Source organism: Bombyx mandarina, chromosome 12 (genome assembly GCF_030267445.1).
Source record: "Bombyx mandarina strain Sakado chromosome 12, ASM3026744v2".
Lineage (NCBI taxonomy): Eukaryota > Metazoa > Arthropoda > Insecta > Lepidoptera > Bombycidae > Bombyx > Bombyx mandarina.
In genome coordinates, this window is record NC_143219.1 from 3201427 (window position 1) to 3323743 (window position 122317).

The 122317-nt window shown below is 37.7% G+C and overlaps 12 protein-coding genes, 2 long non-coding RNA genes and 1 pseudogene across 18 annotated transcripts; 6 read left to right on the top strand and 9 right to left on the bottom strand.

Moving 5' to 3' along the window:
- Window positions 1–1648: 1648 nt before the first annotated feature.
- LOC114243073 (uncharacterized) lies at window positions 1649–6961 on the bottom strand. Of its 2 annotated transcripts, none has more exons than XM_028174435.2 (8): window positions 6772–6961; window positions 6548–6705; window positions 5734–5994; window positions 5080–5172; window positions 4537–4919; window positions 4054–4233; window positions 3490–3652; window positions 1649–1807 (listed from the first exon to the last, which is right to left on the bottom strand). In XM_028174435.2, the coding sequence occupies exons 1-8, from the start codon at window positions 6779–6781 to the stop codon at window positions 1721–1723; spliced, it is 1335 nt and encodes a 444-aa protein (XP_028030236.2). In that variant the 5' UTR covers window positions 6782–6961; the 3' UTR covers window positions 1649–1720. The 2 variants fall into 2 exon arrangements, with proteins under 2 accessions (XP_028030236.2, XP_089588204.1); XM_089732078.1 differs by having other exon boundaries at window positions 6548–6700; window positions 6772–6948.
- A 4334-nt stretch (window positions 6962–11295) lies between these two features.
- Window positions 11296–20145, top strand: Pgant7 (N-acetylgalactosaminyltransferase 7). The gene is made up of 6 exons (XM_028174519.2): window positions 11296–11620; window positions 13072–13231; window positions 14676–14847; window positions 15537–16473; window positions 17043–17193; window positions 18059–20145. The coding sequence occupies exons 1-6, from the start codon at window positions 11428–11430 to the stop codon at window positions 18207–18209; spliced, it is 1764 nt and encodes a 587-aa protein (XP_028030320.2). The 5' UTR covers window positions 11296–11427; the 3' UTR covers window positions 18210–20145.
- Window positions 20146–26365: 6220 nt separating this feature from the next.
- TBCC (Tubulin-binding cofactor C) lies at window positions 26366–27773 on the bottom strand. Its single transcript, XM_028174447.2, has one exon. The coding sequence runs from the start codon at window positions 27771–27773 to the stop codon at window positions 26775–26777; it is 999 nt and encodes a 332-aa protein (XP_028030248.2). The 3' UTR covers window positions 26366–26774.
- Window positions 27738–29108, bottom strand: LOC149501739 (uncharacterized). Its single transcript, XM_089732081.1, has 3 exons — window positions 28852–29108; window positions 28362–28620; window positions 27738–27895 (listed from the first exon to the last, which is right to left on the bottom strand). The coding sequence occupies exons 1-2, from the start codon at window positions 28982–28984 to the stop codon at window positions 28490–28492; spliced, it is 264 nt and encodes an 87-aa protein (XP_089588207.1). The 5' UTR covers window positions 28985–29108; the 3' UTR covers window positions 27738–27895; window positions 28362–28489.
- A 2845-nt stretch (window positions 29109–31953) lies between these two features.
- On the bottom strand, window positions 31954–42133 carry LOC114243081 (spondin-2). 2 transcript variants are annotated; one of them, XM_089732080.1, is made up of 11 exons: window positions 41917–42133; window positions 41171–41347; window positions 39156–39370; window positions 38442–38633; window positions 37375–37581; window positions 36226–36480; window positions 35496–35652; window positions 34285–34390; window positions 33457–33628; window positions 32612–32708; window positions 31954–32274 (listed from the first exon to the last, which is right to left on the bottom strand). In XM_089732080.1, the coding sequence occupies exons 1-11, from the start codon at window positions 41936–41938 to the stop codon at window positions 32213–32215; spliced, it is 1662 nt and encodes a 553-aa protein (XP_089588206.1). In that variant the 5' UTR covers window positions 41939–42133; the 3' UTR covers window positions 31954–32212. The 2 variants fall into 2 exon arrangements, with proteins under 2 accessions (XP_089588206.1, XP_089588205.1); XM_089732079.1 differs by having other exon boundaries at window positions 31954–32277; window positions 41917–42129.
- A 2270-nt stretch (window positions 42134–44403) lies between these two features.
- On the bottom strand, window positions 44404–53224 carry LOC114243145 (spondin-1). Of its 2 annotated transcripts, none has more exons than XM_089731816.1 (10): window positions 52932–53224; window positions 52120–52331; window positions 51482–51673; window positions 50332–50538; window positions 49262–49519; window positions 48676–48853; window positions 48023–48122; window positions 46828–46999; window positions 45337–45460; window positions 44404–44549 (listed from the first exon to the last, which is right to left on the bottom strand). In XM_089731816.1, the coding sequence occupies exons 1-10, from the start codon at window positions 53113–53115 to the stop codon at window positions 44473–44475; spliced, it is 1704 nt and encodes a 567-aa protein (XP_089587942.1). In that variant the 5' UTR covers window positions 53116–53224; the 3' UTR covers window positions 44404–44472. The 2 variants fall into 2 exon arrangements, with proteins under 2 accessions (XP_089587942.1, XP_028030329.2); XM_028174528.2 differs by having other exon boundaries at window positions 47984–48122.
- Window positions 53225–55539: 2315 nt separating this feature from the next.
- Ced-12 (engulfment and cell motility Ced-12) lies at window positions 55540–58861 on the top strand. Its single transcript, XM_028174478.2, has one exon. The coding sequence runs from the start codon at window positions 55631–55633 to the stop codon at window positions 57854–57856; it is 2226 nt and encodes a 741-aa protein (XP_028030279.2). The 5' UTR covers window positions 55540–55630; the 3' UTR covers window positions 57857–58861.
- A 356-nt stretch (window positions 58862–59217) lies between these two features.
- On the bottom strand, window positions 59218–78082 carry LOC114243136 (Golgi-pH regulating cation channel). Its single transcript, XM_028174513.2, has 11 exons — window positions 77754–78082; window positions 76906–76966; window positions 74394–74482; window positions 73796–73975; window positions 72792–72941; window positions 71355–71530; window positions 70216–70323; window positions 63150–63368; window positions 61722–61842; window positions 60261–60408; window positions 59218–59487 (listed from the first exon to the last, which is right to left on the bottom strand). The coding sequence occupies exons 1-11, from the start codon at window positions 77841–77843 to the stop codon at window positions 59264–59266; spliced, it is 1566 nt and encodes a 521-aa protein (XP_028030314.2). The 5' UTR covers window positions 77844–78082; the 3' UTR covers window positions 59218–59263.
- Window positions 78083–78329: 247 nt separating this feature from the next.
- On the top strand, window positions 78330–81139 carry LOC114243103 (mesoderm induction early response protein 1). Its single transcript, XM_028174477.2, has one exon. It carries the CDS (start codon window positions 78546–78548, stop codon window positions 79758–79760), a length of 1215 nt encoding a protein of 404 aa, XP_028030278.1. The 5' UTR covers window positions 78330–78545; the 3' UTR covers window positions 79761–81139.
- A 1824-nt stretch (window positions 81140–82963) lies between these two features.
- On the top strand, window positions 82964–85443 carry LOC114243135 (KIF-binding protein). Its single transcript, XM_028174512.2, has 2 exons — window positions 82964–84249; window positions 84362–85443. Exons 1-2 carry the CDS (start codon window positions 83292–83294, stop codon window positions 85180–85182), a joined length of 1779 nt encoding a protein of 592 aa, XP_028030313.2. The 5' UTR covers window positions 82964–83291; the 3' UTR covers window positions 85183–85443.
- A 2020-nt stretch (window positions 85444–87463) lies between these two features.
- UGT46A2 (UDP-glycosyltransferase UGT46A2) lies at window positions 87464–112355 on the bottom strand. Of its 2 annotated transcripts, none has more exons than XM_089732082.1 (4): window positions 111322–112355; window positions 97620–97845; window positions 89462–89678; window positions 87464–88626 (listed from the first exon to the last, which is right to left on the bottom strand). In XM_089732082.1, exons 1-4 carry the CDS (start codon window positions 112177–112179, stop codon window positions 88344–88346), a joined length of 1584 nt encoding a protein of 527 aa, XP_089588208.1. In that variant the 5' UTR covers window positions 112180–112355; the 3' UTR covers window positions 87464–88343. The 2 variants fall into 2 exon arrangements, with proteins under 2 accessions (XP_089588208.1, XP_089588209.1); XM_089732083.1 differs by lacking the exon at window positions 111322–112355 and adding an exon at window positions 105655–106639.
- Window positions 91303–93158, top strand: LOC149501740 (uncharacterized). The gene has a single exon (XM_089732084.1). The coding sequence runs from the start codon at window positions 91410–91412 to the stop codon at window positions 92961–92963; it is 1554 nt and encodes a 517-aa protein (XP_089588210.1). The 5' UTR covers window positions 91303–91409; the 3' UTR covers window positions 92964–93158.
- LOC149501741 (uncharacterized) lies at window positions 103084–103616 on the top strand. The gene is made up of 2 exons (XR_016324032.1): window positions 103084–103272; window positions 103468–103616. It is a non-coding gene; the product is annotated as an uncharacterized LOC149501741 (long non-coding RNA).
- LOC149501742 (uncharacterized) lies at window positions 109943–110670 on the bottom strand. The gene is made up of 2 exons (XR_016324031.1): window positions 110127–110670; window positions 109943–110064 (listed from the first exon to the last, which is right to left on the bottom strand). It is a non-coding gene; the product is annotated as an uncharacterized LOC149501742 (long non-coding RNA).
- A 7360-nt stretch (window positions 112356–119715) lies between the features above and the next one.
- On the bottom strand, window positions 119716–121254 carry LOC149501743 (uncharacterized; annotated as a pseudogene).
- Window positions 121255–122317: the final 1063 nt, after the last annotated feature.

Sequence of the window (122317 nt, forward strand, 5' to 3'; positions counted from 1 at the left end):
GGCTTTAATGTGGGATGCATGCCTAAGTACTTAGCTGATTTACAGTTTCGCCTGAAAAAATCACTGGAAGGCGTTTCCCCTGTCCGAGAGTGAAGTCTTAAGATAAATTGATTTTAAATTATTCTAAATTAAAGCAAAATATAGACGTTTTAGTTGATCAATACAAATATCAGCAATGTACCTACTCGTAGTGAATTCATCTTAACTGATACCTACAACAATTAGTGTTTATAAATAAATGAAGAAAGATATGTATTATTTTTTAATCAGATAAACAGTCTCATGACTTTTATTGCATTTAATACTTCTTATTTCCTTTTAGCTTACTAAAGTTTGCATAATCTCATTGTATAAGGTACCTACAACAGAAAAATGTCGCAAATGTTATCAGTATGGACGTGAATGACAGATTACGGAGATTCCATAGGAAAGTTAATCGGTCCTAGATCCTGTTACTTCCTTATTCAGAAGACAATAGCATACATAGGGATTTATTTATACCAGACGTAATCAAACCGCCATCTTTTCGTGGTATTTCCGATGATACGTTGAAAAATCTTGGCATAAACTTTAACATTTATAATGTTAAATGATATGGTATTTTAAAAATCCTCCCTTTGTTCTCCTTTGGTGTGCTTTGAAAATTTATATCGACGCTTGAAAGGCAAACATGACTAAGCGACAATAACTACTTTGTACATAAATGATAGGCAATAACCATATTCGATGCGCAAAAAAAATATATATATATAAAATATATATATATATATAAAAAATATATAAATATATATATATATATAAAAAATATATAAATATATATATATAGGTCTATTAAAATCATTTCAATCCTACAGCTACTAGCTAGATTTGACTACAGCTAGATTCGTTAAAATAAATTTAGTTTTCAGGTGTGTCAACTTTAAATTAGTCTACTGTAAAGTTCACGCATTGTCGCTTAGTCACGTTTGCCTTTCAAGCGTCGATATTATTTATCAAAAATCTGTAAATAAATTAATAACCGTTAAAAATCAGTGCAACCGAGCACAGAAATAAGTGGTTTCCGGAAAACGAAATCAATAATATAAAGTGGCTGTGGTAAGTCGGTGTGAAGTGTGACTCGTAATGAGTTTTTTTTTCCCCAACGTAAGCTGATAGCCTTGAGAGGCTATGTCAGCGTAACCGGGCGATTAGGTGAGCTCACGGGGCTCAAGCCGGGAGTGTCGCTAACACTGCCCCTAGCAAGAGCCGTGCTTTGCAGAATCTAGCACTGGATCGGAAACGCGACCCACTGAGAAGATCCAGCGAGAAACTCAGTGGACTGGTGACTATGGGTTAATTTACTCGCCGAGCCCTTCGTCGCAAACGACGGGTTCGGCGAGGTCTTCTCTTATAACACAGTAGAAACGTTCCTACAAAGTCCCGTATTGTGCGAAGCCGTGTCATATGTGACTAGAAGCCAAGTAGTACATAGAGTAATTTTTCTGAATAGAACATCCCAACTATGCCTGTATGTATTTTTTGCCTATTATACATAAAAAATTTGCAGTAAATAATAGTAGCAGTAAATAATAACAATAAACAAGCAGTCCTAGCAGGGTTATCTGAGTGTTATGAGAGGGTCACCTGTAAGTTAAATTTAAAAACAGAATCCGCACTTAGATTTTTTATTTGGCAAAACAATGTGTATTTAACTTATAATAATTACAAACATAAATTACAACTACAAACGCCTGTTTCTCAATTTATCACACACTCTCTTCTCAGCTTCAGTCACCTTCTTCATCAGCATATCTTCGATGGATTTCAACTGGAAATAACAAGAAGACAATCATGATTATTATTATTCAGTCCCATTTGTAAGTGTAAATTGATCTTCAAGTACATTAAACTAGTCCCAAAGTATTCTTAATAAAGTATAAAATTCGACTATAATTAATTTAAATTATAAGTTTGAACATTATTATAGTTCTATTATCTATTATACTTATACCTAGTCAGGTCATAAATTCTGTCACATGTTTAATGTAAAATAATTGAAACAAGTTTATTTATTATGTAACCATTCATATACCAAAATGAACGTAACAAAACATAGATTCTTATGACACTAAAGTTTATTCAAAATGACCTCCGTGATTTTGAATACAGGCCTTCAATCTGCGTGGCCAGTCGTCTATCGCAGCATGAACGAGGTCCATGTCAATATCGGCGCTTCAACAAAGCGCGGCATCTCTTCAGTCTCAGGTCCATTAGACGAGCATTCAAACGATGTCCTGTTTTTCTTCGATATGCCCGAAGCCCTAAGTCTTCATTTAACACCCTTTTCACCGTGGTTCTGCTTAACCCCATCTGAAGGGCCAACAGTTTCTGCTTACGTTTGGGATTTCTTTGAATTCGCGCCTTCACAGCTTTTATCACTGCTGGAGTCCTAACAGACCGAGGGCGACCACTTCTTGACCTGTCATCTACACTAGAGTCTTCATTGTATCGTTTGATGGTACGATAAACGAATCTTTTGGTTATATTCAAAATTTTCAGTATGTTAAAAATTTGAATTGGCGCGTAACCGCAACGATGCAACGCAATAACTGCAACACGGTCTTCTTTAAGCGTCCACTCCATATTTAATAAATGAGTAAAATTCCAAAAGTATACATTTTTATTTTCATGAACAATTCGAAATTCGAATTCAATAAACTTTTTTGTGGCCAGCATTCTAAAAGAAAAGTTTTTACTGTGTGACAATACTTATGACCTGACTAGTTATAATCACAGATTTCGCCAAGACTACACTATAGACAAATAATATTAAAGACAAACAATATTATTCTATTCTCATTTTGACCACAAACTTTAAACAATAACAAAGTTTGACAATTTTACAAATTCTTCTTCAATTCGAAGTTGAGTTTGTTAGCCAATAACTATAAGCAGGGCTCCTTAATTAAAAAAAATGTGTGTGCGCAAACAAGTCACACTCGGTAGAAGTGAAACTTATAAAAAATAAAAATAATCGCAAGGGTCAACCACTCCGCAGTGCAATGGAGTAGCCTTACCCTGGGGAAACCGCCTGCACAATCACGGTAACCTTACGCCAGGTAAGTATCATTTAGCAAGAGAAATACGAGAACGTCTATCAAATGTGTAACATCTCGTCACCGCGATTCAGGAATTGTTGTATGAACAAACTAAATAGAAATAAAAGTATCTCAGGGCGCTCCGAGAGCCACGACAGCGTGCACGGACGTCAACAACACACTGAACTAGTCGGGGACGCGAGTCCGTGTGGAGCGCTTCGTGATTTGTCGGCGCCGCTCGGGACCGCTTCGGCCAGCCAATCGCGGCACACTTATTTTTTCGTGTCGTTTCATTTCGTTTCATCGAGTTTGAAATCACAACCAACAATTCTAAAGAAGTTTCACTTCAACAACTAATAAAAATATGGTACTTTCCGATTTACATATGATATTTGAAAATCTGAATAGTCACCTCATTGCAAAAGCTGTTTTTAACGGAAGCTAGTTCCTCCAGGCACTTAGCTTTTTCTGCTTCATACTTGATAGTGAGCTCCTTAATCTCTTCGGTGCGTTGGAGAGCAGACTTGTTTCGTTCACGACATTTCTTATCTCTTTCTTCTGCTTCACGCAAAGCGCTGACAGGGATAGAAAAATATTTCTTTACTGCACCATAATAATCAGCATATACAAATTATATGAAACAAAGAACACCCTGTACACACTAACTCAAGAGAACAAGGGCGAGAGAGGGAGAGAGAGAGGGGAGGAAAGAGAGAAAGAGAGAGGGGGAGACAGAGAGAGGGAGAGAGAAAGAGTAGTGATAGCTACACATGCAGGCTCACAAGATGATCTACCAACAGTAATTGCATAAAATTATATCTTTTGAATGATTATGAAGCTATTGTTTCGGGGAATCAATTCGTGAAAACATATTAAGTACATATTTTATATTTCATTAGAATAATTGGTACTTGCCTGTGGAATTTGAACACATGCAGATATTTCACACAGTTATATTTGACAGATACAAATTTACCTGAGGGCCAAAGTTTTTTCCTCTTGTCGTTTTGCCTGAGACTCTTGTCTCTTCATCATAGCATCCTCTCTAGCTGCTTGCAGATCACTAAGTTGAGCGTTCAACTCACTTAACTCAGTTTTGAGTACATCCAATTCACCTTCTTTACTTTCACTGTCTAAATCACCTGATTCCAACTCCCTAATGAAAAAGAATGAGAACGAATTACTAAACATTGTCAACCAACAATACAGCAGAGATAAAAGATGGTAGAGGTTGCCATATGTTTGTATCTTTCAGTGACATAATAGCAATCGCAGTACTGCAGCAGTACTCCGATTGCAAGTAAAAGAAATACACCAAGAGTCAAATATCAAATTACTTAGTGAGAATCAACCAACCCTTAATACTGAATAGGATAAAATTTAATTAATTTTAAATTTCAAAGCATTAACATTTTAAATTATCTGATTGTTTTTTTTTCAAATAATCAAATACACATACTTCAATTCATCAGAAAGTTTCATAATTTCATGCAAAAGATTATTAGCTGTATCCAGATTGGGTTTGGTTGTCTGCAAATTCTTCAAATTATTTTCCTTCTGCATGAGGGTTTCCCTCAAAGATTTGAGTTTCTCCTCAGACTCTTGGACATCTTTAGCTGCCTTTGTAGCCTGTGCTTTAATGTCGTCAGCATCATAGACCCTGAGTGCCCGTTTCCGCTCCAGCTCAGCTATCAAACTGTCCCTTTGTGATTTCTTTTGGTCTTGAAGCATCTCAACTTGTTTATTCTCTTTGATGATAGCATCTAACTCTAATTTCTCTTCCTCATAGTATTCTTTTTCTTGTTTTAATTCCTCTTCAAACATTTTAATATCCTGATCCAACTAAACAAAAATTATAATTAGTAGATAAATATACCCCTTCCACCAAACTGGAGCTTTAATTAGCTAATTAAATATCAGAGATAAACAGCAAATAATGCCTAGACCAAATTAAAAAACTGAGATTGTAAGAAACAAATTAAATTTATAAAGTCATACATACATTTTCTAATCTCTCTGCTCTTTTCCCTTTCTCTTCAGCTTGTTGATTTAACATTTCTAATAGTTTGTTTTTGCGACTTTCTAAAGCTTTCACCTGAAATCATTTTATACTGGAATCAATAATCTGATTAAGCAACTGTCAGATAAGCCACAGAGTTTGCTACTTTTAGAAATTACACAAATAATTTGATCTGTCAAGGTTTGGAAAATTTTTTGATCTTGCCTTAATCTAGAAAAAGAGACTGAGCAAATAAAGGCACCATGACATAAAGGATAAGCCTATGATAGTTATATGTCTGCAGACAGGTACCAGTTTTTCCAAGGTAATAGTACATACTTAGCATGTTTTACTTCAACTAACTTTCACACTGAAGTAATATGTAATAAAAATCAAACTCACATTTTTTTATTTAAGTAAGCTGGCACAGGTTCTTACTGCTCTCCAGCTATGCTGGCTTAGTTAATTTAGAAATTTTGTGAGTTTAATTTCACTCACATTGCCTATATATTATACTCCAAGTGTAACTTCAAACTATTGTCTCAAGTTGGCCTTCGGTAACCTACTTATGCCTAAAGTGCTGAGATGTTTTTTTTTATCTTTCTATGCAATAAATTAATAAAATATTTGATAAGGATCTCAATAATACTTTCTTACCTCATCTGTCTTGGCAAATAATTCTTCCTCGAATGGAGCAATATCTCTTAATCTCCCTTCATTAAAAAGCATCAAATTGAAAAGTAACAGAAGTATTGAATGCGACGTTATTGCTGTCGGTTGCAGGAAATGTGATATGCTAATTGTAGAAACTTGAGGCATAACAGATACAAGATGATTGATCACACGCGTCATGTTGATCACCGGTAAGAGGTCCCAGTAATATATTGTGTGCTCGTTACAGTTTTCTTCAGGGGGTGGCTGAAAAATTATTAAATAAACTATTTAGTTCAAACAATGTGACTGTTGTTCATTTTTTAAAGAAATCTAATACTTTTTGCTGAGCAGATTCTGATGATAGCATTGTTAAAATTAAAGTTATTCGAAATAAAGAGGACAGTGAAATAACAGATTTTCTTCAGATGAATTACTGGTGGCCCAAAGGCCATTCCAGTTTCATCAGGGGCAAGCTCAGCCCGAGAGGGGTGGAATGGCTAAAAACTGCCACGGGACTGCTGAAGTAGTCTGGTTACTCAGGACATCTGCTTTGAGAACGCATCTACTAGCGAATCGGAATCCCGACCTGCTGATAACATCTGCGAGAAACTCAGGGGTCTGATGTTATGGGTTAAGTTGCAGGTCCAAGTCTTACAAGTTCAACGAGTACAGTTAGTAGGGTCTCCATGGCTGCTCCTAGTGCTAGAACTATAGGCGTCTAATTGACAGTTGGCTCCTGGATGACCCGGGACCGGCGTAGTTGGCATTAGCCACTATGACGCAATTATTACGACGCGAGACAACGGAAAAAACTCACCGCAAGTACAGCGTCGCGATCGATTCCAAGCCTGTCGAATATTTGGAACAGAGCTCCCATCACAGCTTGAGGAATTTTAAGATCCGCAGGCGTAAGAGGATAATTCGGAAAATCGCCATTCCAATTACTAATGAAATTTTCTAATGTAAATGCCTGTGCTGAAAAGTTTTATTGAAGTAATTAGATAGTGCATCAATTGGAATTTTAAGGTCTTAAGCACATACCTTTTTCCATTTCTATACTATGTAACTTAATTTAATGTGTCAAACTTAATTTCACAATGTAAACAAACACTTCAGAGAAATAATAGATGCACCGTTATTACTGCAAACTTCAAATTAATCTCTCATTAATTTTGTGATTGTGTTTATTTCCGACCGTTCAAATATAATTTCAAAAATAAATTCCACCAATGGGTGACCATTTCGTTATTTTTTTTTTAAGATATTTTATGACCTGGTAACTAAAACCTTTAAGTCATGTCTTATTTTAATTTATATTCTTATTGTTATGAAAAATGATAATATGAAGTGAAATGAAATGAAACGAAGACAATTAATCAACTGGGATGAAGTTAAATGAAATGAAATGAGATGATATGGGATGAAATATAATCTCAATAAAATGGTGGTCATTTACTAAGATTTTTTCAGTGGACTTTTTGGAGGATCTCGAGAAGTTACGTCAAGCGACTTTGCTTCATTTTCCCACATTTGTGCACTTTCACAGATATTAAACAGTTAATAAATCACCGTTATTACACATTTAAACCTGAAATAACACTAAATAGACAATAAAACAAATCACACAACTTCACTCCTCGCGTTCCCGCCAAAAGGTCACCATTTCGTTAATTAATTTGCCAAACCAGATTCCAGATACCTAGGCAATGGGAATACAGTCCATACATATTTTATTTTTCTACGTATTAGGTGAAAGTTGAAATTTGATAAATTAATCTACATCTAATTACAATCTACTTAAAATAAAAGAAACATACAGAAACTTCACTCAAAGCTTATGTAAAGCTAGGCATTTTATTCAATTTCGTTTTTCACCGTCGCGGTTATTTTTAGCGTGACAATATTGTTAGACTTGAAGTCGTCGTGGCCTAAAGGTTAAGACGTCCGGTGCATTCGTATGAAGCGATGCACCGGTGTTCGAATCCCGCAGGCGGGTACCAATTTTTCTAATGAAATACGTACTCAACAAATGTTCGCGATTTACTTCCACGGTGAAGGAATAACGTCGTGTAGTAAAAATGAAACCCGCAAAATTATAATTTGCGTAATTACTGGTGGTAGGACGTGTTGTGAGATCGCACGGGTAGGTACCACCACCCTGCCTATTTCTGCCGTGAAGCAGTAATGCGTTTCGACTTGAAGGGTGGGGTAGCCGTTGTAACTATATTGAGACCTTAGAACTTATATCTCGAGGTGGATGGCGCATTTACGTTGTAGATGTCTATGGGCTCCAGTAACCACTTAACAGCAGGTGGGCTGTGAGCTCGTCCATCCATCTAATCAATAAAAAATAAATTCCAAATCAGAATTTGAATACCTACTGATGAAGTATTTTTCCAAAGTCAAAAATATGTTTAATTATTTTTCACTCACTGTATGTGCTACAATTTTATACTATTAAGGCAGATTTATATTGAATCAGTAACTAACGTCAGTGCTGGCGCCGAAAACTGACCCATACGATTTAAACGCAGTCAATACTTCGTTAGCAGTCGAGGATATTTCTTATGGTATATATGGTACACACGTTTGTAAAGTCAGTGTGGAAAAATGAATTCTCGAAAACAGAAAAATCTCAGAGTTCATAATTTGTTGAGAAAATGTACCTTTGTGATGATGCAAGAACTAGCTGGTATGCTAGAAAAAATAACTAAAAACAAGCGAATTTGGGTAAGAAAATGGATAGGTGACAGCGATCAAACTGGAGGCTCAGCTCTGTTGTTAACCCAGTTGAGAATTGAAGATCCTGGGGAATACAAACTGGCTTTGAGAATGACGCCAAAAGACTTTGATGATTTGCTTATGTTGTTATCAAGCTCTATTCAGCGTCAAGACACATTTATGAGAGACGCCTTGCTAGCCAATATTCTGTAATGCTGTTGCGCGCATTTCTTTGATTTATTATCCCACAGGCATTCATTATCGCGGTGTAGTTGAATAATCTTTAAGTTCTCCGTGTCGTTTACTTTTCGCGTCATTTTGTGATGTGGTGCAACGCAGCCTGGTCACCGTACAATATAGCGGCAGCGACTGACTTCGGCATTTACACGGCGTCAGTAGCGCTGGCGTGGGTAGCGGGGGGAGCAGACTGACCATGGCGTCGCCGAAAAATATGAAGCGGTAATATTGCAGTCAGTACTGACAGGACAGTACTGTACTCACTTAAAATCAATTTACACGATGGCAATGCCAGGTCAGTACTGACTCGGTAGCGCACTGACGTTAGTTACTGACTCAATATAAATCTGCCTTTATGTTAGAAATTCTCTCAACGGACTAAATGGAAAACCGACAACCTCATCTCAAACAACAAAATGTCTGCTTCAATTTATTTGAAACTAACTCTATATTTAAAAACTTATAGTTTATACGTTAATTAATTTTAAAATGACCACTATTCTTTCGTGGCTGTGTAGTAAAAGTAGGTATGCATTTAATTATCCCACATCGCGGCGTCGCATTCCATGCATCCTTTGTTTCATAACATTAATTCTCTAAGCAGTTGATGTGATTAAAATGATGATGATTGATTAAATTTTCTAGATTTTTTTGAATAACTACTTATGACCAATATAATTCTGAAAAATATACGAAAAACACGATATGTTTTCCGTATTTTTGTGTTAGTTTTGGTTATGATTAAGCCATACTATGTTATTTCCCATGAGCCCATGGTAATTTGCGCGATTATTATTTTTACTTTATTTTTATCCTACCTATGCTGATAGCATTGAGAGGCTATATCACCACCCACTCAGAAGATCCGGCGAGAAACTTGTGGTCTGTGTCTGTGAGCTAATTTACTCGCCGAACCCGTCGCAAGCGACGGGTTCGGCGAGGACGGTGACCGGTGCTTGAGGTACCTAAATGAGGTACCTTAATGACGTATTTAGGGTGACATCGACTTTTTACCGTTCGGTTTACAGGATCGGGTATGTTTTCGCTATTATTCGTTTAATATCTACTTATTGTTAGTCGAAGAATATTAATGCCTCTTTTTAGTTTAATATCTAGTATTTGAGTTCGAATAGTCTGTTTTTAACATAGACCTATATAGTAGGGACACGACATATTGTTCTATACGTACAATTGCTTATATAAATAGCACCCATTTTGAAGGCACATACATAAACATATATCTATCTCGTTCTTACTCAGCACTTTAACTCGCAGGAAAACAATATAACAGTATTTCAGTGCGTACATAAAATGAAACATGAATATACGTAAATATCTCCGTCTCCGTCTAATGAGGCCGAAAATCCGCCATGTTTAGCGCGCCAAATGTCATTGTCACGTCAGTTCGGCCGTCTGTTTTGGGTTGTACATTATTTATTGACTATGATATCGATTTAATATGATTGATTATATAAAATTTCATAATTTATCATGCTTAAAACATACAAAAATAATAATTAAAACGTATTTTATAGGATCTCAAGAAAGTCGATGTCCTAAAACTATTATCTATATGTATTTAAATTCATTATGGAGCCCTCATCCGAAAAATCCATTTTTCGGTCGGAATCTATTGATCATGACACTAATCATAAATACCACTTTAAAATATGTCATCAAAACATATTTAGACATTCTGTTTAGATATTTCGGGAAAAAGGCTACCGACAAAATCTCTTCGGAACTATTTAAATAAAATAGTTTTATTCCGCAGTGAGTAAAACACTATTGTAAATTTGTTAAATATTTAATAATTAAGTGATTTTAGAGAGGAAGTCACAAGGAATGACGTTTGTAATTAATGAATAAATGTTCTGTAGGTCTTTTTTTTTCACGCGGTCCCTTGATAAGTTTAAAATTTGAATCACTCTCAAGCGAAAGTGATTCAAATGGTGCGGCGCACCTTCCTTGGGGTGCGCTGCGGTAGTATGTTACGGACTTTAGAGTCAGCAAAACAATTAAAATAGATTGTAATAGTCTAAGAAAAACACGTACTCAAAATACGATAACATTTAGCATGCTAGAAATGGGCTGATGGCTTTGAACTACGCCATATCTTTATGTTTTGCGACAAACGACAACTTTATAAAATCAGTGTAGCAACTTTTAAATCATATCGTTTACTTGGCAAATTCGAAGGACGAACTTGTCTTAGATTTCACCCATCTAAATCATATCATATTTGCACATAACAATATACCTACTTACTTCCCATTAAAGTATAAATTCTACAAATAAATAATACTCAACAATATTTAAAATAAAATGAGCCAAGAACGTTTATCGATAAAACCTGATAACATTGAAATCTTTTGTACAGCACTAAAGCCGCCATGTTTTGTGGCCAGATGACGTCACAGCGGCACGAAATTTTGGTTGACGTTTCATTTCCATAGGTTTCCTACTTCATTGGTTTTTAAGGAGACAGCCCTATCATAGATTATACACATAATATAGGCTCTATTGTTGACGTTGCATCGCTAGAAAACGTCAGTGATCACCAATTAATTGTAAATAAAATTATGTGTATTATCTATGGTCATCACTGACATTTGGCAATTTTGTCATTCGCAAGCCGCAAGTAGGTAAAGAAATCTAGAGAGGAGAAATTGCGAAGCGAGTGGTCGTGAAGAATTGTAAACGAAAATAATTTTGTTATGTACTAAATAAAGAATTAAAATGAGAATTACAAACCTTAGACGGGGTAGGTTAGTTCGTATGGGAGCAGCGTGCACTGTACTTTTACTTCTCATATATGCTTTGCACAAATGGTCCAGTGAAAACATAGAAAATACTGACGTAGTGCTACTTGCGGATTCGGAAACTTCTTATTACAAATCTCACAAAGATGTTTACCCAGTGCTTAAAACAGGTAATATATTAATGTAACTATAAATTTAAAATAAGAGGAGTGTCGTAAAAAAATTCGGCCAGTCAATTTACAGTTATGTGTAGATTCGCCGGCGACTCAGAGCCCGACCAGCCACTAAATACTTAGTTCGCATTGTTTTTGTCACGTCAGTAAAACGCATTGTGTGGTTTTATACATAGCTTGACGATAGGCATTATTTCCGAGTGTAAAAATGTATTGTAAACACACTGTAAATCAGTGAGATGTAACATTTAATTTAAACAATACAGGTAAAATGAAAGTTGTAGTAAAATTTATAGCACCGAGTTTATTTTTATTAGAAAATGTAGGTGTTTACATAGACTTATTTTGGTATATATAGTGTGTGTTTGTGTGTGTATGTGTTTGTTGTGTGTTTATGTTGTATATTAGTGTACAATAAAACATATTAAAACAATTAATTATATAATAGGTAATCAATTAATATTAATTTTTTGCACTTAAAAAAATCCACATAATATGGCCTTAAGCTACTATTTTATTCTGTAGAAAAAGAAATTTAAATCCAACATGTCCTTCCCAAGTGACAAGGCAATGCAAAGCTGATTTCGCCCAAAACATGTCTTTTTGGACCCTCTGAATCCACTCTCTGTGCTTTTAGGCTCTTCAAGCACTTTCGCAGTGATTTGCGTTTCCAATCAGTTGTAGATTCAGTGAAGCATTGCTCTTGCTAGGGCTGGTGCTACCAATTGTCTCAGCTTGAGCATGTGAGGTTACTTACTACACTGTGAATAGTTGGAGTAACCCCTCAGGTTAAAAACAATTAGATAGGGAAAAATAAGTAAAACCAGATACCTGATGCTTTATCATACATAGTGACTTCAACTAGAAATGAAATTGGGATGGTACCCGTGGTACTATAGTCTGATTTCTGGTGTAATAATATATTACACTCTTGTGAGCCCCCACAGGTATATACCACCACCTTGCCTATTTCACTGTGCAGAAGCAGTTCAGCATTCAGATTTGAAGGGAGGGATGGCCATTGTATGATATAATTGGGATTTAAACCTCATCTCAGTTTAGTAGTGGTTAAAATGTCTATGGGCTCTCTAGTAACCATTTAACACCATCTCTAAACTTATACATCTTAGACAGCATAGGGTTCAAAAGCGAAATCAGTCACTAGAAGACATTGAGAATATAAAAAAATGCAAAGTAATTTTAAAGTAAAGTAAATGCCAAAATTACCAATATTAGACAAGGATAGTGGTTAACCTACATGTTAAAAGTGTAGTGTATGCATGTGGCAAGATAATTAAAGAATAGTTTTTCTGGGAGATGATCTGGCAATTTCTCCTGTGAAAGTAAGGAATGAAAGTGCACTTTCAGTGAAAGCTTGATAAAAAAAATATATTTGTAAACCAAAATGCTGGAAAAGAACTAGGTACCAATTTTTTTTATTATTTTAGAATTGGGCAACTTTGAACCTAGAGACAAGAAGATTATCAAAGGGCCAGGTGAAGAGGGTAAGCCGTACCACATGTCACAGAAGCATGCCAATGATGTAGCAGAGACTGAGAGTAAATACGGAATGAATATAGCTGCATCAAATGATATTGCAATGAACAGGTAATTCTATGTCTATTTATATTCTATTTTATCAGCCCACAGACGTCCACTGCTGAGCATAGGCCTCCCCCAAGCCTCACCAAAATGATCGGTCCTATATATACATTTCATTAAAAAAACTGCATAGGGCAGCCAAGGCATTAGCAGTTGGTTAATATATAGATTTATGGTGGTGGTAGGACCTCTTGTGAGTCCGCACGGGTAGGTACCACCACCAACCTGCCTGTTTCTGCAGTGAAGCAGTAATGCGTTTCAGTTTGAAGGGTGGGGCAGCTGTTGTTACTATACTGAGACCTTAGAACTCATATCTCAAGGTGGGTGGTGGAATTTACGTTGCAGATGTCTATGGGCTCCGGTAACCCCTTAACATCAGGTGGGCTCTGAACTAGTCCACCCATCTATGCAATAAAATTTTTTATTACAATTAAACATAAAAAATTATATAAAAAAATTTATTCTTTACATATTATGATTTGGTATGACTCAATATTTTGTGTCACTACAAAATAGAGTATGATCAATTTTTATTTGATCTTTCTTATACAGTCGTTTGGTAGAAGAATGTGGTTCATGTGAAAAAAATATCATTCAAGGTATAGTAGGTTGTAATTCCTTACCTGTTGTAATTCATTACACTTTTACCTGTTGTAATTCATTACACTTTTTTTTTGTTGAAAAATTATTAAATTCGAACATCCTAAATTCTAGACTAAGGCTCGTCTTTCTATGCATGCAATTCTCAGCGAGATAATATTTCGAAAGTTCAAGAACAGCTTTAGTTTGTGTCTTTATGTTGGTGCGTTCGGCCAACCACGATTGAACATCGCACAAGCTCAGTTAGTGCCTAAGCCTATTTCTCCAATTTAACTCTCCCACTCTCAATATCAAGTAGCGGTGGTGAGACATATTGTTAGCCCATACGTGATGGTATAATTTATTTCAACACACGAAACAGTCACGCGTCCCGAAATAAAACTAAGACCGATATATCCGAGAGTGGCCCCGGCATTCAGGTTAGGCTGTTTGTCTATACCGCTCATCTTCAGTGTACTTAGTGCGAGTTTTTTAACGTTCTCGACAGTGTAAAAGTTAACTCAAATTTGTATGCAGTTGGAACAGCGCCCCTAGCGACAAACGTAGGCGAACATTCCAACTCCATACAAATTTGAGTTAACTTTTACGCTATCGTGAACGTTAAAAAACTCGCACTAGGCACACAGGTGAGAGGTAATCTTTCTTCTTCTTCAATTTAGCTCAACACCTCAACAATAACTCAACAGCGCCCCTAGCGGCAAACGCAGGCAAACATTCCAACTCCATACAAATTTGAGTTAACTTTTACGCTATCGAGATCGTTAAAAAACTCGCACTAAGCACACAAGTGAGAGGTAATCTTTCTTGTATTATTATTATATCATTATTTGAAAAAAATTATATATATCAGATCGATACCGGATACGCGGCTCGATGAATGCAAATACTGGCACTACCCCGAAGATCTGGCCAAGACATCTGTAATCATCGTCTTCCATAATGAGGGCTTCTCCGTTCTCATGAGAACCGTCCACAGCGTTATTAACAGAACTCCTGCGCAATTTCTGCATGAAGTCGTCTTGGTGAGTACTGATTTAATGGACGACCATACTAACGGCTGAGCCACTCCTGTGGCTGAGGGTACTAATTATTATTTTTCGATTCAGAAGTAAAAATTAATTAGCTATTCCTAAAAATACATTTTATTTATAAATACTGTAACATTCACAACAGTAATGAATGTAATAATGTTAATTTAATCTACTCTTATTACGTTAACATTTAATATATCTGAAAATTTTGACACACAAGTTTGACAAGTTTACCATATCTAGTAATTGCGATTCTTAACGAAATACGATGCTTTGGAGATAAGTGAAAAAAAAAAAACGTTACAAAATCGAAGAATTAATCATTTCCTGGAAGCTCGTAATTTATCAAGTTATTAATATTGAAAATAATAAAATAAAATAAAAAAGATTACAAGATTGCCGGCAACAAAGTTTACTAATTAACTATCTATTGTCAATTGATTTTATCGTTCAGATATGGAAACTTGTACTTGTTACCTTTATCTAGGAATCTACTCGATCAGACTTGCTTTTTAAATTACGACTATCATATTCCTTAAATATTTAAACACTAATACGCGAATGAGCAGCTGTTTAAATTTGAATAAGCATTACAGCTCGTATAACATATTATCATTGAAAATTACCGGCAACGAGTTAACAATATAAATAATGATGTTTTATTAAAAATTATTACACAGGTTGATGATTTCTCCGATAAAGATGACTTAAAAGAAAATTTAGATAATTATATAAAGAGGTGGAATGGTAAAGTGCGTCTTGTGCGTAATGTGCAACGCGAGGGACTGATTCGTACCAGATCGAGGGGGGCCCAAGAAGCGACCGGCGACGTCATAGTCTTCCTTGACGCTCACTGCGAAGTCAATGTCAACTGGCTCCCTCCGCTCTTAGCCCCCATATACAGGGACTACAGAACTATGACCGTGCCCGTTATAGACGGCATAGACTACAACACATTCGAGTACAGACCCGTATACCAACACGGAACGAATTACAGAGGTATATTTGAATGGGGTATGTTGTACAAAGAGAACGAAGTGCCCGACAGAGAAGCACATCTTCACAAGCACAAGTCGGAGCCGTACAAGAGTCCGACACACGCTGGAGGCCTGTTCGCCATCAACAGACGATACTTCTTAGAGATAGGCGCATACGACCCTGGTCTCTTGGTGTGGGGAGGGGAGAACTTTGAGTTGAGCTTCAAAATATGGCAATGTGGTGGCAGCATAGAATGGGTGCCGTGCTCGCGAGTAGGTCACGTATACAGAGCCTTCATGCCGTATACGTTCGGTAACTTGGCCAAAAATCGCAAAGGCTCCCTCATTACGATAAACTACAAACGCGTCATCGAGACCTGGTTCGATGAGGAGCACAAGGAGTACTTCTACACGAGGGAGCCGATGGCGCGCTTCTTGGACATGGGCGACATAAGCGAACAGGTGGCCTTAAAAGAACGCTTGAAGTGCAAAAGCTTCGGTTGGTTCATGGAAAATGTTGCGTACGATGTGTACGATAAGTTCCCGAAGCTCCCTAAGAACGTTCACTGGGGGATGGTGAAGAACAAAGCGACTGGCGCCTGCTTGGATACAATGGGGAAAGCCGCTCCGGCCTATATCGGTAAGCGTACACAACATACTTTGTTAACTGAGTTTGTCGCCGGATATTCTCAGTGAGTCGCGATTCCGATCCGGTGGTAGATTCACTCTTATACTCTTAGGTTGAGCTCGTGAGCTCATATACCGGTTCGCCTAAAGTTGGAATAGCCCCTTAGACTATCAACTATTAGGTAGGGGAAAAAACATACTAAGAGAATAAATATTCTCAGCAGCAATCCAACCTTTTACCATATCGATCTCTTTAAATCGAATACATAACTTCGAACTCTTTAAATGAATACATAACTTCGGACGTAATTTTTCGGGAACTTCCAAAAAGTCATCTGAAAAAATCTCAGTAAATGACCACCATTTTACTAAGATTATATTTCATCCCATATCATCTCGTGTCATCTCATCTCATTTCATATCAGTTGATTAATGCCTCAAATTAATCGTCTTCATTTCTTTCATTTCCTTTCACTCCATATTATCATTTTTCATAAAAATAAGAATATGAATTAAAATAAGACATGCCTTAAAGGTCATAGTTACCAGGTCATAAAATCCCTTTAAAAAAATATTGATCAGGTACGTCGTCGTGCCACGGGATGGGCAACAGCCAGTTGTTCAGGTTGAATGAGGCCGGCCAGCTCGGCGTCGGCGAGCGGTGCGTCGAGACCGACGGAGATAATGTTAAACAGGCCATTTGCAGACTCGGCACGGTTGACGGACCGTGGAGGTTGGTATCTATTTTTTTTTTTCTAAAATTTATTGGCAGCCTCCTTTCTTATACGCGAAATAGCCATCGACAGCGCCACGACTAAGTTGTTTCAACCCACCAATTTATTTCGATGTAATATGCCAAAAAATACAGTGTGGTGTTGTTTTGTTGTCTTTAGAAAGGAGATCGAAGTTTTCAAATAAAATATTTCTTTATTTTCTGACAACAAACAAAAAAGCAATTGGTATTTTTTTATTGCTTAGGTGGATGGACGAGCTCAAGGCCTACCTGATGTTAAGTGATTATCGGAACCCATAGACATCTACAACATATATGCCGCTATCTACCTTGAGATATAAGTTCTAAGGTCACAGTATAGCTACAACGGCTGCCGCACCCTTCAAGTCGAAGCGCATTACTGCTTCACGGCAGAAATAGGCAGGGTGGTGGTACCTACCCGTGCGGACTCACAACACGTCCTACCACCAGTAATTACGCAAATTATAGTTTTGCGGGTTTCATTTTTACTACACGACGTTATTCCTTCATCGTGGAAGTTGATCGTGAACATTTGTTAAGTACGTATTTCATTAGAAATATTGGTATCCGCCTGCGGGATTCGAACACCGTTGCATCGCTATATACGAATGCACCGGACGTCTTATCCTTTAGGGCACGACGGCTCACTGCTTCGGTACCTTGGTGATTGTCTTAAGTAGTCGGTAAGTATACTTGAGACCTTAGAACTTATATCTCAGGGTGGGTGGCGCATTGTGGATGTCTATGGGCTCCAGTAACCACTTAACACCAGGTGGGCTGTGAGCTCGTCTACCCATCTAAGCAATAAAAAAAAAATAAAAAAACGTATGTTGTAATCGTTAAGCTACAACGAGGAGCGCCATCAGCTGGTGCACCGGCTACACGGGCACTGCCTCACGCTGCAGCCTCACTCCGGGCAGCTCGGCCTCGCGCCCTGTGACCCAAACAACACGTACCAGCAGTGGACCGTCAAACAGAAAACGCCCAACTGGTGAGATCGACTCGTATTGAGAACACGAGAACCGTCATCTCAACTCCACAAAAATTCAATATGAATATTTAAGGCCATTAGCGCAAAAGTGGCCTAACTCACATTTTTTTATATTCAAAGCTTATATTGGAATTTATTTAAAATACAATAAATTATTTCTCCTACCTACGCCGAAAGTTCGGTTTTCGTCCCGCTGTACAGGGAAGAAAGTGTAACTTTTCCTCCCTGGGTACTGACAAGTGCGCATGCGCGTTAGTGTCTACGTCTGCTCTCACGCACCTAAAATTCTCCGCCATTGTTGTGCTCGGGTAATTTGCAATATTGTGTTTAGTGTAAAAGTGAAATAAACAAAAGGCAATAAAATTTAATAGTGGTATTGAACAAAGATGAATTCATCAGACAGTTCTTATTCAATTAGTAGTAGTTTATTTAAAAACTAAAAAACAGTTAAATTGTTTTTTTTATGAGTGCGGGGGTTTCGGCCCCCTACCCTCACCAGGGCTTCGCCCCTGGACCCCACCGGAGCTTCGCCCCTTGACCCCACCAGAGCTTCGCCCCTTGACCCCGGCTCGGTACTCCACGGGTGCTAAGTTTTTTACAATGTCGAACTTTCGGCCTAGTAGGAGAAAAAATAGTATGTGCACCGCGGGAAAAAGTAGGACATCTCATCCCGCGGGTTTGCCACCCTCGCCTTCGGCTCGGGTAGCAATTTTACACGCGGGAGGAAATGTCCAACTTTTCTCCCTTGGTGCACAATGTACTATAGATGCAAATCCGGCCTCTCCATAGTTTCACCCATAGATAACAGATAGCTTTGTAAACATTGTTTTTGCGCGTATTGTTTTTTTTTGCCTACTCAAATTCGAATTCATGAAAATTCAAACCTAATTGCCTCCATACTAACTGTAGTAAGCTTAGGCCACTTTTGCGCTGACGGCCTTATTTATTGATTTTACTGAACATACAGGGTGTAACGTTTACAAAAGCGATAAGCTGCTTACGTAAACGATAAACAATACAATCGTTCGCTAAACCGAGAATGAATTCTTATCGTTTTTGGTGAATTCATTCTTCGTAACTAGAAGATGACCAGCTTCGACTGAATTTAGTTTTATATTCCATCATATACAAGAAAAAAGAGAAAGATATATTAGTGCTCGCGTTAAGTATGAACGATTCCAATACACCCTGTATGTTGTAAGTTAAATAATACAACGAAACGAAGCCTTCGTTAGTTTATATTTTTATATAAAAATCACACAGCAAAATATGTCGACCAATATATTATATAAAGTTATATACATAAGGTACTCATATAACTCCCTAGATAAAGTGAACCAATATTTTTGTGTAGGTCAATATTGATTCTCGTGGTCTCAATTACGTTTATTTAAATAGTTTGATTAGATTGTATTTTGTCTTATGTTAGTGTAAGTAGCGTTCAATTTGAATAAACAAACTATTTATAAAGCAAATTTACAATTGTTAAAAATTGACAGCCATTATGTAATGCAGAAACTGTTTTATTTTTGTTTGTATCTTTCATTTTGAGCCGAACGACTTTGCCATGTGCTCAATCATAATCTCAAAGGAGTACTTAGATTATTAGTACCTACTGCTTGATGAAACTAGAAAATGAAAAATAAAATGTCAATTTAAAAATGTTTATATAAACATCATGATAGTTTTAATTTCAAATAAAAAACTTCTAACACATATCAATTGTACTGGTGTTGTACTTAAAGACATTCCTGTTTTTTTTTTGTAAGACAAAATTACAAAGTATGTAAATTGATAATCTATGAGCAATTACCGAAACAATTAACTGTTTATTTAGATTTCAGTGTGGCATTACTTGAAAACGTGAAAACACAACAACTGTACTTTCCATATTTTAAAACTACTGTTTTTTTTTTACCAATATACCTAAATTATTTGTTTTTATTTATTTATTAAGAAACAAAAATATTCTACCTTCATGATGTCTAATTTTTTTTATTGTATGGCTGTATGTTATTCTTGGATTTAATATAGAAGAAAATACTTGTTTCTGAGGAACTGAATTATTAGGTACATTCTACGTCTAAATGACTCGAGAAAATTGAGAAAAAATTATTATTTTGTTTTCCATTGCATTTTATTATAAGAACATGACAATAGAATTTATTTGTATTTAATTAAGTTAACCGCAATACTATAATTGTTGTAGGGCTATTAAAAAATAATTCTAAATCGAATTCCAATTAAATGTAATTATTATTTCGAGTAATATTTTTGTGGTCGTATTATCTGAAGTCTGAGCTACACTAGACAGCCTATAAATTTTAAATTAACTGTTTATCACGATTGATTTACAATAAACATCAAATTTATTAAAAAAATTAAAAAATATCATCAATTTGCGCCATTCAAATCCGATAAATATTTAATTTTAGACATGGCCCGGCGTTCTGTTTTCACTATCTAATAAATGTTGACAATTGACAGCAAAACAAAACAATTTACTACTACGGCTCAAAGGTAACATAGTCAAAGCAGTTTTACAATAAATTGCTAAAATGCGTCAATGGTATCGAGGTGCTTAATTAATTAATTTCGACAATCCAAAGGCTGTTTCGTAAATATAGATTGCTCTAAGCGGTATGACGTCATATAAAGAAAACTTATATCAATATTGTTAGATATTCCCTTAATACCGACACGTGGAATAATTATTAAATTAGATTAATAATACAATGGAGCTAACTTCATTGTATGTTTGAGAATATCAGCAACAATTTCTTACAGCGTCTTTTGCGATGTTTCCAAGTGTATTTTAATTGAAACAGTAAGTCTTTATGTAAACGGGCTATAAAAATTGCATCTTGTTGGTTATTTTTCTTGACTTGAATATAACTCAATATATTTGCAACTTTACCCTTGCTGCAATTTTATTTTGCAATACATTGCCGAGTGTAGCCCTTCAAGATTCGGCAACTGGATTGCTGAGGAGTTTTGCTCGTACATGCGGGGCATATTGCGGGTAGAACTCGCAGGACAAAATAGTGGACACCGAAGATGTTGCCGTTGCTGCAGTTTTTATTATTTTGCGTCATCGTTTAACGAAACCGAAACCTATAAGAAGAGTGTGGATCCCGGCATATTTAAATAGACGAGCGTCCATAACTAACCTTGACAAAGAGCTGATTCTCGATAAATATCTGTTTCAAAACTTCACTGGGATGTCGAAAAGTGACTTCCAATATTTGTTGAATACAATTGGACAAAGAATCAAAAAAAAGAGGATACAAACATAAGAAAGGCAAGGGGAGGTGAGCGACGGAAAAGGGATGGACCTATACATCAGAGCAAAGACGATATACGGCAATATTGCAGTGAAGTCAAAGCGGGATAAATCATTTGCAATGTGGCCGGCTAGACATTAAATACTTGCAACTATAATGAAATATATTGACAATATCGCCGGGCTATACAGCAATTGTTGCACTGTGTATATCTCATATACAATCAGCAACTTGGCGGCTATAATATTGGAGCAAGAAATTGTCAAAAAACTAGCCCGTTTACTAGCACCTTAACAATACGCTGCTGTAATATATAAGAGGATAAATAGCATGTAGAAGTTTCGGATCTTCTCAGTGGGTCGCGTTTCCGATCCGGTGGTCGATTTTTTTTTTTAATTTTTTTTTAATTGTCTTTGTAGGCAGACGGGCATACGGCCCACCTGATGGTGAGTGGTTACCGTCGCCCATGGACTTCAGCAATGCCAGGGGCAGAGCCAAGCCGCTGCCTTCTGCGAAGCACTGCTATTACTAGGGCCAGTGTTAGCAACGCCGCAAGGTTTGAGCCCCGAGAGCTCACCTACACGGTTAGGCTACGCTGACATAGCCTCTCAAGGCCACCGGCTTACATAGGGAAAAAAAAGTAACAGTTATTGAGCCCGCAATCTAAGACGAAGGTAGCTGGCGGATGTGGTCGTTGACCTCGCACGACGAACTATTTGTATTTTCATTACATAGCGTCTATTTTTAGACCTTATATTTAAATAATAATCGTGTCAGGGAACACGTGCGTAGGTAGATTCGATATACGTCAGCATATAGTCATAGATATGAAATAAATATTAAAACATGTTAATAAATAAATAGGGTCTTGTTCCGGTCATGTGTATGTTATTGCCAGTCGTAATTTAAATATTATTTAAAAATATATATTTGTATAATTATATAGTACTAATATATGCAAAACAAAACTTTCGCTATAGAAGAATCTCATTTTAAAAACATACAAATGTAGTGAGTTATGTAATTTTGTATCAAGTTATCTGGTAGACACAAAATTGTTTCTTCTATACAGTAATAGTCTCAAAAAGGCAATCTTTTAATTGACACAATAGTACATTGAGGTTTTTGTTATATTGTGTATTTGTGTATGAAAACAATGTTGGAAATTTCTTAATATTTTTTATTTAGACATTTTTTAAATGCAGTTTTATGATTTATATACCATAAAAATCTGAAGTCAGATAAAATATGTATTTAATTGTAAAATTTTCTTAGGTTTGGATAGTTTGAACTATGCAGTTTGTAAACACGCAAATTCAAAAAAGGGTTTTTCTAAGAAATTAATATAACGGAATATTTATGGAAATTGAAAAAAAAACCCATAAATATTCGTTTTTCATCCATAAACTTATTTCTAAACTAGAAATTTAGTAATGTATTACTGTGCCGTTATATTGCTCCGGTCGTTGAGATCTTGCTAGCGTAGTGTCTTCATGACAGTCCATCACTGAATGGAGCATCACGTCTTTTTGACGTGACAACGTCTTATAATTCGATGGAGCCGGCTGCACGCACGAAAAAACATGACTCATGCGGCGTTACCTCGCTCTGAGGCGTTCCATTTAAGGCTTGAAGTGCAAGCGAGAGCGCGCAACGATCGAAAAAGAGGCACAATCGGCCTCCGCGTTCGGCAGCGTTCGACATCCGTCTCTCTCCTACTTGAGTGAGTGATGCATCCGCGTGGACAGCTGCTATACAATAATACATTTACATGTTTACGTTAAGTATGAAGTTCAGTGAAAAGTGAATGTGGTGTCAATTGTCCATACAAAATATTTATCAAACAAACAAAATTAAAATTTTCTTTTGAAAAATGAAACCATTCCATCAGTATTTTCTTATGACGTTGTCACGTTCAACTATCGTCAGTAAACCGACTTTACAGACAACCGATATTTTTTTTACGGGCAAGGAACATCCGCACTCCTCGCATTATATTTATCTGTCATTTCTTTCGTCATGTCTCGATCGTTATGTGACATAAACAACAAGTTTAGTGAAATCGGTTCATGACTTAACTCGCCAGTTGTTCGATAAATATGTATCATTAAAATATCTTAATAAAGTGACAGCTGACAATATATACTACATAGATACATATCTTCTGATTTTTATTACCTACTGAATGTAAAATGTCTACTGTACTACGTCATAAATGACCATCAAATAAGCTTTAAGAATTCATTTGTATTACATTTAAAATTACATATATAAGAAAGAATTGTGTAACAAGTTCAGTTTCTGTGCCTGCATTTGGAAATAAATGAGATATATTTATTGTTACATTTAGTTTCATTTACTTACCTATTTTATTTTCTGATACTTGTCAAATTTTTAAAACGTCATGTATTTGCTGTTTTACCATAGACCTATATAGTAGGGACACGACATATTGTTCTATACGTACAATTGCATATATAAATAGCACCCATTTTGAAGGCACATACATAAACATATATCTATCTCGTTCTTACTCAGCACTTTAACTCGCAGGAAAACAATATAACAGTATTTCAGTGCGTACATAAAATGAAACATGAATATACGTAAATATCTCCGTCTCCGTCTAATGAGGCCGAAAATCCGCCATGTTTAGCGCGCCAAATGTCATTGTCACGTCAGTACGGCCGTCTGTTTTGGGTTGTACATTATTTATTGACTTTGATATCGATTTAATATGATTGATTATATAAAATTTCATAATTTATCATGCTTAAAACATAGAAAAATAATAATTAAAACGTATTTTATAGGATCTCAAGAAAGTCGATGCCCTAAAACTATTATCTATATGTATTTAAATTCATTATAATTGTTCCTTGCTGGATGTCTTATTGTACTCTTCAATGAAACGATTTGGCTCGTATTTACAAGTATATTAAAAGATAAAAACTCTAGAACAAATAATAATGAGGTTGAATATTGTAGTAGATAATGTATGTAATCGTTAAAGATGTATATGCGTTCGCGATCGCTTGATGAAGTGAAGCTCGGTGGTGGGCGAGAATAAAAACTTGTTTGGAGGGGGATTTAGAGATCCTTAACAATAATAATAATAATAATAATGTTTTTATTTCAAGTATCCATGACATAAATTGGTAATAAAACTTAGACCTATGTTAGTAGTTATATTTACATCACAATGAATTACTGTGGTAACATGCCATGGGAGATGGCACCACAGCGACCCATGTATATACAGTCCAGCCTGCTTGCGATCATGCTCAGGATACTGTTGGAGCTGGCCCTCACTCTGTTTACCAGAGATGCACACCTCTTACGCATGGTAGCGTAAAAACAATGTATGTGCGCGTCTGCAAACATCCCTGATGCGCTACAAAAGCGGGGCAGCACCACCAGCACCCTAAACGCGTTATTGTATTGAACAGGGAGAGCATTGTACGATCTTTGAGTATATCCAGCCCACAAGCTGCACTGCTCGTTCAATATCTTCATCATCTTTGAGATCAGGGGTCAACACATGGCCGAGATATTTAAATTTATAAACTCTTGTCAATGGCGTTCCGTTGAGTACTACGGGAGGTATTTTATCATGCGTCCCACCCCTGGTCTCAAAGACCATGATCTCCGACTTTTTACAGTTGTACACCAAACCGTGTGATTTGGCGTATCCCTCACACAAAGAAACAAGTTGCCTTAGGCCACAGATAGACGCGCTCAGCAGCACTAATAAAATACCACTTTAAAATATGTCATCAAAACATATTTAGACATTCTGTTTAGATATTTCGGGAAAAAGGCTACCGACAAAATCTCTTCGGAACTATTTAAATAAAATAGTTTTATTCCGCAGTGAGTAAAACACTATTGTAAATTTGTTAAATATTTAATAATTAAGTGATTTTAGAGAGGAAGTCACAAGGAATGACGTTTGTAATTAATGAATAAATGTTCTGTAGGTGTTTTTTTTTCACGCGGTCCCTTGATAAGTTTAAAATTTGAATCACTCTCAAGCGAAAGTGATTCAAATGGTGCGGCGCACCTTCCTTGGGGTGCGCTGCGGTAGTATGTTACGGACTTTAGAGTCAGCAAAACAATTAAAATAGATTGTAATAGTCTAAGAAAAACACGTACTCAAAATACGATAACATTTAGCATGCTAGAAATGGGCTGATGGCTTTGAACTACGCCATATCTTTATGTTTTGCGACAAACGACAACTTTATAAAATCAGTGTAGCAACTTTTAAAAATCATCATATCGTTTACTTGGCAAATTCAAAGGACGAACTTGTCTTAGATTTCACCCATCTAAATCATATCATATTTGCACATAACAATATACCTACTTGCTTCCCATTAAAGTATAAATTCTACAAATAAATAATACTCAACAATATTTAAAATAAAATGAGCCAAGAACGTTTATCGATAAAACCTGATAACATTGAAATCTTTTGTACAGCACTAAAGCCGCCATGTTTTGTGGCCAGATGACGTCACAGTGGCACGAAATTTTGGTTGACGTTTCATTTCCATAGGTTTCCTACTTCATTGTGTTTTACGACTAAAATAACCAGACAATTGAAGATTTATTATCTATGGTATTGGTAGACTAGTCAGAATTGTGGAAGCCCTCCGACTTTCCTAAAGCTTTATAATCAGAGGTTGAAGACTTATTTTTTATTACTATTGCATTGTTGTCATTATGCAATAAATAATAAGTTTTGAAGACTATTATGTAGGGGATCAATTCTAACCAACTAAAAACATTGTAGTAGTAAAAATAATGGCAGCACCATCATAATTTATTTCAGATCAGAGAAACCAAATTTAGCAATTAAATAAAACAAATGTTGTGTTCATAAATAAAATTTAATCAAATTAATAAATGCAACTATGTCTATTAGATATAAAGGAGGCATCTTACACAAAAATTAATAGTAATTGTTTCTTCAATAGTTCTTTTCAAATAATTGCATGTACTTTGTAAGTAAGCATCGAGCTTTTATAAGTCTGGAGTATTATTATTGTAATGTAATTAATGAAATGTGAACAAAAAATCAGCTAATGAGCTAAATAAAGAAAATACTAGATGTTATTTGTTATATTACAATAATTATATGTAACAGCAACAGAAAAAGCACATGCACAAACAGAAGTAATTTCATACTTAAATAATTTTGTCTAATCTGTTTCTTGTGTGGATATTCAAGTGTTGTACAATTGCACAGATATTTTATTTATTGTTATATTCATAATTTGTTACAAAGGAATCTTAGACCACCAATCGTCCCATGAATCAATTCTTTCAGAAACATCTAAAACTGACCAATTTGGTGAACTTACATCAGGAGCTAGCCAATTGAAATCATCCAAATTATCCCAGTTATTTGAATTTTTATCTAAACTGGATGATTCATAATGCTTCTCCAAGTTATCATAGAACAAATTATATGGTGCTGTGCGTATTTGAGTACAGTCCTCTACAATGCCTTTGCTAGTTACATGCAAATAAACATCACACTTTGTTGATGTGTGCATACGAAGCTGTTGGCATGCAATAACTATTTTACAATTTGTGCACTTATCAACAAATACTGATGATGTTACCGGCCCAGAAAGAACTATGCAGTTTTCCAAATTGATCAAATGTAATGTTCCCATTAAACCTTTGAGACCTATAGTGCAATTTTTCAAATTACGTAAAGCCACATCTCTTCGGTACAATTCATCATTTTCTAAGAGCAAAACTTCATTTTCTTTTGAACTGAATCCAAATAGATTTTCATCCCATTTGTTACTGTCTTTTTTAGCTGCTCCATCAGCTTCATCCATTAAATTTTGTTTTTGACTATGAGATTTTGGAAGCTTTTTCTTTGAAAAGCCAAATTTCTTGCGAGGAACATATCTGTCTTCTAATTCATAACATTTAGTTTGTAAATTTTGCACAATGCCAAGAAATTTTCTCAAATTGAATTCTTTAAGGAAAAATGTTGATGTTACCACATATTTCTGTAGTTCATTAATTTCCTTTTTGATGATGTCAAAGTGAGATGGGAGCATGCTGTTGTCTATTGTTGGTACTTGAGCTAAAAGATCTTCAACATATTCAGATTTGATTTTAAATGAACCTGAAAAGTAATCTTCGTTTTCATCACATGCATCTACTTCTTCTCTTGCCTTATGCGCCTTCTGTAGTTTTTCTAATCTCTGAGCATCTCTGCGGCTCAGACGTTCTAACACAGAATTTTTATCATTCATTTTTTCAACAATGCTTGTATCTTTTGGTTCAATTCTGAATTTTGGTTGGCAGCTTCTTTAAGTTGTTCTATTGTTTGTTTGGAGAGTTTTCTTGCATCAGTATTCTTTGAATTTTCATCAAACTGGAAATATTGAAGACTTAATTTAACTTTCATATTCAAATGAATTATTTTAAACATTTCAACTGTTTTTATTATACACATTATTATTTAACAACTTTTTACCAGGATTTTCACATTTTATGAGTCCCTTGCACTTTGGTGTGGATTCAAAAACCATGATCACATATAGTTTGAAAACGATCCATTCGATAACAGTGTGTATAATTTGATATATTGTTAAACTTTTATTTACAGCCACAAAAGTAATGACCAAACTTGATGAAGATGATGAAGTTAATATGTACAAAGGAAAGCAAAATTTGGTGAATAATGTCAAACATTTTTGATGTTTTAGTCACATTACAATATAGATCCATAAATAATAGCGGAAATATGGTACAACAAAACATGCATAAAACTACATCTAAGGCACAGTGACTAAAACAAACATAAAAGAACTGAAATAAAATTGTTAAAAAATAATGACCTTTTTGAGAAGTTCATCATCAGGTTTGACCAACGTGAACAGAGCGTAACCAATGGTGCCAAATGTGACCACCCAGAAAGTGGCTCTTATAGCAATACTCATCTCACCAGTCCTATAAATCCCGGAGCTTACAGTTTGCCCTCGCCGTCCCACACTTTTAAGTCGAGTTGACGAGTTTTTTGATCAGCAATCTTTTCACCAAGTCCGTAGTACGCTTCCAAGACCCAGTTGTGATTTTTAAACATATATAGTCTGAAATCTGCGATTTAAAAATACTCTTTTAGTATTTTGAAATAAAACAAAATCCATGAGGTGGAGCCTAGGAATAATGTGGCATACTTATAAAAATAGAAATTAACCGAAAAGCAGCTGCGTTTTGTCTAATTAAATTGTCAAATTTCAATACTCTAATTGTATTTGTCTTTTGTGGAAGTTAAAAGTAACAGACTTAAAATTTTGCTTTATTGTTAATTTAAGTTTTTTTACTCACTTCGGTCGGTGTTCAGCCTATACCAAACGCCGTAACTCACAGCAAAGGCGACAGCCTCAACAACGAATACAGTCTTTAGGGAAGTTTTGATAAATGTTTTAAATGTAATAGGTTTTGGCTCTTTTTTTAACATAATAGATAGATTACAAAGCAAAAAATGCTAGGAACGTTTGTGGAAATTTCTAAATAAAGATACTAAACCCTGATTGCATTTTTTACAAAAGTTGATGACCAATGACGTAAGGTCTAGGGTTGCTATTTTTTTTTTTTTTTAAGAGATTTTATGACCTGGTAACTAAGACCTTTAAGTCATGTCTTATTTTACTTTATATTATTCTTAATTTTATGAAAAATGATAATATGGAGTGAAATGAAATGAAGATGATTAATTTGAGATTAATCAACTGGGATGAAATTTAATGAAATGAGATGATATGGGATGAAATATAATCGCAGTAAAATGGTGGTCATTTACTGAGATTTTTTCAGTGGACTTTTTGGAGGAACCCGAGAAGTTACGTCCAGCAGCTTTGTTTCATTTTCCCACATTTGTGCACTTTCACAGATATTAAACATTTAATAAACCACCGTTATTACACATTTAAACCTGAAGAAACACTAAATAGACAAAATAAAACAAATCACACAACTTCACTGCTCGCGTTCCCGCCAAAAAGTCCTAGGGTTGCTATTATTTGCTATGTTGCTATTCATGAGAAAAAATAGTACGGTAAATAATTTTCTACTATGCTGCCCCTCGGCCTCGTTTCATGTAGATATTTTTTTCGAAAATGGAATCAGCTTTTTGGCATGGCACACGCTGTTGTTAGCAATATCGAGTTAATTTATTCTTACGATATTATTTTGATAATACAAATGCTTTGGTGGATGTAAAATGAAATAAGCGGTATGAGATGAAGTTCAAACGAATCGATCGCTCGACGTCCGAATGTTATTATTCTTCGGCACTTGTATATTTGCATTCCAAATTGAAAATTTTGTTATCGCGGTTATGGTCTTAATCGAATTTACTATATTCTAGGATAGCAAACGCTACCATTTTATAAGATTTCACATACCTATATGGGTTTATATTGAGTTACTACATAATTTGGATTCCATTCGTTTGACAATGATCATGAATATGAATTAATAAGTAATTGGGGACTAAAACGCAGTTAATAAACCTCGAACCAGGATTCTTTATGACCTCCATGACTACTTATGACCAAAATGCCTATACTAGGTCGTCGTGGCCTTAGATTAATACACATAATATAGATAATATGTACAGTATACTCCATGTAGTAACTAATATAATAGGTTGGGGGAAAAATTATAGTATGTATGAACTTTTAATAAAATCTTGTGGCGTTTAAGAACGCATCTTTTTATGATGCGTAAGCCGGAACGCACGAGAGGTCGAAAAAAGAATATAGTCTGTGACACAGGACCTTTTTACCGCCGAAAATTTAAAAACGTAAAAATAATTTATAATGTGTTTAATAACTAATATAATATAATAACGTAGAATTGTTTATGCCGCTACAACAATAAAAGTTCTGTTGTTTCAACTGTGGTGTTAATTAAATAAAACACTACTTTACGGCGAAATAAAGAAGGGACTCTTTAATGGACTCCCTCAATCTCTTTGGCTATACTATTTGTATCTGGCTGGTTTTGGTATCATTAAAAGTGTAAATTTTAAAGAAGATAATTTCACTGATGTATGAAACCTAGATAATTCATGAGAGTTATTAAGTGTGATTTTTATTTATTTTTCGTACAGTCAAGATGAGTGAATTTATTGAAGAAATTCAATACATTTCATATTTTACTATAAAAAAGGTAAAAAAGTAACGCAAGCCGCGAAAAATTTTTTGCGATGTTTATGGATCTAGTGCAGTGCTGTGAGAGTAGCACAAATTCGGTTTAAGCGTTTTCAATCCGGAAGTTTTGATGTCAAAAATGCACGTCGCTCTGGTCGCCCTATTACGGATAAATTGAATGCCATTTTTGAAAAAGTGGAGCAAGATCGGCATATCAGTAGTTACGACGTAGCTGAAGAACTGGGAATTGACAACAAAACAGTCTTGGCGCATTTGAAAAAAAACTGGGTACACAAAAAAGCTCGATATTTGGGTACCTCACGAGCTCACTGAAAGGAACCTAATGAAATGTGTACTCGTTTGTGCTCTTTATTACGACGTAATGAAAACGAATAATTTTTGAAGAAGCTGATAACTGGTGATGAAAAGTGGATCACGTACGACAAGAACGTGCGAAAAAGGTCGTGGTCAAGGCCGGTCAGGCTTCACAGACTGTGGCGAAACCCGGGCTAACTTGCAACAAGGTGATGCTGTGTGTGTGGTGGGATTGGAAGGGCATTATTCATTATGAGCTGTTACCACCAGGCAAGACCATCGATTCTGAACTCTACTGCGAACAACTGATGAGATTAAAGCAAGAAGTTGAGAGAAAGCGACCGGAATTAATCAACAGAAGAGGTGTGGTTTTTCATCACGATAACGCTAGACCTCATACATCTTTAGCCACTCAGCAAAAATTAAGAGAGCTTGGCTGGGAGGTGTTAATGCATCCTCCGTATAGTCCTGACCTTGCACCTTCAGATTTAGGTACCTCAAGCACCGGTCACCGGCGACGAAAATCTTGGCGAGTAAACTAATCCATAGATACAGCCCATTGACTTTTTCGCCGGATCTTGCCAGTGGGTCGCGTTTCCGATCCGGTGGTAGATTTTGCGAAGCACTGCTCTTGCTAGGGCTAGTGTTAGCAACGTTCTCAGCTCCAAGTTGAGCTCACCTACTAGCTCGGATGTTAAAGGCTATATAAGCTTAGGTAGGAAAAAAAAACTGATATTGAAATCCCGCAGGCAATTTCCATTTTTTCTAAGAAAATACGTATGTTGGACTCATTATCACCAACTAATTCCACTAGCAAGGATAAAACTCGTCTAATAAAAATCATACCCGTAAAACTTGTGAAACTCTGGTATCACTAGCGGTACAGCGTAATTTTGGCAAACACAGATACGCACCACCATCCAATTAAACTACACATTAGGCAAATAATACAACAACATACAATGAAATAAGTATTACTTTATTAAATACCATGATTCGTCTTCATATTTCAGAATTAAATCTTAATCATTACATAATAAATGCATATAAAGTGATGGATAAGTTTAGAAGAAGCAGATAATTTTGATACTTCAATTACCTATTGATCATATTTTAGACTTTATACAAAAATAAAAAGTAAAATTTCAGCAGACGCACAAACATTAATTTGCTACTTGAAAAAAGGGAAGGACCTTCTCAGTCGACTCCTAAGCGTTTTATTTTACAGCTTGTTCGTCAAGTTCGGATGTTGTGTCATCCCAAACGTTATCTTCGTCAACTGCTGTTTAAAATAAATTAAGTCAATTTAAATTACGGAAAACAAATCAACAAACAACAAAGAAGGTTTTTATCACATGAGCATTTATAATATTTTTGGTGAGTTTTTTTTTTCGTAATATCGTGTCAACAAAACGCAGTAATATTAAACTTTATTTTAACTGTTTGACTGCCATGTAGGTCATCAGTGTCCTAGGTGGCACACTGAAGTAATTACGTTGATTTGATAAATAAGATAATTACGTTAACAACTATATAGTTGTCAGATACAAAAATAAATAATCAAATAGGATATTTATAATTTGGTAGTAATTAGTAAAAAAAATTTTTATATCTACCTTCCGATTCGTAATCGCATGTTTCCTCACATTCCCTAGTGTCGCTAAGACTGTATTTATCTAAACATTCCTCTGGTGTTTGTGACTCTTTCTGTTCCTAAAAAGAAGTTACGAAGCCTTTGTCAACACTGCGCAAGGTGCGTGTATTGACGACTGCTTACGAATGTAAGAAGAAAACGATGAAAATTGAATTTTTGTAACCGTCACGGTCATTGCCACTTATGAAATTTATCAGTGGCAGAGTTACACAGCCCTGCCCTGCTGCCTAGCTCACCCTTCAAGATGCGTTAAAAGATGGACATGCATTTGTAACTCCATTGAGCTATCTTATTCCAATGTCGCTTAATCGCTTTTTTGCTGCTGGCAGAAGGTCTTGTAAGCCCGAACTGGTACATATCACTACCCTGCCTATTTCTGCCGCGAAGCAGTAATGCGTTCCGGTTTTGCACTGGGTCGGCCTTTGCACTATAGAATTGATACTTGGATATTATGTCTCAAGGTGGGTGGCGGTATTTAAGTGGTTGATGTCTATAAGCTCAAGTATTTGAAAGTGTTCCAAACACAGCGAGAACTTGACTATCACCACAGAGGCCCTGATGCTTAGCGATCCGGGATATCACGGTTCTTGAAAATCCAAAAGGACTCTCTCTTTGTAGGGTCAGATTAAATTGGCAAATATAGTTAGGAAAACTACAGGCAGTCCAAAATTTTCATTAATTATCTCTATAGGGAGAGCATATACTTTCAACTTTAAAGATATATGATAATAACGTGAATCATGATAAATATTGGTTTTTATTGTATACCTACTCACCCACAGATCAAAGTATGATCTGTGTACTCACCTCACCGAAATATTTTCCAATAGCTACACCATCTACCATGCGGTATCGCAATCGTATTTGTATTCCTTTGATTTTCCCATCGTTACATACACCTTGGCAAGGAAACCATTCTTCCCACGTTGATAGTGGACAGTCATCCGATGATGCCGGATCGACGGACGGTGGCTCTTCGCTGTATTTGTTTACAGAAGGAAAGTTGATAGCGCCTTTCAGTAACATATGCTTTACAGAGTTAAAGACTGAGTCGGTAGTGCAGGAGCTAGCGCCTCTGACTTACGCCGAGGGCCGTAGGTTTCCAAATCGGTCAAACATTAGTGTGATGAACAGGTTTGTTTGCTTTTTGTTTGGGTGTTTATTATCTATATATGTGTATATATTTAAACGTATATAATTATGTATCTCAGTCTCTGGTACCCATAACACAGGGAATCCTAATATGGGGCCGGGCGACCGTGCGTGATTTGTTCCCAGTTATTTGTTATTATTATTAAAAGATAATTCTGATGAAAGAGATTTCTTGAAGGAAATTATCTCTGATAAACTCCAATACAATAGGTACCACTATCCTACCATATTACCATATTATATTTTTTTTTATTACCTACAAAGGCAATAAAAAAAAAAAAAAGCCGCGAATCAGTCATGCATTCCAGTTTGACAGCTGTTACACAATGCAATTGGGACTTTGATCGCATAACTAAGATTAGTAGTATTGGCGTTGTGCAAATCTCTCATCTATGCAAATTTCGAAACAAATCCTTTTGTTTTGAAATATGACGGACACACCGATTTTGTTCACATCATTCTTTAAATTAATTAATTAGATACCTTGTCGTTGTTGTCGGCGGAGTGGTCACTGGAGGATCAGTTATATAATTATGCTCTCTATCTTTGTCATTTCCGGCATCAGCGTCATTATCACCTTCGCTTGTGACTGAATAAAAAAAGTTTATTTGTAGCTTGTTCGAAATCATTTTGAACCATCATCATCATTGAATGATCATCATCTCAGCCTGTCTACTGTCCACTGCTGAACATAAGCCTCTCCAACTGATCTCCAGTGCGGCCGGTCCATTGCCACCGTCATTCAGCGTGACCCAGCGATTCTACTATACAAATTATAAAAAGCGTACATCCATTAAGTATATATAGAATTCAAACACTGTAATTTTTGGTTCTGGTTACTATGTTTTAACCTAATTCGAAAGGACTTGCAGTTTTCATTTTATAAGAAAAAAAAGTGATATTTCGTTTCTAACACGTTAACCGATAGAGTAACAATGACGTGAATCACAAAAAAAAACAGTGCCAATGAAGTCACTTATTAATAGGAAATCTATAGAAAAGGTGTGCTACGCGGCGTATTGATACAAAACTGCCTCTGGTGCTTTACATGGTAATCAATATCGAGAGGTTAAAGGCTATTTAATTCAAGCGACATTTTGCTTAATACGTGACCTTTAGCTTTGTAATTAAAAGTGCATTCTATTGGGTATTAGCATTAACAGTTCGATGTTTTTCAATTAAGCTTACTCCATTCAAATAGCTGTAGATTTTTTTTTATTATATTTTATCCAAACTTTAAACCTTAAGGGGCTCTCCTATAAAGTTTCAAAAATGTAACTTGCTTCACCCCTCTATATATATATTTTTTTTATTTATTGCTTAGATGGTTGGGCGAGCTCACAGCCCACCTGGTGTTAAGTGGTTACTGGAGCCCATAGACATCTACAACGTAAATGCGCCACACACCTTGAGATATAGTTCTAAGGTCTCAGTATAGTCACAACGGCTGCCCCACCCTTCAAACCGAAACGCATTACTGCTTCACGGCAGAAATAGGCGGGGCGGTGGTACCTACCCGTGCGGACTCACAAGAGGTCCTACCACCAGTAAAGTATCTTAATGTTCCATATTCAACTTTGTATTGCTTTCCGATTTTTTTAAATCTGAGCTATTTAATTATGTTGTAATGTTAACAACTGTGTCAATTTTGTCAACATTTATCCCTTGCGAAAGTTAATAGTAAAAATTAGTACCTGGTTCCTCAATTTCCATGGAACAATTAGTAGTACTATATGTTCGAACCAGCTTCAATCTAAGTCTAGCGAATGGCTTCATCAACTCTTTTGGTATTTCTTTAATGAACTTCGCAGGAGAAATAGGTTGTGGCGGAGACATTTCCTCGTTCGGTGCCTGTTGATATTTTTTTTTAATTCGAATCAAAACAATTGTGGACATGTGAAAAGAATTATAAGCAGATTCGGCGAGAAACTCAGTGGGCTGTGGGTTAAGTTTCATGAACGAACCGACAAACGGTGAGCAGTGCTTGAGATGCCCCTAAAAGCACCAAGGTTGGATCGGAAGGATTCGAAATGAAGTAGTTAGGGCGACGAAGACAGTATGTTGTTCGGTCGCCTGGATTGGGTATGTAATTCGCGAAGCCACGCTAAGAGGATTATAGTGTCACGCAGCTTTTTCGAAGAAGCGTTCCGACGCTGATCCTTCAGATACTTAAGTACTGATCACGATCTAAATGGAACTTCGGAACTTATCACATAATAATATTATATAAGTATGTAGATATATACAAACTTATCCTGAAAATGTCGCTTGCGAGATTCAGGCATCTCTCAGATATCTTGTGTTCTATAATAGCTCCTGCTAAATATTTTCATTTTCACAAATCTCAAACATTCAAATTCAAAATTAGCCTTTTATATTTATATGTTCTATGAAATAAGCCAAGTTTAGTCTTGAAAACTTTACCTCAAAAGTCAAACCCTTATCAGTTCCAGCATCCATTGGATACAAGTTGAAAGTTATGTTTTCCGTCCATTGATTGGTCTTGATGCTGCATAACTCTAAATTCGCGACTCCGAGGAACCAGTCCGGCGATGGAAGCAACGCCGTTGCCAATGAAATTAGATGGTGCTCTCTCGTAGCCCGAAAATTCGTGACCGTTGACATGCTTGTGTTGTATGGAGCTGATGCCTTGATCACGGTCCGTACAGATGTACCTAGCTTCGAAGAAATAATACTTTATATACATTAAATTAAGTGCTCACCTAATACTTTATTGATATTTAATGGTTTGATAATATATTTAATGGTTTGATAACACATAAGCAACTACTTGATAATTATACATAGCTTAAACATACAAGAGGAATAAAATGTTGGAACTCAAATGTACTGGTTTGCAACATACCCTAAATTAGTTAGGGGTATATAAATAGATAATTTCTAATCCTCATGCTCTAATTTTAGTAGCGTGTGTTGCAAATTCAAATCTTTCAGTACCAACACCCTGCCTTCCTTGTTCTTTCTCTGAAACGAAGAAATGTGTTGCTGTTTGTTGAGTTGAAGAGTCACTCTACCAATATCATTGAACCTTAAATCTCTTCATAGGCAATAGTATTCTCGTCTTTAAACTCCGTTAATTAGCACATTTTTAGTTAAATAATATTCTAGTCTATTCTATGGTAATCAAACCACGCCATCTGCAACTTTTTATTTCAAATAAATACTAATACGTATGGTAATGTATGGATGCAGTAATGCTGGATGTATGGATGCATGGATGTATGGATGCGTGGATGCACGGATGTATGGATGTATGGATTTGTGGATGTGTGGATGTATCGATGTATGGATGTATAGATGTATGGATGCATGGATGCATGGATGCATGGATGCATGGATGCATGGATGCATGGATGCATGGATGCATGGATGCATGGATGTATGGATTCATGGATGTATGGATGCGGGTAGCGCAGGACCCAGTCTTTGTAACGAGGCTTGGGGGAGGCCTATGTTCAGCAGTAGACGTCTGTGGGCTGATAAGAAGAAGAAGTAGGACAAGATATAATAAAATAAGATTCAATATTATCAAAAGAGTCACAGATAACCAACCTGTTTTTGTATTTCGATCTCTAATTTAGTACTATTCCCTTGTTCGGCCAACAATTTCAAGCCTAAACTAGCTTCAGAAGTATATTTGTAAAGGCTGAAGTCTTTGCTGTGCGATGCTCCGACTACGTCACTGAACCGGGCCAGTTCCCGGGATTTCGGAAACAGCGATGGATGCGTGTTGTACGACCATGTACCTTCGAAGGTCAGCTGTATACCACGATTCAATCATTAGTAAAACTATGCATATTGTGCTAATTTAATTTGGTAAACACACTATTTCTATATATGTAAATGCCAAATCTAAACATGCCCTACTCCTAAATATAATGTATTTAAATAAAAAATATAACCATTCAAGCCTAAGCTTTATGTATTTATTGAGACCCGAAAAAGGATTCTTAGAATTATTTATTAATTTAAAAAAGTTATGACTTTGTGTGGGGGAGTTTAGAAATAAATGTCTTCATTTAAATTTAGGAGTAATTGTCAAAGTTGTAAAGCAAAAGATAAAGGTATGCGTTTCGTTCGATATCTTTAGCTATCTACTAATATACGATATTCACGTTCTAAGCCCGTGTTTGATGTCCTTGCTTTTATTAATTTCTCTCATTTTGTTTAATGTCCATAAAATAAGTTTAACCTTATCACTGACCTAAATATCAAAAGTTAAGTGACACAAAATGTATGAAGTTGCATCGAGAATGTAATCGCCTCTCAAGGCTATCAGCTTAGGTTTAAAAAAAAAAACCATTACCATAATGAAACTATTTTTGTAGATTTTATTTATTTATTAAGTTGAGTCTATACCATAGTTTCCCTAGTGATAAACGCAACCTTTGGACCGAAGCATCCGTGATAGAAATACGACAGAAGTCTAGATGTTTGAAGATACGAATTTTCATTTCATTTTAGATCTTTTTTCTTTTATATTTGTCTTATAATTATTAAAAATGTGTGCTTCTCCACCAATCACGTACCAATCAATGACGTATTATTCACAAATGAGATTGAGATTCCTAAGTAACACGACCATCACGAAAACTTTAAACAAACCAAATTTCTCATACCTGGTACCTTGCATCTTCACAAGCTTGGCAGTTGTCATTTTCTAAAGGCTGTATATCGTCAGCCTTTCGCCTATCTTCGCAGATCCATTTTGACAGCGGACCTTCGTAATTATACCAGACATCTGGTTGTACAGCTACCACAGCGAAAACTGTAACGCATTTGTTGTCCTTGTCCGGAGCCGTCCAAAGTGCCTAAAATTTTAATTTTATACTAATCCTACTAATTAAATAACCTCAGCTTATAATTTAAAAAAAAACATTAAAATTCAATAGCCTCGCAAGGTCTCGCGATTTGTTAAGCCTCACATGAAAATTATGTGACTGGATATTTAAAAATACACTCTGCTATCTGCTATCTGCTAAATTCTGCTATCATTTCTATAGGCTTTAGTCGAGTTGGTCGTGAATTCAGATGCATTGGACCGTGTGAAAGTAGCACCGGTAATAAACAAATTAAAGGGCGGACGTTTAGCGTAGTATGGACATGTGTGCGTAGAGAGAAGATGATATGACTAGGTGATGTATGGAAATGGTAGGTAATTCAAGGTAGAGGGGGAAGGGGTCGACCGTAGAAGACATGGATGGAGTGTGTGGATGACGTTATGAGAGAGAGAGAGAGAGAGAGTATTGAGTGTTGAGCTGACGGCTGATAGAAGAGAATGGAAGAAAAAATTAGCTGTGCCGAATCTTTGATAAGAGTTAACATGCTCATACCTCCACAAAAGTTTTCGGCGTTATATCCAATTCGACAACAGTATCATCGCAATGCTGTTTGTATCTAGTCGTGGTAGAGTTCGGCATCAGCGTCAAACGTCCAGGATTCAGATGGATCGGTTTCCGGGGGTTGTTCCTATTCGGCAGCGTGTCCTCTTTCAGTGCTATCGTAAACGCTATGAAAGTTGATTTGGCATCTCTCGATCTCAAGCGTACTAGAATTTAAGATTAAAAAAACATACATACATGTATTTTTTTCTTTGGTATATAAGTAAAACGGGTTTTTCCGATCAGAGGAGATTACAAGATAACAGTATGATTTATGTGTGCGACAGGCTTTGTCCACTAGGACTAGAACTATCTCATTATGCTGAACAAAAGGCTTTTTTTATTTTTTTTGGTCAGGAGGAAATCGCCGGACTTCCGCCCTCCCTTGGGGATGAAGGGCGGGGCATGTCGGAGTCGAACTGACTAAAACCTCCTGTCGCTCAACAACCCGCGTCCGAACCTCGCATGAGACAGAACCCATGAAAAGGCAAAGGGGGGAAAGTGAAGCGTTTAGTGCGGAGCACATCTCTCCCATCACCCTCCCCCTCGGGACGCCGGACTGACGGTCGTCGGCGCCACGACCACCAGCCCTCTCGGTCGGCAGGCTATCCGGAGCCCGCCTAGATGGCGCCGGTTAGAATGGGTTATCCTACGGAATACTCCGCTTGGTCAGAACCAGCGTGTGTCGAGGATAGCCGGCCTTCCATCACCCGGATGCTCTTGCGTAAAACGCGTGCAGAGCAGCTTGCACGTCGTCTTCTTAGGCCCCCTTCGCCGGTCCCCAGACCGACATGTGAAGGGGACCCGAAACCCTTAGAGGGCCAGGGCTTGGGCGAGATCCGCCTCCCTGGCCCCCGCCCGACGGCGGCGGGCTTGCGCGTCTCTCACGCGCCCCGCCGCCTCCTTCTGCGAGACGGTGCACTCGCAGAAGTCGAGCATCGCCTTCCACGACTCGTCGTCGCCGAGCATCGATGCCACAACACTCGGCAACGACAAGTCGTTTCTTATTTTTGCGACGAGGACACGGCGCCACCCTTCCCATGCGGGGCAGGCGACGAGCGTATGCTCTGCCGTGTCCAAGTCGCAACCACAATGGTGGCACTCTGCCGTCGGCTCGGCTGTGATCCGGTGCAGGAACTCACCGAAGCAACCATGCCCAGTGAGCACCTGCGTGAGCCGGAAAGTGAGGCGTTCTCTGTCACGATTCACCCAATCCACAAGGACCGGGCGAATCGCCTCGACGGTCCTACGACCAGCCGAAGGATCAGCCAGCCGTCTGGACCATGACTCCAGCACGGACCGCCGAGATTGGGCCCTCCGCGCTCTGATCACACTGGGGCTGGGACGCGCCACGTCCCGGGCACGAAGGTCAGCCCGCCACTAATAGTCAGCGGCGAGCGCCTCCGCTTCCAGAACCCAAGGCGGCGTCCCAGCCAGTACACACGCCGCCTCAAAGGAGATGGTGCGATAACCACGGATGACCCTGACCGCAATGGTGCGTTGCGGCCGTTGCAGCAGCTTCGCCACCCCCGTGGTCAGGGACTGGCCCCACACAGGTGCCCCGTATAGGGCCATTGATCGCACCACCCCCGTATACAGACGGCGCGTCACCTGGTCAGGCCCCCCGACGTTGGGCAGAAGCCGGCTTAACGCGCCGGCCACCCCCAACAAACGAGGGACCAGGGAACAAAAGCCTTATCCAACTTTCTCCCTTGCGGCTTCCCGTAGCATTCGTCCATCAATCAGAGATGTCCCTATTTTCCTGTTCGACTATTGATTCTACAAGGGGCCACTCTCCATTGCCACATCAGCTTTTATTTTAGCTCTGTTGGCGACGTTGTTTTTATGCCGACCTTCTTTTTGCTAACGATTCCTAATAATTAGACAGGCGGGGAAATGATGAAAAATACATTGAGATATCAGTAAATTTACTATAACCTACTATGATATTATTATGGATTATGTACCTATGTACTCTTTCTTCGGTATATAAAGGTTTTCAATTAATCCGTTTATTTCAATGAGGAACTGATTGTCAGGTGGTAGCGGATCCGTCTTAGTCCCGAGCGGTCGACGATTGCAGACGTCTTCATCGCAAACACTTAAACCGAACAATAACGTCAGGAAAACAACTCCACGAATACCTGCAGAAAGAAATAGAAGCTTGATTTTTGGTCATTCTAAATGCAACTTAGCGCTAAACAGAGGTTTGGCTGTCTCTAGCATTATTGATTTCTTTATAGACCTATACCTAATACCTATTCTAAGGGACCGATAATATCTATTAACCATAAGGTGGTTCTTGTGTGTTTCCAGTGGTAATTAACAGATATAAAAATCAAAATAATAAATAAAACATTTTTAATAAATTAATTTAAAATTTAAATTTGATTGAGGCGATAATATTCTCTTTCCATTTTGTTTTTAATTAACGTTTTGTATGTACCTTCCTTTTTATCACTAAGATGGGTGGACGAGCTCACAGCCCACCCGGTGTTAAGTGGTTACTGGAGCCCATAGACATCTACAACGTAAATGCGCCACCCACCTTGAGATATAACTTTGTAAGGTCTCAATATAGTTACAAAAATTTTAAAATTGGTTTAAAAATTTAAAAAAAGTTTAATAAGTAGCTCAAAAGTAATGTCAATAAATTATTAAAAATAAATTTTACTGCTATTACAGTTTAAATGGAAAACCCATGGAAACTCACCGAATGACTTCTTCGAACGCATATTCTATATGACACCTTTAATATTCACAACAATGATGTGCAACGTATGTAATTCACACTCGTTTGATGAATGAACTCGCTGCGATGGTCAATTGTTCATTAAAACCGTTTTAATTAACTAAATGGAACTGTCAATTGCAGTAACTAGTATTATTAGCCCTTGTTTATTTGTCAATTCGTTAACACTTCGCGGTATATTATTGCAACTTCTGAAATTACGAATCGAGTTCATGTATCCCAGTCAATTAGACATATTTCTAGATGAGATGCAGTAGTACGGCTCGGGGTCCGCGAGCTTAAAGTAATGTAACAATAACAAAAAGAAATAGAGCAATTTATAACTTTTATATACCTATGTACTTGAAACCAATCAAAGTTAGATTTAATTAAATATCATCCTTATGATTATGATCCTCCTGAAGCAAAAATCACAATATTGTTCAGAAGTCTTGAAAACTTGAATTTATGTTTTTTTTTTTTTCTATTCTATCAGCCCATGGACGTCCACTGCTGGATATAGGCCTCCCCCAAGCCTCGCCACAAAGACCGGTCCTGCGCTGCCTGCATCCAGCGGATCCCCGCGAACCTCAATAGATTATTTATGATTATCTAAGGAAAAGTCCCGTGCAAGTCCCCCACTTGAGGTATTCAGGAAGGCATTAAAGGAGCACTATCTATCAATTTAGTATTACTTATATATATTTATTTTATGTATTTCATTATATATGTACGTGTATGTATATGTTTACGTTATTTATGTGTGTATGTATATATATGTCTAAGTCTAATATATTATGTATTAGTGTTTTATTTTTTTATTTTTATTAAGTTCTTGTCTAGATTGTAAATTGTAAATTTATTAGATTGTATTCTTCTACCCACTCATTTAAAGCTTTCCTTCGTTAAGAACGGTTAGCTGGTAGAAAACTCAATTGTTGAGTTAAGCTCGCCATTTTTTATATCTTACGCAATTACTGTAATATTAACTGTGTGTACAATAAAGAATAAAGAAAATTAACGGCTCGTCACAAACGACTTCCACTACATTTTTCGATGACTACATATTATATTATTTTTATATTTACATGAACAAATAAACACTTATAATTAAGATACCTTATAAATTTTATTTTGCCTTTTTTCATTGCGTAGACGTATGCATGATTTGTCGGTACATCTGATGCCAAGTCGTTACCGGAACCCATAGACATCACAACGTAAAATCAGCGTCAATTGTATAGAACAGAACTGCCCCACCTTTCAAACCGAAACGCATTCTATTTCGCGGCATAAATAGTTAGTTTGGTGGTAAACTACCTGTGCGAACTCACAAATCGCCCTACCACCAGTAATTACCTAAATTAAAATATTTGGAGGCTTCATTTTTATAATTCAAAAATAGTTATTCACATTGGAAGTCGTTCGTGGCACGTCCTAAGAATTTTTATTTATTATAGCTGACTCGGCAGACTTCGTAGTGCCTCAATCGATAAATAAAATACCTAAACTTTTGTATAAAATAAACTTAAAACAAACAAAAGGAATCCCTGTCCGACGGGGGATACATCAAAGGAAAAACAAAATTGTTATTTTTATTTAATTCCGAGCATTTTCATATCTAACTACCTTTTAAACCTTCTCTGGACTTCCACAAATAATTCAATACCAAAATTAACCAAATCGGTCCAGCCGTTCTCGAGTTTTAGCGAGACTAACGAACAGCAATTAATTTTTATATATATAGATTCTTCATTTGAGAAATTGATGTGAACTTGTCTTCGAAGTTAGAACACCGGCATAAGCGCATCGCCCGATGCTAGTATACCGCGTACTCATACGATTTTAGGTCACGACGATTTATTTGTGGCCAGGTTTATTGTGAACCCGGATGGATGGATTTCTCTTAAAATGGGTGAAGACTGCTTATAACGTTTAGTACTAAATACTGGGTAGACCGTAAGTTGCAACCCGTTTTGTCCAATAAAAAATTATCACTAACTCTTTTACTAGTGGTAGGACCTCTTGTGAGTCCGCACGGGTGGGTACCACCTGCTTATTTCTGCCGTGAAGCAGTAATGCGTTTCGGTTTGAAGGGTTGGATAGCCGTTGTATCTATACTGAGACCTTAGAACTCATATCTCAGGGTGGGTGGCGTATTTACTTTGTAGATATCAATTGGCTCCGGTAACCACTTAACACCAGGGAGCTGTGAACACGTCCACCCATCTAAGTAATAAAAAAAAACAACACAACATGTTCCAAGTTCATTCAATTCATCAGTTTTTTTTTTTTTTGTATTATAATCAATCGTGGATTCCGTTGGACAGCTCAACACTAGGGCCTATTGGGTCCAACTTCGATAAAAATATCGAAAAATGACAACCCATTGCCTGGTTTATGTCTTCCAACAATAGCTTCAACCAATCTTAGGCAATTGTAATACTTAGATTAGAGAAAAAACAAATACACAATTTAAGCCGCGTTTATTTCTTAAATGCTAAATACAAAAATGAATTATCTAAAAACATTATATTGTTAATGCTTGGTATTTTTTCTACTCGATCCACCCCACGAAGAACCAGGCATGATCTCTGATATTATCCTTCTCTCCACTGCAAGAAAATTTGACACTTATTCACAACGTTCAGCAATCCATAGCAAATCAAAAACTTAAAGATGGCGAAAATACGTTTAAAGATAAAATAGATTAATTCGTTAATAATAAAAAAATTAAGAACATTGTTAGTTTAGTAAACTCAATTTGTCTAAATAAAGGATTCATTAAATGTTTGTTTCGCATCTTGTTTATTTATATTGTTTTAACCTTTTAATTGTTAAGTTTTGCTGTTCACATTTCTTACATATTATAATGTGTATTTTTTTTAAATTTAATTTCTATATTACAAATGTACATGCGTGAGAGACGATATGTGTAAGAGGCGAGTGCGTAAAGAAATGGTATATTATAGAAGAGCAAGGAAGGAGAAAACATGTTGCGCCGACCCCAGGTGACTGGAAGAAGGGCAGGAGAATGATGATTACATATCGACGCTTGAAAGGCAAACGTGACTAAGCGACAATAACTGCTTTGTACATAAATGATAGGCAATAACCATATTCGATGCGCAAAAAAATATATTTCTAGGTCTGTTAAAATAATTTCAATCCTACAGCTAGATTCGTTAAAATAGAATTTTTTTCAGGTATTTCAACTTTAAATTAGTCTACTGTAAAGTTCACGCATTGTCGCTTAGTCACCATTTGCCTTTCAAGCGTCGATATGTACATACATTATTTTTTTTACACATCTGTCTTTGATTTTAAAATGAGTTACGACTTTAAATAGATGTTATTTTTTGTCTTTCAAACAATTTTTTTTTCCTTAAAACATAAGCTTACTTTTAATTTCGTCTTCATGCTCATCGTAATCTTCAGAGCATTTCTCGAAGCACTCTTTCCTTTGAAAATCTTCGACGTGATTTTTACAATACTTTGGCACTTCTAGATTTAAAGTGTGCTGATTCTGTAACATTTTATATAGTGATATTATTCTGATATTTGCCTAATATAGGAAATTACTTCTATAGGAAAGATTTATTATATATTACTTCCATAGTATTTAATGTATTATTTTATTAACACCAAAATAAAGTTTAGCCCAGTAAAACTGTAGCACAAATTGAGTTGCTCTATAAAGAGAAACAACATTTAAAGCTATTCCTTCACCAGTTTTTATATTTTTTATATTTCAACTAGCCGCACTCGCCCGTTTCGCTGGGCATTTAAAATTAACACTATTATTTATTGTCATTATTATTAGGGAGTCCAACACTCATATAAATATTAGCCTATCCATTCATCATCATCATCATCATCATCAGCCTTTATTTGCCCACTGCTGGACATAGGCCTATCCATTAATTACATGTATTTACTACATGGATACCAAGTTTCAAGTCAATCGGATGCATGGTTCAGTAGTTATAACGGAACATACGTAAAAATCACTGTAGATTTCTATTTCTCCTTTTAATGTTTCAATATTCAAAATACCATTTATGTCACCTGTATATCATAATGTAACCTCTTTTAAGATTTATGTCATAAATCATATAGAGGTTACAAGTATTTAACCAGTGCGTTATTGATAAGCATATTGAATTGGTTTCGGTCTGAAATATCACCACCCCGTCCTTTTTACCCCTTTTTACGTCCATTTCACCCCTTTTTACGTCTCTTTTACAATTCAAAAGGCATTTTAATCATCGGGGAATTCACAGCAACAGTATTAAATCAGTATAGGTACTGCGATCGCGACTACTGGTAATATGGAGTATTTTAATTCCGAACAGTGTAGATACTATTCTATTTATTTATGCCACAAAACAGTTATGCGATCCGATGGAAATAAATAATAGTTTTAAAAAACTAACAAAATACGCTTCTATAGAAAATCCAACTAAAAAATGGATAATAAATTTTAATAAATTTTAATTAAAAATAGTGTAAGAAAAAATTATTTTATTGTAAAAAAGCGTGGGTCATCGGTTCTTAATAAGTATACCAAATTTCAAGTTAATCCGACGTTTTGAAGGGGGTCAAAATCATGTTCAAAGATTCCGTTACAAACATACATACGTCTGAAGCTAATAAAAGCGTATTAAAAAAACACTGAAATAATGATTATTTTGGTTTTTCTTTTAATTCAAAATGATCTGCTCATTTGTAGTCTTTTAGAAAACCTACAGACTTGCAAATTATTAGCAATTTATTTAGGAAATTAAAGAAGGTATCAAGGTTTTAAGACGATTGCACATTCCTGTCCTACGAACATGCCTACTTCATGTATCTCAAATTTAGCTGTGAAGATATTCAGTTATGAAAACTTACATAAGGATCGTATTTCTCAACGGCAATGCCATCGACGAGATGGTACCTCACCCGCCATTGGTACCCCTTGACGTGTCCGTGTTCGCAGGGCCCTTCACATGAACTCCAGGCTTGCCATTCAGACATGGGACATTCTTCAGAAGAATCCTGATCGAATACTATCGGATCTTCGCTGTAGAGGAAAGCATATTTTGAGACACAGTTTTGATTCAGTTTTTAATAAGTCACCTGATTTTGAGCGATCACAAGAGCATATGGATACCATACGAGTGGCATCCTCGACCTTCCCAGTGCAGGGTGGAGGTCCGGCGATTCCCTCCTGACCAAATCCTCCACCTTGACAGAAGAACTCGCTAACTCAACTGAGAGCTACGTTTAACCAACTCTTAAAATTAAAATTATATCTAGAAAACTCTATGGAAGGAGCAATACAAAAAACAAAACACAGTATAAAAATTCACAAGCGCCAAAACAATTTTCATTTGTTTTTTTAACGGTGTTAATTTATTTCAACAATAACTAACAATAGTTTTAGGCAGCGTCTTCGCTGTGCCTCTAGCATTGCTGATGTCCACAAGCGACGGTAACCACTCACTATCAGGTGGGCCGTATGCTAATCTGCCTACAAGAACAATAAAAAGAATGTGACGACTGATGTTATGGGGTAAATTGGGGTAAAACTGGGGTAAATTCCAAGAACCTTTAAATGACAATAACTGAAGATTATTCATGGTCAGGCTATAAGACTAAGCAGACAATTCCCACTAATAAATTTCAATGAAAAAACTGCAGTAACTTATTTTAGGTATGTGGTGCTTGGCTGTTCATAATATTAATCCAATCTCTATGACTAATATCATTTATTTAACATAATGTAGAAACTTGAAATATTATGTTTAATATATTTACAACTATATGGGCATGACAGTTGTATGCATGTGTTTTCGTTCATTCAATGGTTTTGGTATGTCCGAAATAATTTCATTATTTCGTCTATATCTATTATCTCATCATTGCAAAACCGCTACAGCGATTCATGACTCCAACTGCAAGATAATCGATATAAGATCGATCAAAATCGAAATTCTCGAGAAACTTTTAGGTAGAACAACAGGTTGTGATGATGATAATGACCAAATAATGAACATAGGCTCACCGCCCCGAACCGCCGCTATCTATTGCAGGATTTTGGTACCTGGATGGCGGCTTTGGCTCGAAAGGTCCTTCCGACTCTTCCGTAGTAGTTGTCTCTGTGGTTGATGTACTTTCTAGATCTCCATCAGGACTCGTCGTTTCTAAAATACGTAAGTTGAATACTCTTCATGATCGACCAGTTAGTAAAACTTTGAACTCGCTGCCTTTTGCATTTGGACCAAAACGGTATAGCTCCTTTTTTTTGCATACCTATTGCTAGTAGCTTCGTGGGGCTATTTTTGCTTCACCGAATGTGTTGGCGACCTCACGGAGCTCAGCCTGACAAAATGTATTAACATCTGCCAAGCAAGAGTAAGTAGCAAGAGTAGTGCTTTGCTGAATCTGCCACCGGATCGGAATCGCGACCCATTGAGAAGATCCGGCCAAAAACTCAGTGGGTTCAGCTTTGTAATAAGTATGTAATTACGTCAAATGGCCATTCCATTGGAATTATGGAATATTAAACGATTTTGCTATAATTCATTGATTAGTTTTTTCACGGCACAAGAAAAATAAAAAATAAATCTTTCAATGAGCTTTCAATATTAATGTACTCGTATAGACTGCTATGTTTCAACAAAAAGTTTAAATTAACTTTATAAAAACAGTTTTTTTTTTCAATAATAAAATAAGCGAAATAGAATCTATCATAACCTGTAGTTTCTTCCTCGTCTTCGCATTCTCTGTGATAGCTCCTTATGAATTTGATGTGGAGTTTTCCGAACGGATGCATTTCCGTCATTGTCGTTTGGTAGAAGGGCGATTTTTTGTCGTATGAACTCATTGCTACGCGGGATATTGTGTCTTGGGGATACGTTTCAATGTTCGGTGACTAAAACAGAAATAAGATTTGGATTTGTGTGAAGACAAGAGTCGCCGCATTAGGAGTGGTCGCAAAGTCTAAAACAGAGATCGAGTGAGCGTCTCATTTGAACGTAGTCGAAGCTAGAGGAAAATGAAAGTTCAGTGATTATCATCTATGCAAAATATAACATACATTTCACTAAACGCTCTCTGTAAAACTAAATAATATATTGGTATTAAAACCGGCCCACTTGCGGAATGAAAAATTAAAGCTCTTCGACTGAGCGATTGGCTTCTAGAATACAAGATGTAACAGTTTATTGGGATCTTAATGATAATTGACTGTCGACCGGTGTGACACCTCTCCCTTATCATGTATCTTCACTATTATTTTCTTTCTATCTCCGAAATTCCCATTTAATAAGTCGTAACTAACCTCATACGATACACCGCTGTCTGTCCCAGCATCCCATGGAAAAAGATTCAACTCTCTCTCCCGTAGCCAAGTATTATCTTCCTGACACAGTTCAAACCTCGTAACTCCAAGAAACCAATCTGGTGATGGATGAAGAGCCACCGCAACCGACACTAAATGGTTTTTTTTATCCGCGCGAAAAATCGCGAACGTTGGATTGTTCATTTTGCGATAGCCGTGGCCTTTACCCTTAATGAGAGTACGTACCCCATCCCCTATCTGTAATATAGTATAAGAACAAAAATTTGTAAAAATAATGTAAATTACGTTATCATGCTTCATATTCATCGTGGTTTTATTGTGACAACGTTTTTGGGAAGTAATTATATTTGGTGGTCCAAAGGCCTTTCCTGCTTCACCAAGGACCTTACTATGGGTGGGCAAACTCAAGAGCCCAACCAGGAGAGGAAGGTTTACTAAACGAGGACCCTGCGAATCCTAGGAAATGCCCGTGCCGATGGGACGCGCGGTGTATCTGACCAGACAGTTGCGGTCACCGTAATGGGTGTCGTTTAATGACTACCCCTCTACACTCTCACCCAAGCGTCCGATTTCCGCCCGAGACAGAACCCGGAAGAGGCAGGATGGTTAACGTGGTGAACACTGCAATCTGACATGCGGACCGTTTTTTTTAATTGCCCTTGTGGGCAGACGAGCTTACGGCCTACCTGATGGTGAGTGGTTACCGTCGCCCATGGACTTCAGCAAGGCCAGGGGCAGTGCCAAGCCGCTGCCTACCCTGGGAGCAGTTGTAGCACTTCGGACTTCAGCCGAATATGGACAAAAAATATTATATATAAATATATAAAAACGTTATACGCTCACTTATGAAACACACAATTAATTTTATTCATATTCAACTCTTAATAATGTGATTGAACTAAGTACTTACAGAAAAACTGTAACATTGTCATACTCGTATTGTCTTGATCACGGGTTTCTGTATTTTACGTATTTACTTACATTATATGTTTGTGTCACGTATTAATAGCAACAGAGGATAAATAAAGATAATTCAATAATAAAATCACCTTTTCTCTTATTTCGGTTTCGAGTTTACTCGAATTAGCGTGTTCGGCTAAATCCCGCATTCCTTCGCCGGCCAAGTTGCCCGGTATCCACATTAAATAGTCCACATCGTGAGAAGCACCAACTAAATCACTAAATCTAGGGACCCAAACGTTTTCGGGATATAATCGAGGATGAGTATTACGGGACCAAACACCAGTGAAAGATATCTAAAAAAAATGTATTAAGTAGTTGATACTCGAATAGGTTGATTTTTATAAAATGTCTTTTTTTAATAATATACAATAGAAATTTGCCGCACAAAAAACATTCATAAATATATATACATCTACATACATACATACATACATATGCATACATCTTTCGATCGCATCTTTATATAAAATATATTGATCTTATAAGATGAATCCAAGTTTTAAGTCAACTTTTAATTTAAGTAAATTTTAAATACTTTATATTTAAAAATTAAAATTCTGTATATAAAAAGCATTTTTATTGCTGTGTTAATAATTGAGAAAAAAATTTAACTTACAAATGTTACACGTTCACACGTAATGTACAACTTAATTAGATGTTTTAATTATTATTTTTCGGTTTTAATGAGCACCCAAGACAACGGAAACTACATTTACAGTTTAATTTAAAGTACTTTTTTATTTTTTTTATTTTTTTTTAATATTTTTTTTAATAACTCTGTGAATCGGATATGAATTAAATGTCGTCAAACAAAGCCCTCGTCATTCGTGATCACGAAAACTGTAAAGTATTTGAAACATTAACCCTAATCAAACGAAAATATGAAACTAAAGATTAATCCGTAAAAGCAGTTTTATTTAAATTTTAAATTTTTATTTTATTTTTATTGCTTAGATGGGTGGACGAGCTCACAGCCCATCTGGTGTTAAGTGGTTACTGGAGCCCATAGACATCTACAAAGTAAATGTGCCACCCACCTTGAGATATGAGTTCTAAGGTCTCAAGTATAGTTACAACAGCTGCCTCACCCTTCAAACCGAAACGCATTACTGCTTCACGGCAGAAATAGGCAGGGTGGTGGTACCTACCCGCGCGGATTCACAAGAGGTCCTACCACCAGTAAAAAAAATAGACGTCTCTTAACTCCGTAAGATTGTATGTTCCACCTCTACCTACCTCATATTTAGCTTCATCACAGATCTGACAATCGTAATTTATAAGTGGCGACATGTCGTCGGGCTGCCTTAAGTCCTCGCAGATCTTTTGCGTGAGCGGAGCACCATCTTCGAACCACTGTTCATCGTTTTCAACTACCACAGCACGCAATGTAACACAACCGTGACCTGTGGGTGGGGCTTGCCAAAACACCTATGGAATTAAAATAGATAATAGTTTAAAAAAACTAACAAAGTACGCTTTTATAGAAAAGGGTGCTTTTCGGGATATTATCAAAATAACCTTTCTACTCATATCTGTTCGTAAAATATTTATAACTACTGATAACGTGCACCCTACGCTTTTTTTTTTACAATAAAATAATTTTTTCTTACACTATTTTTAATTCAAATTTATTAAAATTTATTTTCTATATTTTTGTTGAATTTTCTATTTTGCGTATTGAAGCGTATTTTGTTAGTTTTTTTAAACTATTTTTTATTTTTCGTTTTTTAGATGCATTTCAATTTTTTTAATTATTATTTTAAATTTGGATTGTCATCGGTCCTTAAATACCAAATTTCGAGTTACGTTCTAAAAAGTATCAAAAGGGACTTCGTAATTGGAATAGAGTAATAACTAACAACATATTTATCTACCTCAACAGAAGTTTTCCAAGTGCGCGTAGCTTGCTCGACTGAGTAGAGACAGCGGTCACTAAACTTAGCCGTTTCGATTTTCTGCGGCCTAATATCACCCGGGAATAAAGAGATAAGTCTCCGTGGATTCTTCGGGTCTTGTCGAGTGTCCCCCTCAGCTGATATCATGAAACCCGTAAATTTGGATTCGCCATCGGTCGACGTTATTTGTGCTGTAATTATTTAATTTAAGTGGTAAAGTACTTACGAGTATATTGATCTTAGGAAGTATTATATATAGGTCACACCGTAAAGTCTAATTGAAAAAGCGTCCATATGACGTTCTTATGACACGCGTTGAGACCATAACTCAGTGTCAATGCACGTTGTAGCTACGTTAGGGTACTTGGATATCTACGCATCGATATATGTATGTATACCTCCTGATCCACTAACGGTATTTTTAGGTAACCCAAGCACTGGTCATCGTTCTCGTCGAACCCGTCGCTTGCGACGAAGGGCTCGGCGAATAAGTTAACACAGCCCACTGAGTTTCTCGCCGGATCTTCTCAGTGGGTCGCGTTTCCGATCCGGTAGTGGATTCGGCAAAGCACGGCTCTTGCTAGGGTCCGTGTTAGCAACATCGTCAGGTTTGAGCTCCGTGAGCTCACCTACTAGCTCGGTGACGCTGACATGGTCTCTCAAGACCATCAGCTTAGGTAGAAAAAAAAAAATATATAATATATATGTACGTATTCCGGTCAGAAGAAATAATGCCCTATTAATTGAGGCTGTAAAGAGAAACGATAACTAGGGTGTCAAATTGTACTAACCTGTATAGACTTGTTCTGGTAAGTAAGCATGATTTTCAACTCCAAGTACATTGAGATGAAAACGACCATCCGGTGGTGAAGCTGGCGCTGTAGAGCCATAAGGGCGGCGATCGCAACGGAAACACATAATTTTATGAAAATTTAAATAGTGTAACAATAAGAACGCTCTCCAAATCGACTTCATTTTGTAATTGTGCGTAAATTTTGCGTTAATTTTAAATGAGGAAACAAATCAATTATCAGACAACGCGCTAATTCAATTCGTGAGACTGAAAGAGCCCCGTTCGTTACTTACATGTAAATTTATATCAACAGTTCAATTCGTATCGTACCTATCGTATTTCTGTTCTAATTAAAACAATTAAAACTGTCTTGAAATATTAGATGCAGATAATTGTTTCTCATTGATAGAAGTCGGAATGCAAAATGTAGACGTTTAAAAACGTTCATATATGGCAATTGGGGTTTATATAAAAGTGCCCCATGTTATTTGTTTGCCAAAGCTGTCAACAAACTTCCGCAGTGGTGGGAGTTTAGATCGCCGAAGCATCGCCTTGCGTCTACCAAAAGTTCAACACCTAGAATGATGTCGATAGTCATATAGATGTCGATAGATAGATGGTGAGAGGTCTCCGTCACTACGGCACGGTCAAGTACACACCTGCATAAAGGGAAGTAGGTACCTAAATGGTCTTGATCTTATGAGAGCAGTCAGATTAGATTTTATTTATAATGTTTCTGTAAATAGATCCATTCTCTAAAACACGACCTCTCAGACAGTCAGTACAAATATCAGGATCACAGATGAAAAATTAGAGTCGTCTACTTTAACCGATAAGTCGCCTTTAGTCACATAGAATTTAAAGATAATCTACTCTTATTCTGTTGTACAACAGTTTTGTACGGTCTATATTGGAATATGGCTCCGTCGCCTGGAATCCCCAATATAATATTTATATTGAGCGACTGGAAAGAGTCCAAAAAAGTTTTCTAAGCATCTTTTATACCATTGTCGCCGCTTTAACTCACCAGAAGCGTCAAAATTTATCTCTCTAATCGATCGTACTTATGCTACTGAGGGATCAAATTTTTTTATTTAAAATAATAAATAATGTGATTGATTCTAGCTATCTTCTTTCCAAAATTTCATTTGAATGTAGTCTTATTTCCGCGCGTCCTAAACAGACCTTCCACATGTCCAGGGCTCGAACGAAATATGCTTCTAATTCTTTTGTCCGTAGATCTTGTAGGTTGTATGATGCTAAGTTCTCTAATGCCGACATCTTTTGTTTGTCACTTGTAGCATATAGAAAAGCTATTTTAAAATATTTATAAGGTGATTTAGTCCGATGAGTATTATAGTTTTATAGTGTAAGTTGATGTACAAAATAATATGTGCGTATTGTGTTGCTTTTGTTTTTTTTGTAATTTAAATTTCTAAATTTCTCTTCTCTGTTCACTTTCTACTTATTTGTGATTTTGATTGTGGAAACATATTTGGTTATTGTTTTAGCTATATTTTTTAAAATATTATAGGTTTGTATTGTACTGTTTGTTTCCCAAATAAATAAATAAATAAATAGGACGCGTGAATGGCACATTGGATCTGGCAAGGTGAGTGACCAATAAAAGGACAAACAAACAGGGCTCGTACTGCTCTATATCTGGGACATAGATAAACTAGAAACGCGCTGACTAGACAGTTAAGATTTAATCGGTATGACAAAGCGAAAGCTTGTTACCTACTTCTGAATTTAAACTTTTTGGAAGGTGGTTGGTTGTTCCATCTATTCGGCCGAACCTCTTTCAAGGTCTCCGCGCCTAGGGGGCGCGCGGGGTATGTGGGACTTGACGATCTGCAGGTGTTGGAAGTAGATCGTGGGGCCCAAGGAATTTTAGGGCCCTACCGCACTAAGCGATTCCCCTGCACTCTTTCTTACACCCGACGTCCGATCTCCGTACGGGGTCAAAACCCGGTCAAAGTAGGGAGGTTTCCGCGGTCAACACTACAACCAGACACGCGGCGTCGCCCCGAGGACGCCCGACTGACGGGTCGTCGAGGCGATAGTCGACGACCAACGACACCGTTCTCCGCAGTACGGTGGCCGTGCCAGGCCGCCCGGGCGATGCCGCTGGTGTTCCGGGATACCCCGCTGAGGCAGAACCAGCCTGCCAGGTCGGAACGCGATACACCGCCGACCGGGTTGCTCTTCCACAGTATGTGCGGCGACGACAGCGACGACCGCATTGCAGGCCACAGCCGCCGACGCGTCATCCCGTCTTCCTGGTGACTACTCAAGAACGCGTTAAGTCCATGTGTAAGCATGCTACAGAGGAGTTGATCTGTGTTGTGGGTAGGCGTAGATTCAAATACTAGAATTCACCTAGTGCAACCGTCATCGTCTTCGTTCATATACATAAAAGAAGAACCAGTTAAAACGAACTTTGTTGATTGAATTTTTTTCACGAACTTGTATTCATGAAGTTGAAGCTGAAGGTGAAGCTACCTACAACTAAAATAAAAAATGATCATAGCAATTGTTTTCTACTAAGTTGATTATCTATGATAGCAGGAAAATGCCAAGATGACACTGACAATGACACTTATGTACGGGAAAATAAACAACGAAACATTTAAAAATCGCTAGCTGACTAGGTGTGGTGTTATGGAAAGTGTATTTCCGTCAAATGGTGATTAAATGTCTACAAAACCGATAAAAATGCCGTCGGCAACAAAAGAAAAGGATTCTACGAAACTTAAGATTGCTGTGGAAATGTTAAATGCTCCAAACAAAGTACCACAGCTCATCGAGTTAGATCAAAGCCAGCCTTTATCGAGCATAATCCAGCTTCTTTGTAAAACGTGGGGACTTCCGGACCCCGTGAACTACGCTTTGCAGTTCTCTGAGAGCAATAATCAAAACTACATTACCGAGAAAAACAGGAATGAGATAAAGAACGGTTCAGTGTTACGCCTAGAGTTATCGCCTGCGAAAACGGTGCAAGACATTTTGGCCAAGATCAATGGCGTAGAAGCAGATCAAATCGCCGCCTTATCCAAATTATCTGTCCTCAGTAGCGACCTAACATTTGCATTAGAGTTCATAAACAAAAAAGGTCTGACACTCATCATCAATGACATCGAAAATGGAAAATTCAAAGGAAAATCTCTAAAATACGCCTTAGCAACTTTTGTTGAACTCATGGACCACAGTGTAATATTCTGGGATATACTAGAAAATCAATTCATAAATAAAATTGCCAGCTTTGTAAGCAATCAGGCCATTCCGCAAGACCCCAAAGTAATTCAGTGTTGCTTGTCCATTCTAGAAAACATTGTACTGAACAGCTCTAAGAACTCTCAAGTGGAAAAAGAAATCACAATTCCAAGTTTGATATCACATTTACAGAATTCACAACAGGACAGTTTAATTCAGCAGAATGCTATTGCTCTCATAAATGCTATATTTTGCAAAGCCGATATGACAAAGAAAAAAACTATTGCAGCAACGTTGTCATCTAAACAGGTACGTAATGTCATTTATGAGAACCTCATTGGGACTGGTGAGTTCCCTAAGAACAATACTAAAGAAGCATTAGGGACTGAATTGGCTCATCAGCTCTATGTACTTCAAACATTGATGCTGGGTTTGCTGGAGCCACAAATGAGACAAAAGGCTGAGTCACAGGAACAAGAGTCACAAGAAAAAATAAAGGAATTGAGGAAAATTGCTTTTGAAGGTGACAACAATCCAAATATTGAAATAACAATGAGAAGGCCTGTTGGTTCTTATTCAAAAGATTTCAAAAAACTTGGCTTTAAATGTGAAATAGATCCTATTAAAGATTTCAACGAGACTCCCCCAGGAGTATTGGCATTAGACTGTATGTTGTATTTTGCCAGAAATTACCCAGAAGATTACACTAAAATAGTTCTTGAAAATAGCTGCCGTGCAGACGAACATGAGTGTCCCTTTGGGAAGACAAGCGTGGAGCTTGTAAAGCAACTGTGTGACATCCTACATGTAGGTGAACCACCAAGTGAACAAGGCCAGACTTACCACCCTCTCTTCTTCACACATGATCATCCATTTGAAGAACTATTCTGCATTTGTATAGTTCTACTTAATAAGACATGGAAGGAAATGAGAGCGACATCTGAAGACTTCATAAAGGTATCGAGTGTCGTAAGAGAACAGATTAGCAGAGCGCTCTTAGCATCACCTAAAAACTTTGATAAGTTCCGGCAAAAAATTAACCAGCTGACATATGCTGAAATAACACAGATATGGCAGCAAGAAAGAACGAACAGAGAAGTCTGGGAGTCTCATGCGCGACCTATTGTAGAGTTAAAAGAAAAAATTACACCAGAAATTATAGACCTGATTCAGCAACAGAGATTGGGTGTACTTGTTGGTGGAACAAGGTTTAAAAAGTTTTTTTCTAGAAGTCAAAGAATAAAAGATAAGTTTTGGTTTGTTCGTCTCTCACCTAACTATAAAGTGTTACACTATGGTGATTGTGATGAAAAAAGCACTCCGAGCTTAGAAGAACTCGGGAACAAGTTACCTGTTGCAGAAATCAAATGTGTTGTTGTGGGTAAAGAGTGTCCACACATGAAGGACTTGAGAGGAAGAAAAATAACACCGCATCTGGCTTTTTCATTTATTTTGAAATCTGCTGAAGTTACTTCTTTAGATTTTGTAGCTCCTGATGAACAGATCTTCGACTACTGGACTGATGGTATCAACGCACTCTTAAAGGAAAAGATGACCAGTAAATCATTTGAAAACGATTTGCAAACTCTACTGTCCATGGATATAAAGGTTCGGTTACTTGATGCGGAAGGAATTGACATTCCACAAGATCCTCCACAAATTCCTGATGAACCTGAAGATTATGATTTTTATTATGAGAATAATTAGCATTCCCATTAATTAATTCGTTTTTGAGATATTATTTTGTACAAAGGTCCCTTTTCTATTATGATTCATATATTTTATGTGTAAGTTAGGAATCAGTTTTTAAATACATATATATTTATTTTAAATAACCAGACCGTTTTCCACAACTAGACATATGAAATTGCGCCTTTATAGTGTGTGGATACAGTTATCGTATGATAGGCAGTATTTTATTTAACAATAAGGTTCATATTAATTACATTGAGTTATATTTTAGTTCTAGACATACCAAATAGGGCATCACCATTTTTGTTCATCCTGTTCCTGTGTGACTGTGTATGAACTTGTATAAATAGAATAAATTATAACCAATATAACAGTTTTTAGAATATGATGATTTAATTCTGATATTGAATCATTTGTTTATGATTGTAATTCAAGTTTTTTCATTTTAGTAAAGAACGTTAAGTAGTGCCAGATGTGTCCATTATAACAATAATTGAAGTAAAAGTTTATTTGTAACGAATTTCAATGTGTTGAAAGACCTATTTTTTTTTGTTGTTTGTCACATTCACATGATATTTACCAGTTTTAATTTCAAAAAAGATTATTTAAACAATGTAATATTAATTAATTTGCACAAATCATTTTATATAATTGTATCATAAATGAATTAAATACTTGATGTAATTTTAATATCTGAGGATCATATTAAGTATCATATTATATAAATTCTGTCTTCAATGTATTTGAGATTTAGTGATAGTTTTTCTATATTTAAGCTTTGAAACATAGGCATTAGCAGTGGCCGCTAGTGTTTTGTCAAATTCTTATTGTAATTTCAGTTAGGAAGCATTTGGGATTTTATAATAGAGGTTTTAATCATCGATTAATTTATGAGGAATATGTTGTTATTAGCCATTAATCGATATTATATTTTGTATACCAAAGATAATGTCTAAAGAACGAACAAAGTATATTCGTGTATTTACATGGAATAAAAAAAAAAACTATTAAATCACGAAACAATATGTTATTATTTTGGACTCCTTCACACGTACCAGATCATTAAACAGTAATAAACAGGGCTGTCAAAATAAATTTTGATAGAATTATCGAAAACTATGTAGAAAATCACTTTTCTTTTTAACAGATTTGCCTCTAATCTCTGGTTTTATGCTTAAGCATCATGTGGTACATATGAATGCTTTTTAGACAGCAATGTTGCCGCCCAAAAATTATCATTTTATGTACTGCCAATTTTTCTTTCATTTTAGAATTTTTTAGAAATTAATTATATACAGTAAAAAAAACCTTTTCCTGAAATCTTTAATTTTAAAACGATAATTATTTTAGTTACGGAAACCAAATTAAAGTCTTAGTAATAGTTACATAATACTTTATTAAAGAGACTTTGCTTATCACTACCTACTGCATTTTGGAAACTTCGAATTTCGTGTTAATGATCTCCTCGTCCGAGTCCAAAAGCGGGAGAGTACTGGCCGGTATGTTCTCCTCGACCCAACGCAGGTCTGATTCAAGAGAATTAGTGTTGGGTTCGGGCTGAGAGTCCCGGCCCTCTGGGTCCGTGTTGATGCTCGATCCACGCATCTTGACTCCGTACGCATCATTCACGAATTGCTCCTCTTCCTCTGTCAATTGAAATATAAAGATATTTCAATAACTTTGTCTCTATCGGAAAAAAACTCGTACTACTCTACTGGTGGTAGAGCGTCTTGTGAGTCCGCACGAGTAGGTACTACCACCCCGCCTATTTCTGCCGTGTAGCAGTAATACGTTTCGGTTTGAAGGGTGGGGCAGCCGTTGTGACCATACTGAGACCTTAGAACTTATATCTCAAGGTGGGTGGCAGCATTTACGTTGTAGATGTCTATGGGCTCCAGTGACCACTTATGTCTATGGGAAACTTGAGATAGGAGGACGGTGATTTCGTTAATTTTGTTTTATTGCTTTGGGTGGACGGGCTTACGGCTCACCTGATTTTAAGTGGTTACCGGAGCCCATAGACGTCTACAACGTAAAAGCCGCCACCCACCTCGAAATATGAACTCTAAGGTCTCAGTTTTTACAGTATAACGGCTTCCCCACCGTTCAAACCGAAACGCATTACTGCTTCACTCACTCATCACTATAAAATGTAGATTTGGATTTTTGTCTGCTTTCATGAAGCGATGCAGAGATCTTATATGTGGAAATGCGCGATTAGCGTCCTGCCTTCCGATTACAGCAGGAAAAAGAACAGCAATATTTGTTTGTGTGAAGCGTTATCTTCAAATAACTATCTCTAACAAGGGGGTCTAATAAAAAAAAAAATTTTGGTACTTCAAAGTTGTTGGCTATATCTTGTGCGTATGTACAAAAGGGGTAAATTTGTGAGTTTTGAAGTTAGAAAAACATTAATTACCATCGTCGTCTTCCGCGTTGTCCAAAAGCGGAGTGAAAGCGTATCTTTGGTTATTGTTTGTCGGCCGCCAGAGTATCATGATCACAGTAAGTACACAAGCAAATAAAATGTGCCAATAGGCTTCGTCCATCCACACCTCCTTCCATTCCTGAAATAAATGTTTTTTTTTTAACTAAATTCCATTCCTTGCCATTTCGTTTTCGAATGTTGGCAACATTAAATTTTATTAAAACATGGCCGAATTTTTGGCAGTAACCTGAAGAATGATGTTGTGTGATCTATTTTTTTTTTCTTAATTATGTATTTCTGTTGGTTTAATCGTTTATTTATTTATTTTTTAGGCGCATGAACGAGCTCACGGCCCACCTGGTGTTAAGTGGTTACCGGAGCCCCCTGGACCACCACCAGGTGGGCCGTATGATCGTCTATGCCTACAAGGGCAATAAAAAAAATCGATTAAATCGAAACCCAAGACTGCTTCGCTACAAGAGCAAACGGGGCCAAGGAAACGCCCTATTAACCATGGTTGACGCAAATTAATAAATAATCAGAAGCAATTCATCTCACGGATCGTACTTACTTTACACATGACTTATTACTATTGTATGACCAAAAAAATTATACCGATACAATAATCCAGTTCGAAACTTTCCACATAAATTTTATTGAACTGGAAATTGAATTTATGTTGGCAACACAGTACTAGTAGTAGATAGCATTAAAAATAAGTACTTGCTTAGTTTAATTTTTATCAAAAAATCCTTTTTTCGTAAAACAATATGGAGACGAATAAAATTATTGATGACTAGCTGTAACCGCCCGCTTCGCTGGGCATTTAAAATTAACATTATAATTTTTTGTCATTATTATTAGGGAGTCCAACACTCATATAAATATTAGCCTATCCATTAAGTACATGCATTTTCTACATAGATACCAATCGGATGCATGGTTCAATAGTTATAACGGAACATCCGTAAAAACCACTGCAGATTTATATCTAATATATAAAATTCTCGTGTCACGGTTGATTGAACTCCTCCGAAACGGCTCAACCGATTTTCGTGAATCTTAGCGTGCATATCGGCCAGGGTGGAGAATCGGGCAACATCTATTATTCATTCCCCTAGATGTTAAGGGTGATCCACCCCTAAATTATTTTTTTTATTTTTTAGACAATTTTTTTGTTTTTATTTACTTTATGATACAGCATACAACAATACATACAACCCAAAATTTTCACCCCTATACGGTCAACCCTTATTTTTTATTTATTAATCCTTACACGCTTACAATAAGTTCGTTTTTTTTTTCTACACTAGAAATTCCCTAGAAATCTTATATATGGCAAAACAACGTTTGCCGGGTCAGTTAATATTAGTATAGATTTAAAAATTGTTACATAATTTTACTGCACGTCTCAAAGTTGAAGATGCTATTGATTGTGTTATCGACACTCACCGTGATGCAATTGAGGAATCTGAACGATTTAATGGAATACAGCATGAACACGACGGACGATATGACGGCGAATATCAGCGTGTTCGTGAAATGTTTGTACAGAGACAGTTTTATGGCGTTCCTGAAACAAATAATAATATAATCGGTATCAACAAATTTCACAATCCATTTGTGAATGATCAAAAAGTCATCAATACGTTTAAATGATGATCACGTACGTAAGCGGTGCGAATTGGTTTTTAGGTTTAGCCCTTGGAGCGCGCACCGTCGATACATCGACTCTCTATTAATGCGTATAAAGTGCGGAGCGTCGGAATACCGACTAAAGCGCAGTTTCATTATAGGTATTAAACTGTATGGACGTGTCTTGGCGCGCACAATTATAACATTTTTAAGAAGTGAATAACATTTATAAATAACAATTTAAAATTATTTTGATGTGAATTTAGCATTGATTTTTTTTAAGTTAAGGGTTTTAAAAAGGTTTTTCAAAAATCCTTTAACAATTTCTGCAAAATATCTGAAAATAAGGTCATCTCTAAAAGGGTTAAAATAATAATACACCTATACGAGTCTGAACATAGACACTTTAAAGTTCATTGCGAGCGATCTGAACGCCGATGCCTTGACAGTTCATACATCCCACGTAATGGTTACTTTATGACAATTTCTTTTCAATAGTCTTTCGGTCCGATTTATAGTCAACCGGGTACACGCTTTTCGTACGTACGTTTTTTTAATTTTAATTAAAAAAACACTTTTCCTAAGCTTTAGCATAATATTATCAAATATCGACGAACTATACTAGTCGTCAAAATCGTCAAAAATAACAAAATAGTAAAATAATTAAACCGCGGCTAAGGCGTAAAGTTTTAATACGGTTAGTTTTTAAGCTTATTAGTACTGATTATTTTTGCGACCGAAATCATTCTCTTAATTTTAATAGATACCGATTTGTGTTGCGAAAGTTTAAGCGAAACTTCATTTCATTTAATTGGCAGGGAGACTTGGCTGTATCGAAATTATCGGAATGTGATACTTTTTACTGGTGGTAGGACCTCTTGTGAGTCCGCACGGGTAGGTACCACCATCCTGCTTATTTCTGCCATGGAACAGTAATGCGTGGGGTGCTTTTTAAGATATTATTGAAATAATAATTCTTCTACTCATATTTGTCAGAAAAATATAACTGATAACACCATGCACCCCGCGCTTTTTTTACAATAAAATCATTTTTTCTTACACTATTTTTAATTCAAATTTATTAAAATTTATTTTCTATTTTTTTAGTTGAATTTCAATTTTCTTTTTTAATATTGAATTGTCATCGGTCCTCGATAAATCTACAAAGTTTGAATGAAATCTGGCCGTTTAGTGAGCCAAAATTGCGTCTAAAGGAGTCAGTTACAAACATACAAACATACGTACCTCCTGAGCTGCAGCGTGCGCATGGTGTGCGCGAGCGACACGAACACCCACCAGCAGATGGCGCTGTCGAGCAGCGAGAGCGGCACCTCGGACAGCAGCAGGTCGCGGTTGGAGCGGTCCGCCTTGTGGTGCAGCCGCAGCCACGCGTTGATGCCGCCCAGCACCGCCCACAGCGCGCCCGTGCCCGCCACGCGCTGCAGCGCCGGCCCCAGCCGCGGCCTGCACCAAACACTCCGACGTATTACAATCTAACCCACCTGGTGTTAAGTGATTACTGGAGCCCATAGACATCTACAACGTAAATGCGCCACACACCTTGAGATATCAGTTCTAAGGTCTCAGTATAGTTACAACGGCTGCCCCGCCCTTCGAACCGAAACGCATAAGTGCTTAGAAGAAATAGGCGGAGCGGTGGTATCTACCGGTGCGGACTCAAAAGGGGTCTTACCACCAGTATTTGACCCAACACGTACATACATAATTATATATTCTTTGTTTACTGTCAAACTTTTGTTATTGTTTAAAATCTGTGTTCAAATTGAGAATAGATTAATATTGTTTGTATATTATTGATTTCATGTATTTCATATGCATAATTAAAAAAAATATGTATATAAAACACTGAAGTAGGAAACCTATGGAAATGAAACGTCAACAAAAAATTCGTGCCACTGTGACGTCATCTGGCCACAAAACATGGCGGTTTTAGTGCTGCCCAGAAGATTTTAATGTTAGTAGGTTTTATCGATAAACGTTCTTGGCTCATTTTATTTTAAATATTGTTGAGTGAATGTATTTGTAGAATTTATACTTTAATAGGAAGTAAGTATATTGTTATGTGCAAAGATGATGTGATTTAGATATTATGTGAAATCTAAGACGAGTTCGTGCTTCAAATTTGCCAAGTAAACGATATGACGATTTTTAAAATTTGCTACACTGATTTTATAAAGTTGTCGTTTGCCGCAAAACATAAAGACATGGCGTAGTACAGTGCCATCTGCCCATTTCTAGCATGCTGAATGTTATCGTATTTTGAGTACGTGTTTTTCTTAGACTATTACAATCTATTTTAATTGTTTTGCTGACTCTAAAGTCCGTAACACACTACCGCAGCGCACCTCAAGGAAGGTACGCCGCACCATTTGAATCACTCTCACTTGAGTGATTCAAATTTTAAACTTATCAAGGGACCGCCTGATAAAAAAAAACACCTACAGAACATTTATTCGTTAATAAAATTACAAACGTCATTCCTTGTGACTTCCTCTCTAAAATCACTTAATTATTAAATATTTAACGAGTTGACAATAGTGTTATAAAACTATTTTATTTAAATAGTTCCGACGACTTTCTTGAGATCCTATAAAATATGTTTTAATTATTATTTTTGTATGTTTTAAGCATGATAAAATAAGAAATTTTATGTAAGCAATCATATTAAATCGATATCAAAGTCAATAAATAATGTACAACCCAAAACAGACGGCCGCACTGACGTGACAATGACATTTGGCGCGCTAAACATGGCAGATTTTCGGCCTCATTAGACGGAGACGGAGACATTTACGTATATTCATGTTTCATTTTATGTACGCACTGAAATACTGTTATATTGTTTTCCTGCGAGTTAACGTGCTGAGTAAGAACGAGATAGATATATGTTTATGTATGTGCCTTCAAAATGGGTGCTATTTATATAAGCAATTGTACGTATAGAACAATATGTCGAGTTCCGATTGCATCGCCGTTCGGTCCGGACGCGGTTTTGCAAATTATTGTCGCTGCCGTCGCGAACGTGAGTCTCGAGTTGTCCAACATTGTCGTTGTCGCACCGATCGCGGCATTGTTGTGCATTCTTGACGCGCTGTCGCTGGCGTCGCGACCTTGAGTTGTAAAAACAGTTTGTACTTGAGTTGTGCACTCGTAACGCTAACTCATTATCACCCATCCATTTCATATATTAAATTCATTTATATATTCGGCGAGCAAAACAGTCTCTTTCGAGACTAAAACTCCACTGAGATCACCGCTTGTTGTGGCATTCTCACAACCCAGTGGAGCCCTACCTTCCCAACTTTCCACCCCAATTCCCAGCCGACTGCCGTTTTCACGGCAAAGGCACTCCCCCCCCTTGGAGCTGGTAAAGCTCAGGGGGTGAACTCCCACTCAGGGGACTCGCCTTTCGGCGAGTTTGCTTTAAGTCCCGGGGACGCCCCCCCCGGGCACACACTCACCATGAGTGACGCCAATGGCGCGCTCTTCTTTAAGTTCGTCCGCGACGTCTGTCCGGACATAATCGCCAAGTTCGAAGCTTACAAGGCCGGCCTTGACGCGCCGGCACTCCGCGACTCTCCGTTGTCGCCCCCCGCGCCGGTACCTCGCGACTCGCCGATGTCGCCCCCCACCCCCGCGCCTGCGTCGATCGCGTCTTGCGCGTCATCAAGCTCCGGCTCCGACTCCGAGTCGGAAATGGAGTACGAGTCCGCCGCGAGTCCCCAACCGGGAACCTCGGAAGGGTTCACCACCGTCGCGCGCGGGAAAAAACGCGCCCGCGCCGTGGAACCGTCCGCGGCGCCAAAACAGCCAAAGGCCGCGAACGCGTCGCGTCCTAAAGTCGTGGTCTCACCCGACTCCCCTCGCCGCGCAACCCCGTCGCCGCGACCCCAACCCGCGTCCGTCCGCAAAATTCCCGCGCCGCCGCCGGTAATTTTGCAAGATAAGACCGCGTGGGATCGCGTATCCCGTGCCTGTAAGGCACAAAACGTAAACGTCATCCATGCGCGTAACATCGCGCACGGCATTCAAATAAAAACGGCCTCACCGGACGACCACAGGGCGCTGACAGCCCACCTCCGAAAGGAACGCATAAGCTTCCACACTTATGCGCTCCAGGAGGATCGCGAGCTCCGCGTAGTAATACGCGGAGTACCGAAGGAGCTCGACGTCGAGCTGGTCAAGGAGGACCTCATCGGGCAGGCGTACCCGATTGTAAGCGTGCACCGAATGCACAGCGGGCGCGATAAATTCGCATATAATATGGTTCTCGTCGCGTTAGAACCAACCGCCGAAGGCAAACGGATTGCCTCAAGCCTCCGCACCGTTTGCGGCTTATCCGGGGTCACCGTCGAGGCCCCATATAGGAAAGGCACTCCCGGGCAGTGCCACCGCTGCCAGCTGTACGGCCACTCCGCGCGCAACTGCCACGCGCGTCCGCGGTGCGTTAAGTGCCTCGGTGACCACGCGACAGCCGACTGTTCGCGGGTCAAAGAGACCGCGACCGAACCTCCGAGCTGTGTGCTCTGCCAGAAGCAGGGCCACACAGCCAACTACCGCGGATGCCCCAAGGCCCCGCGGAAGCGTCTGGCCAACGCGCCCCCAAAAACCGTCGGCCCAAAGACTTCGGCGCCCCGTGCGCCGAAGCCTGCCTTCGTGCCGGCACCGGTGCCCACCGTCTCCGCGTGGGCAAAACCGCTGCCGCTCACGCTGGCAGGGAAACCACCGGCACCCCAGCCCCTGCTCGCGCCGCGCCCCGCCCCCGCGCCCGGTCCCGCGCCTCGCCCCGGCCCCGCGCGGCCTGCTGTAAACGACTTTACAATTATTCGCGACTACATCGCCGCGATAAATATCGACCGCATGCGTGCGTTCGCCGACGCCATGCGCAGAGCGGTCACGGCCGAAGACCGCCTAAACGCGACGTTCGAGTACATCGACGTCATCGAGTCCGTCCAGCGCACGCTGGTTTGATTACCGGTAATCAATGGCGTGCAACGGTAGGGAAAAACCGCGTTCCATAAAGTTAGCATTTTATAATGCTAACGGACTCGCGCGTCAGCGCGATCAAGTATATGAGTTTCTCCGCGATAACCTCATCGACATCCTTCTGGTGCAGGAGACCTTCCTAAAGCCCTCGCGTCGCGACCCCAAAGTCGCGAATTACGTCATGGTTAGGAATGACAGACTCTCCGCCCGCAAGGGCGGGACTGTCATTTACTATAGGAGGGCCCTGCACTGCGTCCCTCTCGATACTCCCTCGCTCTTACATATCGAGGCGTCAGTGTGCCGCATCGCGCTGACGGGACACCAGCCGATCGTCATCGCATCCGTTTATCTCCCCCCTGACAAACCCCTCCTGAGCAGTGACCTCGAGACACTGTTCGGTATGGGGGACGCGGTCATCCTGGCAGGCGATTTAAATTGCCACCACACTAGGTGGAACTGCCATCGCACGAATGTGAACGGTAGGCGTCTCGACGCGTTCATAGACGACCTCACATTCGAAGTATTCAACCCCCCGACCCCCACGTGCTATCCGTACAACGCCGCGCGTCGTCCGAGCACAATAGATCTGGCACTGCTGAGGAACGTAACTCTGCGCTTGCGCTCCATCGAGGCAATGTCAGAACTCGACTCAGACCACCGACCTGTCGTCTTGCAGCTCGGTCGCCCACTCAACCGCGAACCAGATACGAGGACCATGGTGGATTGGAAGAAGCTGGGCACGTGCTTAGCTGACACCGCTCCACCAATCCTCCCTTGCGGCCCGGATTCAACTCCATCCCCCGAGGATACCGTCGAATCCATAAACATCTTCACTGATCACGTCTCGACGGCGATCATAAGATCCTCGAAACAAGTCGATGTGGAGGACTGCTTCCACCGCATCAGACTTTCCCCCGAACTTAGGGACCTCGTTAGAATTAGAAACGCGGCAATCCGGGCCTACGATCGATATCCCACGGATTCAAACCGGACTCGGATGCGTCGCTTACAGCGGGAGGTCAAATCCCGCTTAAGCGACGCCCGAAACGAAAACTGGGATAGTTATTTAGAAGAACTCGCGCCCACTCACCAAGCATACTGGCAACTAGCTAGGACCCTCAAGTCCGAAACTATAGCCACTATGCCGCCTCTCGTACGCCCCTCAGGCCAACCACCGGCTTACGATGACGATGACAAGGCAGAGTTGCTGGCCGATGCACTGCAAGAGCAGTGCACCACCAGCACTCAACACGCGGACCCCGAACACACCGAGTTCGTCGACAGGGAGGTCGAGCGCAGAGCTTCCCTGCCGCCCTCGGACGCGTTACCCCCCATTACCACTTCCGAGGTCAAGGAGGCGATCGATAGCCTACAACCACGGAAAGCTCCCGGCTCCGACGGCATCCGCAACCGCGCGCTTAAATTGTTACCAGCCCAACTGATAACGATGTTGGCCACCATATTAAATGCTGCTATGACGAACTGCATCTTTCCCGCGGCGTGGAAAGAAGCGGACGTTATCGGCATACACAAACCGGGCAAACCGAAGAACGAAACCGCGAGTTACCGCCCCATCAGTCTCCTCCCGGCGATAGGCAAACTATACGAACGGCTCCTTCGTAAACGCCTCTGGGACTTCGTATCCGCGAACAAAATTCTGATAGACGAGCAGTTTGGATTCCGCGCCAGACACTCGTGCGTCCATCAAGTGCACCGCCTCACGGAGCACATCTTACTAGGGCTGAACAGGCGGAAACCCATTCCGACAGGAGCCCTCTTCTTCGATATAGCGAAGGCGTTCGACAAAGTCTGGCACAACGGTTTGATATACAAACTGTATAACATGGGAGTGCCAGACAGACTCGTGCTCATCATACGAGACTACTTGTCGAACCGTTCGTTCCGATATCGAGTCGAGGGAACGCGTTCCCGGCCCCGTCACGTCACAGCCGGAGTCCCGCAAGGCTCCGCCCTCTCCCCGTTACTATTCAGTTTGTATATCAACGATATACCCCGGTCTCCGGAGACCCATCTGGCGCTCTTCGCCGATGACACCGCCATCTACTACTCGTGTAGGAAGAAGGCGTTGCTTCATCGACGACTTCAGACCGCAGCTACCACCATGGGACAGTGGTTCCGGAAGTGGCGCATCGACATTAACCCCACGAAAAGCACAGCGGTGCTCTTCAAAAGGGGTCGCCCTCCGAACACCACGCTGAGCATCCCTCTCCCGACTAGGCGCGTCAACACCCCCGCCCCCGCCGTTCGCCCAATCACGATGTACGACCAGCCCATACCGTGGGCCCCGAAGGTCAAATATTTAGGCGTCACCCTCGACAGTAGGATGACATTCCGCCCCCACATCAAGACGGTACGCGATCGTGCCGCCTTCATCCTAGGACGTCTCTACCCGATGATATGTAGGCGAAGTAAAATGTCCCTTAGAAATAAGGTGACACTCTACAAAACTTGCATACGCCCCGTCATGACCTATGCAAGTGTAGTGTTCGCTCACGCGGCCCGCATACACTTGAAATCATTCCAAATTATTCAATCCCGTTTTTGCAGGATAGCCGTCGGAGCCCCGTGGTTCGTCAGGAACGTCGACCTCCATGACGACCTGGACTTAGAGTCCATCAGTAAGTATCTGCAGTCGGCGTCCATGCGCCACTTCGATAAAGCGGCACGACACGAGAACCCTCTCATCGTGGCCGCCGGTAACTACATTCCCGATCCTGCGGACAGAATGGAAAGCAGTCGACGTCGCCCAAAACACGTCATCTCGGATCCACCCGATCCACTAACGGTGCTTTTAGGTAATTCAAGCACCGGTCACCGTTCTCGTCGAACCCGTCGCTTGCGACGAAGGGCTCGACGAGTAAATTAACTCTCAGACACAGCCCACTGAGTTTCTCGCCGGATCTTCTCAGTGGGTCGCGTTTCCGATCCGGTGGTAGATTCTGCGAAGCACGACTCTTGCTAGGGTTCGTGTTAGCAACATCGTCAGGTTTGAGCCCCGTGAGCTCACCTACTAAAGTTAGGGTTACGCTGATATAGCCTCTCAAGGCTCTCAGCTTAGGTAGGAAAAAAAAAAAAAAAAAAAAAAAGAACAATATGTCGTGTCCCTACTATATAGGTCTATGATATAAAAACATTCTGCACTCCTGTTCTATATTCTGTGTAAGTGTGGGTAATTTCATACTCCTCGGTCCGCGCAATTTTCGTAAAAAGGGATACCTACAAATTTGATACTTCACATATTAATATTATAGAGATGAGCAACGTAATAGTTCTGAAGGCTTACTTGACGATGCCGAAACCCAGAGACACGATGATGACCAGCATCCGCGCCAGGGCCCGTTTCGCGACAGACACCCACTCCGCAAACATGTACGCCTCGGCGTTAAAATAACTGCAATTATAAAAAAAAAACATTTCCATAAAAGTTTTAAAATAACTAATTGATTTTCTTCAGCTAATTGGATATAACAATAAACAAAAACACAGATTCGCCTACAACAGAATTTGCCAATGAAACTTAAACATTAAAGTGGCAGCCCTGAAATGTCTACAACAGTAGACTGTTGTACGCACTTAACCACTTGAAGACTGTGGTGTTTGGCGGGAACGCGAGGAGTGAAGTTGTGTGATTTGTTTTATTTTGTCTATTTAGTGTTTTTTTCGGTTTAAATGTGTAATAGCGGTGGTTTATTAACTGTTTAGCATCTGTGAAAGAGCACAAATATGGGAAAATGAAACAAAGTCGCTGAACGTAACTTCTCGGGATCCTCAAAAACTTCCACTGAAAAAGTCTAGTAAATGACCGCCATTTTACTGAGATTATGTTTCATCTCATATCATCTCATTTCATTTCATTTCATGCCATGTTTCATATTAATCAACTTTATTTCATTTCATTTCACAATAACATTTTTTAAGCTATTGCATAGCTTTTATCGCGGGCCTTGAGCGCGGCGACCTAATCAAGAAATTCGGTAACGAAAATAAAACCTAACACCCCCCACTACGCCTTCCATGTAGCTCGCGTTCAACACATCCACACGTTGCGCTTGTGTAGTGTTTGTGAATAAGCGCGCGGCGTGACGTCACACTGCATGCGCATCAGGAAAAGTTGCCCATCTCTCTCTCGCGCGGTCTAGCTTATGAGTGTGAAGGGGACAGTTAATGTTTTGCTATTGTTAATGGTCATAAATATAGCGTATTCTTATTTTATTATTGTTTTAATATTAAATTATTATTGTCTAATAATTATAATTGCATAAGTTGATAAAAAATGTTATTCAATAGCTTTACCGCGGCAGTCCCCGAGTGCCACATGGGTTTTTTTATTTATATAAAAGTAATTTCATTAAAATTAAAATAAGACTCGACCTAAAGGTCTTAGTTACCGGGTCATAAAATCCCTTAAAAAAAAGCCCATACCCAGATCTGTTGATAGAAGAGTAGACCCCGTAGTAAGTGGCTGTCTCGACCATGCCCAGCAGCGCGACGCCCCCGATCCAGTACTGTATGCGCAGCAGGTCGCGCCACTGCAGGCCGCAGACGGCCAGCCAGCACGCGCACAGCACAGTGTACACGCCGCACATCGTGCCGAAGAACTGCCAACGATAGCACACCGTCAGCCGCTTCTCGCAGATTCGCGACAATGTGCATTCTGGTTGTGGGTACTTTTAACACCTAACCCATAGACACAGGTCAATGAGTTTCTCGCCGGATCTTTTCAGTGGGTTACGATGCCGATCCGGTGGTAGATTCTGCTCTTGCTAGAACTAGTGTTTTTTTTTTATTGCTTAGCTCACAGCCCACCTGGTGTTAATTGGTTACTGGAGCCCATAGACATCTACAAGGTAAATGCGCCACCCACGTTGAGATATAAGTTCTAAGGTCTCAAGTATAGTTACAAATTAGCAAATTCTCTCAGGTTGAGGCCGTGAACTCACCGACCCGTCCGGGCGTGAATTGGCTCCTTAGACTACCAACGAATAGGTAGAGATAAAAAAACTTTTAATCTTTTCGCTACACCAGACCTAGCCGCAAACTGTTTCGCACGAAACGGAACTCCGTACTGAAAGTTCGCAAAGGTGGGTATTTTGTGGCTGGTGACTATAGCCACCGATAGCGAAAGGATTAAATTGTATATTTTTCAAAAGAGAACATCGAAAACTTTAGCAGAATATTTAATATTAACCATATTTCTGCTGATTGCGTTAAAATTTCGATGCTCGTGTAAATTCGTAGCTCGGTATTTTTTTTAATGATAAATTGTGTTTTTTAGAAATCATATTTAAATACGAATTACATATTGATAAAATGATGAAATATTCCAAGATCGTTTAGGCATTTTAAGTGAACACGTGAGTTAAAAATACATAAATAATATAAATAAACAATTCATTTTCTTGGTCTAACCTTAAACAAAACACTCATTGGCTTCGAGTGACTTAACAACGCCATCTGCTGAAATTGCTTTAGTGTTATTGTGTCTTTAAAACAGTTAGTTGCTCTCAATTATGAAAAATAGTATTATTATTCGCCAATAGATGTCGGGAAGAGAGTCATAAAGTTGATTATTGAAAACACGAATAAAACAACATTTTCTGAAAATATATCATAGCTAGATCAATTTATCGCCTCGGAAATACCCTGTATACTAAATTTTATAAAAATCGTTGGACCCGTTTCCGAGATTCAGATTATATATATGTACAAGAATTGCTTGTTTAAAGGTATAAGATTTTTGTGACTGGCAACACTTTTCATTCTGGTAATGTCTACATTAAATAAATAAAAATGAATATTAATAAATATATAGAATGCGTTACGTGTATGAAACGAACATAATTAAGAAGCGTGACGTACCGGAAGCAGGGGCCATATTGCCGCGGCCAGATATCCAGATGGCGCCACCATCTCGATTCGTACGAATGCTTTGAACTTCTGGTTGCTCCTCACGCGCATCTGTAGCACGTACACACCCTCTTTCTCGACGATCAATAGAGGCGGTAGTTTCTGATAAAATATTAAATGCAATCAATCCCCTTTGCCCAAGGCTTTCAAGTAAAAAAAAAACTCGTGGGCGATGGCGTATGTATAATTATAGCTCTTAATCTAATGCAATTTAATTCTATGAGAAATACAAAAACGGTTTCTCGGCTAATTGAATAGCTCATTTTGGACCAACGTTAGGACATGGAGCAGTGCGTTGTATTCTATCGATATCTATACTAATATATAAATCTACAGTGGTTTTTACGGATGTTCCTTTATAACTACTGAACCCTGCATCCGATTGACTTGAAGCTTGGTATCCATGTACAAAATACATGTAATTAATGGATAGGCAAATATTTATATGAGTGTTGGACTCCCTACACCAGTTGCGGGGGCGTTAATGTTGAGAATCTTTGTGGGGGTGCGAAATAATGTTAATTTTAAATGCCCAGCGAAGCGGACGGGCAGTTAGTCAGTTTATAAAATTAAACGGTCTTTTCTAGTACAAGAAAAGACGAACGTGCTGTATTCATCTTTTTTAAATCAAGCGCATACCTTTAAAATACTAAAATCGAAAAACTATTTTTCCATTACATTTTTGAAGTTTAGAGAGAGAGAGAGAGAGAGAATACACTTTATTGCACACCAACACAAGTTACATTCAAAAAAACAGTCAAAAAGCACATATGTACAATAGGCGGTCTTATCGCTAAAAGCGATCTCTTCCAGACAACCGCTTCATTTACAGAAACATTTCTGTAAAATATAAAAATATAGCAGGTATGTTGCATAAAGTTTAGCATAAACTAAGAAGTTTGGTTTGAGCCACTTCGATTCTATTAGGTGCGATGTGTGGCTCTAGAATCACTCACAGATTGCGATGCTATGCCCGTTTCAATTTTATCAACGGGCTGATCCTTCCCGCCGTCGAACACAAGCGAAGAATTACTGTGACACGTTCTTGTCTCTTGAACGCTCATCGCTTGGTAAGACCTACTGGCGTTGACGTCTCTCGTTGTGCGTTCCAAGCGATCGGTGCACGTAACTATCCTCTGGAATAACAATAACAGGGTTTTTTTATTGCTTAGATGGGTGGACGAGCGCACAGCCCACCTGCTGTTAAGTGGTTACTGGAGCCCATAGACATCTTCAACGTAAATGCCGACAGCCACATTGAGTTATGAGTTTTAAAGTATCAGTATAGTTACAGCGGCTGTCGCACCCTTCAAACCGAAACGCAATACTGCTTTACACGGCAGAAATAGGCAGTCATACCACCAGTAAAAAATCGCGTTAAAATATTCGGATCCCTTTTATAGAATAATGTGTTTATGTACGGGTAGAAGACATTCGTTTTATTACGTTCGATAAATAAAAAATAAAAAACGCTAGTTGACAGAGAAATCTTTAGTGCCTTTGTTTCTATAGATTCATTGCTGTTGAAAAGCAATAGTACAAAACAAGATGTACCTGTTCAAAATAATGTAAGTATTCCGGAGAACACATTTCGGGTGTCCAATCGTATGTGATGTTCAATGGTACAGCTGCATCGCAGTGCACTGAAAATTTATTAAAGTTTGTAAACATATTTGCTATCACTATGTCAAATCACTTAGTGATAAATTTTGTAGAATTAGATGATAATACATTCCTTGTAATTTTCATTCAATTATAAGAATAATATTGTATATAATAAATAATAATAAATAAATAAATAAAAAAGATGGACGAGATCACAACCCACCTGGTGTTAAGTGGTTACTGGAGCCCTTAGACATCTATAACGTAAATGCGCCACCCACCTCGAGATACAAGTTCTAAGGTCTCAGTATAGTTACAACGGCTACCCCACCCCTCGAACCGAAACGCATTGCTGCTTCACGGCGGAAATAGGCGGGGTGGTGGTACCTACCCGTGCGGACTCCCAAGAGGTCCTACCACCAGTGATTACGCAAATTATAATTTTGCGGGTTTGATTTTTATTACACGATGTTATTCCTTCACCGTGGAAGTCAATCGTGAACATTTGTTGAGTACGTATTTCATTACAAAAATTGGTACCCGCCTACGGGATTCGAACACCGGTGCATCGCTAAATACGAATGGACCGGACGTCTTATCCTTTAGGCCACGACGAGTTCAAATAACAGGAAACAAATCATGCACTGTCACCCGGCCTCAATTTAGGATTCCCTGTGTTATGGGTACACCAAAGACTGATATATGTTAAAATATATATGTACCTATGTAGATAATATACACCCAGATAAAAAGCAAAAAACCCATTTATAACACAATGTTTGCCCGATATGGGAATTGAACCCACGACCCGCGGCGGAGAAGTCAGCTGCGTCTTATTATCTCTAGGCGCGGGGAAACCCTAGGCGCGGGGACCTCGTGGGAGAATCGGACCCCGGCTCGAAAAAAAAATATGACTTGTTAATATTAAGTTAACTTCATCTTATTCAAAAGTATGAATAGTTATTGACCGAATTTTTTTTTTAAATTTGCAAAAATGAACTAAGAATTTTTACACTAGAACTTGATACTACACCCCTCAAATATGGCAGAACTCTTTGTTGATGAGATTAGTTAGTGATCTGAACTCAATTACTCTTTATATCTCATATGTGTATTATTCCAGCTACCTTAATGTAGACGAAAATCCTAGTTCTTAAACAATAAATACTTAAATATTAAAAATATGAAATATGAATAAAAATTCATGAAACTACAGTTTTAACATAATATTGATGTTACAAACTCTACATTCCTCAGTCAGAATGCTATGAAACATATTGTGAAGTCACAAGTATTGATCTATGACGCATTTCAAAAGAGGGTCTTTTCTATATCTGATATCTGCAAATAGTTATCAGTTAACCAACATAATTGTAACTGCTGAACTATCAGATTGTGTTATCTGAGTTTTTCAACTTATTTTTAACATAAAAGTACACTTTAAATTGGTTTCAATATACTTTGCAAGTGTGGTTAATTACCTCGTTAGGTATCTAATCAATTATTGACTAACTATTAACTATAGTTATTCCAATTCAAAGGTTGTTTTGCTATTTTTTATGTTGCCATTAAAGTAAAATTTTGAAATTTGTGTTAAGTAACCAACATTAATTATTAACAATTTCAGTTAATTATTAGTTCAGTTGGTAGAAATTATGAGTTATAGTGATAAATTCAACCGTAAAATAACAATAAAACTGATTATTAGATTGAAATTTCAATAAAACCTTTTTGCTTTGTACATAGCATCACACTGTAATAAATAGTTTTAAATGGATAATTTCTATATTAGGAATTGAATAGAATGATAATTAAACTGAGCAGTCAATTTGAATGCACACAATGTCCACCAATTGGTCCAAATTGAAAATAAGTAACAGTTATTGCCTGAGGCAGCATAAATTCTATGTCCATTTTTTAAATATAAAAGATTTTTGTTTGGTATGACTATTGGGTGATCAAACTTGTAACTGCCAAAAAGGAAAGCATGTTTCCTTAAGTTGAGGATGTATCTCACTATTTACTATCCCAGGAAAAATAAACCCGAAAGTGAAAATCTTGTGGATGTTGAAAGGCCAAATTTCTAAAACTATCTATAATTTAAAATTAGTTGATACTTTAAGAATATCAATTTAAAAACTCCCTTCTACTGACTGAACTCTATAATTTAAGGACATCAAAAAATTAGGCAAAAACTTGGCTGTACAATCACTCACTATCAGGTGGTCCTAAAAAGGTAACAAAAAAAGTAATGGTGTTACAATCTGCTTTAGATAATCTTTTTTTTTTTAAATATAACCTCATTCCCGTTTTGCCTCTCCTGTTGTGTCTTGCCTTTGTGTGCCAAGATATAGTTGATTCAGTTTATCATCTTTTCATCTGATTTAAGAAATTTGTAGTAGTTGATTTATAACAGATTTGTTTGTCACTCACTTTAAGAGCATTAATAAGTAATACTTACTTGCAATTATAAGCTTTGTATTCTTAAATAATGACTTTGCTAATGTGAAATGACAATCATCCTGAAACCAAAAAGTATATTGCATTACTAGGCATATTATGGTTTGATAGGAACTTGGGTGGTTCAATTCACAAGTAGAGTAGATTCGATTACATCCCTATGGTGGTGCAACCAAATTGATAACTTTACTTTATGCCTATGAAAGGTAATTTGTCAAACAACAAGTCTTATCTTAGGCTAGATTTATCCTAAGCTAGTCTAATCCTATCTCCTTTCTTTTTTTCTTTTTGCTAGCTTCTTTTCTTTCAATGTGTCTCATAATAACTGGGTAACTAATATCTATACTTAGGTATTTAAATTATTGGTATATCTGTTATGACACAGCTGCTCCAAATTGAGGATAAGATCAATTGGTTTCTAAAGTGTTGAAGCTATTTAAGAATATTGTAAGATTATTGCTTGTAGTATGTTTCAAACCGTGGCAGAGTTTCATCCTCAATATAAGTACATGGGCCTTGTTCTCATTAGGATATGATTGTTATTTACAGTTAATTATTAGTTTCGTTTCACAGCTTTTGGCTTGGGCCAAGGCATAAAGGGAGCCAAATCTTCAGTTTTAACTGAAAATCATGTTTGACTGGAATATTTTACTGCTATACCAGGTTATTATTTTTATGAACGTACACTAAGTAAAGACGTGACAATATTATCGTGAATCGTCTCTTTTTTTTCAATCACTCAATTCTGACGACACATTCAATACTATTTCTGTATCTATTATTTTTATCTAACTACCGCAGCTACCCAAGATAATTATGAAATTAAACTGAAAATTTATTTAAACTTACGCCACTAAGTTCCAAATCCCACTTTCCGACATCGGAAAAACTGTGCGTACATTTTACAATTACAATAAAAATAAGAAGCTTAAGAAACATTGTAAATTACATAAATGTACTGTAATATTATAAATATTTCATTGCAGTCAATATGTAACCAAGCAACATTTTCCAATAAAAATCTAATTTTTTGCATTAAGCCACAACAACGAATAATACGATCACCGCGCTTAGAATAACTTTTCTGACATTGATTGATATTTGACAAATGTATGTGTTTTTTTGACAAAATATACATCGCGTTAACTTTACAACCTATCTCCTCAAATATTAAGTGCATTATTTAAGATCTATCTGTAGACGTCGTTTGTTTACTTAAGTCAAGAATTATTAAATATTACTTAGCTATTCTCTACTATAATACTCCATTTAAAAAAAAACCTTGGCTTTACATGCCCGTTGAAAATAATGAATTTTGTAATTATTGCATAGCTTAGCTTGAGCTTGTATGGCTTAGCTTAGCTTAGCTTAGCTTAGCTTCGGCTTGTATGGTCAACTTTCTTTTGCCTAATTTTCAAGAAAAACAAAACGACCCACAAAAAGTAATTTGACATTGTGGTTGTCGTGTCAAAATATTTTTGTTTTGTTCTTGGAATATTTAATAAAATAATCGGTTATTGTGTTATTATTCTAATGTTTTATGTTTACTTTTATTACAAACCGTACATTTTGTTACACCTAAAGACTATTTATCATAATTAATGAAGTTAAAATTTCATCCAACTTGTTACTGTATTAGTCATGTCAGATTGCGCGCTGGTTACCAATGTAAGCGAACACGATGCGAGCATGGATGTGGGGAGCGACAAGTCTCTATTCGAGCCTACTGTTGATATGATGGTCAATGATTTCGATGACGAGAGAACTTTAGACGAAGAAGAAGCTTTAGCTGCAGGCGAGCAACAGGACCCTAAGGCCGAGCTCAATAGCCTTCAGAAGGAGGGAGATATGCCTTTAGAGGAACTCCTGGCTCTGTACGGTTACGACAGAAACATGGAAAAGCCAATTCCTGACCAAGTTCCAGAAGTAGTTCCTGAGGAAACTGAGAGAACGGAGAGGGCTGAGAGGACTGAGAGAAATGAATCTGCCCTTTCCCAATTATACAATGAGAATGCAAACCCTGAAGCTACTAGATGCCTTCGGTCTGGCTCAAGACCTCCCTCTGAGGAGGAAGATGATTATGATTACAGTCCAGATGAGGAAGACTGGAAAAAAACTATAATGGTTGGTAGTGACTATCAAGCTGCTATACCTGAGGGTCTATGCAGCTATGATGATGCATTACCTTATGAAAATGAAGATAAACTACTATGGAATCCTTCTATTCTTGATGAAAGAATCACTGAAGAGTACATGCGAAAAGTGTGTGCTCTGAATTTAGGCACCGGGATTGAATTAATTCCAAAAGGAAAACAGCTTCGTGATGATGAAGAGGCCCTGTACTTATTGCAACAATGTGGCCACAATGCAGAGGAAGCCTTGAGACGGAAACGCATTTCTGCACAAACTCCACCTCACGCAAGTCTTTGGTCAGAAGAAGAATGCCGAAATTTTGAAAATGGCCTAAAAGCACACGGAAAAGACTTTCACTTGATAAGGCAGAACAAAGTACGAACTCGGTCTGTCGGAGAACTCGTCCAATTCTACTATATTTGGAAAAAAACTGAAAGGCATGATATATTTGCAAATAAAGCTAGATTGGAGAAGAAAAAGTATACTTTGCATCCTGGTCACACTGATTACATGGATAGGTTCTTAGAGGAGCAAGAGGCAAGTGGAGGAAGTGTGGTGCGACCTGCATCTCCATCGCCCATGATGGACTATGCAACCTCTCCTGTCACTCAACCCGACCCTCTTGCTCTTGGTGAGAAAGAAGTATTTTCGCAGTTAAATACACATAACACACCCCCGAGGGCCATGTCGACAGAAGAACCAGAAGCAGACACTGGACCGTAATTTTAATTTCTCACTTTGTAGAATGCACTGTTTGTAATATACTTAAGTAAATTTTAAATTAGAAAGGTAAAAAAATGCTGTAATATGTGTTTAATTCTGTGTTGATTTTATTTGAAATAGCTTTTGCTAAATTGTATGTTTCAACCTAAATATTGAATATAGTTTATAGTTTATATGTCAATATTCTTACTGTAGACTTAAACTATAAGCAGTGGTTGTTTATGTACGTTAGATATAATAATGATCATTGAAAAAAATGTAGAATGAAGAATGTCTCACTGTAATCATTGATTCAGGTGTATTGTTCAGTAACCGTGAAGTATGGAGCAAGAGCTTGTTTTTAAGTCACAAAAATAAAGTAATTTTTAAAAGTTTAAAATTCTCTAGGAATATTATCCATTAATACCTAATGTAGGTTAGTATTTAAATATATCAATCTTAATGTAAAAAAAATATAGGTATAGAATTCATCAATATCATTTTCTGTAGATGTGTATTAAGCTCTTGTGACATAGCTTTCAAGAAATCAATTTTAATGATTTTACACATTTAATTTTGGATTATCCAATTTGTAATTTTCTAAAATCTGTATACTCTTTATAGACACAGCTATTGTGTTCATTAATTTTCTTAACAATGCAAACTATAGAAGTGAGTAAATGCTTGTGAGATTGTACACAGCGAAGGCTGCTTAGTCAGGGATGACTATAGATTGTTTCGAACAACTACTAACATAGATAAGACATTTAGAAACTTATTTTTTTTAACACCTATATGATACACAGACCTGTTTTTGTTCATTCCTCATCTGCATGTATGCATAAATGAAAAATCGCCTATCTTTTGTTTGTTATTGTACACATAATTATTATTGTATCCATAAATAGTATCTAATTTTCTAATTTCATATATTAAATACCAATCTCAGATTTAAATCACTGTTTCATACATACAGATAGATAGGCTGCTGAAATTATCAGGGTTTATTTTATTGCCATTTTGCTATGGGGTTTTAAAAAGTAATAGTCCTAAAATAAGATAAATTCCCTTATTCATAAATCATATTGACATTAATTATTTCTACAGTATTTTTATATTTCTGACTAAGATAAATTCCCTTATTCATAAATCATATTGACATTAATTATTTCTACAGTATTTTTATATTTCTGACTGGATTTTATTTAAATGAATGAGTATGGTGGCTTTTTAGCATTTGATTTGTACAATGTACAAAATATTATTAATTTGTTAATCATATTTGTGAATAAGGGAGTAAAATAATTAAATTATGAATTTATGAATGTACCTGTCTATATCTAGATGGGTGTCGTATAAAATTGTGGATTATTTCATGAAAATAAACAGTGCAAAATGTTTTTTTTATTTCACACTAGCTTTTGCTCGCGACTTCGTCTGCGTGGAATAGTTACTTTGGCATAACGCTAAATTTTACCCGCCTCTTCATTTACGTAGAAAGTGAAAATATTTTTGAATAATAGAATGTTGAGGAGTTATTTAAGGTACCAAAATCCCGTTTTTTAACCGACTTCAAAAGAGAAAGTTATCAATTCGACCGTAATTTTTTATCTATATATGTTCATGGATTCCTCGAGAATGCTTGAACCGATTCTGATAATTCTTTTTTTTTTCTTCGAAAAGGTAGACTTCTCGAATGGTCCTGTTTACAACAGATTGATGATGGGATCTTGGAGAAATCCAGAAAAATCTTTAATTGTCAAAGCCTATCTTGAAGTGGTTTGGGTGTTTCAATGTTGTAATGAATAACGTATTTATTATCTTCTTTATCAATATCATCTTTGTAAAACACCTTCAGAAATAATGCTTTATTTTAGAACAAATTTGTATAACATAAAAACGTTATAGTGAGCCAACCTATATAGACATCGAGATTATATTAAATACGTACGTATAATGTACGTAGTACATAATATCTCGATGTATATAGACCTAATTATGCTGTCGCGGACTTTTTTTTAGATCTTTTAAAGGAGAACAATTCTCTTATAGGTACATTACTTTAGCGAAACTTAAACCGTTTCCGCAGCGCACGCAGTGGAAGCTCTCAAAAGGAACTAAAACCCCGATTTTGAAATATTCTTCATTGGTGCTCCGCTTGCATTGGTCTTAGCGTAATGTTATATAGCCTATAGCCTTCCTCGATAAATGGGTTATCTACCACTAAAAGAGTTTTTCAAATCGGACCAGTAGTTCCTGAGATTAGCGCGTTCAAACAAACAAACTCTTCCGCTTTATAATATTTAAAAAAAAAGTATAGATAATAATATCTAAGTTTGGAGCCATTAAATTTTTTACTTATACTTCAGAATCGCTGTAGACAGACAGTGACTACGGTACTCCCTCATTCTCTGAAAGAGTCAGTGTCAAGACAATTTTCTCTGAGTCTGAACCATAGACCTATACTTCAGTGGTCTGAACAAATATGCATAACGCAGTTTGCGTCACTATGTCACGCATGGGAGTGAATTCCTTACTCTGTTTACTCAACTAGGATTCTGTGATGTGTAGGCTACGTTACCCCATTATAATGCTTCGGTAACAGTTCAATTTTTTTTTTTAGGATAGCTGTTGTTCCGTAAACCTTTCCAGTTTCACCAGGATATGTGGGCGAGCAAAGGTTCAGCCAAGAGGGATGGGATTTGCTAACAGCTGAACAAAGGAGATCTAACAACTCCAGAACAGCTGCTTCGCGGATGAATGTACTATCGGATCGGAATCGCGATCCGCTAAGAAACAGCGGGCTGATGGATGGGTTAGGTTACACGTCTAACTCTTTGCCGAGTACGATAAACGGGTTCCTTAAGCCAGTTCCTAGTGTTACAAACAGTTCAACATGCGTGGGTGGTTTACCTACTTATACTAATAAATACAAGCGATGACATCTTAAATCGAATGCAAAAGGTAATGAGCGGAGGGGCTGTCGTAAAAAGACTGATGGACTGTGTGAAATATGATATACGAGAGAAGGGTGTAATTGCAGAGATAAAGTATGATAGATCTGAGAGGAAAAAGAAGGCATTTTGCACCGATTCCAGATGTGTAGTAAGCATGTGACTCCGATAGTGAGTTATGGGCAAGAAGAAGAGTAGAGTCGAGTAAAAATCAATAGTGTTGAATATCGATATAAAAATAAATTCCTAGAAACTACATTGTACTTCACTAGTGTCAGTTGTATAGTTGTTCAGTTGTCAAAATGATTTTTAAACCTTGAATTTCATGAAATTTTCCCCACTCGATATCACAGAACACTATTACTTCTAGCGAAGCTCGATATGCACCTAGATACTATCAGTATGATTTTCACATAGGATTTTTTCTAAAACACTTTGTACGAAAGGTGTGTGAAATTTGAACGATATTTACTGTTAAACAATATCTGTTAGAATAGTTGTTGAATTTGATCTTGCAATTCATTTCACAACATCATACAACCTATGTTGTAACGCCGCATACAAATATTGATTGAAATTTCATTGAAAGTTCGAAACCATGACTAGAGAAATGAGTGCTAAAGAGATACTTAATGATTTTAAAGAGAATTATATTAAATTCCGGAAGCTACTTGACGAAGACAGCAAGAATGATCCTGAAAATGCACCATATTTTTCTAAGTACAAAGCTAAAGAAATATTGAATAATATGTATGTTTTTTTAAAGACCTTAAAGACTGAAGGTTCCCCTGTCGATGATACCAAACTCGATGCTATGATCGGATATGTTTTGTTGAACATTGGTATAGTAGAAATGGATACAGAGGAACCTACAGCTAGTGAAAAGAGTCTCAATGAAGCTGTTGATCTCCTTCTGGAAAATTCTCTAAAACCCGAAATTGTTGTGACACTTATTAATGTCTACAACAATATTGGAATCTTATGGTCCAACAGAGATGACCCTGAAAAAGCAAAAGCTTCATTGGTTAAGGCAAAAACTTTGTATGAGGACTTTAAGTGCACTCTACAGATGCCATTACCTATAGAAGTCATTATAAATTATGTTGGGGAAACTTTGATAGATGATTTTATGTATTTGGAAAAATCTTATACTTTGACCTTGTATTATTTAGCTCAGGTGTTTGGTGTGTTAAAGGAGAACTTGAAATCAGCAATATATTGTCATGTAACATTAAGGAGACAGCTGGAATATAATGATTATGAACCTATAGACTGGGCATTGAATTCAGCTACATTGTCACAGTTCTTTGCTGAGCAAAATGGGTTTTACCAGTCAAGGAATCATTTAGCAGCTGCATCAACAATCCTTGATCAATATAAGCAACTGTTGGAGGCTGCAGTTGATCAAGATGAGGAATACTTAGCAAAACTAGAGACTTTTAAACATAGGTCTGCAGATGTTGCTAGGTGCTGGGCCAAATACTGTCTTTTATTGATGATAGCTTCAAAAACTAGGCTACTGGATGATGATGAAAAACTATCAGAGTCTATTACAGGTCAGTTATGCATCTAATATTTCTGTATTTATCCCCTTGTCTTAATTTTCTTAAATCTATGTTTTATCTTTGAAATTTTAAAATATCTTTAAATTAAAACTTTTCATTTCAGATATGTCAAACCTCAGCTTAGAAGACACTGAAAACATTTGTGAAGGTAATCTTAAGAAACTAACTTTTCCGAATCTCGATGTTACAAAATATGAAAGCAAAATAGGAGATAAGTTCCTCCTGACTTATGAAGATGCTAGAGCAATTTTTTTAAGTTGCCAAAACTGGTTGAACCAAGCCAAGGAATATTATAAACTAGAAACGTTGGCTTCAGATTATATAGAACTTATTTTAGATAGCTCTCAGGCATACAATAATCTAGCATTTTTTGAGGATAATGATGATCGTAGGGCTAAAATGTTGAAGAGGCGAATTGATATGCTTGAAAACTTATTGAATGAAATAAATCCTACATATTATTTACAATACTGTAGACAGATTTGGTACGAACTCGGTGTTGTTTACACAGACATTTTGAACATAAAAATAGATAAATGGCCCAAGAGCGAAGCGACAGTTCAAGCAAGAAAAAAAATTGATTTGCTATGCAATAAAAGTATTGAAAGTTACACCAACTTTATTAATTCGATAAACGATAAAAATGGGAAAGTACCTGCAAAAATTAACCAGGAATTAATAAGACCTCTGATAAATGCTCTTGTTGCAGTCGGTAGGAACAGTATGAAACGCATGGCTGTAAATAAAATAAACCAATTGTGCCATGTTCAGAAAAGCCTTGATTCATACCAAACTGTTGTGGACATCTGTGATACACACGAAGAAGTTGCAGTGATGTTCACTGAAGAGTATAAGCTATGCCAAGAAATGTGTCAGATTTTACCTTTAAAAATCAAGAAGTTGCAAACTGAAATTGCTGGATAGAAGAATTAGTTGAAACTAAAGAGTTTTATGAATTATTATATGGTTATTAATAAGACTTGCTTTGCTTCATATTTTAAATATAAAAGTAAAAATCAATTTATATTCGCAAAAGTAAACATTCATTATTTTATTAAGCAAATGTTTTATGATCTCGATTACATTACATATTCATAAACTATGTAATCATACCTGGCCAGGCTTTGGTTTGGCTTTGTTTGAAATTAATAACTTCCAAATTAAATAGATTTTGTTGCAATTAAATGGGTTTTTAGTATAAATATGCTCGAAACACTAAAGCTCTTTCTTAAATTAAAATTGCTTATGTTACTCCTTGAAACGTCGGCTATGTGTCCGTTAGTTAAAGCTCGTTCTGTGTGTTAAGTGCGAGATTTTTAACGTTTTTGATAGGTAGCGTAAAAGCTAACTTTAATTTGTATGGCGTTTGAACAATTGCCGCTAGGGGCGCTGTTTCAACTACATACAAATGTAAGTGAATTTTTACGCGATCGCGAACGTTAAAAAACTCGCACTAAGCGTACAGATCGGTACTAGCGTTACAGAGATTAGCCAAAAACAGACTTTTTTTTTCTTTTTTCCCTACCTATGCTGATAGCCTTGAGAGGCTATTTCAGCTTACCCTAGCGTGTGTAGGTGAGCTCACGGGGCTCAAACCGGAGAGTTGCGAACACTGACTCTAACAAGAGCAGTGCTTCGCAGAATCTACCACCGGATCGGAAACGCGACCCACTGAGAAGATCCGGCGAGAAACTCAGTGGGCTGTGCCTGTGGGTTAATTCGCTCGTCGAGCCCTTCGTCAAGCGTCAAGCAAGCGACGGGTTCGACGAGGACGGTGACCGGTGCTTGTGGTGCCTAAAAGCACCGTTAATGGATCAGGAGGATCCGTAATGACGTGCTTTGGGCGACGTCGACGGTTTACCATTCGGTCTACTGGGTCGGGTATGTAGTTTCCAGCGGCCACGATGAGAGGGTTCTCATGTCGTGCCGCCTTCTCAAAATGGCGCAGCGATGCCGACTATAGGTACTTACTAACTGAATCGAGCTCCAGGTCATCGTGGAGATCCACGTTCCTCAGGAACCATGGTGCCTCGACGGCTATCCTGCAGAATCGGGATTGAATAACCTGAAGGGATTTCAAGTTGGTGCGGGCTACGTGAGCGAACACTACGCTTGCATACGTCATGACGGGGCGTATGCAAGTTTTGTAGAGAGTTACCTTATTACGGAGGGACAGTTTGCTTCGACTACAAAGCATTGGGTAGAGTCGTTTTAGTATAAACGCGGCACGGTCGCGTACCGTTTTACTATGGGGACGGAATGTCATCCCTCTGTCGAGGGTGACGCGATATTTGACCTTCGAGGCGTGGGCCTCGAAGGTCAAATACCGTGGGGTATGGGCTGGCCAAAGAGAGTGATGGGGCTAACGGAGGAGGTGTTTGCGCGCCTATTAAGGAGTGGGATGCTCGAAGTGGTACAGCCTGACGAACACGATTTTTTTGTATTCTAGTGATGTGATGTCGATGAGCGACGTTGACCACTCAGCATCAGGCGGGCCATAAACATTTTCATACGATTTTAGATGCTATTATGAAATTTAAATTTAATAAAAAGAAATTCTTTAGTTATGTGTATCTACCTAAAAATATGACTATATGAATGGGTTTTGAAATTTGCATCCACATTTCATTAATTGTTAAAGTGATCAGATACGGTGAATTAAGTTCATACAGCCAAAGGTTCGTTTAAACGGCTGTACGGTATAGGCTTAGTATAACATCACTCTACTTCGGTAAAAACACAGAAATTTATTCACATCAATAAAAAACTAAAGTATTTTGAAATTATTGCTTGTCCGGAAAGACAGAGAAAATACATGATTACATTATGTATGTATGTATGGGCAAAATAAAATACTCTAACTATTTTAATCCAATTGCCCAAACACGGTCATGAATTTGGAGTGAATGTGGTTATTAAAATCTCAAACCGGAGCAGGTTTATCAGGTCAGAATACTCGTCTTACGCAGACGGTCATGATTTTCGAACACCATCGCACTTCCCGAGACAGCAGATTTATCATATCATATGCTCAGCTGCATAAAAAGCTCATAACTACTTAGGTACCTAATTCTTTACTACGCTCTGTGTATGTAATGTCTCTTTGACGGATTTGAACATATGAGTTGCAACTGGATTCGTCTGTCGTGGGAGTGACTTATTAAATAATTTCAATAAGTTATCCACGAAAAAAAGGAAGTACATATTATTTCCATTATTCAATTTATTCTATAAAATGGAACATAAAACTAATTTCATTTAAATTAAATATCTAAACGATGTGAAATAAAATAAAAACATTCAATATTAAACTAAATATCTTAAGATTTACATTTCAATTTAAAACATTTTTATTCGTTTATTTTGCAATACCATCAATTGGCTTTGTCTACTAGTATGAGAGAATTTATAAGAACTATTTTACGAAAATTTAAAAGGTAAATATCTTTAAGGAAACATGGGGGTCACCGTCCTCGCCGAACCAGTCGCTTGCGATGAAGGGCTCGACGTGTAAATTAACCCACAGACACAGAGCCCACTGAGTTTCTCTCCGGATCCTCTCAGTGGGTCGCGTGTGCGATCCGGATGTAGATTCTGCGAAGCACTGCTCTTGCTAGGGCCAGTGTTAGTAACGTCCTCAGGTTAGAGCCCCGTGAGCTCACCTACTCGTCCGGAGAATCTAGTATGCCCCCCGAGGTTACTAGAACAGGTAGGAAAAAAAAAGTAGACAGCATTTTTTCCAGTTCCAGACATTGCCAATGTCGATGACGGAGGTTACACTCAGTATTAGGCGGATCGTGTATTCGCCAGCCTTTAGAAGCAATAAAAACTTAAAAAGGGATGATGATAGAATATTACGAGTCATGCTGTAATAATAACATTGCATTGGTAATTGTATTTGAGCAAATTAGTTGATAAAGTGAGTAATTAGTTTATACTGAACACGTATCGACACAAGATATTAAATATCTATATACTTAATTTTAACTATACATATATATATTTATGCCAATATCCCGTTAACAGTATACTTAGGACTATACATTTCTTTATTGTGACCTTCAACCTACACATTGCAATAGAGGTTAGTGTAATTTCTCTTTAGCAGTGACACTACCGCTGAAAAATCGGATAATCAATACAACAATCAATCTTAAAATCGCTATTAACACAAGAATTGCTACTAAAATCGCGGCTGCAACGTCTAGCAACAAATATTGGTGGAGCGGCAAGTCTCTTGCGGGTGAGTGGAGGGGAGCTCGGTGTCCCCAACGGATGACCCTTTCTGTCCAATAGACGGCCGTGTCCAGCGGGTCGGCTTGTCGGTCGCTCCAAATATTCGACGCTCTTCGTGCGCTCAATCGCATTCTGAAAATAATTTAAACTTTCTTTGTGACGTAGTTGCTTCACTACATAGTATAAAACAAAGTCGCTTTCTCTGTCCCTATATCCCTATGTGTGCTTAAATCTTTAAAACTACGCAACGGATTTTTATGCGGTTTTTTTTAAAAGATAGAGTGACTGAAGAGGAAAGTTTATATGTATAATAACATCCATTAGATAGTGGAGAAATCAATAATAAATTACAGTTTCCGAAGCGAAGCGAGGGTAGGTCGCGTTAGTAGAATATAAATTATGTTTTATTAAGCTGCTGCCAATTGGCATGTAGGTATCTCGCCCTGAGTGACGTTATTAAATTTATTATGTAAAATCGTGTGATAGGTTGATTGTGCATGTTTTTTTATTTCACTTTTTATTGCATACAGTTCAATGAACTCCCGGCCTACCGGCTGTCAATTGGCTACCGAAACCCATATAATATGTAGGTACTACATAATATATCAAAGAATGAACCCATCCCTTTGAGATCGAGATCTATGTCTTAATTGCTCGGTAGTTACACTTATTACAATTCTTGCGGGTTGAATTTTTATTACACCATATTAGTCCTTCATCGTTGAATTCGTTCGCGAATATGAGTTAGGTACGTATTTCATTAGAGGAATTGCTACCTGTCTGCTGGATTCCAACATCGGCACAATCGCATCGCTCGACATTTATCTATAGTTCATCATGCGTCTTAACCTTTACACCACGACGCCTTCATATTTGAAACATAATTAATATATAGTTTTACTAATTTATCGTTCATTAACCGTATTCCGTACTATAAAATCAAAATTTATGATAAAATTGGACTTACTCAGGAGATAGCACGCTTTGCAGTCCATCCAGAAACGTCTTCTCCGAGAGATCAGCATAAGACACCACCTTACCGAACCCTATCTTTTCAGCTTGAGCGCCGTTCAGGTGCTGGTCTCCGAAGAACGGTATCACCAGCATGGGCTTGCCGGCTGAGATTGATTCGGTCATGCCCAAAAGTCCTCCGTGGCCAACGAACGCAATTATTTTGGAATGCTCTGCGGATAATTTAAATGATTTTTACGTAATTACACATATCTATACTATATATGTATAAATCTACAGTGGTTTTTACGGATGTTCCGTTATAACTACTGAAGCATGCATCCGATTGACTTGAAACTTGGTATCCATGTAGAAAATACATGTACTTAATGGATAGGCTAATATTTATATGAGTGTTGGACTCCCCAATAGTTATAACAATAAATAATAAGGTTAATTTTAAATGGCCAGCGAAGCGGGTGAGTACGGCTAGTATTTTATAAGTTTAGTGTTTATATGGATACCGTATAGCTTCAACCTATGAAGTATTTGAAAAAAAAAACTTCGACCAAATGCAATATGAACTGTGTGCTTGGTGCGAGTTTTTTACCGCAAATGTAGGGGCGCTGTTCAATTCTATACAAATTTGAGTTAACTTTTACGCGATCGAGAAGTTAAAAAACTCGCAGTAAGCACACTGAACCCAGATATAAACAAATTAGACTAGAATAAATAGATACATAGGTACATAGATAGATTTGAAAAGCGAGTTTCCTCAATTACTTAGGTACTATGAAAATGAACAACATCCTGAATAATTTGCTAAAATACTACTAGCTAGACATTATGTATGTAATCACGAGCGAGAGGTTTTTTACGCGACTCGATACTTTATGCACGTGAAGGTGTGCCGTATAGATAATATGTTTTTTAAATAATAATACTAGATGAGGCCCCTGCTTCTGATTCATCGAAATAAATTATAAGAATCTATTGAAATCGGAGCTCATTAATACATACTAGCCGCGCAGAGTATTAAGAAAGTGTCGATAAATTATTACTTAATGGCGCATAGAGAGGTTTTTTAATACGCTTTTATTAGCTTCAGACGTATGTATGTTTGTAGTTAATTGTAACGGATTCTTTGAACATGATTTTGACCCCCTTCAAAACTTTGGATTAACTCGAAATTTGGTATACTTATTAAGGACCGATGACAATTCAATATTTAAAAAAATATTGAAAAAATTTAAATTCAACTAAAAAATGAAAAAAAAAGAAATTAAACTAAAAATTTTTAGTTGGATTTTCTATAAAAGCGTTTTTTTTTGTTTTTTTTTTTTTAAATATTATTTATTTTACATATATACCTACGTATCCTGCTTTGGGTTCTCTTGTACAAAGAAAATTAAATCGAATATGAAATTGCAACAATATTAATTTTTACTGTATAAAATAGAACTAGAACAGCCTCGGAATTCGTTGGGTATTGACGCAGCAATAGATATTTTAAGGACGGTGTGAGCAAGGTAGTTGGCATAATCTCGCTATTTCTGTTACACGGCTGAACTTTACTAGCAGTGACGTCACAAACTGCAGTAGGTACATAATTAATCTTTATTCTTGACGATTAATCCAAACTCATTTTCGACTGTTTTTTTTTCTTAAAATTTGAGCAGGTAATCGACGCTCTATTTATGTCAATGATTTTTTTTTAATCAGCCTCTTTCTTCCGAGAAGCAGTCAAGTGAAATCATAGCTTTATAAGTGGATAAGCTGTTGAACAATAAATAGGACCTTCAAAAAATTTGGGACGGAACTTGAGAAGAGGGCCAATAAAAAAACTCATATCCTTTTTAATTAATTTAATTTGATATTCTGTAGATATTGTAGCATATTTTAGTTTATAACTGTATATATGTTTAGTTTATAATTGTATATTTTAGTACTTTAGCGTAGATAGTATGGAGTTGGAGGCGGGAACGGATCCCCCGGATCCGAATATTACTGAGGAGACAACTGATACGACTAACTCAAGGTTTAGCCAACCAATATTTTTCTGTGATGAGTTCGACCTTTCCAACGTATCTGAATTTGTCAACGTTAAATCGAAGAAATCCCAAAAAAAGAAACAACTTGTTAATTCTTTTAAACCAAAGATCTCGGACAAACAACTTTCGTTGCGCCCGCTGCAGCAGGCTTTGGCGGGAAATCTTGCAAATAACGTAAATAAGCTTATAGTGCCTCCTCGCCAAATTGTACAGACCTCACCAAAGCCTACTTCAGCGAGTCCTTCTATGACACCATCCGAGACCCCAATGGCTGACTCTGTTTACAGAAAAAAATACACTGAACAGGATCCTGGTCCATATATGGTCCATGTTACTTTAATCTCAGATTCTAATAGTACTACATCACTGCACCCACTTAAATTTGGAAATTTTCTAAAGAAAAGCAATCTTGGTAATATCTTACAGGATGGAATTAAACGAGTAGGTCGTAATCGCCTGGCAATAACTTTTAAAACACATAGTGATGCCAATATTTTCATATCCAACATGTCTATGAATCCATTGTATAATGTAGTGATTCCTACATATAATATATGTAAAATGGGTTTGATAAAGGGTATCCCTCAGGAGTGGACTCATGAGGACATTGTAGACAATCTGCAAATCCCAGAAGGCTATGGACAAATTATCAAATCTCGTAGATTAAACAGGAAGTCTGTCAACTCAGATGGAACTTCATGGATTCCTACTCAAACTGTGGTCTTGACTTTTGACGGACAGTCTCTTCCCTCTAGAGTGTATTCCTTTTTTTCAAGTATTCCAGTTGAACAGTATATTTATCCAACGGTACAATGTTTCAATTGTTGTCGCTTTGGACACACTCGTGTTCAATGCAGGAGCAAACCTAGATGTAATAAATGTGCTGGAGAGCACAGCGGACTGGCTTGTAATACTGAGACTTTTTCTTGTGTTAACTGTAGAGGTGAACATATGGCTACAAACAAATCTTGCCCTGAGTTTAGTAGACAAACAAATATTAAAAAACATATGTCTCAAAACCCCATTTCATACCAAGAAGCCTCTAAATTGTTTCCTATTGTAAAGAAATCATATTCGCAAATAACATCATCTATTCCACTATCTGCCCAAAGTTTAAATGATGTAGATAGTTCAAATTCTGTCTCTTACAAAAAAACTGTTATAAAGAAGCCTAAACAGGCATCTATTTTAAATAAGGGTTATGACAAATCAGAATATAAATCATTGATCCGCAGCATTTCATTTGATGAGTCTCAAGGTAAAGTAGGTTCCGCTTTGCAATCCAACAAAGAAAAGGATACACAGTTGCCATCTTCTGACACACTAAATAAATTGTTATCCACACTTATAAATATTATTGCTAATTCAGAACTACCAGAACACGTTGCTCTTTCACTTATAAATAATATTTCACTATCAATTTTCAATATTTTTAAATATGGACAGAGTCCTCCAGTGGAACTGTAAAAGCATAGTTCCTAAAAAACATGAAATTATATCTTTAATTAATTCACATAATATTTTTTTACTAGCCATATCAGAAACTTGGTTAGTTCCAGGTTCCAATTTCCGTATGGCCGGTTTTAATATTCTCAGACATGATAGACATGATGGGTATGGTGGCACAGCCCTTTTAATTCGTAATAATCACAGATTTTCTTCTTTGCCAATTCCAGCTTTTAACTCGGATATTTTACAAGGAGTGGGTGCCCGAGTAGGTGAGGTAACATATCTATCTGTGTACATTTCAGAAAAGGATTTATCTGTTCTGCCTATACTAGACAAAATCATTCAATCATTACCCAAACCAATAGTAGTTCTAGGGGATTTCAACGCTCACCACTTCTTATGGGGAGCACCCAACGATGATGGCATGGGAAATGGCTTAATGGAGATAATAAATGATCATAATCTTTGTGTTCTGAATGATGGGTCCCCCACTCGTCGCCCAGTTCCGGGTCAAGCCCCAAGTTATGTTGATATAACACTTAGTTCAGCCAGTTTGTCTTCACTGTTAAACTGGGAATGTTTAACGCTGTCCTGTGGCAGTGATCATTATCCCTTATTAATTTCCTTGCCCTCTGGTAAAACAGGCACTTTTAATCCACTACCGCCGTTATTTAAGTTCAGATTAAATAACTATGATTGGGAACTGTTTAGTCAAGAAGTCGAATCGAAAATTATGTCCCTTCCAAGTTTATCTACTCTTGATGATTATAACAACATAAACAAGGCGTATGATAACCTTATTACGGCATACTTAGCAGCTGCAGATAAACATATCCCCAAAAAGAATGTTGCCCATAAGAAAATATCTTCTCCCCCATGGTGGGACAAAGAATGTACAGAAGCTGTCAATAAAAGAAATGATGCAGAAAAACTTAATAAGCAATGTTTGACCATGCATAGTTATTTATTTTATAAAAATGTTGAAGCGGCCACTAAAAGGCTTCTTCGGAAAAAGAAAAAAGAGGGATGGAAAAGATTTTGTTCCAAGCTTTCGCCTGATTCGCCATCCTCCCTAATCTGGAAAAATATAAGAATGTTTAGATCTTCTTTTATAGCCCCATCTAGAAATTATACATCGCAAGAATGGATTAATCCTTTTTTGGACAATATCGCACCCACTATGGTTCCTAAGTTTGACCAATTGCCTTATACATACTCTTATATATCAGATAACTCTAATATTAATAATAACTTAGCGTGTTCATTTTCTTTGCCGGAACTTCAATTAGTATTGAACCGGTTATCAGACTCCACTCCAGGATGTGATGGTATTCCTTACTCTTTCTTAATTAATTCAAAACCCTATCATATTTACTGAATTTAATTAATTCTATAATAGACACTGGTATAATACCTTCTTCCTGGAAACATCAAATTATAATACCTATATTAAAGCCTAACAAAGATTCAAATAATCCTTTATCTTATAGACCTGTAGCGTTATCATCTGTTTTGGTAAAATTAGCAGAACATTTAATTAAACAAAGATTTGAGTGGTACGTAGAACATAACAATCTTTTGCCTTGCTCTCAATATGGGTTCAGAAGAGGTAAAGGTGTGTCCGATAGCCATGCCATTTTTGCAACAGACATTTTTTTGTCTTTTTCGAAATCTGAATCGGTTGTAGGAGCCTTTTTAGATATTCAAAGCGCGTATGATAATGTAAACTTAATTAAATTAAAAGAAAAAATGTCGGATTTAAAATTACCATTAAAATTTATTGATTTCATTTTTAATTTATATACTGGAAGGACTATTTCTTTACATATACCTGGTTTTGAGGACAAAATAAGAAAAATTTGGAAAGGTATCCCTCAGGGTTCTGTTCTAAGTCCTCTATTATATGACATTTATACTTTCGATCTCCATTTGAGTGTTGATCCTTCCTGTTCCATCTTACAATATGCAGATGATGTCTTAGTTTACTCTGCTAACCGTGATATTAAAATAGCAGCGGAAACTCTTAACGATTCATTAAACAAGTTATCATTGTGGCTCTCTGCCCAAAATCTTTCGTTATCTAAATCTAAAAGTCTCATAGTTGTTTTACGCGGAAAAGAAAAGTTCCCACCGTAAATATTTCTGTTGATGGAGAACGAATACCAGTGGTTAAAGAGGCGAAATTTCTTGGTCGCATTTTTGATTCTAGTATGAACGGTAACGCTCATATCAACGACATTGTAAGAAAATGTGAGAAAAACATAAATATTATGAGAGCTGTAAGTGGCGTTTGGTGGGGGTCTCATCCTGGTGTACTTAGGTTAATGTATAATGCTTTGGTACGTAGTATATTAGACTTTGGCTCCATAACTTTTTGTCTTGAAAACAAACAACCTCTACATAAATTAGATTTATTACAACATAAAAGTCTCAGGATCGTTATTGGAGCCATGAATAGTACTCCAATAAATGCTTTACAAATAGAATGTTCTGAACCGCCGCTATCTTTGCGTAGACAATACCTTTCTGATAGATTTATATTTAAAATTCAACAATATCATGGACACCCCTTAATTTTGAAACTACAAAATCTTTGTGAAGTTATTAATGGACGAAATGCTTTCTGGCGTAACAGGAAAATCCCTTACTTAGTTTCTAGCTATAGAAGATTTTTAGAACTACGTTGTTCAATTCATAAATTTCAATGCCACTCAACTTTTTCATATGATTACGAGACTTTAATGTTTGTACCCGATATCAAGTTATCAATAGATATCCAAAAAGGATCAAGCTCGGCAAACTCAAAATTAGCCTCCTTTATTAAAAACTTAGAACCTAAATCGGAGGATTTCTATACTGACGCGTCTAAATCCGTTTCCTCGGATGAAAAAAGCGTAGGAGCTGCTTTCTTAAGACTCTCGTCAGGTCATTTTCGTCTTTATAAATATCCACATCTTTCTTCAAACTTTGTTGGAGAAGGCATGGCTGTCCTTGAATGTGTCAAATATATAATTTGCAATAAAATAGAGAATTCATATATATTTTCTGATTCATTGAGCTTTCTTCAGTCTCTTTTATCAAATCCATTTAAAAAGAAACCTCCTTGTCCGCTTTCTCTTGAGGTAAAACTTAAATTAAAAGAATGTCATGATTCAAATTTACGAGTCACATTAGCATGGATTCCTGGCCATTCGGGCATCCAAGGAAATGAATTGGTAGATTATTTAGCTGCTATGGCCGCAAGGCAGGGTAATACATATATTGACAAAGTGTATACTCAAGACCTACTAGAAAAGCCTCGGGAGTATCTTTTAAAAGATTGGAACTCCGAGTGGGAAAAGTCTTGTTTATCAAAAGGTGGACGATATCGTCGTCTTCATATCAAAATTAATTTAAAACCTTGGTTTTCTAAGTTTAATTTCCCAAAAAAAGTAACATCTACCATATCGAGATTAAGATTTGGCCATTGTAGTTTACCCAGTCATTTATCGAGAATTGGTGTCGTTGACTCAGATGCTTGTGAACATTGCAATACCAATGGAAACATCGAACATACATTATTTGAATGTGTCAAATACAAATCCAAACCACTTTATGAATTCCTTATAAAATTTCGTGCTCCTCTCCCTTGTGACTCCTACACTATACTTTCCTTTGTTGATTTCAAATATACTAAAGCTCTTATTTCTTTTCTAACCTTCCATAATATTTTATTATAATATCTTTTCTTCTTTACATTACTATATTTTACTATATGTATATATTGCCCTAGTTCCTCCTATACCGCCTATTTCTAAAGTCCCTGCTCCTATCCCTCTACACTGGAATATCATGGCAACTTGACATTTCAAGATGAAGTTACTATGTCGCCTTTGGCTGACTCGACTCTGGCTAAAATAAGCTTCCGAATGAAGTTTGATCGCCATATTGAAGAAAAAAAAAAAAAAAAACAATAAATAGACTTCGACATCATGCGTAACAGTATTTATTTACCCGACTTGAGCAAAGAAGTAGATATACTTTGTTAATTCCTTTGGGTATTTAAGATGTTCATGAATCGGAAGTCTGCTGATCTTCATCAGTGTAACATGAGCGTCGCGGATGTTTTGTCTTTAACGCTAGTACCTACACGGATAAAACTGAAATCCGCTTTGTAAACATCGAATACCTGCCTACAACGAGTGGTTAACTACTAAGAATGTATTCGAGAAATTTTGATTTATAATGATTAGGGTGAACGATGATTTTTATGTCAGTAGTTAACCGTCTGTTGGTTTTTTTTTTTCCTACCTATACAGATAGCCTTGAGAGGCTATTTCAGTTTCGCCCTAACGTTTGTAGGTGAGCTCGCGGGGCTCAACCGGAGAGTTGCTAACACTTACCCTAGCAAGAGCAGTGCTTCGCAGAATCTACCACCGGATCGGAAATGCGACCCACTGAGAAGATCCGGCGAGAAACTCAGTGGGCTGTGTCTATGGGTTAGTTCGCTTGTCGAGCCCTTCGTCGCAAGCGACGGGTTCGACGAGGACGGTGACCGGAATCGTCTGTTGGGTACTATGCTTGCGAACGTCTAAACATTGCAAGGATGTTTATACTTACTTATATGGCTTTATGATTATCTAATCGAAAAAGTATTTTTTTATTATTATTACGTTCAACATAAGTTGTACTCACGTAACAGATCATATTGGGGAATCCACTTCACTTTCAGTACGTTTCCTACAAGGGTGCCTTCCTCAGCGCTATCTTCATATTTCCAGATAACTCTCTGCTTCAGTTTGGAAAGAGTTTTCATTATAATATCCTCCTTGTACTTGGGTAACGTAGATGTCTTGATTAAGGACCCAAAACTAAATAAAACTACACCGTGTTCAGACTCGTTTAAGAAACGTTCGAAGAACTGAAAAACAAAAGAAAAGCAGTATGTTAATACTAATTGATTTGATAGTTTTTTTTTTGGGCAGACGCACTCACAGCTTCCTAGTACTGGAGCCTATAGACACGACCAGATTGTGACCACTCTTTTACCCACAGACACAGCCCACTGAGTTTCTCGCCGGATCTTCTCAGTGGGTCGCGTTTCCGACCCGGTGGTAGATTCTGCGAAGCACTGCTCTTGCTATGGTCAGTGTTAGCAACTCTCCGGTTTGAGCCCCGTGAGCTCACCTACACACGCTAGGGTAAGCTGAAATAGTCTCTCAAGGCTATCAGCATAGGAATAAAAAAATAATAAAAAAAGACCTTGAAGCACAAGGTCTCTCACTCTTCAAACCGGAATGCTTGATTGTTTCACGGCAGAAATAGGCAGCAGGTACCCACAGTAATACGCATGTTTTTATTTTTCCAGCTTTGCTTTTACGTTACGAAACTTGGTCGGTCAGTAGTCAAAGCTACTAATGGCAATTGGCAAAGACAAATGTATTATTTTTAATTATTCGATTAGTATTTAGATCTCTTACAGAAGAAGGGCGATGACTCCGCTGAACAATAAAACATTCAGCATTCATCATTCAGTTATTATTAAGTCTCGTATTAATTCTATAAATATTACAGAATGCAATGACATCGCGTCTGTACTTATTGCTTTTATTAAGGTCAATAACCTAGCTACCGGCGACCGATTTTCCGATATTAACGAATTGAACTGTATTGTCTATTTTCTATTTGCCTTTTATATGCCGATAATAATATGTAAATAGTATGTAGGTATGTATGTATCGCAACCTCATTTAAATAAGGTTAAGTATAGGGATATTAAGAATCGATTACTAGTTACAGAAGTTAATCTGTGGTACAGGCGACGACAATCTTGCTTGGACAGGTTCATTGACACTTGATCGTTAACAATTTGAAACATGTATTTATTTGAAAATACAATCCATGCATAGTTTTATTTATTTATTGTTTATATGGGTGGACGAGCTCACAGCCCACCTGGTGTTAAGTGGTTACTGGAGCCCATAGACATCTACAACGTTAATGCGCCACCCACCTTGAGATATAAGTTCTAAGGTCTCAAGTATAGTTACAACGACTGCCCCACCCTTCAAACCGAAACGCATTACTGCTTCACGGCAGAAGTAGGCAGGGGGGTGGCGGACTCACAAGAGGTCCTACCACCAGTAATTACACAAATTATAATTTTGCGGGTTTGATTTTTATTACACGATGTTATTCCTTCACCGTGGAAGTTAATCGTGAACATTTTGTTGAGTACCTACGTATATCATTAGAAAATTATTATTATTATTTAAAATATAATATCCAAATATTACTAAACAACAAATGTTGAATATTTTGACGTGTGTGTGTGGCCTCACCATACGGTTTACTTAGTCTGCCATTAGAACAATAATGTTGATAGTGATTTTCTTGATTTTTCGTATCACTGACTAAGCTTATTAAATACCGTTTGAAAGCTTTCGCTGCTCCATTAAGCGGGACCGTTGCGGAAAATAAATAAAAACATTTACCGTTCAAAGCTCTATACAGTCATGGTCAATTTAAAAAATTCAAGATCACTGTTAATTACGGTTGTTAGAGATCTTTACATTATTATTACGTAGTTTTAATATCATTACAGAATTATCGAAGATTTTATCACTAAATACTGAATTGGTACAGTTTTATTTTAGTAGAAATTATGGACAGCTTAGCTTAAACCAACGTATGTGAATTACCAAATTCGTCCGAACAACAATCCATAGACAAAACTATAATAGATTAATGCGCCATTTTCTTTAGGACTTGGCACAGCAGTATCAGTTAGATTGGAAGAATATCAATTCTACTCGTGAAATTATAGTGTATGATTTCTCCGCGGGCTTCACAATAGATTGTTATGATAAGTGAGAATTATTATAGATACTTGGTGTTCGATTTCTGTGTGTACTTGCGTACTTGTTCTTTATGTATTCCGATTTAAGCAATAAAAAAGAAAAAAAAGATAATTTGTATTGAGCGCTTGGATGTAGGTACTAGTTAGTATTCATTTTTGTATTTCTGATATGCATAACATACGAGAAAACCCGTTTTTTCGGGCCGGGGCCGAACCTCCTACGAGGTCACCGCGCCTAGGGGGAGCGCGTGGTATGTGGAACTGGTCCGCGGCTGCGATCCGCGAGCCGGGACGTTTTCAGGACCCTACCCACTAAACGACTCCCCTGCACTCTTCGTCCATGCGTCCGATGTCATCTGAGGCCAGAACCCGGATGAGATAAGGGGGTTACCGCGGTCAACACTACAACCAGACGGCGCAGCTCACCCCAAGGACGCACCGACGACGCGGAACCTTCAAGACGAGTCGAAGGTTCTGAAACGTCAGTTGTCTCGGGACGGCAGCCCGTCAGGCCGCCCAGACGGTGCCACTGGTTTCCCGGAAGACCCCGCTGGATCAGAACCAGCCAGGACGCGTTACACCGCCAACCGGTTGGTCTTTTATTTTATTTCTCCGTGGCAGCGCGCTAGTGCTGGTAGCGCGCCGCGCGGCCTCAACCCCTTCAGGTCGCCCCTTTACCTTCACCGGGGGGAAGCCGCCACCTACAGGGATAGGAGAAAACCCTAGCTTTTTATCTGGGTCGTGTAAAAATATATTTAATAGACTAAGTACATAGTTCTCAGTACGGTTTATAGTTTTATTCATTTCCCGATACTATACGGCTATTTCAAATGCTTGAACATATACATAAATATTATATTAATATGTACAAATTTCGAATTACTTATAATTTTAACCATCACGGACAACTAATGTTTTATTTTTAAATGCTGTTAAATAATTAATATTTTCTTGAAATACCACATGAAGCGCAAGTTCTGAGTAAACTGAAGGCTGATAGAATTTTAATAAGCTTTGTCACATTGTTCTTAGTTGTTCATTTAGTGAAGTTCAACGCCTGTCTGTAGCTGTCTGTCTGTAAGTCTGTAACTGTCTGTCTGTAAGTCTGTAACTGTCTGTCTGTAAGTCTGTAACTGTCATGTCACCACTACAACCGTTGTGAAATCTCCCTCGTGAAAAAATAAAAAATCATGTGTCAAGTTTTATGTCATTGTTTGTTTGTTTGTTTGGATTGTAGTTTAATATAATGTGTATTATCGATGTCGTAGATTGTCAGAGAAGTTCACTTACCACTATCACATAACTATTAAGTAACAAAATTTGTGGAGTCTTTTAGATTGTGTGTCCCATAGGAACACCACCACCCATCTTGAGACACAAGGTCCAAGCCTCAACTGTCTAATATGTTGTTGCTAAGAGAATCAGCAGCTTATCTTCAGCTGCAATTGTTACGAATAATGTCTTAAAGAATGCATATTGTTCAAGATTATTAGTCGTTAAAAAGTCAATTTTACTAACTATTGTTGTCGACTAGTGAGGATGTCGCGTCACCTTGACTGTAATCGAGTTTGTGAGCGAGTGTTCACTCACGTGTAAGTTAAAGTTATAAATAAATTATTGTTGGCAGAGCGTAATGTGGAACGCATACATCGGTTCTATCATTCGAGTTACTACCCCCAGCCTTGTATTCTTCAAACGAGTCTTATGGAGAGTATTAAGCGGTAGGCAGCGGCTTGGCTCTGCCCCTGGCATTGCTGAAGTCCATGGGCGACGGTAACCACTCACCATCAGGTGGGCCGTATGCCCGTCTGCCTACAAAGGCAATAAAAAAAAAGCCCTATAAATAATGCCGTATTATACTGAAAAGTTCTGTTAGTACCCAAGAATGCCGGTGCATATATTCTTCAAGAAGTTTGCGAACAAAGCTTGAATTGAGGAATGCCAGGAAAGCAGTGACGTCTATAAGTTGTACAAAAAGACTAGATTTTCTAGTATTTCTTAGATCTCTACGACTCGGTACTTAAAATGAGGTAACGCAGAATAGCTGTACCGAAGATTCTTTCGCAAAGCAGCTGCCCTTGAGTCGTTAGGTCTCCTCCGAAGATGGTCGGGAGCCCGTGTTCGCTCACCTATCCTGGTGAAACTGGTAAGGCCTTCGGGCTACCAGTAATCCTTCTTTCAAAAAAAAGCTGTACTGCCAGTAAATCATACAAAACTAACGCTTTTAGTGCATTTTACAAATTGGTAGATAATAAAATAAAGACAGTATTGAGTTTTATCGACATGTTGTCCGTCCGCTGAAAGGATACCTTCCTGACGCAAACTCTCTTGCCTTACTAACAAATGATTATTATTGAAATATGAAATAATAGAATAAAATTTGGTGTTAGATAGATCGCAGTCTTTTCGCGGCCAGACAGTATTATTCGAACATAGACAGGAGATTAAACAGTGGTCCCGACACGCTTAGTCTCGCTTCGCCTGTATGAATCAGTCTGAATGTTCTGGAAACATACAAATTAATTTCTCTTACTTTTTATTGGGTGATAAATACGACAGATCGCGTTGCTTAGGCGATGAAGATGGATTTTTTTAGGGATCTCCCTTAAAGAAGCAGTTTAATTTCAATTTTTAATATTAGACATCTTATGATAAGATTTCTAAAACTTATTTTTCCAGTCAATAGTAAATGAGCACGTGTCGTTCCGGGATGTTAAAATCAAACAGATTCTCTCATTAAAGAGTTTTTGAAGATCGAAATGTCATAGTATCGTGTAGGACATTAGAATCTTATTTCATTTTGTTTGTTTTATTTAGTACCTACTACAATAACGTCACTCGGTTTTTTTTAAACTACATATAATTATATCAATCGTGTGTAGAACTTCTAAAAAACAAGACTTCATAATGAAACAGGAAAGACGAAACGTATTGGTGCTGACTAATGTATCGGGAAATTCAATACTCATTTATGTGGTTACTGGCACATGAGGAACTTAACAAAACGTAAAATAAAAAGAAAAAAGAAAAAATGTGTGCAATTCACACGTGGTAGAAGTGAAACCTTACAAAATTAAAATACAAGTATCCTAAACGTCTTAAGTTTAAGTAAAATTTTGTCATTAGTAAATAATTGTAAGGTAGCGCCCTCTGTGAATTGATATTTTAATTTCACGTATAATCCTAAATTAAAATTCACTACAAGAGCTTTCATACACACGTTAGTATTAAAAAATCTCACAGATGGCGCTGTATTAAATAGTATGTATATTTCTGTCTCATTCTTTGTTGCATCCGGTTTGAAATCACAACGATTCTAAAGAAGTTTTCACTTCAAAAAGTTTTTATATAAAATCTTTCAACTCATATCACGTCGTATGTGTTTTATCGGTACCTGTACGTGTTCATAGCGCATCTGGTGTTAAGCAGTGGTCGCAGCCCGTAAAAATAACAACGTAAACGCGCCACCGATACGAGACGTCTCAAAAGGTCTTATCGTCATTAGTAATATTTATTTGTGTTAACATATTACAATGATGCTTTGCTTTATCATTAACAGATGTAAATAACATTATTTATATAGTACTTACACATATTACGTTGAAGTGATTAATAATACATTTAATATACCTATGTAATTGCTATATTGTACTCGCATTGATATGGTTTTTATTGTCCTTATAGGTAGAAGAGGCCGAGAAGGGGTTCCGATCGATGGTACAGAAGAAAGTAACGATAGCGAGTAAAAGAAAATTAACGAAATTCTACCCTAGTATATATTAAATCGCATGTAATAACGATATTATTATGGATTGGAAATAAATGGGTTTTATTATTATTATTTTTGTATTGTGTTTTTCGAAATACTTAAGATATTTCGGTATAATGAATATCACGGGCCTATGCCAAGTGAGCTTCATTTTCTACTTGCAGAATATTTAAGTCTTCCTGCAAGAATTGACGGACTATACGGCATGTGTTTAATATTGCGGCTTTTTTCATGGTCATGTACGTGTTCTCTGCTATGTCTAATATTTTTAAAGATTGGAGTAGGTGTTTAGGTATAACGCCTGTACTGGATAGCACCAGTGGTACAATGTAGACTTTGTTAATTTTCCAGGTTCTTATTATTATTATTATAGGTAGAAGAACATACGGCACGCCTGATTGCGACTGGTAACCGTAGTCGTGGACGTGAGTAATGTCAGAGGCAGAACCAAACTGCTGTGTATTCTCCACAAGCCTCGTTTGAAGAAGGACATGTCATAGCGCTCGCGAAACACCGTGGACTGGACACACTTGATTCTGGATGGTGCATAGCAGAAAATAACTCTGGAAACGCACTGTGGATGAACGCGTGGTTCTAGATAATTATGGATGAACTATTCTCCGGTTTCGGATGACAATGTCGCGGTCATGACTGACGCGGTGGTTGCGAGAATGAGTCGTAAAAGTACTTATAGTTATATCTACAGCTCGCTAAAACCGCACAAAATTCTATATAAACATATTTGTTTTTCTATTTCCTAGTTCGAATAAATATGACACAAATGGTATGCACGTAAATAAAAATAATAATAAAAACTGAATATGGGTCTTCTGCGATACAGGTTGAGCTTGACAGACTAGAAAACGGTATTTGTAAATTTGTTCGAGATTAAATATTGTTATTCTTATTGTGAACGAACGTGATGTGAGTCCAACGCGTGTACTACTTCCTCTCCTACTTATTTTCTATCTATTTCTTCTGTCTATTTTTTTTTATCTATTTTCTATCTATTCTATTTTCTATCCTACTTATTTTTATTGTGGAGAAATAACGCTGTTTCGAAAAGGAGGATAACTTTTAGACAACGTTACTGAGTCTTCGATCGTAAGCATAGCATAATGACATTCAAGCTCTGATGAGTTCAGAATCTACTCAACAATTAGTCCAACAAAAAATAATTTCATACCCGCAACAGCTTTTATTTATAACTGTATTTATACTATTATGACTTCTGTCTTCAGTTTGATATTAACTTTACTGCAAATATCGTGAAAAAATCAGTTCTGGTAACGGCCTAACCTGAGTAAGGCGTCAGTATTCGCGAGCATAGCTATCACAACTTTACCAAATAGCCCTGTGATAAATTTTGCAGGCTTAGATAATAATACATTCCTTGTAATCTTCGTTCAATTACAATAAATAATAAATAGCTGGGAACTAATCACGGTCATCCGGCCCCAATTTAGGATTATAGACTTAATGAGGAGGTACAAATACCTCCCGATCGGATCCTCCCGATCCACTAACGGTGCTTTCAGGTACCCCAAGCACCGGTCATCGCTCTCGTCGAACCCGTCGCTTGCGACGAAGGGCTCGGCGAGTAAATTAACCCACAGACACAGTCTACAGAGTTTCTCGCCGGATCTCCTCATTGGGTCGCGTTTCCGATCCGGTGGTAGATTCTGCGAAGCACTGCTCTTGCTAGGGTCAGTGTCAGCAACGACGTCGGAGACCCGTGAGCTCATCTACTAGTTCGTTGAATCTAGAATCCCCTCGAGGTTACTAGAATAGGTAGGAGAAAAAAGAAGGAGGAGGTGTCATGGGTACTAGAGACTTATAAAATGCTTCTATGTAATTAAATATATACATAGATAATAAACACCCAGCCAAACACTAAAGAAACCTGTTCATCACACAATGTTTTCCCGAAGTGGGGATCGAACCCACGACCCACGGTGCAACATTTAGGGGCACTAACCACTACACCACGAATCAGCAATTAAACTACCGCGTCTTTGGTATTTACCTTGCTTACATTACTTGTATTTTTGTATCACACTGCATCGTAATATAACTTTGTGCTTAGAGTCTATAATACTCACTTCTGGTATGGGCTTTCTTTTGTGATCCAAATGCATGCCACCCACTTCTACTACACCGGGCAATAAAGGTCTGACACCATTGAAACTGTGGTGCACGTTAACAAACATTAATGTCGTATTCCTCGCTAATTCTTCGAGGTCAACGATCTTTCTACCGTAATGGTTCTCAATTATTTCTTTCTCCTTCAATTGGATCGCGTAACGAAACCACAGCTTGTAGTAAATATTTAAAACTGTATTCTTCAATCTTTGCACGAACGACATAGGGGTAGTAAAGGCAGAAGTGACTATAGGTACGTATGATGGATTATCTGATACCCCAATACGACTCGGAGACCAATCCATTAACGAGCTTGATAATAAGGCTATAATTGGCGCTTTCTGATCGTATATATGTGCCAGGCCCAGCATACAGTCACTATTGAAATTCTCCACTAAAATGACATCGTAATCCTGCTTCAAGATTCGTGCCAAAGGGTCAAAGCCAACTAATTTGGAACACACATCCACGGCCAAATAAGAGAGTGGCTGCAACGCTGTCAATTCTTCATAAATTTTATCCAGTCCCGTCATCTTGAGTATGGAGTTCGAGCTTTCATACCACGACAAATCAATCGTTTCAACTCCTAATTTGGCTAAGCTCTCGAGGCTGATGTTCGTGTAATTTGCTGGGGGATTTTTGACGGGAAAAAATGATACTACAGTAACATGGTGGCCTTTCTCCGCCAGTCTTCTCAATAAAGGGTCGAATACCATTTGATGGCTTTTGCCTGTGTGCGGGAAAAGGCCTAATATTTTCGCGGACGAGACTGCGTGTGCGATCAGCACGATGCACGCGATGTGAGCTCGCATGGCGATGCGTTCCCCACTGAGTTTACTGAAGCACTGATTATAAAGCTAACAGCACTGTTTGTATCTCGGCTGGTCTTGGAAGTACATTCACGAGAAGATACCTACGCTCCGGTCACAAAGTGATCGACTACTGGGCGACGCGACGTTTATTTTCAGCTTGTATATTATTACGTGATTAATGCGTGTAGGTACAGTTACGTATCGCAATAGTCACATCTTATTCTATTGTAACGTGGTTTTCTAAAAATAGGCTATTTATTTTAAACATTCGTATGTGTATTTATTTGTATGTAATTTATTCATAATTCATATTCATATTTATTCATAAAAAGTTACACTTTCATTTAAGTCATGCCGAGTATGGTATGTAAGTAAGTTAATGTATATATATGTATATATATATATAATGTATGTATGTAAGTATGTTCGATTGGTATTATCTCTGCGACTCATTCGAGAGCAGCTTCGGGCTTCGAGACAGTGCAAGTTTTCAATTATTTTTTTTTAAATGTGGTTTGTGTTTTGTTTAGAAAAAACGTATACCCGTACTTACCTATTTCTGCCGTGAAGCAGTAATGCGTTTCGGTTTGAAGGGTGGGTCAGCCGTCGTAATTATATTGAGACCTTAGGACTCATATCTCACGGTGGTTGGCGGCGTTTACGTTGTAGATGTCTATGGGTTCCGGTGTCCACTTAACACCAGGTGGGCTGTGAGCTCGTCCACCCATCTATGAAATAAAAATAAAATAAAATAAACCTGCGTATATTTTTAATACCACAAGATGTTATTCCTTCATCGTGGAAGTCATTCGTGAATTAAATAATTCATTCGTGAGTGAAGGATGTATTTTATTAGAAAAATTGGTATCTGTCTGCGATATTTGAATACGAGTACTCACATCAGGCTCGTTATCTTTTAGGATACGACGAATTTATCAGTATCAGGAGTCGACGAAGTCCGAAGTAAATTTGGAAAGATGCCATAAACAAATATTCATATCAATTAAGTCAAGTCATTGCACATCCACGAGTGTACATATAGTGATTTACGTTTGATACCGACTTAGTCAATATTACGTATTTTAAAATACTGATGAAACATATCATATTATATTGCAGTCTGTAACCTACTTATCTGGCCGGGTTATAAGTTCTGTCGCGAACACTTCATATAATAATTAATTAACACGTTTTACGAATGAAAACAAACGTAATTGAATGTAGATTTAAATTTTGTTATTCCATCCGTACTTTCTGATTTACGTATATAAAAAGGTCCTAAATCCTAAATCATTACATTACATATATAAAAATAGGGCCAATTCCCATATATAATTTGATTAATTATTTACCTGATTATTTAATTTTTAACTATTTTCTTTTAATATTAATAATTAATTGATATGAGTCAACTGTAAGAGAGAGAGATAGAGAGACAGAGAACTCAATATATCCTAATACATGTCTCACTCAGTCTCATGCGCGTGGATAATGCCCTCGCGCTCTTACCCACAGATATAATAAATTGAATTTAGGGGATGATTGGCCCTTTAAAGTGTCTGCAAAGCAATTCGGCCGACGGAAAGTGTCTGGGAGTATTGGCGACTTATTTTTAAGGATATTGCCTAAAATATACGTAAAAACCAGCTTTCAGAAAATACGTGAAGTAGGTCATGATTTTATGTACCTTGAGTACCTGATACCTGAAAATTGGCCGTCTAAGCAAGGTAGCAGGTAGGCATGCGTTCTTAGTACATACTAACACTACGCAATCGGCCACATTTCATTCGTCAGAAAATACGTGACGTCTGGGGGCCCTGGGATCTTGGACTACAAGTTTGTTAACTTGCCCGTAGATTCGGTTTTCTCCTTGCCGTAACGAGACGTCGTGTCGAGCAACGCTAACATCTTGTTTGACAAACACCCCCATACACGTTCAAATTTGTTTGTCAAACACGCCGTCAATCAAATTTCCATCAAACACGTCAGACACGTAGACTGTTTGACAAACGCGTCAAACAAAGCTGCATAGTACTGCATACTGTCAAATAATTTGAAAAACACGTAAAATTTGACAAACAATTTGATCGTTTACGAGCTTTAGATCCTATAGGTCATTCGTATCTTGTCGAATTTAAAATTTAATTAAAGCGTACAAATTGAATATGTAGGTACTTTATGGGTAAGTAGTACGTTTACCGTATAACGTTCGAAAATGTAGGGTAGTCAGAGGTAAGGCGGTGTTGTTTACAGCTTGAAGCCAAACGTTATCGCCTCAAACTACAAATTCAAGAATCGGAATTGCGACCCACTGAGAAGATCCTACGAGGAACTCAGCGGGCAGATGCTATTAGCTAAGTAGCCCGGCGAATTATACGAAGCGCTCGACGAGTACGTCGACTTGTGAAATCCTAGCGTTAGATTCAAAAGTTAACAATAAATGTAAATGAATAGAGTGGGTCGATTGTAATTAAGCCACACATGAGCCGGATCAGGGGCATAACTCGCGGCAGCCATAAGGCCTTACATCGCTGTATCCGACGCGGATTTTAAGTGTTTCGTGGTGTGTTCAAAGTCCAAATTGTTGTTCCTCATGAACCACAGCGCCCCGACGGCTATCCTGCAGAAACAGGACTGAAGTGATTGAAGGGATTCAATGTGGGTGCGATCCGCATGAGCGAAAAGACTTGCATAGCTCATAATGGGACGGAGCCCAGTCCTGCTCCCTGTTGATTGTCTCTGTTGATGTTAATCTCTGAGCTTAGCAAGCTGTTCGTCTCACTCTTAAGTCAACTAATTTAGCGCCCTTCTGATCTGTCATATTTTGCATTAATGTAAAGTTTGCTAGTGTAACGATTTAAATGAATAAGCAAGACGATAAAGTTGCAGAAGTATAATAATCATAATTGGCGTTTAACGTAGCATAATCTATGGGCTGTACTCCTTTGGTGTAGACAAAAAACCTTTGAATAATATCATCTTCTTAAGCTGGCACGACAATTTTATTATCAGTAGAATATCCGTTTAAATGATTATGACCGGTATTCTAAATTAAAACTAAACAGGAATAAGATAAAGAAAGTTCCAACTAAACATTATAATATATAACGTAATAAATTGTGATACACTTAGAATATAATAAGTAATGTAAGTAACACTTCTGGGAAAATTAGTTATGTAGTGAAACAGTATTTGAGTTTATATCACAAAATAACGGTCGAAACGTTTTTGATAAATCATTTTGAGTCTAAGCTATTTTAAGTACTTTTGAAGTCGAAACCAGGATAGTATTACTTTAATTTACGAAGAAAATAACACTCATATGACCCCCATATTAATTGATTTCAAATTGAGATAGGTCCACGATGTTAATAGTATTATTTTTAGCTATGTATTTGTTGTATGTATTCAGTTTAGATTAATGTATACTTGTTTAATATATACAGTCAAACCTGGGTAAGTGAGAACTGGATAAGTGAGAAAACTCTATAAGTGAGAGTAATAGCCAGGACCCGTCATTTTAAGCTCCCAAAACCTCTATTAGCGAGAAACAGAAACCTCTGTAAGAGAGAGTCGTTTTCCCCTCATGGACCTCCATAAGTGAGACAGCTATACTATACCTCTATAAGCGACAGTCGAGCTTTATTTATTTATATTATTTAGGAGGAACAAATGAAAAAACAAATTACAAATTGAACATCTGCTATTTTATGAATCATTTTTAACTTTCGTGGAACTTCCTACCATTGTTTTTGTATTGTTTTCTCGTCAATATTGAATATTCTATTTCGTGGAACTAAATAACGTTGTTATTTTATCGTATGCTTTTCGAATGGACACGTGTGCCTGTGTACCGTCCTGTTTGTCGAACTTACTCAGTTTATCGTTAATCAATTGCGAAGGAAAGTTCTGTTCTGCATCATGTCAAAACGGAAAATTAAAGTACTGTCATTAAGTGATAAACTTAAAATAGTTAATGCGTTTGAATCCGGAAAATCGCGAAATGAAGTTCAGAGGGTGCATTAAGGAGAAACTCGGGTTAGTGAGAAACCTCTATAAGCGAGAATAAGATTGTGCTCCCTTGAACTCTCGCTTATCCAGGTTTGACTGTATCTCCTATTCGGTTTCAGGTTTGGTTGTATCACACACCCTGTATTTGTTGCATTTACAAATAATTTATCACGGAAGAATCCGTAGGACACCTTATCGGCCATTTACACGTTTCCAATGCACAAACAAGTAGGTACATTTGTTTGTTTGCTCGGTGCGGTCGTGCTTTATTTGTCTGATCTAGTTGAAACTCTGTATCTTTAAAATGTATTTTGCGCTGCTCAGATAAAATTGTTGTACCTATAAGTCTCAAAGAATTTGGTATAGTAATTATATCAATCAGCTGGGTTGTGAGCTCGTCCAACGATATCTATATATATATATATATATATATATAGATACGAACAGCAATTCATTTATTTATATATATATATATATATATAGTTAGTCTCGCTAAAACTCGAGAACGGCTGGACCGATTTGGCTAATTGTGGTGTTCAATTATTCGTTCGGAAGTCCAGAGAAGGTTTAAAAGTTAGATAAATATGAAAATGATCAGAATTATATAAAAATAACAATTTTGTTTTTCCTTTGATGTGTCCCCCGTCGGTCTTTTATTTATCGATTGAGGCACTACGAAGTCTGCCGGGTCAGCTAGTAAGCAATAAAAATAATACCTACCTTAACAATAGCATATCAGATAAGTCAAAGCGTAATACATAGGAAATATAATAGATGCTTCAATAATTAAGTTCATTCGCTTACTTGTGATATAGGTCTCCTTGTTTTATCCAAGTGCATGCCGCCTACTTCCACGATACCAGGGATTAAAGGTCGAACACCGTTCAAACTGTGGTGCGTGTTCACTAACATCAAAGACACATTCTTCGCCAGCTCTTGAAGATCGGGTATCTTTCTACCGAAATGTTCCTCAATTATTTTTTGTTCTTTAAGCTGAATCGCGTATCGGAACCAGACTTTGAAATATACATTAAGCACGGCGTTCTCTAATCTTTGTAGGAATGTCATTGGGGTGGTAAATATTGAACTGACAATTGGCACGTATGACGGATTATCCGTTACTCCAAATCGGTCCGGAGCCCAGTACATTGCAGTGCTCGACGACAGATAAACTATAGGCGCTTTCTGTCCATAAACATGTGCGAGACCTAGCATGGAGTCGCTGTTGAAATTTTCCATTAATATCACGTCGTATTCTTTCTCAAGTACTTCTGACAAAGGCTTAAAACCCACTAGCTTCGAGCACGTATCTAAAGCGAAGTCTGCCAACGCGTGAATTTCACTAATGTGTGATCGAATTCTGTCCAATCCAGCAAATCGAAGAAAAACGCTGTCTCTCTTATAGATTGACAAGTTAATACTCTCCACTCTGAGTTCGGTGAGTGCTTCCAGGCTGACCGCTTTGTAATGTTCCGGTGGATCGTTCAAGGGAAAGAATGTTACGGCGGTGACATCGTGTCCTCTCTCAGCCAATCTTCGTAACAAAGGATCGTATGCCATTTGATGACTTTTTCCAGTATGAGGGAATAGACCGAGAATTCTAGCCGGCAACACATCTTTTATAAACACGAGCAGAATGTAATGAAATGGCACGGCACGCATAGCGAACTGCGAAGCTCGGAATGATTAGATAAACTGTGTGTAAAATTATATAAAAACGTTAATGCGTAAGAGTGAAGCATCGCGATTTTTTTGTTGGCACACGCGCTGACAAGACAGCGATATTTTCGACACGAATGTTTTCCGTGTATGTGTATTATCTATGTTCCGTGTACTGTAAAATTCAATGAAACGGTAGGTACATAATAAAGGTAGCTATGTAGGTATTATGTAACATCATTTAGTAAATAACATATTTTCTTCATAACAAAAGAGAAGTCAAATGCCATGACGTAACGTTTATGACAGATTTTTTTACTGGTGGTAGGACCTTTTATGAGTCCGCGCGGGTAGGTACCACCGCCTTACCTATTTCTACCGTGAAGCAGTAATGCGTTTCGGTCTGAAGGGTAACGCAACCGTTGTAACTATATTGATATCTTAGAACTTATATCTCAAGGTGGGTGGCGCATTTATGTTGTAGATGTCTATGGGCTCCAGTAACCACTTAACACCAGGTGGGCTGTGATCTCGTCCCCCCATCTAAGCAATAAAAAAAATATCAAGTTTCCATGTTTTGAGGCGTCCATGACCTAATTGACCCGATGCAATATTTAGAATTTATTTATTTATTTATTATTAACATAGAAGTAGAAACACAAGTATAATGTGCATCTGTGCTTGAACTAGGTGATAAAACCTGTATCTCAAGCAGCAGTGCTCCTCGTACAAAGAATACAACAGCTTTACTTCTGATACACAGAAACAGAAAGTTAATAGACAAGAAATACACTGAAATTCATGGTTTACATAAAAGTGACAAAATGTAAGCTTGAAAATATAAAAATTAACAAAAAAATATTGAAATGAATGTATTACTCTGTGTGTAATGAGTCTGAGCATGAGTGAGTGTAAGAGGGTGTGTGTGGGTGAAGTCAAAAATATTAAAAGTTATTTAACAAATTTTCAGTGTCCTCATAGTTAAAATTAAGCAACCAATTGAATATAGAAGTTCTGCATTTCTTACTATTTAGGGGATATATATTAAGTTGTTTATTAATTTTATTATAAAGAGTGGGACCCAAGTAGCAAAAGAACCTATGGATAAATTGAGTTTTAAATCGGATGGTTCTACAGACATTATGATTACGTCGCCTCTGTACTAAATTAGGGTTGTAAAAACAAATGGAATGTTGTTTCAAATTCGTGATGTTCTAATATTAGTAATGATTGATTGCATTGTTGGCTCGCATGGCATATGCTACCTTGCCTATTTCTGCTGGGAACCAGTACGCCCCGTTATATGAAGTGTGGTACAGCAGTTATATTACCAAATCGAGGTTTACACTTCAAGCCTCAAGGTGAGTGACAGCATTCATGACGTAATGTTCATGGGAAAAAACATATCGACACGTTTTTTTCCATTACTTCCTTATCTAGCCATCATAGTTTTTTATTGGAACTTTTCATTAGGACTATTTTTACACGTGTTTGAATTGTAAATTCTCAACGTAACTCGAAAACTAAACACACGTTACGATGCCGCAATGAGTTTCACTCTAGAGTCTATATTATGACATTTTTCGGTTTATAGTTACTGACGAAGATTTATAATTAATACATATTATTTAGATTATCTTTAAAAGGATACTATTTTAATTATTAGTAATAGTTTATAAAAAATACGTGGGGTCCTTTTTTGAGTGTATTAGACGACATCGGGTCCTATTTGGTATGGAGGGTAGAAATAAGGAGCACCATCTTGTATAGGGGACAAGTTGAAAAAGAGTTCACCTGAAAATGGTAAGTAATTGTTTGGAAGACTATGAAATAACGTAATATAACGAAATATCGTTAGTGTAGTAAATGGATATTATATTAATATAAGCAGATTTAAACAAATTAAAATTGATATTTTATTATTCTTCGAGACTTGTGTAATTAAAAAAACGTAATTACGTAAGAATTGTTCCTTTCCTTCTTAATTTAGTATCCTACTCTAATAGTTTATTGCGATTTTTTTAATATCTTTCCACTTGCTACTGTGGCGCCACCTTAATTGGCTCCATCGCAGCGGACACTTTTTAATACACTGATATGGTGCTTCTTACCCTCTTCTTCTACCCTCCATACTATTTGGAATAACACAGCATCGTTACGTGAATGAGTGAATTAATGTATAAACAGTCCCCCACTTTAAGAAATATGGTTGAAGGCTTAATTATAAGTCTTTTTCATATGTATGGTATTACGCATACCTACTACTTTGGGAGATAGCGGCAAAGGGAACATCTTTCACCGAGCCCGTGCTCGGAAATTGTGTATATACAAAACTATCTTGTAAATGTCGTTAGCGAGATTCGAGCATCTGTCAAATATTCTTGCGTTGTATGATAGCTACTGCCACACTACGTAGAACCGCTGCCTTCGCAGAGCGGTATCACAGTGCGTTCGTTACCAGAGATATTCTTTTGCTATGAACCAACGGTCTGTGGAATGAAACTCCCCCACGATGTTTCCTGACAGCCATGAGGTTCGCGGAGAGTACCTACTCAACGGTAGACAGCGGTCTGGCTGTGTCCCTGGCATTGTTGACGGCTAAGAGCGACATAGCCACTCATCATCAAGTGTGAAATATGCTCGTATGCCCATAAAACACAAAAATACTCCTTGTAAATAATATTACAGTAATTAAGAATTTTAATAAAAAAAACAAACCTAAATATTTTAGTCACCTTTTTTTAAAATTATTAAAAAATAATAAAAGGATTTAAAAAAAAATCCGTTCTCTACAACTATATCTTCTTTGTGTATCTCAAATAGTATCAGATTCTGAGCTAAGTTAAAAATTTCAGGCCTCTAACTCTAGTTATTTTTAAATTAATTACTAATTTCGAGCCACGTTGCTCAAAGCGAGCTAGTAAATACGCGGTAGACTATTTAATAAAATATTTTAAGCTTTTTCATTGTGACCGTTAACCTACACATTGGAATAGATATTAGTGTAATTTCTTTTTATCAGTTACACTACCGCTGAAAAATCGGATTATCAATACAACAATCAATCTTAAAATCGATATTAACACAAGAATTGCTACTAAAATCGCTGCTGCAACGTCTAGCAACAAATATTGGTGAAGCGGCAAGTCTCTTGCGGGCGAGTGGAGGGGAGCTCGGTGTCCCCATCGGATGACCCTTTCTGTCCAATAGACGGCCGTGTCCAGCGGGTCGGCTTGTCGGTCGCTCCAAATGTTCGACGCTCTTCGTGCATTCTGAAACAATATTACTGTTACGCCGGTAACAGTAACGCCATTTATCGCCGAATAGTCGAACGAATATCGAAGGATCTAGAAGCACCTAGAACGCTCGAGATGTACACCGCCATCTATTGTCAGATAGCGGAAACTACTACTAGAGAGGTGTGGAATATTCTCGATACTTCTAGGGATGAGGTATCGGCTATTAAAGCGTTGTAGAGATGGCACGCAGTGAGTCAGGACTCGGTCAGGAATCGGAACTACTCGAAGCGCAACAGCGAACGGATCACCTGAACCGAAGCGGTACGTGCGAATTGAGGGTTATAAAGTGTTTGTTGATTGTTTTAAAGTGGTTGTGAAGTGTTTGACACCCGTATCTTTAGACGTTTCGTAAAATAGTCCTCCACTCTTAACTCATCCGATGATGCTTGAGCATTCCCTCGAAACTTACTCGAGTTTGGTATTTTTAGTCGACCATTACAATATTCCTCAACTGTCCTCGAGTGAGGTAATAATGATGAAAATTTGATCAAGCTAGCATCAAACCCATAGAGTTCTGTAGTCTATGGTCATTGTTTAATGTCAAAGTCAAGCTGCCGCTGTCTGTTTGACACTAGATGAACTTGTTTGATGTTTTGGTTGCTGAGTTAATCGTAAATATGTGTGCGTGCGGTAAATCTGAAAGTGTATTATTTATTTACTAACCTATTATTATTTTAGATTTCGGATCCGGCTTTGTATTTTTATTCGCCGCTTTTGTGTGATTTTGGTTGCATCGTGTTGTTGAAGTGCTTTTCCACAACCACCAGTTTATTATTATATAAATAAAACTTATAATCGCATTGACTTTATTTATCAGGTAGTAAGCAAAATATGTCTCTTATGTAGGTAAATAAAATAAAGAGTTTCAAATATCTAACCTCGAACTATTTACTTTATTAATAAATATTATCAAAGTTAAATTATCAAAATATGCGGGAATCATGAACAGATCCAGGCCATTACAACAATATCATATATTTCCATTTGCGGTCCACATACTATTTGGACATTGATAGAAAACCAGCCTTGAGGAACATTCAAGGTACGTCGCGACGTACCTTGACTTGACAGTTCGCCTACTTCACTCCGGTTAGGAAAATTTTCCAAGGACGTTTGAGTGGAGTTTATTTTTACGACTAATCATACCAAAACGCGTGTTGGAGGTTGAGTCGAGTCGAGTTAAGCTCGTGTAAACGACTAAAGATACGGGTGTAAAGATACGGGTGTAAGTGTTCTAAGTGTTGAATACAGTTTTTAGTTGTACTTTGGTGAAATTTTATTTATTCCGAACCCTCAGCGCCGTAACATTACCTTATAAATGAAAGAACTACGCGGCCGTAAAATTAACACACAAAAAGGTGCAATCACTCTATTTCATTATTGAGAGGTCATTTAACTTTTGTTCGTATAGATGTGGTTTCTTTAATTTGCTGCATGTACATAAATGTTACCGCATTTTCAGCTGGAGAATTTGAGACAATGGAGTTCGCATTCTATGCAAAATTATATTCGAATCAACGTTTCGCAATTAGACTCAACAGCAGCATCTTTAATTATTCAAGTCCGCTGACAAGTGACGAGTCAGACTTGCGTGGCTTTTTTTATGGTCCCCCGGTAGTCGAAATTGGACTATAATTAATTGAAATTATAAGTTTGAACACTGTTATCATTTTATTGTAAAAGATTATTATACTTCTATAATCACAGATTTCGCCAAGACTACACTTTAGACAAATATTAATAAAGACAAACCATAATTAATCTATTTTCAATTTGACGACAGTCTTTAACCAATAAGAAAAGCAAACTTTTGTCAAAGACAATAAATAAATAGTATGCATGCGTGTGTGTGTGTCATATACATGGTAGTGTGTATAATGTTTTTTTTATTCAATTAATGTACATATTTTTATGGATAATTTAAAATAATATTAGCATTCTGCACTCCTTCTCTGTATTCTCTATAAGTGTGGGAAATTTCATATGCCTCCGTCCGCGCAGTTTTCGTAAAAAGGGGTACAAAGATTTGCTTCACGTATTAATCTATAGATGCAATGATGAGCGAGCTACGGCTCACCTTCCGTTAAAAGGTTAATGGAACACAGATATCTAGTTGTAATGCCGCCCCTTACTTTAAGATTTTGTCTCAATTTTAAAGAATACCAGCTCTGCCCTTCAAAACGGATCATAGATTCGCGGCGCTACGGCAGTCTGATGTGATTTTTTTTTCCTACCTAATCTGATGATAGCCTTGAGAGGCTATATCAGCGTAACCTTTACTAGTAAGTGAGCTCACGGGGCTCAAACCTGACGTTGCTAACACGAACCCTAGCAAGAGCCGTGTTTCGCAGAATCTACCACCGGATTGGAAACGCGACCCACTGAGAAGATCCGGCGAGAAACTCAGTGGGCTGTGTCTGAGGACTAATTTACTCCTCGAGCCCTTCGTCGCAAGCGACGGGTTCGACGAGAACGATGACCGGTGCTTGAGGTACCTAGAAGCACCGTTAGTGGATCGGGAGGATCCGATATGACGTGTTTGGGGCGACGTTGACTGCTTTCCATTCTGTCCGCAGGATCGGGAATGTAGTTACCGGCGGCCACGATGAGAGGGTTCTAGTGTCGTGCCGCGTTACCGAAGTGGCTGTTGTGATACAAGTTCTATCGTTTATATATACAACGCTGATTGGCTGTTCCAATCGTGAATTAGACCGACTCAATCTTGACCGTGAGTGAAAGTCAGTGAGTGCGTACCATAGAGATGATTTTACAAAACAATGAATCAACATTGAACATCGAAATCATAATAGCTCCTCTATATGTATTACTATCCATGCTTATTAGAGAACGTCAATTGATGTCAATTAATGCATCCTTACAGGTTAGTACCAAGTGTACATGTGACATATGACGGCTGAAAAATGTAATGAAAAAATAACTTACTGAGGGGATAGCATACTTCGAAGTTCATCCAGGAAAGTTTTCTCTGAGATATCACGGTAGGACACAACTTTACCCAAGCCTACCTTTTCAGTTTGGGCACCATTCAGTGTGCTTAGTGCGAGTTTTTTAACGTTTTCGATAGCGCAAAAGTTAGCTCATATTTGTATGGAATTGGATCGTTTGCCTACGTTTGAAGACTGCGGCTATTCTCTTCGGTCCGGTCCGCACAACAGTCGTCCCGGGACAGCTCAGTCTCCGTGACGCTAATGTCGAGTTTAGATCCAGCGTCCGGTACTTGGGGGTCAATATCGACCGGAGTTTGAGGATGACCGTCCACGCCATATCGGCGTTGGCGGCCGCTCGCTACGCGAGATTCCCCCTCCGGCCGGTGTTGGCCTCCAGGTTGCCGGTCAGGACTAAGCTCGGCATTTATAAGACGTATGTCCGTTCCCGTATCACGTACGCAGCTGCGGCCTGGTATCACCTCATCCCGCAGGGTATGCGGGCGAGGTTACAGGTCCAGCAAAATCTGGCTCTTCGCACGATAGTAGGAGCAGGGCGTTACGTCAGAAATGCCGTAATCGCCTGGGATCTGGATGTGGAGTCTCTCGAGGAGTTCATCCGGAGGCTAGCCCGTAATCTTTACGAGCGGGCTGACGGTGGACTCCACGAGCATCTCCACAACATAGCTTCCTTGCGCGCCAGACCACCTGATGGTCGGGCGCTACCAAGGGAGCTACTGGAACTCCCTACTATATATAAGATAGTCGGCTTAATCGGAGCGATATGGGAGTGCTCATAATGAGTGCCTCCACGGGACTGAGCTATCCTTACTCGTCACTTCCCTCCCACTTCGTTGGGGTGCCCCCCTATGGGGACCCATTTCTCATCCCCGTTGGGTGGACCACTCCCCCGTCTGGGGAGTGTGTTAAATCAAACCCTCCCCGCGACTGTCTTCCCCTTCTGGGGAGCCCTGAGCGGGTGAGCGCCTAACTAGTGCCGCGGCCCCCCCTCTGGTTTGTAGAGGTGGGGGCCATCGTATTATGTTTATGTATGTATATTTCGTCGATGTTGTGCGGCCAATTACACGCTGCAAAAAGCACCCTTCCCCTATTCTGGTCCTGCACCCACATCACCGTTTGCCCCGAGGCCCGTTCCGTACGTACGACGTACGAGGGGTACGACGACCCCTCTTGCTTGCTTGCTTGCCTAGATTTGCCGCTAGGGGCGCTGTTCCAACTGCATACAAAAATAGGGCTAACTTTTACGATAACGAGAACGTTAAAAAAAACTAGCACTAACCACACATATGTCGGTCTCCAAATAATGGTACCACCAACATGGGCTTGTCAGTTGTTATTGCCTCTGTGATGCCCAAAAGTCCTCCGTGTCCGACGAATGCTATTAGGTACTCTCGAATGCTCTGTGAAGTATGAAACTTTATAAATTGTTTAATTTTTACTATTTTGAACTTAATGGTCATATGCATTACGTACCTGCATTTTACTGAATTTATTTGTAACCTCAAACAATATATGCGTAGAAGGGTTAATAGAGGTCGCAAGAAGAATAGTTAAGCGCACACAAAGTGTCACGAATGTTTCATTCATATTATTACCTAATGTAACAGAATACAAAAATCAAACGATTTACGAAAATATAGTTATGCATTGTTAGTTAAGGACGGTTGCCAACTGCTTCGCGTTATATTGTTTTTCAAAATATGAATAAGGTGATACTAAATGTATTCATGCTTAGTTTAGTAAATAGATAATGTATTCCGTTTAGTTTAGAGTGCTCTTCCAGATGTCCACGGTCAAGATACGGTCCCCAGAAACGTGCGCCAGAAATGTCACATCTAGATGTAAAAATGACATTTCATAATTTGAGTATGGATCACGGATCCCCTCATCTCTTTTTTATCATCGCACCTCCCGCCATCGGAGCAGAGTTCATCCATATTATCTGGAACCGCTGCGTTCATCGACAGTGCGTTTCCAGAGGTATTTTTTGCCACGTACCATCCGGCTATGGAATGAGCTCCCCTCCACGGTGTTTCCCGAAGTCCATGGGCGACGGTAACCATCAGGTGGGCCGTATGCTCGTCTGCATACAAGGGCTATAATAAAAAAAAGAGTAACGGTAGGGGACCAAGAAAATACAAGAGAAAATTTACAATGAATGAACAAGAGATTTTCTAGATCCATCTAGAATTGAAATAGGTTGTGCTGCACTTTTTGAATGCATTGATGTAACCTCGCCTAATCATCTCCTTTGGCATAGTTGTACACTAATAAAACTGAAATCCAATTTATAAACGTCGAAACCAAATAATAATATAGTCGATAAAACGTGATTTATTATGATTTGGTTGAACGTAGACTTTTATGTTTCCTTCTTTGATGTAATAAATCCTTCTGAATCTCGAAACACGACAAGGATATGTAGCTTAGTATCCCCTCCTGGCTGAGCCTTTGCTCGCCCACCTGTCCTGGTGAAACTGGAAAGGCCTCCGGGCCGCCAGTAATCTTTCAATTAGTGTATACATAATAAAAAAAAAAATTGTGCTTATGTAACAGATAATATTGGGGAATCCACTTCACATCCAGTACGTTTCCTACAAGGGCGCCTTCCTCAGCGCTATCTTTATATTTCCAGATAACTTACTTGAGACCTTAGAACTTATATCTCAAGGTGGGTGGCGCATTTACATTGTGGATGTCTATGGGCTCCAGTCACCACTTAACACCAGGTGGGCTGTGAGCTCGTCCACGCATCTAAGCACTAAAAAAAAAAAAAAGATAACTCTCTGCTTCAGTTTGGAAAGAGTTTTCATTATAATATCCTCCTTGTACCTACTTGGGTAATGTAGATGTCTTGATTAAGAACCCAAAACTACATAAAATTACACCGTTTTTGGATTCGTTTACGAAACGTTCTAAATACTGAAAACAATAAATTGAAACTCCTATTGAAACCTTAATAATAATAGCTTTTCGATTTTCGTGAGTCGTAGATATAGTAGAACTAACAGAACGAAACAAACTGCCAAAGCTGAAGATACGATTACTTTGATAAGTTCGTTCAATGAAACATAAAAATCAATAAAGCGGTAGGCAGCGGCTTGGCTCTGCCCCTGGTATTGCTGAGGTCGATTAGCGACGGTAAAGACTCACCATCAGGTGGGCAGCATTCTCGTCTGCCTATAAGGCAAAAAAAAAATCAAGTTCATAGAAAAATAAGCAGTAGTTAGAAAAATATTAAGCAACCATATAGACGACAAACACCCATGAAGTGAAGTGAAGTGAAACATAAGATTAAACCTTAAAAGTAGTTTTAATTTTAACAATATTCGTCGTTTTTTTCTCATTTAACAGTTCTAAGCTGGTACGGAAATTCATTATGGTTTGGTTAAGAGTTATTTTCTAGTATTTTCATATGTTCTATCGAGATTCACACGATGAATCGGTCACCCTAATATCTTTTTAAGTACCTAATCGCGGTAATACCTATTGCTGACAAAGAAGTTTGGTCGGCATGCATCGACGATTTACTGTATTTCAGATTCGTATATAAGCTATTTATTAGTTGATAACACCGTTTTTATGTAGGTATGTTATACATATTATTTATTTCGCGGTAATATTTAAATTTCTCATCACACCAATCTTTCGTCACGTTATACCACAAATTAATGTTATGTATGTATTTTAAAAAATATTCACATACACACTATGCGTATGTATTGCGTTGCGCATTTATTAAGGTAGGTATGTCAAAATGTAATTTTTGATCTATCTCATAGATGTTTTTAATAATGTTGAATTTAATCAAATATTGGGTACATTTGAATATATAGGAAATATACGTTATTTTTAAAAACCGTTGTATTGTGACAC

Coding starts and splice junctions, on each gene's coding strand:
- LOC114243073 (XM_028174435.2), bottom strand. Junction 4,234..4,536: donor AAACTTTCTGATGAATTGAA/GTATGTGTATTT, acceptor CTTTTTCATTAG/GGAGTTGGAATCAGGTGATT. Junction 3,653..4,053: donor GAAAAAACTTTGGCCCTCAG/GTAAATTTGTAT, acceptor TATCCCTGTCAG/CGCTTTGCGTGAAGCAGAAG.
- Pgant7 (XM_028174519.2), top strand. CDS start 11,428: ATGAGAATTACAAACCTTAGACGGGGTAGGTTAGTTCGTATGGGAGCA. Junction 13,232..14,675: donor AATGATATTGCAATGAACAG/GTAATTCTATGT, acceptor TATATATATCAG/ATCGATACCGGATACGCGGC. Junction 16,474..17,042: donor AGCCGCTCCGGCCTATATCG/GTAAGCGTACAC, acceptor AATATTGATCAG/GTACGTCGTCGTGCCACGGG.
- TBCC (XM_028174447.2), bottom strand. CDS start 27,773: ATGAATGATAAAAATTCTGTGTTAGAACGTCTGAGCCGCAGAGATGCT.
- LOC149501739 (XM_089732081.1), bottom strand. CDS start 28,984: ATGTTAAAAAAAGAGCCAAAACCTATTACATTTAAAACATTTATCAAA. Junction 28,621..28,851: donor TAGGCTGAACACCGACCGAA/GTGAGTAAAAAA, acceptor TTTAAATCGCAG/ATTTCAGACTATATATGTTT.
- LOC114243081 (XM_089732079.1), bottom strand. CDS start 41,938: ATGCGTTCGAAGAAGTCATTCG. Junction 39,371..41,170: donor ACCGAAGAAAGAGTACATAG/GTACATAATCCA, acceptor CTTAAATTCTAG/TACGCTTGAGATCGAGAGAT. Junction 35,653..36,225: donor ATAAGGGTTTGACTTTTGAG/GTAAAGTTTTCA, acceptor AAATATCAACAG/GCACCGAACGAGGAAATGTC.
- LOC114243145 (XM_028174528.2), bottom strand. CDS start 53,115: ATGAAGTCGATTTGGAGAGCGTTCTTATTGTTACACTATTTAAATTTT. Junction 49,520..50,331: donor AAACCGAAATAAGAGAAAAG/GTGATTTTATTA, acceptor ACTATATTACAG/ATAGGGGATGGGGTACGTAC. Junction 47,000..47,983: donor GATAGCGGCGGTTCGGGGCG/GTGAGCCTATGT, acceptor TTTCCTCTACAG/CGAAGATCCGATAGTATTCG.
- Ced-12 (XM_028174478.2), top strand. CDS start 55,631: ATGTCTACAAAACCGATAAAAATGCCGTCGGCAACAAAAGAAAAGGAT.
- LOC114243136 (XM_028174513.2), bottom strand. CDS start 77,843: ATGTTTCTTAAGCTTCTTATTTTTATTGTAATTGTAAAATGTACGCAC. Junction 71,531..72,791: donor CAATATGGCCCCTGCTTCCG/GTACGTCACGCT, acceptor TATCGTTGGCAG/TTCTTCGGCACGATGTGCGG. Junction 70,324..71,354: donor TCTTCTATCAACAGATCTGG/GTATGGGCTTTT, acceptor TTATAATTGCAG/TTATTTTAACGCCGAGGCGT.
- LOC114243103 (XM_028174477.2), top strand. CDS start 78,546: ATGTCAGATTGCGCGCTGGTTACCAATGTAAGCGAACACGATGCGAGC.
- LOC114243135 (XM_028174512.2), top strand. CDS start 83,292: ATGACTAGAGAAATGAGTGCTAAAGAGATACTTAATGATTTTAAAGAG. Junction 84,250..84,361: donor ACTATCAGAGTCTATTACAG/GTCAGTTATGCA, acceptor TTTTCATTTCAG/ATATGTCAAACCTCAGCTTA.
- LOC149501740 (XM_089732084.1), top strand. CDS start 91,410: ATGGAGTTGGAGGCGGGAACGGATCCCCCGGATCCGAATATTACTGAG.
- UGT46A2 (XM_089732082.1), bottom strand. CDS start 112,179: ATGCGTGCCGTGCCATTTCATTACATTCTGCTCGTGTTTATAAAAGAT. Junction 89,679..97,619: donor TCCCCAATATGATCTGTTAC/GTGAGTACAACT, acceptor AATTATCCGCAG/AGCATTCCAAAATAATTGCG. Junction 88,627..89,461: donor CAAAGCGTGCTATCTCCTGA/GTAAGTCCAATT, acceptor AATTATTTTCAG/AATGCGATTGAGCGCACGAA.